The sequence below is a fragment of the Podarcis cretensis genome, assembly GCF_951804945.1.
Source record: "Podarcis cretensis genome assembly, chromosome: 13".
NCBI classification, from domain to species: Eukaryota; Metazoa; Chordata; class Lepidosauria; order Squamata; family Lacertidae; genus Podarcis; species Podarcis cretensis.
This window is the reverse complement of record NC_137182.1, coordinates 11,807,477-11,937,254: the sequence shown is the minus strand read 5'-3', so window position 1 is coordinate 11,937,254 and position 129,778 is coordinate 11,807,477. Positions and strand designations below refer to the sequence as shown.

At 46.6% G+C, this 129,778-nt stretch overlaps 4 protein-coding genes across 5 annotated transcripts; 1 reads left to right on the top strand and 3 right to left on the bottom strand.

Moving 5' to 3' along the window:
• Window positions 1-24,674: 24,674 nt before the first annotated feature.
• On the top strand, window positions 24,675-65,193 carry VAT1 (vesicle amine transport 1). Its single transcript, XM_079949874.1, has 6 exons — window positions 24,675-25,183; window positions 51,384-51,591; window positions 52,592-52,762; window positions 53,478-53,567; window positions 56,601-56,842; window positions 60,987-65,193. The coding sequence occupies exons 1-6, from the start codon at window positions 24,764-24,766 to the stop codon at window positions 61,089-61,091; spliced, it is 1,236 nt and encodes a 411-aa protein (XP_079806000.1). The 5' UTR covers window positions 24,675-24,763; the 3' UTR covers window positions 61,092-65,193.
• Window positions 65,194-65,478: 285 nt separating this feature from the next.
• Window positions 65,479-98,587, bottom strand: LOC307200651 (uncharacterized protein). The gene is made up of 6 exons (XM_079949359.1): window positions 98,496-98,587; window positions 90,034-90,224; window positions 87,097-87,200; window positions 74,923-77,433; window positions 71,747-71,955; window positions 65,479-69,932 (listed from the first exon to the last, which is right to left on the bottom strand). Exons 2-6 carry the CDS (start codon window positions 90,212-90,214, stop codon window positions 69,863-69,865), a joined length of 3,075 nt encoding a protein of 1,024 aa, XP_079805485.1. The 5' UTR covers window positions 90,215-90,224; window positions 98,496-98,587; the 3' UTR covers window positions 65,479-69,862.
• Window positions 98,588-100,703: 2,116 nt separating this feature from the next.
• On the bottom strand, window positions 100,704-116,823 carry IFI35 (interferon induced protein 35). Of its 2 annotated transcripts, XM_079949897.1 has the most exons (10): window positions 116,646-116,776; window positions 115,877-115,904; window positions 112,437-112,523; window positions 111,193-111,351; window positions 109,318-109,434; window positions 108,048-108,201; window positions 106,504-106,613; window positions 104,266-104,455; window positions 103,473-103,579; window positions 100,704-101,392 (listed from the first exon to the last, which is right to left on the bottom strand). In XM_079949897.1, exons 2-10 carry the CDS (start codon window positions 115,889-115,891, stop codon window positions 101,189-101,191), a joined length of 1,143 nt encoding a protein of 380 aa, XP_079806023.1. In that variant the 5' UTR covers window positions 115,892-115,904; window positions 116,646-116,776; the 3' UTR covers window positions 100,704-101,188. The 2 variants fall into 2 exon arrangements, with proteins under 2 accessions (XP_079806023.1, XP_079806024.1); XM_079949898.1 differs by lacking the exons at window positions 112,437-112,523; window positions 116,646-116,776 and adding an exon at window positions 116,805-116,823.
• Window positions 116,824-122,137: 5,314 nt separating this feature from the next.
• RPL27 (ribosomal protein L27) lies at window positions 122,138-126,578 on the bottom strand. Its single transcript, XM_079950650.1, has 5 exons — window positions 126,464-126,578; window positions 124,150-124,232; window positions 123,555-123,724; window positions 123,271-123,381; window positions 122,138-122,227 (listed from the first exon to the last, which is right to left on the bottom strand). The coding sequence occupies exons 2-5, from the start codon at window positions 124,228-124,230 to the stop codon at window positions 122,179-122,181; spliced, it is 411 nt and encodes a 136-aa protein (XP_079806776.1). The 5' UTR covers window positions 124,231-124,232; window positions 126,464-126,578; the 3' UTR covers window positions 122,138-122,178.
• Between the last annotated feature and the right edge of the window lie 3,200 nt (window positions 126,579-129,778).

The window sequence follows — 129,778 nt, the reverse complement described above, 5'->3', positions numbered from 1 at the left end:
TCCTTTTTATTTGTGTCTTTTTTATTTCTTCTAATTTTATTTTTCACTCTTCGGTACATGTTAGTCTTGTTGTAGGTTAAGTCAATGTAACTTGTTTTTTCTCCCCATTGTACAGTTATTTTCTTTTTTTGTATGTACGTAATATGTATAGTGGGACGCGGGTGGCGCTGTGGGTTAAACCACAGAGCCTAGGACCTGCCGATCAGCAGGTCAGCAGTTCGAATCCCCGCGACGGGGTGAGCTCCCGTTGCTCGGTCCCTGCTCCTGCCAACCTAGCAGTTCGAAAGCACGTCAAAGTGCAAGTAGATAAATAGGTACTAGTCTGGTGGGAAGGTAAACGGCGTTTCCATGAGCTGCTTTGGTTCGCCAGAAGCGGCTTAGTCATGCTGGCCACATGACCCGGAAGCTGTACGCCGGCTCCCTCGGCCAATAAAGAGAGATGAGCACCGCAACCCCAGAGTCAGTCACGACTGGACCTAATGGTCAGGGGTAAAGGTAAAGGTAAAGGTACCCCTGCCCGTACGGGCCAGTCTTGACAGACTCTGGGGTTGTGCGCCCATCTCACTTAAGAGGCCAGGGGCCAGCGCTGTCCGGAGACACTTCCGGGTCACGTGGCCAGCGTGACATCGCTGCTCTGGCCAGAGCCAGAGCCGCACACGGAAACGCCGTTTACCTTCCCGCCGGTAAGCGGTCCCTATTTATCTACTTGCACCCGGAGGTGCTTTCGAACTGCTAGGTTGGCAGGCGCTGGGACCGAGCAGCGGGAGCGCACCCCGCCGCAGGGATTCGAACCGCCAACCTTTCGATCGGCAAGCCCTAGGCGCTGAGGCTTTAACCCACAGCGCCACCTGCGTCTGGTCAGGGGTACCTTTACCTTAATATGTATATGTATATTGGGACACGAGTGGCATTGTGGTCTAAACCACAGAGCCTAGGGCTTGCTGATCAGAAGGTCAGCGGTTCGAATCTCCGCGGCTCCCGTTGTTGGGTCCCTGCTCCTGCCAACCTAGCATGACCCAGAAAAACTGTCTGCAGACAAACGCCGGCTCCCTCGACCAGTAAAGCAAGATGAGTGCTGCAACCCGAGTTGTCAGTGACTGGACTTAATGGTGAGGGGTTCCTTTACCTTTACCTTTAATTTGTATATTGCAAAAAGAAAAAGGAAAAGGAAAAAAATCTGGCCCTTGTAGTTTAAGGATTGCTGGGAATTCTTAACTCTTTGAGTGCCCAGAATTCCTCAAGGCAAAGGAAACACCTTTAAGCTTTATTGTCAACACAACTGTAGGCTCTGTACACACCAAAAAGCACCTTTACAGCATCTTTCCCCAGCACCATAGAATCCTGGGAATTGTAGTATGTTAACTGGGTATTATACTTTGGTGAGAGGTAAACTATAGTTTCCAGGAATCTTGGTGGGTACTTTAAATGTTTATCAAATGTGCTTTCTTTCAATGTTTAGTGTGGATTTGCCGTGATGAGAGAGTTCAATTGAAAGCACTAATGTGCACAAAAACATTTGGGGGGGGGGGGGGGAATCAGATTTGTGCGACCCATATGCATGTTAATACAGTGGTACCTTGGTTCTCAAACTTAATCCGTTCCGGAAGTCCGTTCCAAAACCAAAGCGTTCCAAAACCAAGGCGCGCTTTCCCATAGAAAGTAATGCAAAATGGATTAATCCATTCCAGACTTTTAAAAACAACCCCTAAAACAGCAATTTAACATGAATTTTACTATCTAATGAGACCACTGATCGATAAAATGAAAGCAATAAACAATGTTCTGCAGTCACATAATCAATCAATCAGTAGCTGAACTGGGTTCCACACAGTCACAAAAACAGAACAAAAGAGTCACAAAAGCAAAAAACAAAAAATAAATAGCAAAAACAGACAGACCTCAGCATAATACTCAGAACAGAAGTATGGCACTCAAATCGGAAGAGACCCATTCAAAACGGAGCGCTGTTCCTGCGAAACCTTTTCTCTCTCAGTGGGGACTCAGCTACACAGCTGCAAATATAACATTTTAAGTGTGTTATTAAAATGTGACACTAGATGGCGATGGTGAGCTTATGGCAAATTCAATATATTTTTCTTTTTATATATATATATATTAATTTTTATTCGTTTCCCAAACTTTAACAAATCAATCGAAATTATTTAAATTTAATACAATTTTTTTAAAGATAATTAGGTTTCCCGCTCCTGTTACAAACATACGTGCTTCCTGATGTTGCCGCTTCATTCTTCTTCTTTAATCACCTTCTCATCCTTCTATTAATTTTAGTCCATTTTCATAGCTGGCCTTTCTTGTTTCCTTGCAATCAGCACCTTTGTTGTTTCCCAACAAATATCCATTTCATGTGTGCAACACTTCCATGACTCTGTTCCCAGACCTGGTTTTGTAGACATAATTTATTGCCATCGTCCTTTGTCCATTCACATTCCACTCCTTTAACAAATTCAATATATTTTTCAAAACGTTTTTTTCCCCAAAAAATTCTGTGTTTTTTATATGTGTCTATATTCCAGATGCATCTCCCCCCTCCCCGGCAGGCTTAATATTCTTTTTTTAAAAAAATACTGTTTGTAGAAAAAGTTACACTTACCGGTACTTTGGATGGGATACTTAATTCAGATTTAAAATTGCACAGTAGCTGATCTGCATTAAATCACAGCCCTTCATTTTGATGAAACCAACCCATGCTTATTTTAAAAGACAACAACAATAACAAAAAGTTTAGTTCATTCGCACGTTGACCTATAATTCAGAACCAAGTCAGGCAGGCCTCCTAAGTACAGACTTAAATGCCAGGCAATCTCTGTACTTAAAGATTCCTGAGCTTTGCGATACGGATCAGTTTGCTAGTCGTATACACGACGCCGATTTTCCTAATAGGTTCACCCATATAGAACCACGAGTTGCTAGAGGAGTCTGTCTCTGAGCGGCTGTTTACATATGCTATCAGACAATTTCATGGTGTATAAAAATCATCTGCAAGCACTGACTTTCTGGATTTCCTCAGTTGATTAGTCACTTCCTCAGCCAACTCTGTGACCCAATGCTGCTGTTATACACCAGTCTTGTAACCCAAGTGTTGCCTTTTCTTTTTAAGATTAACACAGAACTCAATATTTTGGGTAGAAAACATTGCACCAACTAGACTGGTGACTGGGGGCGGCCGCCGAGACCATATAACACTGAAAGACCTCCATTGGCTCCCAGTACGTTTCCGCGCACAATTCAAAGTGTTGGTGCTGACCTTTGAAGCCCAAAACAGCCTTGGTCCAGTATACCTGAAGGAGTATCTCCACCCCCATTATTTAGCCCGGACACTGAGGTCCAGCTCCGATGGCCTTCTGGCAGTTCCCTCACTGCGAGAAGCAAAGCTACAGGGAACCAGGCACCCGCCCTGTGGAACATCAGATATCAAGGAAATAAACAACTACCTGACATTTAGAAGACACCTGAAGGCAGCCCTGTTTAGGGAAGTTTTTATTGTGTGACATTTTAATGCATTTTTAATCTTTGTTGGAAGCCACCCAGAGTGGCTGGGGGAACCCAGCCAGATGGGTGGGGTACTAATAATAATAATAATAATAATAATAATAATAATATCTGGAGGTGGAAAGACACTGACGCTGTTGTCAGTGCCGCCTTTACGGAGCATCTGTGCACAAGAAGGGGAATGTTTTCATCGGAGAAAGGTCGAATTAACACATGCCATCACATTTGTTTCTGTCGCCTGTGCAATCCAAGCAGCAAGGAAGAAGACAGGCAGGTGAGCTGGAACAACTCTATAAGGAACCCAAACCATCTAGCAATATTTAAGCCATCTGCCCAAACATAAGACTGTCTAGGCATTCCCACACCTGAACCAAGCAGGACTGAACTCTCTATCCGTCAGCTGACGGCATGGGGAGCTCACTCCTGCTTTTTTCAGGGTTTGGGTGTGCCGGCAAGTTCTCTGTGCATAATTTGCCGGTGTGCAGGAACCAAGCACCCCACAACTAGGGCTGGGCAATAGATCAATATACAGTGGAGCCTCGCAAGACGAAAAGCATCCGTTCCGCGATTCTCTTTGTCTAGCGGTTTTTTTGTCTTACGAAGCAAGCCCATTGACGGCTTAGCAGATTAGCGCTATTAATGGTTTAGCGGCTTTTAGTGGCTTATCGGCTTAGCGGATAAGCGGCTTAAGGTACAGGTAAAGGTACCCCTGCCCGTACGGGCCAGTCTTGACAGACTCTGGGGTTGTGCGCCCATCTCACTCAAGAGGCCGGGGGCCAGCGCTGTCCGGAGACACTTCCGGGTCACGTGGCCAGCGTGACAAAGCTGCATCTGGCAAACCAGCGCAGCACACGAAAACGCCGTTTACCTTCCCGCTAGTAAGCGGTCCCTATTTATCTACTTGCACCCGGGGGTGCTTTCGAACTGCTAGGTTGGCAGGCGCTGGGACCGAGCAGCGGGAGCGCACCCCACCGCGGGGATTCGAACCGCCAACCTTTCGATCGGCAAGCCCTAGGCGCTGAGGCTTTTACCCACAGCGCCACCCGCGTCCCCTTATAAGCGGCTTAGCGGCTTAGAAAAAGGGGGGGAAAGGGGAAAAAACCCGCAGGAACTCGCAAGACATTTTCGTCTTGCGAAGCAAGCCCATAGGAAATTCGTTTTGCGAAGCACCTCCAAAACGGAAAACTCTTTCGTCTAGCAAGTTTTCCGTCTTGCGAGGCATTCGTCTTGCAGGGCACCACTGTACAGTGGTACCTCAGGTTAAGAACTTAATTCGTTCTGGAGGTCCATTCTTACCCTGAAGCACCACTTTAGCTAATGGGGCCTCCCACTGTGTGATTTCTGTTCTCACCCTGAAGCAAAGTTCTTACCTGAGGTGCTATTTCTGGGTTAGCGGAGTCTGTAACCTAAAGCGCCTGTAATCTGAAGCGTCTGTAACCCGAGGTACCACTGTATCGTCCAAAACCAGTTTGAAGTTCACATTGTGATAATTGTTTCATATTTCAGCTGGCAATAATTAACCGCGAATCACAATGTGTATAAGGGCTAGGCGATACAGTGGTACCTCGGGTTAAGTACTTAATTCGTTCCAGAGGTCCGTTCTTAACCTGAAACTGTTCTTAACCTGAAGCACCACTTTAGCTAATGGGGCCTCCTGCTGTTGCCGCGCCGCCGGAGCACGATTTCTGTTTTCATCCTGAAGCCAAGTTCTGAACCTGAGGTAATATTTCTGGGTTAGTGGAGTCTGTAACCTGAAGCATATATAACCTGAAGCGTATGTAACCTGAGGTACCACTGTATCTGGTTTTCAACATTGCGATAACTCCCCAGCTAAACATTGCGATAACTCACCAGCTGAACACTGCAATGTTATCACTGTGCACCGTTCAATCCTGCTTTCCATGCATTCTATCTCTTCCACATCTGATGTCACATACAAATCCTCGTGTGGAGCAGGGGGCTGTGGTTTGGGGTAATGGCTTGGTGGGCCAAATTTGGCCTACAGGCCAGAAGTTCCCCATTTCTACTTGAAGGAGTAGGTCACAGACCCTCCAAGTGTCCCTGTTTTCCAGGAACAGTTCTGGTTTTACAGAAGCCATCTCAGTTTCTGACTTGATCCTGGAATGTTCCACTTTTCCTTAGGATGTTCCTATTTTCTTCAGAGAAACGTTGGAGAGTATGGAGTTATGCGACCCCTGAGCCAAGTAACTACAGTCAAACCTCAACGGTCGAATGTAATTCGCTCCAGAAGTCTGTTCAACTCCCAAAACTGTTCCAAAACCAAGGCGTGGCTTCCAATTGGTTGCAATAGCTTCCTGTGTTCAAGTGGAAGCCACGTTGGACGTTTGGCTTCCAAAAAACGTTTGAAAACTGGAGCACTTACTTCCGGGTTTTCGGCGTTCAGGGGCCGAAATGTTCAAAAACGGAGTTGTTTGGGAGCTGAGGTTTGACTGTATATAACTTTAGAAGACATCTGAAGGCAGGGAAGTTTTTAAAAAAATATTTAATGTTTTCTTATGTTTTTATATATGTTAGAAGCCACCCAGAGTGGCTGCGGCAACCCAGTCAGATGAGCAGGATACAAATATTATTATTTTTATTATCATTATTACTACTACTACTACTTCCCTATAAAGGTAAAGGTAAAGGGACCCCTGACCATTAGGTCCAGTCGTGGCTGACTCTGGGGTTGCGGCGCTCATCTCGCTTTATTGGCCGAGGGAGCCGGTGTACAGCTTCCGGGTCATGTGGCCAGCATGACTAAGCCGCTTCTGGCAAACCAGAGCAGCGCACGGAAATGCTGTTTACCTTCCCGCCAGAGTGGTATCTATTTATCTACTTGCACTTTGACGTGCTTTCGAACTGCTAGGTTGACAGGAGCAGGGACCAAGTAACGGGAGCTCACCCCGTCGTGGGGATTCGAACCGCCGACCTTCTGATCGGCAAGTCCTAGGCTCTGTGGTTTAACCCACAGCGCCACCCGCGTCCCACAACTTCCCTATAGGATGCCCCTATTATCATCAGAGAAATGTTGGAGGGTATGGCGTTCCCTGGGACAGCTGTGAGAATGGCAGATGGACGTTTCTGTGACCAAAGAACAGCAGCAAAGCAAGACACTTGCGGACCATCGCCCCCCCCTCGCCTCCCCTTAACTGCCAAAGAGCAAGAACAAACATCCTTCCTCACATGTCTGGGGTTGGAAAGAAGGGCTTTTGGGTTAGATGCCACTGTTTGCAAGCAGTTTTGAGTCCTGGCAGAAGTTCCACTTCTTGGTTTACTTACAGTGCAATACTGACCCATGTCTACTCAGAGAAGTAAGCCCTTTGGGAAAAAGCCGGAGGCTTTTCTGCTAGGCCTAGCAGGAAGTGATATAAAGAACAATGATAGTAAATTCTTCCAATATGCAACAACGGCCGCAAGGGTCCTATTGGCCCAAAATTGGAAACAACAGAACATACCGACGCTTGAGGAATGGAGAGCAAAACTACTAGAATACGCGGAGATAGACAGATTGACGGGGAAAATTAGATATTTAAAAGACCAAAGGTTCATTGAGGATTGGGGGAAATTTGTGGAATATCTGGAAAATATAAGTGAAGGTCAGATAACGCTAGTTGGGTTTAAAAAAGCTCTGTGAAAAGGTTGGAATATTGTCTAAAGAGAAAAAGAAGGAAAGAGAAAATGTCAATATAAGCTAGGATTTGTGTGAATTTGTTAAATTAGCGTATGGATGATTTCAGGGGAAGCTGAAGGAAGTCTTATAGAAAGAAATCTGTGATAACAAGGCGTAAATTGTTTTACTTTCTTGTTTGTTATGATTTAAAAAACAATAAAAATTATGCAGAAAAAAAAGAGAAGTAAGCCCTATTGAATTCAATGGGGCTTACTCCTAGGTAAGCCGGGTTAGGCTTGCAGCCTTGTCAGTGGCATAGCGTGGGTTGTCAGCACCCGGGGCAAGGCAAGTAATTTGCGCCCCCTAACCCGTGGATTCGCGCCCCCTAACCTGTGGATTTGCGCCCCCTAACCCTAACCCCCAGATGTTGCGCCCGGTGCGGCCGGCCCCCCCTGCACCCCCCACGCTACGCCACTGAGCCTTGTTCTCCAGACAGAATACCACCGCTCCCTTCCTGCTCCAAAACTCCTTGCGACTGCACATTCTTGGCTTTAAGGCTGAACCGGATGGGTCAGCAGATTGGTTCTTTTCCACAGCAACCCCACCCTTTGGATGTGTGTTCCCCTTCTTCCACAGTCATGCGGATCCCCAGGCCTCTAAGCTCACGAGGAAACGCCTCTGAAACAGCAGCAGCAGCAGCGCTGAGGCCCTCCTCTGGCAAGCAGCCAAAATCTTGGAGTCTGTTCCAGCAGCCTCCGAGTTCCAGGAAGACACTTTGCTTCCATCGCTCCTCCAGATAAGACGCAGAACCGGAACTCGCCCTGTGCAGGAGAAATGAAGAGGCAATGCTGTCGTTTTCCATGGCAGGGAGAAAAAGAAGAGGGGTCTTAAATGTGCCATTGATTATGCAGGCAACCAGGGTGGATTTGATTTAAATCAAATCGATTTAAATCACGATTTAAATCACTAGTCAGTAAGACTCATTCTTGCTGGTATAATCTTAATACAGTGGTACCTTGGGTTACATACACTTCAGGTTACAGACACTGCTAACCCAGATATAGTGCTTCAGGTTAAGAACTTGGCTTCAGGATGAGAACAGAAATTGTGTTCCGGTGGCGCGGCAGCAGCAGGAGGCCCCATTAGCTAAAGTGGTGCTTCAGGTTAAGAACAGTTTCCGGTTAATAAGGGACCTCCAGAATGAATTAAGTACTTAACCCGAGGTACCACTGTATTTACAACCAGATGAAGGTTTCAATTTTGCAAATAATAAATTTTGAGAGTAGTTTTTACAGTTATATAAAAAATTACTGATTTGGTTATACTATTAGAAATACAGAGACATGTAATTTTGAAATTATTGTTTATATTTGGACAACTTTTCTGCTGTACTTTATTGGAAGGAGAAAAATAATCATTTCCTTAATAATAATTTAAACAATGTATTTAACTAAAACAGTAATATTATAGCATATGTATCCATGTTTGTTAACTGATGTAGTTAAACAATTTTTAAAAAAACCTTAGACTTAGCACACATGAAAAACTTAACACAAATCCTTATTTCCTGATGAATAGCCTTTGAACTACAGTGGTACCGCGGGTTCCATACGCTTCAGGTTACAGACTCCGCTAACCCAGAAATAGTACATCGGGTTAAGAACTTTGCTTCAGGATGAGAACAGAAATCGTGCTCCGGCAGTGCGGCAGCAGCGGGAGGCCCCATTAGCTAAAGTGGTGCTTCAGATTAAGAACAGTTTCAGGTTAAGAACTGACCTCCGGAACGAATTAAGTACTTAACCCGAGGTACCACTGTATAATGTAACTTAAAAAGAAAACTATCTTTAGAAATATTTTTCCTCCAAAAGCATTTTATAAAAAAAAAAATCTGATTTTTATTATTGTTATTTTCAAAAATCATTGATTTTTATCCACTCTGCAGGCAACCTATCAACATGTTAAGGAGCTAGTTCTGCAAGTCTCCCAACCAGAACAGTAGAAGGTCTTCCTTTCCTGGGTGCAGACACAAAGTTTGGGCTTGCAATTCTGCTTGGAGGGAGTTTGCTTAAACCTCACTGAAGGGCCCTGACATTTAGCATCCCGAGTGCAGCCTGGCTGGACTGTATACACATTACCCCTTCCTTGGGCTCCAGTGTGTTCCCACTGCTGGCGTTTGACGCTGAGGACACTGGGTGTCCCCCCCTCCCCCAATAATATTTATTAAGTTTCATACAAATACAACACATACTATAAAATCAATGAAACAAGAATAAAAGAAATAGAGAAAATAAATATAGCAAATGATAACCAAAAATACAACCACAAGCACATAAACAATAAAGGTTAATTAATTAAACATCCAACTTCTTAAACATATTACTTGACTTCCTCTAATCTCTTCCATCTGAATTTCCTTGTAGCTGAATGTAGCAGTTTTCCAATACCGTTATTCAAAAATACAATATTCCATTATAATCAAATTTCTTAACTTTTCTTAACATTTATGTCTCATTTATTTATTTAATCCTAGGCCTATTTAGTATCTTCAAGTAACTACTAATCTTTAATATTACAATATTTATTCAAATATTCTTTAAATTTCTTCCAGTCTTCTTGATATTCCTCTTCTTTCTGGTCGCGGATTCTCCCAGTGAGATCAGCCAGCTCCATAAAGTCCATCATCTTCATCTGCCATTCTTCCACAGTTGGTACTGTATTTTGCGCCCCATAGGACGCACCGGCCCATAGGACGCACCTAGTTTTTTTTGGGGGGGGGAATTTATTTTGGGGGGCGCGGGACTTCGCGCCCCCCTCCCGATGGCCGCGCAGAGCTGCGCTGAGCCCGGGACTGCAGGAAACTCTGCGCAGCCACCGGGAGCCAGGCGGGACTTTGCACCCCGCTCCCAATGGCCGTGCAGAGCTGCGCTGAGCCCGGGACTGCAGGCAGCTCTGCGCAACCCTCAGAGCTGGTCTCCTGAGGGTTGCGCAGAGCTTCCTGAAGCCTGGAGAGCGAGAGCCTGCATTCACCCCATAGGACGCACACACATTTCCCCTTCATTTTTGGAGGGGGAAATGTGCGTCCTATAGGGCGAAAAATACGGTAGTTCTTGTGTTTTCCACTTTTTGGCTATTAAAATTTCTGCAGCGGATTCGTGCACTGGGTGTTAGCTGCGATCCATAGAGACGCCGTAGCTTCTCGAGCAACACTCCAGTTCGATGTGTTTTCCCAGGGCCGTGGGTTCGAATCCCACATTGGGCAAAAGATTCCTGCCTTGCAGGCCGTTGAACTTGAAGATGACCCTGGCGGCTCCTTCCAATTCTATGCTTCTGTGATTCGCTTAAGCCATGGGTAGGCAAACTAAGGCCCGGGGCCTGGATCCGGCCCAATCGCCTTCTAAATCTGGCCCAAATCTGACGGTCTGGGAATCAGTGGGTTTTTACGTGAGTAGAATGTGCCCTTTTATTTAAAACGAATCTCTGGGTTATTCGTGGGGCATAGGAATTCGTTCATTTTTTCCCCTTCGAAATATAATCCGGCCCCCCACAAGGTCTGAGGGACAGTGGACCGGCCCCCTGCTGAAAAGGTTTGCTGACCCCTGTCTTGAGCCATCTTCCATCAGATTAGGGAAGGGATGCCACGGTGAAGTTGAGGTTGGCACACTGAAGGCAGCTCTTGCTGATGTACACATAAATAAACTCCAAGTCACACTCTTGAAGCATAGCCATGGGCTGGGAATGACCTTGCTGCCTTTGAGGCCGTTAAATGTGTCCGTAACCTTGGTCCTCTTCCCACAGCACACAAATGATTCTGCAAAAAGCCACCCGTTAGCCACAAAATGAAGTCAAATTCCAAAACAGCTGGCTTTTTAAATTTTTATTTATACTTTTCAGATATATACAGTTCACTGATTTTACAATCATTTTGACATTTTAAAACTCAACTTCCTTCCCCCTCTTTCTGTGGTTCCTTAAATCCACTTTCAATATCTTCTGCATACCCAAATTAATTTAACTTACTCATTTTTTAAACTTTTTAAATATATAAAATGTAAACTTCTTTAAATATAGACTCTTATGCAACTGCAGGTTGTTACTATAAGCCTGCCAGTGTTGCCATCTGTTTGCAATTTATCTGTAAATATTCAATAAACCATTTCCATTCTTTTGTAAAAAGTTTGTTGTCTTGATTTCTTAAGTTTCGCCATTTCTGGATATTCCGTAAGTTTTTGTATCCGTTCTTCCTTTGCTGGGACTTCTGCTTCTTTCCATTTTGGGGCGAGTAACATTCTTGCCACTGTAGTCGCGTACAGGAATAAGTTTCTGTACAATTTCGGTAGTTCTGTCCCTATAATTCCCAAGAGAAAGGCTTCTGGTTGTTTTTTTTAACAAACATTATTTTAAACATCCTTTTCATTGCATTGCATATCATTTCCCAGTAAGCCTTAACCTTACTACAAGCTCCATCAAAGGAAAACCTGGCTTTTGCCTTGCTGGACTATAGCCTACTGTATGAATAATCACTCCAACTTTTGCATTTGCCCCGCCCCCACCCTCGGCATGAGGTTCCTGGAAAATTGTCAAGGAAGAAATGTGTGAAATTTTAGAACAAGAAAGCGGTGAATTTAAACTACAGAGTTTTGAGAAATTAAAGCCCAAGGTGCGAGATTGGCTCCATTACTACCAAATAATGGAAACTTTTAAACAAGACAGGAAAATTGGCTTCCAGGTGGAGAAATCGAAATTGGAAACAGAACTGTTAGAACCCAATACTAAGAATGTATCAAGAATGTACAATTTGTTGCTGAAGTGGAATACAATAGATGAGATAGTTAAATCAGCCATGATTAAATGGGCACAGGACATTGGTCATGACATTATGTTTGCTGACTGGGAACAGTTATGGACCACCTGTATTAAATTTACGGCATGTAATGCCCTAAGAGAAAATATTATGAAAATGATTTATAGGTGGTACATGACCCCAGTCAAGCTTGCGAAGATTTATCATCTGCCCAATAATAAATGCTGAAAATGTAATGAGACTGAAGGTACCTTCTTTCACCTTTGGTAGACCTGCCCAAAGATTAAAGCCTTTTGCGAAATGATCTATAATGAAATTAAGAAGGTACTTAAATGTACTTTTCATAAGAAACCAGAGGCATTTCTCTTGGGCATGGTCAGCCAATTGGTGTCAAGGAAGGACAAGATTTTTTTCATGTACGCCACTACAGCAGCAAGGATTCTTCTAGCAAAGTATTGGAAGACACAAGAATTACCCACACTGGAAGAATGGCAGACGAAAGTGATCGACTTTATGGGACTGGCAGAAATGACTGGCAGAATCCGTGACCAAGAGAAAGAGACGGTGGAGGAAGATTGGAAGAAGTTTAAAGTATATCTTAAGAACTGTTATAAAATTGAGGAGTGCTAAAATGTCAAGGGGAAGGAAGATGCAGAATTACAGCTGAAATTGTTTGATGATTTAAGGTGAAACTGAGAAAGATAACAAGTTTAAATTTAATTGGCAAAAAGGGTTGCTGAAAAACTGTAAAATAAGGATGCAAAAAGGGTGAGGTATGGGGAAGTCCGAGAAAGGAGGTTTATGAAAATGAGGCTAAGAATTTATATTTGTGTATTTGTTTGTATTTGTTGATGTCTTTATGTTGTTGTTGTTGCTTTGTTTTAAAATTGGAAAATTAATAAAAATTATTATATATAAAAAAAGAAATGTGGCCCTTGACACACAAACACACCCCGCTGAAATTAAGAGGTCAAAATGATGAACTTTTCGTAGGAGAATGCAGGCTTTTCCAGGACTATTTTAAAATAAGGAGATGGGAAGAAGAAATAGTACGGACCAGAGAAGAGTGGCAGATCAAGCTGATGGAATTTGCCAAAATGGCAAGACTGACGGGAAAGATCAGAAATCAGAAAGACCAAGTATTTTTAAAAGACTGGAATAACTTTCTAACACATCTGAGAGAGAGATCACTGTAAAAAGATGAAACCATACAATGACACTTGTAACATGGATTTCGGATACTATGATTATATAACAGATAAATTACAGTAAAAGGTGCAGGAATAAAATTTAGAATTGGAATCCATGGAGGGAAGGAAGGAGGTCTCAAAGTTCGAAAGAACCCTTTTCTTAATGTGTGAAAATATTATGTTTATGGTGTATAACTTTTATGTAAAGCCAATAAAAAAGTAATTTTTTTTTTAAAAAAATACTACAGTTGAATGAAATCGAGGGCAGGATTTGAGATAAAAGCAACAGAAGAAAAACGCTAATTGTAACAGAGAAGCTTTGTGTAATGTTACGGTAAATTCCGGGTGTGGAGCTGCCCTGCCACCCAGCTTGTCGGACGAAGTCCGTGGGTCCTAGCGGAAGAAATGAGTTCAGTCGGAGACGGAGCAAGATGCGGAGATCCGAGTTTATTGCGCAATAGGTTCAAGATGAGGTTGAACCCCGAGAATGGGGCGACATAAACTTTTAAAAGTTCCCTCCAAGTCCCAGAATACAGTGCAGAAAACGTCACGAATACATCACAAGAGGTGGGATTACACAGATCAGCACTTCAGGAAAGTGGGTGGGGGTTTACACAGATCATCACCAGTAAGGTAGGGGTCACTCAGATCAGCACTTCAGTAAGGTAGGTAAGGTAGGGGTTGTATAGATCAGCACTTCAGTAAGGTAGGGGTTGCATAGATCAGCACTTCAGTAAGGTAGGGGTTGCATAGATCAGCACTTCAGTAAGGTAGGGGTTGCACAGAGTAAAGAGATATGCATAAACGTTTCTTGAGTACAGGTGATGGCAAGACAATGGCACAGATATGCATCGCCCGTTACCTAGCATTGCCAGGAGGAAGGGCTTGACTGGACCATCTGACAGGATTAAGGTTTTCCTGTGTACGTGACCTGTCGGTTCGAGGATCATGGAGTCCGGAGGGAATCGAGTAGAATGACGTTAAAATGGAGAAGATCGGAGCTTTGGCTGATTTTATATTATTTTCTGAAGTTTTCGGCTTCTTGCCGGTCAAGTGTATATTGTATATTAAAAGCGGAAACAAATGGATACAATGTAGCAAGATTTTGATAGTTTTACGAGGTCGCTAGTTTCAGTTCCATTGTTCTCGCAGCGGGGAGCCGTCAACAGCTCGTCAGGAGGTTAAATGAGCCGTGCAAGAACTCTCTGAGCTAGCTCCTGTAAGGGAATGCATGCTCTTGATTGGCTGAGGCGCAGCCATTTTAGTCAATGGAGAAAACAGTACGAAACGGTCTACTCGTATTAGAAATAGGGCGAGAGTTAGGCTTAAGAAGAAAGGGCTTATTTCGCCCGTGTATAGGAGGGAAGAATATAATTTTATAAAGTTAAGGGGTATAGTGTGGTGCTTGTGCAACAGTGTGAGGTTTCAGGAGCTGGGCGCCGTCGAGGTCTTCGCCTCGGGCCCCCTTTCAAAGAGGGGGAGGTGAGGAAAGGTGCCCCCCCTTCCTTCCGTATCATGTAATAAATAAAAAACATAATGCAGTTTGAGCAAAACCACTGCGGGGGGGGGGGGGTGAGAAGTCAACTTAAGAAACAATGCTATTATTTGATAGGAAGATTATTGTGAAAATGTTTGAATTTTTTAAATACAAAAATATATTCCCGAAAAAGGGTACCCCGCTGCTGATTAAGTGTTTTGGAGAATCTGAAAGCTTGTACAGTGTTTTGTGACATTCTGGTTGGCCTAACACAAGTATTGCTCAGATTTTAGATTTTTTCCTTTTTCCTTGTGCACCAATGATGCCCCCTTACGTATGTTTTGTGTAGGTCATTCTTTTTCTCAAGTCGGTTCAAAGATCTGGAAGGGGAGCATGCATCAAAATGCAGTATTTCATAAGACGCGATAGGAAAGATACAGGATAGATATGGAATGTGGCCAAGGTTGTGGTGGGCTCTGTTTGCAAAGGGAGTGTGTAGGCAGCCTGAGTATGTGGGGGGAAAAGGAGGAACTGCAGTTTAGGATTCGCAAGGCTTGCAGAATCTGTTTGCAGCGAGCAAAGCTGACTTGAGAAGCTGAAACTGATGAGAAGGAAGCTTCCCATTCAGAGATCAGGTTTCGCCGTGTTGGAAGGATGACTTAAAAGTCAGGCATTTCCTCTGCTCAATGGGCTTGTTGCCAAGTCGAGAGTCAGTTCCTGACCCCAACTTTGCCCCTTGCAAATGAAGGCTTTTATCTTGGCAGAGCGGTAGTTTTGCGACAGTGAAAACAACAGCCTTTGGGAAACAAGCTGATCTGACTTTTATTGCCAGCATGAAATGCTGCAGCCAGGAAACTACTTGTGTGATAGGAATTTTGAGGTCTTAGATATATGGTAATGTTCATAAGTGTACCAACCAAGCACGTACATAGATCAGCACAGGAAGACCAACCTGGAACCATTTTGATTCCCAAACTGAGCAAATGTTTTCTCTGCAAGGTCAAAGTGGGAAACCTCCCCATTGTCTCTTTCCTCACAAGTCCTGTCTTAAGGGCACATTTAAGATATGAATAGGGTGTGAGCCTGTGACCTGGCCCAGGAACTAAGTATTTATCATTACAAAAGACTGGCCAGGCTACCCAGGCAATCCAATCAAGTAACCTGCCAGACAGGAGAAAAAGAATATTCAAATTTCTCTTTTAGACCGCCTTTTTTGTGATGTAGGTATGATGTATCTGAGGGGTGGTCTTAGGTTACATCCCTTCTGTGATGTATGTATGATGTTTCTGGGGGTGGTCTTGATCTACAGGGTGGCAATTTCAAAAGTCTATATAAGGCCTTGCGCGCCATTTTTCGGGGTTCCTCTTCCTCTCCTGTGTGTGTGGGGGGGGGAGCATGACCTTAACTTTTGTGTGTATGACCTTAACTTTTTTATTTCACAGGAATCTCAACTAAAAGCATCCCTGACAGATGGCCATCCAATTTCTGCTTAAAAACGTCCCAGGAAGGAGAGTCTATCACCTCTCATTCCACTGTCAAAACAGGTCTTCCTGTCAGAAAGTTCTTCCTGATGTGTACTCAGAATCTCTTTTCTTGCTTCTGGTGCAATGGAACACCATTACGGATGCCAGAACGCATGAAATCGCCATTTACCTTCCCGTCGCAGTGGTACCTATTTATCTACTTGCACTGGTATGCTTTCGAACTGCTAGGTTGGCAGGAGCTGGGACCGAGCAACGGGAGCTCACCTTGTCGTGGGGATTCGAACCGCCGACCTTCCGATCAGCAAGCCCAAGAGGCTCAGTGCTTTAGACCACAACGCCACCCACATCCCTGTGACTCAAAAGCACTGCAATAAGACACCATGGCAGTTTCATCTGCAGTGTACAATACCCTCCCATTTTACCTGTGGCATCTCCATCTTTGAGTAGTCAAATCAGTAGTCATCTTTGAGAGAGCCAGTGTGGTGTAGTGGTTAAGAGTGGTAGTCACGTAATCTGGGGAACCGGGTTCGCGTCTCCGCTCCTCCACATGCAGCTGCTGGGTGACCTTGGGCTAGTCACACTTCTTTGAAGTCTCTCAGCCCCACTCACCTCACAAGAGTGTTTGTTGTGGGGGAGGAAGGGAAAGGAGAATGTTAGCCGCTTTGAGACTCCTGAAGGGGAGTGAAAGGCGGGATATCAAATCCAAACTTGAGGCATCTAATCATAAGCCTGCATTTTTATTAAAGCTTATATGTTTAATCAGGGCTTGTATTTTAAAATGAGCTTAAAGATTTTCAAATGTTTTATGCCAGGCAGAAGACCAGCTGCCTAGAAGAACCTTGGAAATGTTTTTTCTCCTAGACAAGGGGGCCCCCTGATTTATAGCAGAAAACAATTCTCAAAGTCGTAAAAAGGGAATTACAGGCTGAGAGCCAAGGTTACACTGACCCTACAAATTAAGGGTTGATAAATAGTAAAATGAGCCATATCTTCTTCCTAAGGTTAAAAAGGCCAAGAGCAAATTGAAAAGCAACTGGTCTGGCTGGCAGAAAGAGAGCATTTTTGGGAAGTCTTTTCTAAAGCTGTTTCTTTCTTAAACTAAGATCCTTTTAAGATTTCTTTTCCTTTTAAAAGGTTATTTATGTATTAAATATATTAGTTTAAATATAATTGTGCAAAGGATTTAAGAAATGCTAGATTTTTATTTCATATAGTTGTAAGAGTTGTAACTATCCTGAAATTAAGTCAGCCACCAGCCCAGCCTCCTGCCAGACAGGAGACGCCATCGAGCACTCCTGATATATGGTTGTCAGGCCTTTTGTTTAGAAACCTTCAAATGAAGGAGATCTCTCAATGTTGATGTGAACTCAAAATCCTTGACATATGTTTAAGATAAAAATTCAAGATTAACCATCTGTTTTGGAAGGCAATAGGGCAAGGAGGGCAAGAGGTGAGCTGGTAATTAAGATTCCTTGTTGAGACACATGTAAGATATATTATTACTTATTTGTCATTTATAGATAGCTCTTTGTGTCCCATAAAAGGGCAAAAGGAATTGGGTGTATCTTTTGTGATTGGTTCTAGCAAATAGCCAATAGGAATTTCAACCAGGCTGATTGGACAGAGGCAGCCACAGGAGGAGCAAGGGGGCTGGATTAAGGAAATATAAGTGCTGGCCAGAATGGCAAGAGGCCAGGCCAGAGCTTGGTAACCATATACCACTGTGCCTCATATTTATTTGTCTGACAAATAAATTATTGTTTTAATTTCTCTATTGCTGCGTTGAATATTTCATTCCAGCTAAGCGTTAACCACAAGCAGGGTGCTACAAACTCTTCTAGTGTCAAAGATGTGGAGCACAACTTAAAGGCCATGGTTCTCAGCCTCTGTAGCTTTAAATCACCGCATGTGGCAAAAAAATATATCCTGGGAACTATAGTTTGTTAAGGGCGCTGGGAACTGTAGCGCTGTGAGGGGGGGCAAACTACAGCCCCCAGGATTGTGTGTCTGATGGGGAGGTTGTTTTAAATGTATGATGCGTATGCAGCCCATATGCTTTCTGAGCTGTTGTTGTTTTTTGCATGTGGGTTTCTTTTTTTTTATATATAATATTTTATTAAATTTTACAAATGAAAAACAATACAAAAAAACCAAAAAAACCCACAATACATATCAAACATACAACAGACATCAAAACATCAACAAATACAGACAATTAAAACACAACAAAAAAGAGAAAATATAACAGAAGCAAAAAGATTAAAGATTTAACAAAAAAAGAAAAAGAACCTCTTTTCAAATTCTTATCATTCATAAACTTATTTTCCTGACTTCCACCCACCTCCCTTTCTCGTATTCCACTTTAAAATTGATCAGCAAGTTCATTCTTATTAGTTTTATCCTTAAATAATTTCCCTCACGTATTGTACTTTCCAGATTTTCATCCAATATCTATCCTTTCTTTCATACTCTTATGTACCTTGTTTACTAGAACCCCTTCATTTCATTTCAATGTCATCAACATTCAATTGCATGTGGGTTTCTTGCCCATGTTAAACCACCTTGGGAAAACTTCTCAATTGGACTTTTGCCGGGTGCAAAATTAGTCTGGGAGCACAGGAAATAAGCTGCCCTCGATATTGTATCCTCTTCCCCTGAACCCACTAAGTTTGCTGCCTGTGAACCTTAGAAAATGCAGGTGCTGCTTACTAATAATGAACGAGAGAAAGAGAGAGAGAGATTTGTTTTGTTTCTAGTGACCCTGGAGAGCATCCAACTGCCGTCATAAGGTCTAGTCACATGAACGTTCCCCTGGGAAACAGAATATGCTTTGGGGGGGGGGGTCAGAGGCATCAGGTGGCCAACCAGGGACGACAGCCCTGCAAACATCAGACTCTTGAGGGCCCGGTGTGATCCGGCTCCTAATTCCCTGAGGATTGTGCCCTTGTGTTTTGCAAGCCTGCTTTGATCAGCGCAGATGTCTCCATCTGCAGCCTGGGGGAGGTATTTAGTAAATGAACCCACAAACTCCGCAAAGCTCCACATGGCTGCGGCACAAGAGGTTTGCAAACAAATCTCTCTGTGAGCGTGCGACATCCCTCTGTTTCAGAAGAGATGCCTGAGAAAAAGCCAGCTTGGCGCGTTGAGGATTTGAAAAGCAGTTTTATAATATAGCAGTTTGCACAGGATAGCGCTTAACCCGAGACAGGAGGACGGACAGCTTGTGCCAGGAGGTAGAAGCAACCAGGAAGCCAAGAATGGAGGACCTGGAGTGGACTGGGGAGAATCTTACCCTGAATCTGTTTCATTTATTCCATGCCTGCCCAAGCCCTTATTTCCCTTACTGACCGCGCTCAAGCACCAAGCAAAGAGAGGAGGAAACCCTTGACTTAGGCCCTGAAACCCAGAGAGAGGCAAAACTGAGTGATGAGCCCATTACCATGAAGGGAAGACCGAGGCCAAACTGTAGCTCAGGCTTCAGAATGTTCACTCTAGTTTATTTTCACTGCATTTATATGGGGTGTGCAGATCTTGTAAGATTTCGGCGAGGTTTCTACCCATCGGAAGCAGCAGTTGAACAACACAAGCGGCATTCTCAACAGTGAGCTGCTTCGCCTTTCTTAGAGCAGAGGGAGATTTCCAATATAAAAATTGTTGGAAATGTAAGGAGAAGGAGGGGAATTTCCTCCATATGTGGTGGACGTGTACTAGGGTGAAAACTTGTTGTTGTTGTTTAGTCGTTTAGTCGTGTCCGACTCTTCGTGACCCCATGGACCAATTTACAATGAATTAAAAAAGATCTTTAAATATAATTTCTTTTTTTGCTAGGTCTAATTGGAGATGATTTTTTTTTTTAAAAAAAGATGTGAATCTTTTTATGTATGCCACAATGGCCGCAAGGATACTTCTGGCTCAGAAATGGAAATCACAGGAGATTCCAAAATTGGAAGAATGGCGGAGTAAGATGGTGGAATACGTTGAGTTAGCAAAGCTGACGGGGAAGATCCAGAATCAGCGCGACAAACTGTTTCAAAAGGACTGGAGCAAATTTGGGTTATATATGAAAGAATATTGTAAACATCTGAAAACGTTTGTAGCTTTGAGTTCAAATGTTTTGTAATAACAGTATAAGGAACTGATTTACATTTAACAAGGGAAATATAAAAATAAGAGAGAAGGTGAAAAAGTGGTTATAGAAATGCTAAGATGAAAGTAAATATATATGGAAGTCAGAAAGAGGGGCGGGAGGAGGTCGATGCTCTGGTAAGAGCGATGTTTGAGTTTATTGATGTACGTATAGATATTGTGATTACAAAAATTGAAAATGTAATAAAAATTATTTTTAAAAAATGATAAAAAGAGCAGAGGGAGATTTCAGGCTAAGAGGTGAAGAGGTGCGTACCTAACTGCTAGTGTCCTGCAGTTCCTGCTGGCTTTTCCTGTGCCAACTGAGTGTGGCATCCAGCTGGCAGGTCGAAGGAGAGTGGCACAAGCACTCCTTGGGACACAGGGGGTCTCCAGACTCGATCCACAGAAGATCCCGCAGACAGGGAACAGTTTCTGCAAGAGTTCCATCTTGCCTGTGATTTACATGCCTCTGTGTTGCACGGTTTACAAGGCTGGCCCTACTATGAGACAACAGGGCAACCAGAACTGCACACAGTTCCATACGTGGTCCCACCAGAACTTTATACAAGGATCCCACGGCCCTGGCAGTTTCCATGGAAGCGTGAAATTGTAGAGATGGAAGGGACCCCGAGGGTCATCTAGTCCAGCCCCCTGCAAATGCAGGAATCTCAACTAAATCATCCCTGACAGATGACCATCTACAGTAAAGGTAAAGGGACCCCTGACCGTTAGGTCCAGTCGTGACCGACTCTGGGGTTGCGGCGCTCATCTCGCTTTATTGGCTGAGGGAGCTGGCGTACAGCTTTCGGGTCATGTGACCAGCATGACTAAGCTGCTTCTGGCGAACCAGAGCAGCGCATGGAAACGCCGTTTACCTTCCCTCTGAAGCGGTACCTATTTATCTACTTGCACTTTGAAGTGCTTTCGAACTGCTAGGTTGGCAGGAGCAGGGACTGAGCAATGGGAGCTCACCCCGTCACAGGGATTCGAACCACTAACCTTCTGATCAGCAAGCCCTAGGCTCAGTGGTTTAGACCACTGTGCCACCCTGTCCCCTGACCACCCACAACCTCCACTTAAAACCTCCCTGGAATGAGTCCACCACCTCCCGTTCCAATGTTATTACTGTCCAAAGTTTCATTTCCTAATAATCATGGCAAGGAATTTGCCCTTTTCACAACAGCTGCACATTATGTCAGCATCTCAACTGAGCTCAAGATCTCTGTCCTGATTAGTCACTGCCAGTTCAGACTCATCATGGTATATAGAAAGTTTTTTAAAAAAATGCAGTCAAAATGGCTCTTCAACTGCTTTGGGCTACGGCTATCATTGCCTCTGATGGTTGGCCAGGCTGACGGTATCTGGGATATCTGCCACAGGTCTTCATCTCTGGTTTGCATTTCTTTGCAATGGACCACATTTGCCATTTTCTTGCCTGCTTTTTGTTTGGAGAGATCCTTTCGGAGCTCTTTGCAATCTACTTGGGTTTTCACCACAAATAATTCAGGCCCCATCTGCGCAATGCATTTTAAGCAGTATCATACCACTGTTAAAAGAGGGATGTGGGTGGCGCTGTGGGTTATACCACAGAGCCTAGGGCTTGCCGATCAGAAGGTCAGCGGTTCGAATCCCTGCGACGGGGTGAGCTCCCGTTGCTCGGTCCCTTCTCCTGCCAACCTAGCAGTTTGAAAGCACGGCAAAGTGCAAGTAGATAAATAGGTACCGCTCCGGCGGGAAGGTAAACGGCGCTTCCGTGCGCTGCTCTGGTTTGCCAGAAGCGGCTTAGTCATGCTGGCCACATGACCCGGAAGCTGTACGCCGGCTCACTCGGCCAATAAAGCGAGATGAGCGCCGCAACACCAGAGTTGGCCACGACTGGACCTAATGGTCAGGGGTCCCTTTACCTTACCACTGTTAAAAAGTCACGGCTTCTTCCCAATGAATCCTGGGAAATGTAGTTTGGGTGGGAAGGGTGCTGAGAGTTCCTGGGAAGGCCCCTATTCCCGTCACAGAGCTACAGTGTCCAGAGTTCCTTGGGAAAAGGGACTGACTGTTAATCCACTCCAAGACCTGTCGCTCTGTGTGTGGAATTGGGGGGGGGGTCTCCTAATAATGATCAGCACCCTTGATGGACTACAATTCCCAGGGTTCTTTGAGGGACGCCACAACTGTTTAAAGTGGTATACTGCTTTAAGGTATAGTGCAGATGGAGCTCAATTTAGCGCAAACTTAGGACACCTCACTGCTAACCCATAGAATCATCGAATCATAGAGTTGGAAGAGACCACAAGGGCCATCGAGTCCAACCCCCTGCCAAGCAGGAAACACCATCAGAGCACTCCTGACATATGGTTGTCAAGCCTCTGCTTAAAGACCTCCAAAGAAGGAGACTCCACCACACTCCTTGGCAGCAAATTCCACTGTCAAACAGCTCTTACTGTCAGGAAGTTCTTCCTAATGTTTAGGTGGAATCTTCTTTCTTGTAGTTTGGAACCATTGCTCCGTGTCCGCTTCTCTGGAGCAGCAGAAAACAACCTTTCTCCCTCCTCTATGTGACATCCTTTTATATATTTGAACATGGCTATCATATCACCCCTTAACCTCCTCTTCTCCAGGCTAAACATGCCCAGCTCCCTTAGCCGTTCCTCATAAGGCATCGTTTCCAGGCCTTTGACCATTTTGGTTGCCCTCCTCTGGACACGTTCCAGTTTGTCAGTGTCCTTCTTGAACTGTGGTGCCCAGAACTGGACACAGTACTCCAGGTGAGGTCTGACCAGAGCAGAATACAGTGGCACTATTACTTCCCTTGATCTAGATGCCATACTCCTATTGATGCAGCCCAGAATTGCATTGGCTTTTTTAGCTGCCGCGTCACACTGTTGGCTCATGTCAAGTTTGTGGTCAAGCAAGACTCCTAGATCCTTTTCACATGTACTGCTCTCAAGCCAGGTGTCACCCATCTTGTATTTGTGCCTCTCATTTTTTTTGCCCAAGTGCAATACTTTACATTTCTCCCTGTTAAAATTCATCTTGTTTGTTTTGGCCCAGTTCTCTAATCTGTCAAGGTCATTTTGAAGTGTGATCCTGTCCTCTGGGGTGTTAGCCACCCCTCCCAGTTTGGTGTCATCTGCAAATTTGATCAGGATGCCCTTGAGTCCATCATCCAAGTTGTTGATAAAGATGTTGAATAAGACCGGGCCCAAGACAGAACCCTGTGGCACCCCACTAGTCACTCTTCTCCAGGATGAAGAGGAACCATTGATGAGCACCCTTTGGGTTCGGTCAGTCAGCCAGTTACAAATCCACTGAGTGGTAGCATAGTCAAGTCCGCATTTTACCAGCTTCTTTACAAGAATATCATGGGGCACCTTGTCAAATGCCTTGCATTTGAATATCATGGGGCACCTTGTCAAATCCATAAATCAGGATAATTTATGAATCCTTTTTAAATCACCAGACTACTTAAACTACTGAACATTCGGCCACACAAAGTAACTAAACAACCATTAGAAGACACCTGAAGGCAGCCCTGTGCAGGGAAGTTTTTAATGTTTTATTATGTTTTTGTAAGCTGCCCTGAGTGGCAACCCAGTCAGATGAGCTAGGATATGATGAGGATGAGGATGAATGGGAGGGATGGAATGAGGGGTTTTTTTTGGGGGGGTGTGACAGAATAGTGGTCCACTCCCTAGTGAGTCACGGGATTCAAACTGGACTCACTGATCAATTTTTGGGTCCAATCCAAGCACAAAAAGCAAGTTGTGCAGCACAACTCTAGGTGCAGATTACAAGAATTTGGGGCGGCGGGGGGGGGGGGGGGAGAGAAAGGATCAAATTAGTAGAATTAGGTGTGATCAGAACAGAAGAAGGCCAATTTATGCAAGGAAGACAAATTATGACCAGCACAATGGATTGAGAGAAACGTGACCATAGTTTACAAGTTGATAAGGGGATTTAGAAATATAGAAATAGCATAATAGGGTGCTAAGCATAGAAGGGTGCTAAGACAGACGCGAAACGGAAGCGCATTTAGGATTAAGACCATCTGAACTCAGGGAGGCTTACTCGCAAGGAGACCAGGTGGTTGCATGGTAATTCTACGTGTATGCTCACATCGGAGCAAGGCCCTTTCAGTGCAGCAAAGCTTACTCCTAGGTAAACGCGCATCAGCACGCACTTACTTGGGAGTAAACGCCATGGGAGGAGAAGCTGGCTGCATTTTGCGTCAGAAAGGCGCACCCAGCCTCCTCCTTGCAGTCTCCGCCTCGCTTCCTGGAAGCCAAGCCGAGTGGGCGTCCAGGATTGACGGACGGACGGAAGGAGGGAGGGAGGGAGGGAGGCAGTCCCCGGCTCCGCTCCGTGCTCCGCGCTCCGGGTTTTCCTTCCCGCCGCCGCCGCCGCTCCGCGCCCGCTTCCAGCTCCGGCTCTTGCGCGCCGCCTCCCCTCTCCAGCTGTTTTACGCATCTGGCCAGCCGCGCCCTCCTCGCCTTCTCTCTCTCGCCCTCGCAGCAGCAGCAGCATCTGCGCCCCCGACGGCTCTCTGCCAGCTCCGAAGCTGCCATGTCCGGGGAAGAGGCGGCCGGGGGCGACGCGGGCGCCCCGCAAAGCGCCACCGCGGCGCCACCGGAGCAGCAGCAAGAAGCCACTCCGGCAGCGCAGCCCGCCGAGGAGGGCAAGGCTGCGGGGGCCCCGTCGGAGGCGGCTGCTGCCGCTGCTCCCGGGCGCCAGTACCGGGCGCTGGTGCTGAGCGGCTTCGGCGGCTACGAGAAAGTGAAGGTGCAGACGCGGCAGCTGCCCGCCGCCGAGCCCAGCCCGCCCGCGGGCCAAGTCAGCGTGGAGGTGCGGGCCTGCGGGCTCAACTTCGCGGATCTGCTGGCCCGACAGGGGTTGTACGACAGGATGCCGCCGCTGCCCTTCAGCCCGGGCATGGAGGCGGCCGGCACCGTCTTGGCCGTGGGCGAGGGCGTCTCCAGCCCCAAGGTGGGTGTCGAGGGGGGGGGGGAGCGTCTCCGGTTCGACGGCGGCTGGGCGCGGACTCGTCTTCCTTTCCCCCGCAGTGCAGGGAACGGTGGGCGTGGCGGGGCAGGGGGGGAGCAGCCCCCCCAGGAGGGCATCTGGAGGCGTGGGCGGGGGGGGTCGTGGGCGCGCAGCCCCCCTCATCCGTGGGGAACCCGACGGTTCGAGGGTGGCGCTGGAGAAGGTGCCTAACCTTAGGGAGCTAACGGGAGGGGCTGGGAGGAGAAAGGAACGTGGCGAGGCGAAGGATCCTGCCCTCCAAGGGGTGTGGGGGGTGTGGGGGTCGAGAGATGGGGGCGATCCCCTCCCGCCCCAGGGGTTCTACCTGTCTGGAAAGTGGGCGTGGAGCTGAGACAATGGAAGGGTGGGGTGGGGGTGCGTGGGAGGGGGCGCCCCAGGGAGAAGGGACTCAGGAGCCCCCCACCCCCACGAGAGGGTGCGATCCGGGACCCACCCAGAAGGGGGAAGATTGGGGAGGTGTGGGCAGGAAGACTGCCTAGGGCAGGGAGTGTCTACGTCTTGGCTGGCTTGGGGGTTTTTTTTGGGGGGGGGCAGGATCACGCCTCCCTCCCGCTTATGCAAGAGGCACGGGGCTTTGTTCCTGATCTCATGGTTTGCCTCGGGCTTGTGGGGTGGGGTCATTCCTTCGCATCTGTCCTAGATGTCCAGAAATGCAATGTGGAAATGGCGTGGCCCCACCTTCTCCCCACAGCCTTGGGATTTGGGGGTGGCGCAGCAGCCACAGAGGGTGGTCCCAGCTGCTGTGCTGCACTCTGCACATGCCTGGAGCACAGCAATACACTCGGTAGGTTGGGAAGGAGGCTGGAGTTTGTCACGTTCGGAGGGGGACAACCGCACCCTGGTGACTGGGGTTATGGACCCACATACCCCACTGTGTGTTGTGCTGGGAGCTGCACTTCAGTGGGAAGAGATGCAGAGTTTCTTTTGGTGGCTGCCCCTCCCTTCTCCAGGGTCTCCACAGAGGGTTATTCCGAGAGATTAAGTATTTATTTTCTAAATAACAGCCGCCGCCACCCTGCATCTGAGGGGTTAATTTATCCCCTCCCCTCTGTCACCTCAGCTCTTCCCACAGCCACTATTTTGGCAGTAAGCTTTATAACACCGCTAAGGCTCATTCGAGAAATATAGCAATACAGTGGCACCTCGGGTTACATACACTTCAGGTTACAGACTCCACTAACACAGAAATAGTACCTTGGGTTAAGACCTTTGCTTCAGGATGAGAACAGAAATCGTGCGCAACACCATCAGGAGGCCCCATTAGCGGTGCTTCAGGTTAAGAACAGTTTCAGGTTAAGAACAGACCTCCGGAACGAATTAAGTACGTAACCAGAGGTACAACTGTAGCTGTTCCTGCTTCTTTTCTGTGTGTTCGTATGGCACACGGTTATAAAGTGCGGTGTGTATTTTAAGTGTACCGGTTATCTCAACCAGTTCATTAATCATGTGACTTAAAAGCGGGCTTGAGGCTGTGAGTGCAACAGAGAAAATAAAGCAAATCTTAACTCACATGGGTTTGCGGGGGGCATGTAGGAGGGCAGAGGCTTTATCTGCAACTTCTGCTATACCTCAAAGGCATTCCCGGAGACTTGAGGGAGAATTCAGGCGAACCCTGTTCATACTTTAAAAGAACCCCGGAGCTATGAAAAGGGGCCCTATGCACATTTTTTAATTAATTTTTGGTCCTATCCTGCTTCCGTGCCACACACACACAGACCCCCGACCTCAAGGTGGCATAAGTGGTTCTCTCCCCCCCCCCCAATCCCCACCACAACCTTGGGATGTCCCAGGAATACCCAATGAGTTTTGTGGGTCTGTGGGGATTTGAACCCGTGTCTCCCAGGTCCTAGTCCAACACGCTAACCACTGTGCCACACAGGCATACATCCTGATGGACCTATGTGGAGCTCTGCACCCAAGGGAGAATTATAAGTGGCCCAGGTTCTCCCACTGCATGGAGGAGCCCAACTTGCAGAGGGCCTGTTCTCCACCTTGCCGAACATCTGTTGTTGTGGGGCGTGGCCTCTGGTTGTGACTTCACTTTCCCTCGCCCTAGTCATGGCTGTTGATATGAACATCCCTTTGGTGTGCAGTGAGCAGTGGCTTACCTGCAAATTCCATTAGCTTCTGTAGCCAGACTCTCCGTGGGCGTGGGCGTAATCATAAAAACATAGCAATTTCAAATATTTTCTGGTATCGATTGCTTTCAAGCTAGTGGCAAAGCACGTTGAAGTTTCCTTCAAGGTTTATTTTTGCAAGGATCAGGCAAGCCTGCTTTCCTTTGCACGCTGTTGCTTGAGAAGAATAGGACTCCTTTGCAAATTCAGAGAGATTGCTTTTAATGGCTGGATTGCCATGGATTTCTTCAATAAACTTGATGTGCAACCGTTTTCATCATTGCCACTTGATAAGTGGTAATTAAGACTAGGGTGTCTTCAGTCTGGTTCTTCAAATTAGCTAATCTTGCGATGAAAAGCCATGCTGGTTTCTGCTTCCTGTCTTGAAAAGTACAGGGTTTGGTCCCTGGGTTTTCACTACAAAAAGCCAGTTCCGAACCTGTTTTACTAGCTGCTTTCCAACAGAACCCCAGAAACAAGATCTGTATTCTGTTGTTCTTTGAAGAGGCTAAGAAGAGGTCAGATGGGAAGGGCCATAGCGCAGAAGGTTGGGATGCAGAAGGTTCTCCGGTCAATCTCTGCCATCTCCAGGTCCGGCCAGGAGACAGCTCTGCCTGAAGAGAACTGGAGAGTTATTGCCAGTCACTTTAGCGGCAACACCGAGCGACGGCCTCTGCAGACATCCTTTTTATGCTGCATTCATAATGATTTGCCCTCGTGATGGTTATACACGATCCCACTCTCGATACTGTCTTCACCTGCGAAGGATTTGCAGTAGACGTACTGCTTCATCTCGTCTTTTCATTTCCTGAAATGTGGTATCTTTTCATGCCGCAAGTGTGCTGTGTGCGTCCCGCAGTCATTGTGCTGTAGTACAAAGCAATAATGCAATAACACATTGTGGGACAAATAATAAAGTGGGAATAATGAAGTGGATGTGCAGACAGTCCAGTATAACTCCGCCACTGTTGCATGAATGACATGATGCAGAATACACCTGCAAAACTAAAACAGCAACCTAGAATATGGACCAAGGGTCCAACTTCGGCATGAGGTATCTTCCTACCTAAGATGACCAATTCAACACCACAATTCTAGAGGCAGTGGTGAATTCAGCATGGGATATGAGATTTCCATCATTCTGGTTCAGCAAGACCTGCATATATATGTAGATTTGTGAAGTATAATTCCTATAGCATTGGATATATGCCTCGAAAACCTCCAGTTTTGCAACCAGAGCTTTCCGGAGTCAATTACATGCAAGCCTTCGTAAAATTGGCCCTATGTTCTGGTTTTATTCCGGTTGAAGAACTATGGCATACTCTGGCCTGGAATTTGAATAGAACTATGGCATACTCACAAGGGACGCGGGTGGCGCTGTGGGTGAAACCACAGAGCCTAGGACTTGCCGATCAGAAGGTTGGCAGTTCGAATCCCCGCGATGGGGTGAGCTCCTGTTGCTCGGTCCCTGCTCCTGCTAACCTAGCAGTTCAAAAGCACGTCAAAGTGCAAGTAGATAAATAGGTAACGCTCCGGCGGGAAGGTAACCGGCGTTTCCGTGCGCTGCTCTGGTTTGCCAGAAGCGGCTTAGTCATGCTGGCCACATGACCCAGAAGCTGTACGCTGGCTCCCTTGGCCAATAAAGCAAGATGAGCACCGCAACCCCAGAGTCAGCCACGACTGGACCTAATGGTCAGGGGTCCCTTTACCCTTTACCTTTATGGCATACTCTGGCCTGGAATTTGAATAGTTGCAATAATATGTAGAAGTCCTAGCCCATGGGTTTTCTAGGCAGGCTTTGTCCTTACTGAAAGGCCTCATAGGTTCAAAATAAATTGGACCAGAACATTGAAACACCAGTCGGACCAGTTAAGGCGGCCAACCTACTTGAAAGTCACCTTGGCAGCCAAGTTCACTGGCTGGGCACCTATCTTTCAAACAGAGAGTTGGCTCATTACTTCAAACTGATTATGGGTAATTCAGCCACCAACCTGCTTCCTTTCTTGCCCTCTGTGAGCCACCGCCCCTCAAGTTCCTTTGTTTGGTCAACTGTGTCTTTAGAGGCAGCCCTAGAAAGCGTCTTTGGAGGAGACCGGGTGATCTAGCTACCTGGCGACAGTTCCACGGGCCACATCTTTGCACTAGAAGAAGTGGCCAATGAGCTTGGGGGGTGGAGAGAATGTCCTGCAGTCTCATTGTGCTGTGCCTCCTTCCCGGCCTGATCCAGCTGGCTTCTCTTCTGACCAGTGATGGTTCATAGAGTGGCTTATGGGATTGCTGAGTTAATGGGGAAGCACTGTACCCCACGGACAGATTGGAAGGTCCCTGGGACAACCCCCCAGGATACCCAGGTGGGTACTGGAGTGAATGGGTGTTAGGGGAAGGGTATTTGTACACCTTGGAGTAGATTGTCCACCTTTGGTCCCCGTTATGTACTGAAGTTCTCACCCTGGGCCAGCAGGGGGATACTGTAGATAGTTTTCACTCAGGTCCACATATGCAAATAAGGGATTGAAAGTGACGTTGAGTGATTGGATAGTTACAGAAAGTTGTTACTGTTGCCTTGCAGTGGAGCTCTATATAAGCAGGCTGGCTGAACCCTTCAGTTCTGTTCTGTTCTGTGAATAAACAAGAGCTGTTTGAAGAATTGCTGTGTCGTCTGATATGTTCAGGGACGCAGGTGGTGCTGTGGCTTAAAGCCTCAGCGCCTAGGACTTGCCGATCGAAAGGTCGGCGGTTCGAATCCCTGCGGCGGGGTGCGCTCCCGCTGCTCGGTCCCAGCGCCTGCCAACCTAGCAGTTCGAAAGCACCTCCGGGTGCAAGTAGATAAATAGGGACCGCTTACCAGCGGGAAGGTAAACGGCGTTTCCGTGTGCGGCTCTGGCTTGCCAGAGCAGCGATGTCACGCTGGCCACGTGACCCGGAAGTGTCTCCGGACAGCGCTGGCCCCTGGCCTCTTAAGTGAGATGGGCGCACAACCCCAGAGTCTGTCAAGACTGGCCCGTACGGGCAGGGGTACCTTTACCTTTACCTTTACCTGATATGTTCACCCACAACTTAACAGTCCCCATCCTGCACTTGGCTTCCAACTGTGGCTCCTAGAAGCTGTCAGCATGTGACAGCAGCCACACCCTGGGTGTGTTAGGGACTTCCCCTGCATGTGAAGACAGGCTCCGGAGGATTGAACGGCTGAGACCAATTGTGGGTCCAATGGTCAAGAAGGAAGTTTCTGCACCTGCCGTAGAGGGAAGTGAGGGGTAGGTGGGGCTTGCCAACCTGGGAAGGTAGCCCAACTCTGAGAAGGAAACCCGATACAGTGGTACCTTGGTTTATGAACTTAATCCATTCTGAAAGTCCGTTCTTAAACCAAGGCATGCCTTCCCATAGCAGCGGGGGGGCTCAATTTACAAATGGAACACACTCAACAGGAAGTGAAACATGTTCTTCTTCCAAGGCAAAGTTCACAAACCAGAACACCTACTTCTGCGTTTGCAGCATTCTTAATCCAAGTTGTTCATAAACTAAGCTGTTCTTAAATCAAGGTACCACTGTATATTGCCAGGTCAAAAATCTCCGGTGCCGTTCAGTTCAAGCTGTGCTCTCTGTGCATTGTGTCACTCGTGGAAGAGGGAGCAAATTAGGGGGAAAGTTTTGCTCAAGTACGTGAGGCTTCCCAAAGGGCTTTGAGTCTATCGGTTTTGCCAACTGCCCCCTGCCCCGTGTCCAATTTCTGATGGGAGGTACGGTTGTTGCCAGGTACTCAGGCGGCAACGCACAGTTTGTCAGTCTAGTGCGCTTGTCTGCTCCTGTAATGGGATGCAGATTCGATGTTCCAGCTGCCTAATAAGGCTTAGTGGGGGTGTTGTGGTTTTGTGTGTGTGCGTGCCAGAGATGGGCTGTTATGGGCATTGGGGAATCTTGCCGCCACCATTCCCACAAGAGACAACAGCTGGCTTTTTTGCTACCTAAATGGGCCTCGTGCTGGGAAAACGCAGACAGGCAGCAGCTCCTAGACAACGTCCCCTGGTGTTCTCTAATTATTTCTGCCTCTTTACCTGTGAGTTGGGTGCGAGGGGAATAGAGCATCTCCATTATCCTTAAGGAGGAGCGGAAGATTCAATGGGGGTGTGTGGGCACAGCTGTCTCTGCCCTGCCTGCTCCTTGCAAGATTTCTAAACCTTCAACTGCAAGTCTTAAAAAAAAGAGAAAAAAAGAAATAATTTTCAGCGTTAGTAGAATTAAAATATATACAGTGGTACCTTGGGTTAAGTACTTAATTCATTCCGGAGGTCCGTACTTAACCTGAAGCACCACTTTAGCTAATGGGGCCTCCTGCTGCTGCTGCGCCGTCGGAGCACCGTTTCTGCTCTCATCTTGAAGCAAAGTTCTTAACCTGAAGCACTATTTCTGGGTTAGCGGAGTCTGTAACCTGAAGTGTATGTAAACCGAGGTACCACTGTAATACAAACATTGCGGCACCAGCCCTTTTTCTTACAAGTACAGTGGTACCTCAGGTTAAGTACTTAATTCATTCTGGAGGTCCGTTCTTAACCTGAAACTGTTCTTAACCTGAAGCACCACTTTAGCTAATGGGGCCTCCTGCTGCTGCCAGCCACCGGAACACGATTTCTGTTCTCATCCTGAAGCAAAGTTCTTAACCTGAAGCACTATTTCTGGCTTAGCGGAGTCTGTAACCTGAAGCGTATGTAACCTGAAGTGTATGTAACCCAAGGTACCACTGTAATACAAACATTGCGGCACCAGCCCTTTTTCTTACAAGTAAGCAGCTGTAACAGAGAAGGAAATGCCAAAGGGCTGATTGCCACTAGCTGCTGATTCTGTAGGTTCACCCTATCTGTATTCAAATACAGTCATAAAACAGGAAGAATAAAATTGCGAGATAATGAAATAATCCTCCTAGGCCTTTACTGATCTCTGAGCCAGCTCATGCAGCCTCAAACCCTTACAAAGCAGAAAACAAATAAGGCGCTGTAAGCAGTCCTAGTTCACCCTTCCAGGGCTTGCGTGGCCTCGCTTGATTCAGACGTTCCAGAGAAATAGTCTTTTTCTGGTGAAATTTTGCCCCCAGATCTCTTAAGAGGTTGCTCCCAATGGGGACAGGTTAGTGTTCAGAGGCACCCGGTATCACAACTGCCAGGGGGCTGGGAGATCATCACTCGGTGCTGTTCTCTGAAATTGATCCTGGAAGATAGGACTGGAACCAGTGCCTTCAATACCCAACTCATAGAACTGGTTCACGGGAGGCTATCGTCAATGGTATCAAAAGCCACTGAGAGATCAGGTAAAAGCCACAGGGTGACACTCCCCTTGACCCCCTCTCAGGGCAGCCAATCATAGAATCATAGAATCATAGAGTTGGAAGAGACCACCAGGGCCATCGAGTCCAACCCCCTGCCAAGCAGGAAACACCATCAGAGCACTCCTGACATATGGTTGTCAAGCCTCTGCTTAAAGACCTCCAAAGAAGGAGACTCCACCACACTCCTTGGCAGCAAATTCCACTGTTGAACAGCTCTTACTGTCAGGAAGTTCTTCCTAATGTTTAGGTGGAATCTTCTTTCTTGTAGTTTGGAACCATTGCTCCGTGTCCGCTTCTCTGGAGCAGCAGAAAACAACCTTTCTCCCTCCTCTATGTGACATCCTTTTATATATTTGAACATGGCTATCATATCACCCCTTAACCTCCTCTTCTCCAGGCTAAACATGCCCAGCTCCCTTAGCCGTTCCTCATAAGTTCCTCATAAGGTCGGATTCAGTCCCATATCCTTGCCTGAACCCCAGTTGGAATAAGTCGAGATAATAGGCTTCATCCAAGCCTATGTGCAACTGTTGCTGTGTAGGCCCTGGCATTTTGCTTTTGGTGCATGCCCTCAGGAGACGGGACATGTTCATCTGTCGCTTTCAGAGTGGTCAAGAGTAAGTGTGGGCTGCCAGGTTGGATTCCCTGAGAAGCTTGCGTAATCAAGGAAAGATCGACAATTTCCTTTCCCCTTGAGTTAGAGGCCTCACCATGTTTTTATGTGTGTTCTTTCTTTACATTGCCTGTAGTTTCAGCTTCTGTTTCAAACTACAGGTAGGTAGCCATGTTGGTCTGCTGTAGTCAAAACAAAACAAAACAAAACAAAACAAAACATTTTTTTTTTAAAAAAAAAAATCCTTCCACTAGTACCTTAGAGACCAACTAAGTTAGTTATTGGTATGAGCTTTTGTGTGCATGCACACTTCATCAGATACAGTGGTGCCCCGCAAGACGAACGCCTCGCAAGATGGAAAACCCGCTAGACGAAAGGGTTTTCCGTTTTGGAGGTGCTTCGCAAAACGAATTTCCTATGGGCTTGCTTCGCAAGACGAAAATGTCTTGCGAGTTTTTCCGACTCCCCCCCCTTCCCCCCTTTTTCTAAGCCGCTTATCTGCTTATCCGCTAAGCCGCTAAACCGCAAAAAGCCGCTAATAGCGCTAATCCGCTAAGCCGTCAATGGGCTTGCTTTGCAAGATGAAAAAACCGCTAGACAAAGAGAATCGCGGAACGGATTCTTTTCGTCTTGCGAAGCACCACTGTACACTGAAACAGAAGTCACCAGACCCTTATATATAGTGAGAGGGTAGGGAGGGGTATTTACTCAGAAGGGTGGTGGGAATGGGTGATTGGTTGATAGGTGTGGTAAACCTGTTGACGACTCTTAACGACTGCAATTGGTCTTACAGGAAAAAGCAAGGGGTGAGATGGCTCAAAATAGCTTTATAATGTATAATGAGATAAGAATCCAATGTCTCTATTCAGACCAGGTCTCTCCATGGTTCTAAGTTTGGTAATAAGTTGCAATTCAGCCACTTCTCTTTCCAGTCTGTTTCTGAAATTCTTTTGTAATATGACATCTACTTTGAGATCTTGTGATGCCAGGAATCACAAGACAGTGAAACCAGTAGAATACTTCAATCTCCCAGGGCATTCTATACAAGATTAATAAAAAGAAAGAAAAAAGAAATGGTATGGGCGCTAAAATAAGGTTACCAAATTTGTTTCAATGAATCCGGGGACACACTTCAAATTCGATGGATTTTGTATGGGGCCTGATTTGTAAATCTGGGGACTGTCCCCGGGAAACGGGGACGTCTGGTAAAACCAATGGCAAAAACCCCCACAAGCGACGAAAGCTTAAAAACACATGGATACAAATAAAGTCCGGATCTTGCAAATCCTGCCCCACTCAAAGAGGCCAGGCTGATGAGTTGGTTCTTGGACAATAGCCCTGTAACTGATACCTGTCAACTTGGGGATGGCTCTGTCTGTGGTCATGAAGTGCCTTCAGTCTGTGTTGATTTTGGCACTGCTCTGTGGATGAGGAATGTAACATCCATCACAATGGCTTGTTGTCCTTTGGGGTTGTCATCATTCACCTATCTTATGTTGCTCCTCCCCTGAATATCTTGTTTATTCACGCACTGATCTTCCTTCCTGGCTGCAGCAAGAGGAGTCCCTTTATAGCATGTGGCAGCTGCTAGCCATCTTTCCCGCCCCCACCCCAAAACCCGCCCGCTTCCCCTGGCTATTTTAAATTAATTACTAATACACAAGGCAATAGCTGGACCTGAGGAAGAGCAGGGAATTAGGTCAATGCATTCCAGCTAATGCCAGAAGAAGTGCATGCTACGTATTACATTTTAATAATAATAATAAATTTATTATTTATACCCCACCCTTCTGGCTGAGTTTCCCCAGCCACTCTGGGCTGCTCCCAATTGAGTGTTAAAAACAATACAGCATTAAATAAAACAAGCATAAATTAAACTGAAATAAGCACAAAGCCATGAGGTAATACTTGATATTCTCCTTTGGGGCAGCCATTTTTGTTTTTCTGCATTTTATTAGAGAGACAGCTTTGGCAGACGCCATCCTCGAATTCTCCTAGAAAGAACTTTAACTCAGAAACGCTGTCGTGCTTTCTTATGTGAAGCACGTCTTCCTGATTTCTGACTTTGGTTATTGGAAAACTGTAGAGATGAGGTCATTGTCACCAAGAGAAACTTGGCTGAGCAGGTCCAGGGCCCTGGCTGAGGCAGGCGTTCCTTCTAACGTAAAAGGAGAGGGTGCCCTGGAGGCCTTTGCAGTGGTCCTTATGATTTGCGCTGAGATGATCTTGCTAGGTTGGAAGCTGGCCCAAGTGGTCTGTCATTGAACCATGACTGGTCTAATGACTCCATGGCTCCATTGGAGGCACGCTCAGGCATCCTGCTTGCATGTTCAGTGGTGTCCAAACTTTTTTCAAAGAGGGCCAGATTTGATGAAATGAAGGGCCGACCAAAGTTTTTGAGCTTTTTTTCGGATTGAAATTGTTAAGGTGGATTTTTAGGATTTTACCCCAGGAAATAAACTGCCACAGGGGCTGGATTCAACTGACCAGCGAGCCGGATTAGGCCCCCGAAACGGACTTTGGACATGCCTGATGTAGATCCTACAATAAGCTCAGCCCCTGCCTCACTATTCCCTTTGAGTAGTTGGAGAGTGAAGTCTAAAGTGGGCAATCTCTTCTCCCCGTGCGTATTCCTCGCATGAGACAGAACCCTGCAAAACCAGGAGAAGCCATAGTTTAGTGGTAGAGGATTTGCAGAAGGTTCAAGATAGAGCAGCTGGGAATGTCCTCTGTGTGAAACCCTGGAGAGCCGTCATTGTTTCCCAATCTTGGGTCTCCAGCTGTTGTTGGACTACAACTCCCATCATCCCTTGCGAGCAGTGGTTAAGGATTGTGGGAACTGTTGTCCGAAAACAACTGGAGACCAGGATTGGGAAACACTGGACTAGACAGTAGTGAGCTTGATGGACTGGTGGTCTGATTCTGCCTGTGGCAGCTTCCTGCATCCTTTAATTGGGATCCTAAATTGTGAGGAGAAGGGAAACCTGCTTTTACCTTCCAAGTTCTGGAGGACCCCAGAGATAGTGATGTGGAGGGAGTGAATTATTCCTATTTTTTAAATTACCGTATTTTTCGCTCCATAGGACGCACCGGCCCATAGGACGCACCAAGTTTTTTTGGGGGGAAACAAAGAAAAAAATTTTTATTTCCCCCCCAGGCGCTTGTGGGGCCGGCAGCGGGGAGAAGCACTCTTCTCCCCGCCGCCCGCCTGCAGATCAGGTCCGGGGACAGCGGGAAGACACGCTGCGCCTCCCCGCTGTCCCCGGAGCTTGCGGGGCTGGCGGCCGGGAGAAGCATGCATCTCCCCACCGTCAGCCTCCAAACCACATCGGGAGACAGCGGGATGGCGGCGTTCCGCCTCCCCGCTGTCCCCCGACCTTGTGGGGCTGGCGCTGCGGCTCTCCTGAAGCCTGGAGAGCGAGAGGGCTCAGTGCGCACCGACCCCTCTCGCTCTCCAGGCTTCAGCGAAAGCCTGCATTCGTCCCATAGGACGCACACGCATTTCCCCTTCATTTTTGGAGAGGAAAAAGTGCGTCCTGTAGGGCGAAAAATACGGTAAATTAGTTTGCTGCCCTTCATCCGTAGATCTCCAGGCGGTTCACAAAACCTAACAATACATCCAGGATTTGCGGGTGACCTTTGAGGCTTTTCCAAATAGTTCTCTTCTTACTAATGTTGCCTCTTTGAAGCTCCTTAAGCACTTGTTTGATGCTGAATATGAAATCCTGTTAACTGTTTGTCTTGGGCCAGTATGTAAAAAAGCAGTTCATTAGGGTCCCCGCCCCCTACAAAGTTTATCCTCTTTCACGCTGGTAACTTGGAGGCAAAGTGGAACGTGTGTCTAGAGGTCGTTTTCAAAGGCGGCTTGTATTTTTAATCAGTAAATGGGGGCTGGGGAGGAAACCACACACAGTTATGGAAGTAGCCGCTGCAGCCTTCTGTGCGCAGCGATGCTCTGTGTGTGGCTGCTTCGGAAGTCACACTGTCCCTGCAAACAGGCTGCTTGTGAGCGGCCCATTGCAGAGGCCAACGAGCTGCCGAAATGTCTGCATCAGCTTTGTTGCAGCAGTTGAAAGCATGTGTTGTTAGCTGATGCTTCGTTGCCTATCAAAATCTCCAAGATAACTTTCCAGAACTGGCTGGGGCTGATGGGAACTGTAGTTCTGGACTGTGCTGCTATAGGAAGGGAAGTTCATTATACAGTAGTACCTCCGCTTACGTAACCCTCTACGTAACTTTGGGTTACGTAGGCGGCAAACTTGGAAGTATTTTACTGGGTTTTGCCGCATGCGCAGAAGCTGTCCTCTGGTTGCGAAAACCTTGGGATCCAGCCGTCCGCAACTGGAAGTACCTCTGTACACCTTTAGGCGCCAGGCAAAATGTTCCTATATAACCAGGCCTTTGGCTGAGTTACATGCAATGCCCTTTTAAAATGTGTTGCCAGGAGCGCGTGTGTTATTGGGTTGTTTTTTGGTTTATTATGTATTTTGTGTTTTTATATTGTGATTTTATGTTGTAAACTGCCAGAAAGCTGCGGGTATAGGGCGGTATACATTTTTTTATAATAATAATAATAGTAGTAGTAGTAGTAGTAGTAGTAGTAGTTGTTGTTGTTTGAAGCCTAAACAAGCAGACGCGCTTTGTGCATTTTCTCCCAACACGGAAGTTGAATTTGGCCTCCCTTGGCCTTCGCATTCTTTAACTAGAAACATAACCAAGCAAACCCACCCAGAGTTGGCGTTGCAAACGCACTGTCTCTTTCTTGAACGCATTAATAACCCTGGGGTGCCTTTCATCTTTCCTCCCTGAATGCGCAATGTGTGCTGCTTCGCATATTTCAAAAGGAGCGTGCAGACTGTGTCCCATCTGGCAGTAGTTTTACAAGGATTTTAATTATTGATTGTAAGGTGCTTGCGCGTGAGAAGCGACCATGTGTAAGAACACCCTGGCACTTTCCTTAAAAAAAAGAAGAAAAGCAGTTTTGGGGGAGGGGGGATGTAGAATGGAAATGCAGCATGGGGTGTGTGCGTATGGACGATGACAACAACAACAACAACTTATTATTTATACCCCACCCATCTGGCTGGGTTTCCCCAGCCACTCTGGGCTGCTTCCAACAAAAGTTTTAAAATACATTAAAACATCAGTCATTAAAAACTTGCCTTCAGATGTCTTCTAAACGTCAGATAGTTGTTTATTTCCTTGACATCTGAGGGTGTTCCTTTTTTAAAAAAATAATATTTATTAAATTTTAACAAAAAAAAAGGGTTACAAAACAGTAAAGAAAAACACAGGAAAATCCAAAATCCAAAATTAAACATAGAAAGAAAAAATAAAAAATAAAAATCCCTCTTTCTAGTATCTTACCACTCATTAACTTATTTTCATGATTTCCTCACACCTCCCTTTTTTGTATTCCATTTAAAAATTTGTTCAGCAAATCCATACCCTCTTAATTTACCCTTAATTGTTTATCCTCACATATTATAACTTCAAATTTTCATCTAATATCAATCCATTCTTGCGTATTCTTGTTTTGCCTTATTACTAGAACCACTTTGTTTCATTCCAACGTCATTAACATTCAATAATTTTACAGTGTTTCTGTAAATAGATTTTAAATTTCTTCCAATCTTCTTCCAACATCTGAGGGTGTTCCACAGGGTGGGTGCCACTACCAAGAAGGCCCTCTGCCTGCTTCCCTGTAACCTCACTTCTCGCAATGAGGGAACCGCCAGAAAGCCTTTGGAGCTGGACCTCAGTGTCAGGGCAGAATTATGGGGGTGGAGACACTCCTTCAGGTATGCATGCAGACTTAACCCTGTCTTCACTGCTGTGACCATTCCTCAAAGGAGCCAATTTCCTCGGTTCCCAAATTTGCATGTTTGCAAGGGCAAGGATTAATACACACAGCACACGTGTTGCTTCTCTGTTGGGAAGGACCGTAAGCTCTGTGACGGATCTTCAAATCCAGGCATTGCCAGGTGGGGTTGGGAAGATCTGTCAGAAACTCTGGGAAGCTGCTGCCAACATAGGCATAGCCGGGGGAGGGAGGGAAGGGCAGCTCTCCCCCCCCCCCCAATAAATACAAATCAGTAAAAATACATAGAGGTTCTGCCCCCCCCCAACAAAAATCCTGGCTACGCCCATGGATGCTAATGTTATTACTGTTTAAAAAAATAAGTTTTATTTACAGGATTTACAGTGGTGCCCCGCAAGACGAATGCCTCACAAGACGGAAAACCCGCTAGACGAAAGGGTTTTCCGTTTTGGAGGTGCTTCGCAAAATGAATTTCCTATGGGCTTGCTTCGCAAGACGAAAATGTCTTGTGAGTTCCTGCGGGTTTTTCCCCTCCCCCCTTTTTCTAAGCCGCTAAGCCGCTTAACAGCTGATCCGCTAAGCCGCTAAGCCGCTTATCAGCTGATCCGCAAAGCCGCTAAGCCACTTAACAGCTGATCCGCTAAGCTGCTTATCAGCTGATCCGCTAAGCCGCTTATCAGCTGATCCGCTAAGCCGCTTATCAGCTGATCCACTAAGCCGCTAAGCCGCTTATCAGCTGATCCGCTAAGCCCCTAAGCCGCTAATAGCGCTAAGCTGCTAAGCCGCTAATGAGCTTGCTTCGCAAGACGAAAAAACCGCAAGACGAAGAGACTCGCGGAACGGATTCTTTTCGTTTTGCAAGGCACCACTGTATAGAGAAAAATACAAAACTTAATATCAAATACCTTTTCCCTTTTTTATCCAAATTAAGACTTTGATCTAAATACATTAAAAACATAAAGGAAAAAAGGGGGGAGAGAAAGGAGTAGAAAAAGAAAGAGAAAAAAGAGTAGAAAAGAGGTTAAATGAGAATGACAGAAAAACAAAATTCAGAAAGTAAAGAGCTTCCGATCCTTCTTCTGTCTGCTATATATAAACGATATTCACTCTGCCCATTCCAATATAACACACGACAAAGCCACTTTCTATAATCACTAGTCCTCAAATCCAAATATTATTTCTTTTTCACACAAAAAGTCCGCGAGAGGTTTCCAGTCTTTTGCAAATGTTAACGACTTTTCTCTGATCAAACGTCGATCTCGTCGTTTCACGTAAGTCTGTTAGTTTTAACAGCCATTCTTCCATTGTGGGTAACAATGGGTTCTTTCCATCTTTGTGCATATAAAAGTATCACAGCGGTAATCATATATTGTAACAAAGTTCCAGTGTCCTTTTCTAACTGTATATAAGTCCCAGCAGGAAGAGCTCTGGCTTCAATTTTTTAAAAAAACAGTCTTCAAAATTCTCCGTATCAATGTACCCAATATTGTAACTTAAACATGTGGTAAGGAGAACAGGCCCTCATGCAACTCAGATTTGCCGTAACTTGATCCGGCAGAATTCTGGGTCATCCCAATTCAGGTTGAAACAAAATTTTAAAAATCCTTCCAGTAGCACCTCAAGAGACCAACTCACCGTATTTTTCACTCTGTAAGACGCACCAGACCACAAGATGCACCTAGTTTTTGGAGGAGGAAAACAAGAAAAAATATATTCTGAATCTCAGAAACCAGAACACTAAGAGGGATCGCTGCGCAGTGAAAGCAGCAATCCTTCTTGCTGTTCTGGCTTCTCTGATAGCTGCGCAGCCTGCATTCGCTCCATAAGACGCACACACATTTCCCCTTACATTTTAGGAGGGAAAAAGTGAATCTTACAGAGCAAAAAATGCTGTAGTTTGTTATTGGTATGAGCTTTCATGTGCATACATACTTCTTCAGATACTGCATGCACACGAAAGCTCATACCAATAACTAACTTAGTTGGTCTCTAAGGTGCTACTGGAAGGAATTTTTTTGTTTTGTTTTGACTACGGCAAACCAACACGACTACATACCTGTAACCCAATTCAGGTTGTTATCCAGGATTTGGTTGGATCTGTTGCACAGCCCTCCTGACTTGTTGTTAGGAAGCTTCCTGTGTTTTCCCCCTCCACAGCTGCTATTCTTTACTTTTAAAAAAGGAGGGGGGAGACACCACTTGCATGTGGCTCCTCTAATCCGTATTTCTGCCTTGAATTTAAGAATGTTAACAAGTGTTTTATGGAGGAACGGGTGTCTCTTTTGGATTACTCAAAGAAGTATTGCAGTATGGTGAGCTCGCGAGCTGGGTTTGAGCTATGAGCAACGGAAGTAATTAGACTATAATGTCGTGATTGTGATTTAACAGATGGGAGAAACAACAACTCTGTGGAAAATGGGGGCGGGGGGAGTCGGCGAAAATGAGAGAAGAGACAGAATTGTGTTTTGCTTATGTTTAAAATGCTGAAACTTAATAAAATATACCGTATTTTTTGCACCATAACGCTCACTTTTTTCCTCCTAGAAAGTAAGGGGAAATGTCTGTGCGTGTTATGGAGCGAATACCTGCGGGTGGCGGGGGGGATCTGCTGCAGTCGTGAGCAGAGGATCCATGGTTCCCCTTCCTTCCCTCCTCCATGGTTACAAAGCATGGATCCACATGGATCCTCAGGATTTTTGCATTGGGCTACTCCAAACTCACTGTCAGATCACATGTCTGTGGCCACAGCATGAACCACAAAAATCATATATCCACTATTTCGTTTAGAATATTTTTTTTCTTGTTTTCCTCCTCTAAAAACTACATGCGTGTTATGGTCTGGTGCGTGTTATAGAGCGAAAAATACGGTAATTGAAAAGAAAAAGAAAGGGGAAGCAGTAGCGTGTTCGATGCGTACATAGGATTTGTTTGTTTACCACAGGCTTCCTCAACCTCAGCCCTCCAGATGTTTTGAGACTACAATTCCCATCATCCCTGACCACTGGTCCTGCTAGCTAGGGATCATGGGAGTTGTAGGCCAAAAACATCTGGAGGGCCGGGGTTAAGGAAGCCTGGTTTACCATATGTGCAGTCAATGTACACAGTAAGGGGCCTAGTTCAGTTGTGTGCATACTTTTATAGCTCTTGCATCCCATTTTTCCCATCCCTGTTTCCCAATATCTGCTTCTCATGGACATTATACGGCTTTGGGAACAGGGCAAAACCAGTATATTCAGCATCGGCAGCCAAAGATTGGGTTGGTAACTTTCAACGAACATGTGCTATTCAGCTGCAAGGCTTGTTACAACCAGCCGAGTAGATAAAAACATTTGTCCTTGTGTAATATCACGCAGGAACTCATCCAGTGTTTGGGAAAAGCTTGCCGGCAGTTGCATAAGGCAACAGCCAGCTTCTCCACCCACCTGTGCACGGGGGCCTTGTATTTTTGCACTAAGGTCCTGCAATTAGGAATCTGAACGAACCATGCTAATTTTGTTAGCAGTATGTGAATGTGCTAAGGGGAGGGGGCTGGCTATTAGCTCTGCTCCGACAGTGAAAGGTGAAGTTCTCTGTATTCTGAACCAGCCGCCACATTTCAGCAGGAGGCAACTAAATTGCACACCGGGATTAGATAACGCACATTTGCATTTTTAGCATTTGCATGCAACTTGTCTTCAGCAACTGTGGGAACACCTGGGAAGGCAGAAGGCAGACACAAAGAGTTTCATTACGAAAAGCCTGTGAGGAATAGATCTCTTGTACCCAACAGTAATATAGAATCACGGGAATTTTAGCGGCAAGAAATTGGAAAAATACTAAAACACCTAATATAGCAGACTGGCAAACATTAATGGTAGAATACTTGCAGCTAGCAAAAGGTGACAGGAAGAGTTAAGGGCCAAACAAAACAAAAAGTCCACAAGGAATGGAGAATATTTAAAAAAATAGATGAAGAACCATGGTATAAAGGGTAATGTGGCAGACGTAGACTGAGCCTTGTAGTATGTAAAGGTAATCAACAATTTACATAGAAATACCATAAAAAATAGAAGAAATAAGTAACTGTGTGGTAAAAGTATATTTAACAGATAACGTACAATGAGAATGTTTGGAAGTCTTTTTAAAACCTCAACTACTTTTTCTTCTTTATTTTATTTTTTTATTTTTTATTTTTTTCATAAATTGTAGTGTCATGTGTATTGTGAGATATAGAAAGTATCTTTGCTTAAGTTGCTATCATTTTCTTTTTTGTTACAAACCAAAACAGAGAGTGTTGTATAAATGTATATTTTTGAAAAAATAAAATAAAAAGTACTATAGAATAATGGAAGGGTCTACTAGTCCAACTCCCTTTAGTGCAGGAATGTTTTGCCCAATGTACTCGGTGTGACGTCAGTGATGGCAACGCCACTTGCCATTGCTTTACTTTCAGTCAGTTTTCACAAGAGGGCAACCCATTATATCTACTCAGAAGTTCTACAACGAGACTTGCTCCTTACTAAACCAACGTTAAGAGAGTCCTGTGACATCTTTAACAGGCATCCCAAACTCAGCCCTCCAGCTGTTTTGGGACTACAATTCCCATCATCCCTGACCACTGGTCCTGTTAACTCGGGGTGATGGGTATTGTAGTCTCAAACCAGCTGGAGGGCCAAGTTTGGGGATACCTGGGTGAACACATTGATTGTGGCATAAGCTTTCCAGCAGGGCCGCCCCATCCATGAGGCGAGTTGAGGCGATTGCCTCAGGCAGCAGCATGCACCGGGGCAGCCGATCTTTGTGGGGCTACCTTTGAAGGTGACCCAGAAACTAATTCAGAATGCGGGAGCCAGACTGGGGACTGGGAGCGGCCGCCAACACCACATAACACTGGTCTTGAAAGACCTACATTCGCTCCCAGTACATTTCCGAGCACAATGCAAAGTGTTGGTGCTGACCTTTAAAGCCCTAAACGGCCTCGGCCCAGTATACCTGAAGGAGCATCTCCATCCCCATCGTTCAGCCCAGACACGGAGGTCCTTCTGGCGGTTCCCTCACTGTGAGAAGCCAAGTTACAGGGAACCACACAGAGGGCCTTCTTGGTAGTGGCACCCACCCTGTGGAATGCCCTCCCACCAGATGTCAAAGGGAAAAACAACTACAGTGGTACCTCGCAAGACGAATGCCTCGCAAGACAAAAAACGCGCATGACGAAAGAGTTTTCCATTTTTTGAGTTGTTCCGCAAGACGAATTTCCCTATGGGCTTGCTTTGCAAGATGAAACGTCTTGCGAGTTCTTGCGAGTTTGTTTACTTTTTCTTAACGCCGCTAAGCCGTTAATAGCCGCTAAGCCGCTAATAGCCGCTAAGCCGCTAATAGCCGTGCTTCGCAAGACGAAAAAACCGCAAGACGAAGAGACTCGCGGAACGGATTAATTTCGTCTTGCGAGGCACCACTGTATCAGACTTTTGGAAGATATTTGAAGGCAGCCCTGTTTAGGGAAGCTTTTAATGTTTGAAGCACTATTGTATTTTAATATTTTGTTGGAAGCCGCCCAGAGGGGAAACCCAGCCAGATGGGTGGGGTATAATTTATTATTATTATTATTATTAATTTTCTCATTTGTTCCTGGTGTAGATCTTCCCTCCCTGTTTCTTCTCTGGCAGGGGGGGGGGTGCCATCTTGATATCCACCTCAGGTTCCCAAATGTCTTGGGCTGGTTCTGCTTTCAAGGACCTCAGTCCACTTCTTCAGGCGCATGAAATGTCCCCCTCAGTTCCAGGTGTGTAATGTGGGGATGTGCTGCCGGTGATGGAAACGAGCACAGAGGGAATGAAACGCAGGAGAGCACAGACTGCTTATTCATGGTGTGTTCGGATTGGATTTCTTTTTTGTTTATCTAAAGATTACTTTATTTGGTTTTTCAAATTAAAATTTCACAGAGATATATCAAGCATAAATCATAGAAACAAGATTCCAAGGAATCTCCTGGACTTGGTGGGTCCTATTATTAATCATTTCCTCCTGCATCTTTTATGATGATCCAAATCTTTTACATCTCCATTGTATCCAGAATTCAGCCTTGAACTACAAGTGATATCCTAACCCTTCTAACGATTTTAACTGTTTACAATGCTCTTTAAGATAACTCATAAATTCCCCCCATTCCTTATTCAAATGTTGGTCTTCCTGATTTCTGACTCTTCCGGTCATTTTAGCCATTTCGGCATAGTCCATCAACTTCTATCTGCTATTCTTCTCTGGTAGGAACTTTATCTTCTGTCCATCTCTGGTCCAGTAACACCCGTGCATTCGTGGTTGCATAAGGATTGGATTTCTTACTTGGTCAGAATCGTTTGCCCTCTCTATGGCCCTCTGAGATTTGAGAGGCTCATCTGTCCAAATTTTATCGATGGGCATTGTGAGTTGAGTTCTGGGGAACTTGCCTTCCAGTATATACCGTATTTTTCACTCCATAGGGTGCATTGGACCATAGGGCGCACCTAGTTTTTTTTTGGGGGGGGGAAATAAAGAAAAAAAGGCTCCGAAGGATTGCGGATAGCTGCCTGAAGCCTGGAGAGCGAGAGGTCAGTGCGCAGCGACCCCTCTTGCTCTCCAGGCTTCAGCAAAAGCCTGCACTCGCTCCATAGGACGCACACACATTTCCCCTTCATTTTTGGAGGGGGAAATGTACGTCCTATAGAGCGAAAAATACGGTATCTGTGGTTGCGATGCGGTTTGAACCTGGCCGTCCCGAGATTGAACTGCCTCACTGCTCTGGGTTTTCTTGTCCTGTGTTGCTGTGGAAACCAACTCTCTTCCTTCTGCTACTTTGGGCCAAAAGGCTTCATCTGTTTGGCTTTCCACATGCATGCAAAGTATTTATGACTGCTGCAGAGGGAGGTTCACGCCGAAGGTGAAGGATGCTGGGCCACAGTTATGCTCCTTTCCTGAGAGCGGAGCCAAATAAACACAGGATTTCCCCCTCTGCAAAGGAAATGGTTGTGTTTTCTTTCAGCTGGAGAGATACGGGGCCGGGGGAAATCTGGAAATGGCGCCAGAGAGGTGCATTGTTTCCATGGGCCCTCCGGGAGCCCAGTCACCATAAAAGATAGCCTGGGTACAAGAAGCAATCGTATTAGTCGTTTTAATGCAAACATTGCCGTGCTAGATCAAGCTTCTGAAAATTTGGGGGGTTTTTTGCTGGAGGGAATAAATATACCAAGTCTGTATCATTTCTGGTGGAGCTGGAAACAGAACAGACTTGTGTCCCAAGTCTACCCTTCCATTGTTTCCATAACCTCCAATCTTCTGCAGTCCACTTCACAGACCCCACCTCCATTGCATGTCTCTAAAATTTAAATAAAATATTGACAACAGCGGCACATCAACCTTGGACTACGCTTTATGGGTGTCTAACGCTCTTCCCTCCCTGACCCCCAGCAAAAGGAGTGTAGCCATGGGTTACTTGTCTTCTTGGGAAGACAGGCGAACTAATACCAGTGTCCTGGAAGAAGCAAAGATCACCAGTGTCGAAGCAATGATTCTTCAACATCAGCTTTGTTGGACTGGTCATGTTCAGATGCCTGATGATCGTCTTCCAAAGCAACTACTCTATTCCGAACTTAAAAATGGAAAGCGTAATGCTGGTGGTCAACACAAGAGGTTTAAAGACTCTCTCAAGGCAAATCTAAAAAAAAAAAAAAAAGCAGTACAGTGGTGCCCCGCAAGACGAATGCCTCGCAAGACGGAAAACTTGCTAGATGAAAGAGTTTTCCGTTTTGGCGGTGCTTCGCAAAACGAATTTCCTATGGGCTTGCTTCGCAAGACGAAAATGTCTTGCGAGTTCCTGCGGGGTTTTTTCCTCCCCCCCCTTTTTCTAAGCCGATAAGCCGCTTATCCGCTAAGCCGATAAGCTGCTAAAAGCCGCTAAACCGCTAATAACGCTAATCCGCTAAGCCATCAATGGGCTTGCTTCGCAAGACGAAAAAACCGCTAGACGAAGAGACTCGCGGAACGGATTCTTTTCGTCTTGCGAGGAACCACTGTATAAACACCGACAACTGGGAAACACTGGCCTGCGAGCGCCCCAGTGGGAGAACAGCCTTTACCAAAGGTGTCATGGGCTTTGAAGATGCTCGAACTCGGGACGAAAGGGAGAAATGTGCTAAGAGGAAGACACACTTGGCAAACCCTCACCGTGATCAACTCCCACCCGGAAACCTATGTCCCCACTGTGGAAGAACATGTAGATCCAGAATTGGCCTCCACAGTCACTTATGGACTCACTGTTAAGACTGTACAATCTTATTCAGCTACGAGTGATCGCCGAAGACAACAACGATGACGAAAGTGTCTCTCACTGCTCCAGTGATGGATTTTCTCTGCATTGGCATAAGCCGAGTAATTTTTAAATGTGTGCAAACTCACAAGTGTGGGACTGGAATACGACCCGAGTGCGGGTCCCCTGTCTGGACTTGAAAACAGAAGGTAGCAATGGGCGCATTGCTCCCCAATTAAAAGGATGCTAGAAATGGCTGTGGTTGAGCGGTTGTGGGTTCGACGCAGCCTGCTCTGCCCTTCCTGCATTGCAGGGAGTTGACCCTTCCAGGTCTCTTCCAGCTCCATGAGTCTATAATTCTGTATATCTGAGCTGTTTTCTGTGGGGCAGCCTCCACCAGGGAAGGCCAGCATAGAAAAAAAAAGCTTTAAAAATGAACCAAGAATTCCTGCCTTTCAAGCCTGGACAAGGGTTGTTCCAGTGTAGCATTCTCTTTGTCCAACTGGTTAGATCTGCTTTCCCAGATGCTGAAATCATTTCTGTGACTTCATTCCTCGACTAAAGGTGGGAGCAGGCTAGTTTCTTGTAGTGGGAGTTTGCTTCCTATCTTGATTTCTGCAAAAACGCTAGAAAGTTACTTAAAACCAAACAAGCCTGGGAATCTGCAGCTTTCCCTGGAGAGGCAACTGGTCTTTGGACGCCCAGGGGGTCTTTGGGAGCCGTAGTATATGTGGTACAGAACCAAGGGTTAAAATGGGCTCCCCATCACACTGTGAAAATTGAGAGGGTTCTAGAGAGCTCAACCCAGTCCTCTTCTCCAGCTGCACATTGCTGAAGAAGGGAAAGAATCTGTTTCTTCCCTCTCCTACCCACAAGGGAAGTTCATGTGCTGTTTCTGGGCCTTGGCTTTGAAGTGTTTCTAGGAATCTTGGGTTTCAGATCGAGAAACACAAGAATACCTGAAATTAACATAATGGGCGACCGTGCTCAACCTTGAGTGTTGGCCTACAGTTTCTAGTGGGTGGAGATGATGCAGTTGGCTCTCTGGACTTAATTTTCCACTTTTCAATCTAGCCCTCTAATTCAGAAAACATAATCCAGAGCTCTGTGGTGTTGCATTCATGTATTTCTGAAGCATGTGAGGAAACGTAATGTTGCAGGTGTTTATCTCTCAGCCGCTCCCTCCACAACCCAAAGGGCCAAGATCCTTTTTAACAAGTTGTAGAACTTATACTGAACATGAGCAGCTGTTTCCACCCTCGCTTGTAAGGCGAGGCCCATTTGTACTATACATTTAAAGCAGAACTGTAGTTTGTTAAGGGTGTCGTGAGTTTACCCTAATTCTCACAGTTCTCTGGGAAGAGGGATTGACTGTGAAACTACTCTAGCAATTGTAGCTCGCGGTGGGGCAAATAGGGGTTTCCTAACAACCTTTAACGCTGAGATACATATAATTCTCCATGGCTTTCTGCTATTACCCTCAAACTCAGGTAAATGGGGATTGCAATAGCTCTCTCATCAAGCAGAGATTGCTAGATCATGAAATCCAAAAGCTCTACCCCTCCCTGCCTTTTGTATGTCCATCTTCTTACTTAGGATCTCAGCCTCACCATGGAGTCATGTCTAATTACTTTTATAATTCAGAAACTCAGTCGCAACACAGAGCTTTTATGCTAGCTCAATCACAACACAGCTTTTGTGCTAGCTCGTCTAAATGCATTCCCCTCATCTTTACTGTTTGGAAGGTTTCAAAAAAAATCCGCTTCCAGGGTAGATTCTGTTCCTGTAATAAGAAAACACCAGATACAGTCAAACCTTGGTTGTCAAACATAATCCGTTCCAGAAGACTGTTTGACGTCCGAAACGTTCGACAACCAAGACGCAGCTTCTGATTGGTTGCAGGAGCTTCCTGCACTCAAGCGGAAGCCATGTCGGATGTTGACTTCTGAAAAACGTTCAAAAACCGGAGCATTTATTTCTGGGTTTTTGGCGTTCGGGAGCCAAAACGTATGATAACAAAGGTGTTCGGGAACTGGGGTTTGACTGTACAATATATCACATAATTTTGGATTGCCCTCTTCTCGACACCCATCACAGAGATCTCCTAGTCTCCCTTAAATAGCAAAATAATGATTTGCAGAGGGTCTGTAATCCGATATTTGTTGAGGGATAATACTCCTGAAACTACCAAGATTGTTTCAGGGTACTTAGCCGAGATCTTTAAAGCTAAATGTAAAGTTTCCTGGTTTATTCAGTGGTGGTTATTTAGTCTTTTGTATATTGCATGTGTTTGGATTATAAATGTATTTGGATGGCTTTGTATGATTTTACTGTTTTAACTTATGCCAATAAAGGCTGGTTGCAAGTTGCAACTCCCAAACCCTTGGGTGGTGCAGAGTTAAAAAGGGCAATGGCTACTTCCCCAAAAGTCAACGCCTCGAGGCAGTAAACAAGGAGGCATGGGGTCCTTTCCGCCCACCAACTGCCATGCAAGCCAGACTTCCTCCCTCCAGGCTTGAGCTTGTGGTCAGTTCTTTGCAAGCCTGCTACGGGCAACCAATGAGAACGGGCTGGAAAAAAGCTCTTCCTGGATTGTGTATTTTTCATCTGTGACTGCCCAGATGGGTGGAGAGGTCTTCAGAGGGAGCGGGGAACACTGTGCTCCCTTCTTTCCTTTCAGACCTTTTTTCAGGTCAGTGTAAGGTTACCATAGGGACGTGGGTGGTGCTGTGGGTTAAACCGCAAAGCCTAGGACTTGCCGATCAGAAGGTCGGTGGTTCGAATCCCCGCGATGGGGTGAGCTCCCGTTGCTCGGTCCCTGCTCCTGCCAACCTAGCAGTTCGAAAGCACGTCAAAGTGCAAGTAGATAAATAGGTACCACTCTGGCGAGAAGGTAAACGGTGTTTCCCTGCGCTGCTCTGGTTCGCCAGAAGTGGCTTAGTCATGCTGGCCACATGACTCGGAAGCTGTCTGTGGACAAACGCCAGCTCCCTTGGCCTATAGAGCGAGATGAGTGCCTCAACCCCAGAGTCGTCCACAACTGGACCTAATGGTCAGGGGTCCCCTTTACCTTTACCTTTAAGGTTACCATATTTTTTTAATGAATCCGGGGATACTTTTCAACTTCAATAGATTTTGTACGGGGACTGATTTGTAAATCCGGGGACGTCTGGTAACCTTAGGGCAACGGTGGGGCTCAGGGGCAGCGTGTGCCCCTCCAGGTCTTTCTGGCCTTTGAGACTTTCTTAGCTACACCACTCTCCGCAAATGTGTTTGCCTGGCTGGCCAGGCTTTGTGTCCTTGTGTTGTGATGATGCCTATTGCTTGCCTGGGTGAAGCAAAGAGAGAGATGTGGGGCGTGTGCAGAAAACCTCTGACTTTTACCATGCAAAGGGAAGTCACACCCATGGCCCCGCCCAGTTTTTCCCTGGCCCCACCCACCACCAGCACACACCTCTGGGAGATGGCCAGGGAGGCCCTCTGGGCTCTAAAAGGTTATCTACCACAGCCCGCATGGCCAATAAAAGGTAAAGGTAAAGGGACCCCTGACCATTAGGCCAATCGTGGCCGACTCTGGGGTTGTGGCGCTCATCTCGCTTTATTGGCCGAGGGAGCCGGCGTTCAGCTTCCGGGTCATGTGGCCAGCATGACTAAGCTGCTTCTGGCAAACCAGAGCAGCACACGGAAACGCCGTTTACCTTCCTGCTGGAGCAGTACCTATTTATCTACTTGCACTTTGACATGCTTTTGAACTGCTAGGTTGGCAGGAGCAGGGACTGAGCAATGGGAGCTCACCCCGTTGCGGGGATTCGAACCACCAACCTTCTGATCGGCAAGCCCTAGGCTCTGTGGTTTAACCCACAGCACCACGCGCGTCCCAGTATGGGTTAATGTGTGGCCCATCAACACCCAGAGAGATGAAGATTCTCCATCCCATGACTAGCCTGTGTTGGTCTTCCATTTGGGCTTGAGTCCAGCATCCCTGATTGTCCTCTTCTCTCTCCTGTACCAGGTAGGTGAGAAGGTGATGGTGATGGCCAGGTCGGGGCTCTGGCAGGAAATTGTGACCGTCCAAGCCAACCAGACATTCCCCATGCCGGAAGGGATGAGTTTCGAGGAAGCAGCTGCCTTTTTGGTCAACTACATCACCGCCTATATGGTCCTCTTTGACTTCGGCAACCTGCGACCCAACCAGAGCGTCCTGGTCCACATGGCAGCAGGTAACCAAGGATTTCCCCCTCTGCAGTAGGAAGCTATAGGTCAATGAAAGAGGAACTTCCAGAGTGGTCCTTGACTTCCTGCTTGTCTTCCTGTACTACGAATGTATTTATTACATTTGTATCCTCCCTTCTCTCCAAGATAGTGCGCAAGGTTCTCTTCTTACCACCCATGCTTTCCCCATATGTCACAAGGCCGCTTGGTCAAAGCTGGGGTCATGGTTTGTTTCTCCCTAACAAGCCGGGATCACGACCCAGGCTTAGCTGCTGTGTAGACTTGTGAAATCCTGGCTTGTTACGGAGAAAGAAACCACAATTCCAGCTTCAGACATCGCACTGATCTGACTTCTTGACCTGGTAGCACCATAGAAGGAGTGAAAACAGGCTATGCGCACCAGCCTTCTGCTCATGTATCTTGTTGACGTGTGAGCGCAGCCGTTGCGCAATAGAATGGGACCTCCTAGTCACTGCCCAAGTGTTTAATTGCTGTGGTTCTCAAACTAGCTTAATTTGATAGCATAGATCAGAGGCCGCCAATCTTTGGGGGCCTGTGGGAATGCTTGCAAACTGGAGAAATGGAGTTGCACTACAACTGCAACCCGCAACTTATTCTATTGGCTAAAATATGCTTCTTTTGATCCAAATTTCAGGGGTGGGGGCGCTGTGAGGACCCGGTTCCTGACATACATATTCCCTTGAGGCTTTTTTGATTTGATATTACCGGAGAGAACATCTCTGATGGATCTTAACTTAGGCAGGTTTAGGCTCGGGAAGCAATGAATGCTGATACACTTCCGTGAAACCAACTTTTCCTTGGCTCTTCATAAGCCAATCCGCGTTGTCTTCTGTATGGGCCAACAGAGCAGCCACTGTCTACTGAATTTGGCAGCGAGTGGAGAGAATATTTCCCGCATTGGGATGGGGTTGAACGAGGACCTGGGCCCCTTGGCTGCCAGTGGCGCCACAGTGCACAGCTTCACTTGCCTCTGTTTCCTCCTTCCAGGCGGCGTGGGGACTGCAGCCGTCCAGCTCTGCAAAACTGTGGAGAATGTCACCGTTTTTGGTACAGCTTCTGCCTCCAAACATGAAATGCTCAAGGAGAATGGAGTCACCCACCCGATTGACTACCGGACAGCTGATTATGTGGCAGAAGTTCGGAAAATCTCCCCCAAAGGTCAGTAACAGAGCAGAGGCAGAGACCTCTGGAACCAGGGTGCAGCAGGCAAAAGCTTTCCTCCATATAACTAGACCTTTGCCCCTTAACTATCTGTGGCCTTTTAGAAGTGTATGGGTTGTTCTTTAAAAAATTCTCCCTCCTGGTTTTAACGTACCTATGTGGGGTTTATTGTCTGCCTGCCTGCCTGTTGGATTGGTTGAACGTTGCTTTGGGATTACTCTGGGCAAGATAAAGCAACCAACATATTCAATAAATAATAACAACAATAAAATAACAATAATTATCATTATCTCCATCTCAAGAGTTTCTGCTTTCGACGTGGTTTTCAGCCTGCTAACCTGTTGCAAAACTCCACAAAGTTTTTTTATTATTATCCTGTTAGGGGGATAATTAATCATAGTAATTTAAATTAAGCAATTAATTCTGCTGATTAAAACAAGAGGCCTGGAGATAAAAGCACTCTTTCCTTTCATTAGACTAGAGTGCTGTTTAAATTTGGCCAAGGGAACACATCACATTATAGTCTTTCTAATATTAAAAAAAGCAACGGGTCTTTCCCTTCTGCAATTTTAGGAATGTTCCCCTAAGGGAAATGTGTTTACAACTGTCCAGAAATAGATATTTCAGACGTGGAACTGGACATTTGCTCCTGAATACTGGAAGGTCCTTATTAATCTTTTGTAATGGCAACTTTCTCTCTTTGTCTTGTTAGGCGTAGATGTCGTCTTAGACCCTCTGGGGGGTTCAGATACCACAAAAGGCTTTAATCTCCTGAAGCCAATGGGGAAACTAGTCACCTATGGTGAGTAAAGAAAATTTATTGGGTAACTGAATTGAGGCTCCATCCAGCCCTGGAATCTTTTGAATCCCGAAGCACAAACTCAAATCTTTGGATAAGAAAATGCCTCTGAGCAGGTGCAGAATGCTGCGCTTTAGATGTGGAGCTCAGCTCTGCGCTGGAACTAGTTTGCAATTCTCAAGGCTCAGCCTCTGGAGTCTGAGAAATGGAAATGTACAAGGACTGGCTTCCTGGGGTCAGACCAAAAGCTCCCATCTTTCTATCTCCAAAAGATCCTTTGAAGCACATCCCCCTTTATCTGAGTCAACTGAGCGCGCTGCAGCTGTAACAGAAGCTTTGTGGCATGTGGGAGTCAAACACCAAAGCTGTTGAATACTTCTCTCCCCCTGCTTCCGGCAGTGAGCACACTGTAATTCTGTGCTCGCAGACAAAGCCTTTACACAGTCGAACTGGCAGCGGAGATCAGAATCTTGCAACCCTGGGGTGGCCATCTAGAAGTTTCAGAGTTGAAACTTGCAGGCCTTTGCAGACGCCAACATGGTGTTCCAAAAAAGGTCACTGTCATTTCCAGTTCTGCAGTGCAAAGACCCCACATACCAGGCTGCCGTTTATGGTTATGAATTCATTACAAAACCTAAATTTGTTTCAGCCCGATTTTGACCTTCGTTTTGACATAGATGGCCTACATTGGGAGAAGGAGGGTGGAGAATAATAATAATAATAATAATAATAATAATAATAATAATAATAATAATAATATGCTGCCCATCTGACTAGGTTGCCCCAGCCACTCCGGGCTGCTCCCAACAGAATATTAAAAACACAATACGACTTCGCTGAACAGGGCTGCCTTCAGATGTTTTCTAAAAGCCAAATACAGTTGTACCTTGGTTGTCGAACACCCTGGAACTCAGACGTTTTGGCTCTCAAATGCCGCAAACCTGGAAGTGATCGTTCCGGTTTGCAGACATTCTTTTTGGAACCCGATCAGCCAATCAGAAGCCGTGATTTGGTTTTCAAATGTTTTGGATGTCGAACGGACTTCCGGAATGGATTCCGTTCGACTTCCAGGGTACGACTGCAGTCATTTATTTCCTTGACATCTGACGGGAAGGCATTCCACAGGGAGGGTGCCACTACCGAGAAGGCCCTCTGCCCGGTTCCCAGTAACTTCACTTCTTGCAGTGAGGGAAATGCTACAAGGCTCTCGCAGTTGGTACTGCTAAGTCTCTCAGTCGCTATGGGCATCATTGGCCATGTTATCCTTCTGTGGTTCAGGGCCACCGAGTTCCAGTAGCTCTATCTTCCTGGATGGCTGCTTCCAGGAAGTGTTACTAGAAGCCTCCTGTTTGCCTTTCTCCTGGCATTTGTGCCTTGTGGTTTATTCCTTGTGTTGCCTTTCAGTCACATGAAACCACCAAGTGAGATCACCTGGGGTTCTGGAGTGTCAAAACTACAGCTCACCTCACTCCATCTCTCCTTGACATCTAATTCTGGCGAGGCACAGGAAGCCTCAGTAACGAACTAGATAAGGGCGATAAACTGAAGCTCAGTTGCAAAAGAGGGGAGGTACTGGTATAGCTCAGGGCCCCATTGTTCTGGAGGGGGGGGAAGTGTAGGTCCTTGGCCTTTGAAGCCCTGTGGGGCTGGCGACCTGGGTGCTGCAGAGATTGTCTGCCTCCACTTTGGGCAGAGTAGCTAAATTGCACCTAGGAAGCCAAATCATGTGCAATACTGACGCTTTTCTTGAAATTAAGGCAATGTCCAAGCACTTGTTAAAATATTCCAAGGCCTTTAGTAGCAGGCCATATAGCTAAGGAAGAATACATGCAAAAGATATACATTCACATGCTCTTCCAAGCACGGGTTTAGTTTTTCCGAGCTGAAGATTTCAGCCTCTGCCTGAGAGAATGGTCCAGTGTGAGACAGCGGCTTGGAGCACATGCAGAGCGCTTTGTCAGTTGCCCCTAAGCAACTCTTTTGTAATAGCACACAACAAAATTAACTCTCGAAACACCAGCAAATAATAATGAAGCAGAAATTCACTCAGAACAATTACAGTGGTAATTGCTAAATGATGACCAACGAAGATAACTGCAAGCCACAATGCATAAAATACCACAATACATGCAGAGTCATGTAAAAGGAACAAATTGAGAAACAAAGACGCACAACTTATAAAATCGTGTGTTGTTTTTTAAAGAAATCCTCCCTCCCAGCTGCTTTTCCTGTTCTTAAAGTCATGGCCTGGGAGAGGCTAATTGCTCAGCTAGACTTGACTGAGGTTGCCTGTGTAGGAGAATAGAGTTGAACCTTCCAAGACATCCTCACCGCTGTATGCTACTACAGTGGTACCTCGGGTTACAGACACTTCAGGTTACAGACTCCGCTAACCCAGAAATAGTACCTCGGGTTAAGAACTTTGCTTCAGGATGAGAACAGAAATCGTGCTCGAGTGGCGCGGCGGCAGCAGGAGGCCCCATTAGCTAAAGTGGTGCTTCAGGTTAAGAACAGTTTCAGCTTAAGAACGGACCTCCAGAACGAATTAAGTTCTTAACCCGAGGTACCACTGTACTGCAGCCCATGTTTTGTTAGGCCAGAAATGTAAAACGAGCGAAGTCCCAACTAAAGAAGAATGGCAACTGAAGCTGATGGAATATGTGCAGCTTTCAGACCCTAAATAAGAGAACTAGAAGAACATACGTTTAGAGAAGATTGGAAAATGTTTATTGAATATATGGGGGGAAATTGTGTACACTTGAAAATGTTGGCGGCATTAAGATAAATTCAACAGTGTAAATAAGTTTCGATGGATGCAATAATGGAATACTGAATGGTTTAGTTTATGTAAAATATGCAGGGATTTAAGATTTGCAAAATGAACCATGGAAAAAGAAGAAGGGAAGTCAATTGAGATTTTAAGGCTGTTTAAATGAGTATTCTAAATTGTAGAACATAAAATTTAATAAAAAATTACAGATATATAAAACAAGACATCCTGGCAGTTGCTAAATGATACGTCTTTCCGCTTGGCAGGTGTAGCCAACTTGGTAACAGGGCAGAGGAAGAACCTGATGGCCATGGCTAAGACCTGGTGGAACCAGTTCAGCATCAATGCCTTGCAACTCCTGCATCTCAACAAGGCCGTCTGCGGCTACCACCTGGGCTACCTAGATGAGGAGGTGGAGCTCTTGAGCAGTGTGGTGAACAAGCTGGTTGCCCTCTACAACCAAGGCAAAATCAAGCCCAAGGTGGACTCCGTTTGGCCCTTTGATCAGGTGAGTGTGGGCGGCAGCGCAACGGGCTCTTCGCGTGCTTAATGCGATCGGTTTCTAGGTGTGATTTCAGGGGTTTGGCTGTTCAGTGGAGATAAAAGGGAAGCCCTCCATTTAGCTACAAGAAAGAAGATTCCACCTAAGCATTAGGAAGAACTTCCTGACAGTAAGAGCTGTTTGACAGTGGAATTTGCTGCCAAGGAGTGTGGTGGAGTCTCCTTCTTTGGAGGTCTTTAAGCAGAGGCTTGACAACCATATGTCAGGAGTGCTCTGATGGTGTTTCCTGCTTGGCAGGGGGTTGGACTCGATGGCCCTTGTGGTCTCTTCCAACTCTATGATTCTATGATTCTAGCCGCAGGAAATCACAGGCAGGCCTATAGGATGGGGGTGGTTGGGACCTGGCTTGTACACATGCAAAGTGATTTAGGGGCTTTAGGTGTGAGCACAAGCTGAACAGGAGCCAGCAGCGAGATGCAGCAGCTAAAAAGGCTAACACAATCTTAGGCTCTGTTAACAGGAGCATGGTCTCCAGATCACGCAGGGAACAATGGTTTTGCTCTGTTCAGGTTGCGTTGTGGATCTGGGTGTGCCACATATAACAAAAAGACGTTGCTAAACTGTGTTGTGTTTCCAGAGGAGGGTGACCACAATGTTGAGGAAGCTGGAAACCGAGCCCTGTGAGGAAAGAGTTGTAATAGCAACTTGGAGATGAGAAAGTCAAGGGGGGGAGCATTTTAGCATTCATCTTCAGGAGGTGGCGTAGACTAGGATCCCGTCCACACCATACAGCATTTCAACACACACTGGTTCCCTCCAGGAATTATGGGATTGTATCTTACTGTTACGGACTGGTTGAACGCAGGGGAATGGTGGGAGGAACTAGCTGGGGAAGCCCCCCAAGGGAAGAAGACTCAGAGCCCGGGGATGGGTGGTGGGACAGAGGGAGAAGATGGAGAAGACTGGGAGGAGGAGGTGTTGGAGGCTGAAGAGGCAACAGGGTTTAGTGAGCTGGGAGAGTCTGTGGCAGACAGAAGTCCAGAATAAGAAGTAGAGGCTGAGGCTGAAGCTGGGGTGGGAGGGGGGAGAGTCAGAGATGAAACAGACTGGGAAGAGTCTGTTGCTGTGACCAGCTCCCCTCCTCCCTGGTTTCTTAGAACCAGGAGAGGCACGGAGAGAGAGGATGAGAAATTAGCTTCAGGCAGGCACAGGTGGTGGTGACGGCAATAGCGGTGGCAGCCTGCAAGGCCTTGTGGAGGTGATAGAGAGTGGCGGCAGTAGCGGCGGTGGCCTGTGAGGACTCGCTGTGGCGATGGGAAGTGGCAGCAGTAACGGCACTGGCCTGAGAGGCCTTGCAGTGGTGGCAGGATTTGGCAGCAGAAGTGGCAGCAGCAGCCTGCATAGTCCTCCTGGCGGTAGTGGGAGGCGGTGGCAGAAGCTGTGGCAACCTGCCTCAGCTTCTGCCGCTGTCTCCTGCTGCCACTGCAAGGCCTCACAGGCCGCCACTACTGCCACTGCCATGGCAAGGCATTGCAGGCTTCCGCCGCTTCTGTTGCTGTCACCCACTGACATGGCAATGCTTCACAGGCTGCTGATTATTGTGCCCCTTCTGCCTCCATCATTCCTCCTGGCAGCCTGGCAGTCCCAGATTATTTGTATTCACTGTGACTCATCATCGTACTTTGGATTCCCCTGAATACCAGCATTTGGTAGCCAAGTCCAAAACCCAAAGTCCTGTTTGGATGCATTTTGCCTTGCCTGCTGATGAAACGGAGTGTGTGTCGATTGAGAATGTTGTCATTTAACCATTTTGGACCCCTAAGTAGTCGTCAGGACATTGTCCTGTTCACCTCTATATAGTTCCTTCCTTATTTCAGATATCGTCAGATATCGATATATTGCGATGTCCTGCTGGTGATAACGTTGCGATACCATAGCTGCCAGCCGTCCCTTTTTTTGCGGGAAATTCCCTTATTCCAGCGTCGTTTCCCGCTCCTATCCCAGATTGTTAGATATCCCTTAGACTGTCCCTGGGACAGGTGAGGCTGCTGATCCCTTATTTTCGAGGCTGCTGATCCCTTATTTTCAAATCTGAAGTTGACATCTATGTGCGATACTGATAACCAGTTATCGCTCAGCCCTAGTATGGTGAACAGGGTGATTTCGAACAAAGCCTTTCACTGCATGACTTTGTGTTTAGTCATGAGGCGGGGTGCTGTGGGGAGCGATTGAAGAAATCAGTTGAGTCATTAGATCACATGTGTATTTGCTGCTCATTGAGAGAGAGAAGGAACAAGGGGGCTGGGCTTTAGTTAGTAAGTTCATTGTGTGGTTTTTATTTTCACAAAAGGTTCACTCCTTTGCATTTGCAGGCAGGACTGCAAGAGAACCCCTAGTTCAGATGTAGGCAGCACTGAGTTGGATAGACCCAACGGTTTGATTCTCTGTCACAACCACTCTTCCCAGTCTTGGCGTTTGCCTCTTGCAGGGCTGAGCCTTTTAAAAGAGGCTCCCAGGCGCTGAACCCTTGTTTAGAGATCTCCTGGCCTTGTTGCCCTACGTGTTCCAAGACCTGACACTGAAAACTGGCTTGGGAACTGAACGGGACACAGTGACGGAAACCAGAGCAGCGCACGGAAATGCCTTTTACCTTCCCATCACAACGGAACCTATTTATCTACTCGCACTGGTGTGCTTTCAAACTGTTTTGGAGATTTGGCCCGGTTGCTTATGATTCCTGCTTGGGAATCTCTTATTGGGGGTGGGGGGGAGAAGAGAGGCAGGCGAACCAGAAAGGGGGCAAGGATGGGGGGGGGGTTTCTGCTGAGATTATCTCCTTCTGTTGCCTCCTGGCTGTGCATTCTGATGCACACAGTAACAAGTGGATTCCAGCCACTTTTAATTAAGCTGAAAACGTGTGGAGTGGAAAGGGGAAAAAAAACCAACACCCCTCCTTTGCTGCATCTAAGCTGTAAAAAGCTCCTGTTCCTAGAAATCGGTTTCCAAAAAGGGTTAAGGAATTATAGAATCAAAAGAGTCTAGACAGTGATGTCCAAACTTTTTTCAAAGAGGGCCAAATTTGATCATCATCAAACTTTTTATTGGCATCACATACAAACATCCGAAACAAGATTTGATGAAATGAAGGGCCTTGAGGGCCGACCAAAGTTGTTAACCTTGTTGAGCTTTTTTAAGGATTGAAGTTGTTGAGGTTTTTTTTAGGATTTAACCCCCCAGGAAATAAACTGCCACAGGGGCCGGATTAAACTGACCGGTGGGCCAGATTAGGCCCCCGAAATGGACTTTGGACATGCCAGGAGAGATTTGATAGCTGCTGAATGCAACATTTCTCTCTGCTGTTAGGGTGGTTCATTAGCAGTTGGTCAGGGCTGTGGGTGGCGCCATGTTCTAAACCACTGAGCATCTTGGACTTGCCGACGGGAAGGTTGGTGGTTCAAATCCCCACAATGGGGTGAGCTCCCATTGCTCTGTCCCAGCTCCTGCCAACCTAGCAGTTCGAAAGCACGCCAGTGCGAGTAGATAAATAGGTACCACTGCGGTGGGAAGGTAAACGGCATTTCCGTCACGGTGTCCCATTGCGCCAGAAGCGGTTTAGTCATGCTGGCCACATGACCCGGAAAGCTGTCTGTGGACAAACGCTGGCTCCTTCGGCCTGAAAGCGAGATGAGCGCCACAACCCCATAGTCGCCTTTGACTGGACTTAACCATCCAGGAGTCCTTTACCTTTTTATTAGCAGTAATTCTGCAATGGTAAAAAGGAAACGCTCACACATTGAATTGCAAACTGGCTGAGTTTGTTGGTAGTGGATGCTGCAAAAGCTACAGCTATCTGAATAGCATTCAAGGACTGCACGAATTCATGAAGCGTTCGTCAATCCAAGGCTGAAAATCTTCTGTTTCTCAGAGGTTGGGGAGGGTCAATCTCCCTTTGGGTGTTGTATCTGGCTGACCAACATTGCAGATGGATTTTTGACCCTGTTCCAAGGGGACCAGTTCCGAGAGATCCCACAATTGTCTTTGCCGCCGAAGAGGATTGATGTGTGTGTATTGGGGGGGGGGGGCAAGACTAGTGCCAGCTGAAAGACCCTTAAGGAAGAAAATGAAGCCCCTCGTTCTTCTCCCCCTGCAGGTGGTAGATGCCATGAAGCAGATGCAAGAGAAGAAGAACATTGGGAAAGTTGTGCTGATTCCCGAAGCACCACCGAAGGACGAAAGCAAAGCAGCAGAGAACTAAAGTGAAAGGCGTGGGTGGATTGTCTGACCTCAGGTCCTCATGTTGTTGTATTTTGGGTTGTGTTATTTTTTTTTATTTTTTTTTAAACCTGTCCCACTCCCCATGTCTGACCCTTTTATGGAAGTAGGAATGGGCATATAGATCTCTCACTGCTGTTCATGGAATAAGTGGTGTAAGGACCGAAAAGATACATGGATTGTCGTCGGTTGGTGGCCCCTGGAGGCGATGCAAGCTTCTGGGTTTCACAGAACGCTTTGCACCATCTCTAAAGCATTGGCCGGCCTCCTTTCAAAAGTAAATAAATAGAAAGTAATCACAGAGAGGAATTGCATTGATCCTGCATCTCTGCTCTTGTAGCATTAACTCTTCATTAAAGGAATAACAAGGCCCAATGTGAACTTGCAGGTGCCTGAGTCAAGTACACACCCACTGAAATTTCCTCTTGATTTCTGGGTCCTACTTTTACCTTTATTTGTAACCTACCCACAACTCCACAAAATCCATGCCAAATTCACCTCCTGAGCCCTCTTCTCTTCCCGCCCAGTGCCTCCCCTGCCTCTGGTGACTAATAACTTTAGAGCACGTAAAACTCACATTATTATTACAGCAGCCATCGAAAGTCTCCATGGAAACGGAGCTTCAAACCTGCCTCTTCCGATGGGCAAATTTAATAAGCAGGACGCATCCAACTTTTTCAGCTCTGCTGTGACAAGAAGAATGGAGGAGAGGCAGAGAATTGTGCCTCTGCGTTATCTTGATGCAGACACGCCCTTGATCCTGTCACCTCCTCCAGTACGCAAATGTCCATTTGCTACACTGGCAACCTTAGCATATCTAAAACATTTTTAAATAATAATAAAAAAACTGCCCTGGCAATTGCAATGGTTATGTGAAGGAGGCAACAGAAAGCACCTAGGTTTTCTTTTGAGAGACACCTTGGGGTTTTTTTCCACCTTAATTGGGTTGTGTAGACACATACACAACGGTGCCAAGCAGCTGACTAGTCTGCAATCAGCTGACTTGTCGGCAATCTCAAAAACCGTGCTATCGCTTGCAGAATCAGCTGTCCTGGTCATGTAAATGGCACATGACTTGGTGGTTGGATGTTTGAAAGGGGAAAACAATCTGGAGGGAGGGACACTGAAACCCTTCCCTGCTGCAACTCCTGGTCGTCGTTTTCCTTTGAGAGCAAGAGCACCTCCAGGTGCGTGGCACAGGCTGGTTGCCTTCCAGAACACAGCTAGCAGAATTACACGCTGGCTAAATGTTCCCTTTACGTTTGCATTTCCTGTCAGGCTGTGGGAGAACAGGCAGCGAAATTTAGCAGTTGTCTGCAACGAGCAGAGAGTTTCTGCTTCCGGTCCTGTCACTTTTGGTTAGTGGTCTGTGTGGAAAATGAGTCGCTGTGCTGCCTTAAGCTGTGTTGTGCCACTTCTGCGGGCTCTAATCTCTTCTTTGAGCCTTCTTTCCCCCCTCTCTTCCATTTCACCAAACCTCTCGACCTTTTTAAGTCCTCGGGCTACAAAGCATCACTCTGTAGCTCGACACATGGAGTAGATACGGCCCTTAAAAATTGCGCCAGTTTTGAATTTCCCCTCCAAGCACTGCTGTATCTGCCTTGGGGTCAGCTCTGGCCCACCTTCCTGGAAGCTGCTTTAGGTCCAGCCAAACGGATCCAACTCGCTTCCCCAGTCCGCTTCCTTGATGTTTATACCTGGCGAAGGCAGCAAACCTCCGAGGGTAGCGTTCTGCCTTTGCCTGGCGTAAAGAAACGATAAAGAACACAGGGAATCACAGCAGTAAAACCTGGGCATTTCCCCCAGGTTCCCTTTCCCCCTCTTCCCAGCCCCGTAGTGAGAGTGGAAGGCAACCGTGGGCTGTGTTTTGGCTCACGGTGAACCCTTGGTGCCAGGAATTGCCTGCAGGAATGTTTCCACCTTACCTTATGGTAAGAAGGGACAGACAACCTGAGGCCCGCTAGAGCTCCCATCAGTCACAGCCAGCATGGCCAGTCGCTCGGCAACATACAGAGGGATGTGAGTTCTCCACCCCTGCCTTTTAGGCCCTGTTGCGGGAGGCACGGAGACGTCACACCTTATAATAATAATAATAATAATTTATTATTTATACCCCGCCCATCTGGCTGAGTTTCCCCAGCCACTCTGGGCGTCTCCCAATCGAGTGTTAAAAACAATACAGCATTAAATATTAAAAACTTCCCTAAACAGGGCTGCCTTCAGATATCTTTTAAAAATAAGAGAGCTGCTTATTTCCTTGACATCTGGTGGGAGGGCGTTCCACAGGGCCACTATTGAGAAGGCCCTCGAACTGCTTCCCTCGCTTCTCGCAATGAGGGAACCGCCAGAAGGCCCTCGGCGCTGGATCTCAGTTTCTGGACTGAACGATGGGGGTGGAGACGCTCCTTCAGGTATACAGGACCGAGGCCGTTTAGGGCGTTAAAGGTCAGCACCAACACTTTGAATCTCGCACCTTCAGCGTGAGTGCCCAAAAAGAGCCTTCCCCAGTCCATCCAAGCATTTGGCTGCTGAAGCAGTTGCTGATGCCGACGTTTTTCAAGGCGTTCCTTTTAGCTACCCACACACGCAACAAACAGGTCTATTAGCAATTTCTGCGAGTGAGCTAGGCAAGGAGGTTTCTTACGCCATCAGCACGGAAGGTAACTTGATCTTAACAACCGAAAGTCAGGAGGATTATTCTAACCAAAAGTTGCAAAGAGCCGATTCTGGGAACAATTCCCCCCCCCCCTTGCTGTGCCTCTTTTATTGTTGTCCCAGGATGTAGTCATTCTCTCCACGTAAAGTGCTGGAATATATATATATATTTAGGGGGTATGTGTCCCATCTTCTCAAGCAACTTGGATTTAAGGCCATTTAGCATGGGTCAAGCATTGCAAATGTCAGATTAATTCTTAGAGGGCCCTAGAGTTGGGTGCGGCCAAAAGTGGAGCTGCAAGCAGGTGGTCGCAAGTTCAGTCCTTGCTGGCTGTTGTTGAAAGACGTCGGGAAAGACTTGTGGCACAAAAGACTCCTGGCTGTGAAATCCTGGCCACTGGCGCTCCATATTCTGACTTGGCACAAGCCAGCTTAACGTATGTTCACAAGGCAAGGTCAGCTGGCTAGCTACTGTCTCACAGATCAGTGAAATGCAACCCAGGCCAAGATGGGCTGTCAGTGGAGAGCGGCTATACTGAAGAATAAACAGAGCCTGGTGACTTGCTGAGGCTGTGAACCTCCCAACATAGTCCTTTCTTCTCCTCTAAGTCCAGGTCACTTGTGTGTTCACCCAGTAGTAAGCCCCACTGAGTTCAGTGGGACTTACTCCAAGGTAAGTTTGCATAGGATTGCAACATTTGCCGGTGGGACTCCCAACTCTGCCGTGTGCTAAGTGAAAAAAAGATAACACATGGAGTTTCCATCTCCCACAGAGAGAGGGGAAATGGTGCAAAAATTCACTATTCCGTGTTTTTAAAAATATATATAGCCTCCTTTCTGTCTTGCCTTCCTCCTTGCTGCTGCCTGGTGCCTTATTCCGGATGGCATTCCAAAACTCTTGTAACCTCATCCTGTTTAATACTGCAACTTCTATGCTGCATTGTTACGCCACTCGACCCTGTCGCCAGTGCCTTGTTCAGACATTGAGTAAGGTCTACCTAACCCCAGAAGCCTTTGCCAAAATCTGAGTTGTTTAGAAGATTTCTCTTCCCTCTCTCCGGGAACTTGTGTGAACACACAAATATTTATGGCTTGTATTTTACACAAGCAGCGATGAGGCTGGCACATTTCAGTGTGCCTCTGCGCAAGCGCATGAACCCGTGGTGCTCTCTGAGAACTTGAGCTGAGCTCTCCTCAGATCCCAAATGCTGGGAGCCATTGGACATTTTCAGAGATGTGCTGAGAAAGTCTTTCTGCTGGGCCATCTTACACACACCTCCTCAAAAGGAAGACCTATTATGCTCAATTAGACTTTCCCCCAGGTAAAATATATGGAGGGTTGCAGCCTTAAATCTTCCAGAGCACCACTTCTGAATATTAATGTGCTCCAGGAAGCTACAAGGTGCATGAATCTGGCTCAGTAGCTTTTTTTTTTTTTTTTTAAAAAAAGGTTATCCCACTGCTCTTGGGAAGAGAGAGGTGAAAAGGCATTTGTCCCATGTGCAAAAACACTTAGAAAAACCAGAAAACATTAACCTGTAGCAACAGCAAGTGATGATCCTATTCCCTTCCTTTTTGTTTTTTGTTTTTTTGCAGCTCCCCCCACACCTGACAGTTCTGAAACACTCCTCCTGAACAGTAAAATATCTCCCCCTTTGTGCTAGACATTTAACATAGACTTGTCTTAGTGCTCAGTACCTAAAGTTTTTTTAAAAAAATAAATAAATACAGGAGACATCCAATCTTAAAGCACTATAACTTTGCTCTTTGTTGCCTTGCTGATTAACACTGTAATCTTGAATTTTATAGTAACGCCCCCTTATTTTGTGACTTAATTGTGTGAGAGTATGAGTGTTGAGTGTGTGTTTTAAGACAACTGGTTTTTTTTGTTTTGTTTTTTAACGGGCCACAGGTATTAAATAAAGGCCCTTGGCCCTCTTTAAAAAAAAAATAATTTGTTTAAAACTGCATGTACGTAACTTCAAGGACCAAAGTGGGGGTGGGGGGGAAAGATAAGCTGTCACCCGAGTTTTCTTGACTCCAAAGGGCAAAACTCGTCACAATAAGAACGCTCTTGTTTTCTGTATGGGTTTTTGTTGCACTGTTTCAAGATAAGATGAAATGGCGTTTTGAGCTAAAGCGAGGCAGGTGAAGGCTGCTGTTTAGGATATGGTGGGCTATAATGGAGGGCCAAAGTCTGAACAATTCAATTGCAAATGTGCCTTCTCACCCCCTCTCCCCTCCAGCTCAATGGACTTTAAGCACAACACCACACCCAAGCTATTACTGAAAGCAATGAGGCTATCTCAGTTTCACTGCCTTCCTAAGCTACAGGCCCCCATGTGAGCTACAGTTTGACGCATTTTGGTGCGGCATGGACAGCGCCAGTTTCCACCATGTAAGGAACCATTCACACCACATAGATGCGAGAGGCAAAGTTGCCTCAGAGTGATTTAAAAATAAAATAAAACCATGTGCCAAAGCTAGCACCTGTGTTGGTGCCTGAGGTAAAACTCAACTGAGCACGGATTTTATCCAGAAAATCCTCACGATGGCGGGCCTCCTTGCAAAATATCAAAATCACTGTTGCCTAATCCACATTTTTACGACGTTCCTATTCATAGTGTCGTCTGTAACTCTTTTGGTGGTGGAGGGAGTTGGGGGTGGGTTAAAAGCACTCGGTTTTTCAACTCTGCGATAAAGAACATTGATCCTCAGGCAGAATGGCAGGACACACCAGACTTGGCGTAAACGCCCTTCAGAATTTGAAGAGTTGCATCTGTGCCGCTCTTCTCCCAAAAATGTTCTACAAGTTGTGGATTGGGTTGAGCTTGGCTTGTGAAAAACAAGGAACATTGCGTGAGAGATGGTGGAAGGGAAAACGAGAGTTGAAGTGGTCGAGGGAGGGGAGGAAGATGCAAGGAAGGCCCTGCCTGTGTCAATACATTTTATTTGCATGTTTGTGTTTTTGTGTGGTGTCGTCTTGATTGACAAGTGAGGAGCCTCCAGGCGTTACGGTCATCGGCAGGTATGCCTGATGCAGCTCAAATCACCTGTGGAGCCACCACTAATGTTGCCAGATACCCTTAAGGCCTGGGGCGCCTCTGCTGAGCGAAGGGCAGTTAGCAGCCAGGGCACATGGCCGCAGTCCCTATCACTGCAGGCTGTGGCACAATGTCCCATTCGTTCCTCTTTTGATGGTTCGTGATGAGCAGCTTGTGTGTTTTCTTCTGGTTCAAGGCGCTTCTTTAAAAGTCTCGTATGGTGTTTCGAAAGAAGCTCGCTCTTTTCTGCTTGCGCATGTGTGTGTATGTGTGTGTGTGTGTGTGTGCGTCGACCACGCAAATGTGCCAATGCTGTTTACACAGATTTCAGACATGAAATGCTAGTCTGCCTAATGTTACCATATGCCTTATGTGTTTTTTGGGTGTTCATTAAAAGCATAACGAAAAAGAAAGATAAGCGTTGTCCTGTGATCCTCGGCTCTTTCATTCATTCAAAAGCAGTTCGGTGTTTGCTGGCTCTGAGCTTTGCAGCCAAGGATGAGAATCCTTTGTTATTTGTGTTTTCTGGGAAGTTTCAGAAAGTTTCCAGATCCACAGCTGGTAGGGAGAGGTACAGGAGTATGTGCACCGATATTCACATGGCTGTAACTCACCACATCTGCCAACTGGGGGAAAAAATAATAATATAATGGTACTGTACATGTGAAGAAAGACTTGGCACATTTTGGGTTCAGAATAAAAGACAATCCAAAGGAAGAGTTATAAAACTCTGGGCAGGAAGGAAAAAAATAAAACTTCTCTTTATTATAACTTCACAATTTCTAGGTGCTGTGTCCGTGCATTCAGAATATCAGGCTTCCTCAAATTTGGCCCTCCAGATGTTTTTGGCCTACCACTCCCATGATCCCTAGCTAGCAGGACCAGTGGTCAGGGATGAGGGGAACTGTAGTCTCAAAACATCTGGAGGGCTGAGGTTGAGGAAGCCTGGAATAGATTCTGGAGTTCAACTTTCGTCTTGCAACTTTCTAAGGCAGAAAACTTTGTTCATATGGCCCACAACATGTCTGTGTTACATATTCATATGGGTTTTTATTTGTAATCTTATTGCTTTTATTCTTCGCATATTGTATTACAACTTGAATTCTATGGAATGCAATTGTAATGCGATAACACATAAAACCGGAAATGCAATCAAATTCATACAGCACCCAGCACAGTGTGTTGTGATTGCTATAACAGGCAGACCAGTTGTGGAAAAACATTTGAGAAGTGCTGTTCTAAGGTGTATATTTGGTCTATCGGTGCAACACAGGGTCCATTACAGTTACAGCCGCATTTAAAGATCAGCAAACCTTGCAATGCAACCTGGCCATCATGGAGAAGGAAGCAAGAATGGAGAATTAATACAGCTTTATTTGCAAGTTTCTCAAAACACTCAAGCTACAAGGCACAAGTGGAGACACAGGACAAGAGCTTTTATTTACAGTAGAACCGCAACTTGCCAGGTGTGCCAAACTGAATGCACACCATTAAGTGGCAGGTCTATTGCACGTGCTTGCTTTTTAACCCCTCCCTCTCTGAGGACAATTCTCCCTGCAAGGCTAGGAGCGAGATCACAATGCCGAGATCTGAAAGCCTGGGAAAGCCTCCCCACGTTCCTTTGTCCTCTTCTCCCAGTAATAGTGTAGCTTTAGGCCTGGCACCGAATCAGATGCACAAATAACTTACTGCTTTCAATGCTTGCAAGGGGACCGGAGCAAGGGAGGCCTTCATCCCACTTCCTTGCCCCCTTCCCTTTTGTGTGACAATTGCTCTTACGTAAACGCCTGCCTGGTGAGCTCTGATGCAGGAGAAGGAAAAAGCCAGTGGAGAGCGGGATCTCTCCTTTCATCCCCAAGGGGAAGGAGGGATTTCTGGCTCTTCCCATCCCCAGCCTCACCTTCCTGCAAATCAGAGAGCCTCTGCAAAGATTGGGAATGACTGGGTAGCCCGGGAAGGTGGGGGCAGCCCTGTCACATACAACCAGTTGCTGCCTTTGCAGGTAGGACCAGATCCACCTACCCCAACAGAACATGTGTTTGGAATTCTGACATTTCCGCATGGCAAGTCCGTCCAAGTGAGCACTTACACCAGCCTCTAGTCTTTAGAAGCTTGGAGGGCAGGGCCTGGAAACTTGTTGGGACATCTATGCCACTTAAATCCAGTTCTGAACTACTTGCCCTGCTCCTGAACCACGGCTGCTGGGCCCGTATACAAATCTATTTCTTACTTCCAAGGAAGAGACTCTGCTTGTGTGTTTTGGGGCAGGAGCTGGGATAGGGAGCTCCCTCAGACTCTGTGGCATGACCTATTATTAATGTCATGGCATCTTATGACTGCTTGGTTGAGTACACCACCAAAGCAAGTGCAGCAGTCCTCTCATGTGACTCGTACCCCTTCAGAAGGCATGTGAACAGCCCTCATGTCAAAGAGCTTCTCTGTCACAGTCCGGTTCACGGGCGATCGAAGGCCCGGCTGGGGACGTCGGGACCGGGGGCAAGATGGTGGGGTGGGAGCAGGAACAGGAGTCCAGAAGCCAAGAGTCCAAGTGTCAGAGAGCAAGGAGACAGGAAGTCAGGGGTCCGAGGATCAAGAAGCAAGGAGTCACGAAGCCAAACGCAGCAAGGCAGGAAACATGTTGCTGTGGCAAAGAGCCAAAGGGAAATGTTGACCTTATATCCCTTCCCGGCTCTAGCCACCAGGTGCTGTGAGTTACCAATCGGCCTCACCTGTGCGGCCGTGCCTTGCCTCTCCAGAGCAAACTTAAGAAGGCCCCAGTCCTGCGAAGCCCTACTGGTCACAGGGCCCGGCTCCTGCATGCACTCCTGACTCCGAAACGGCAAGTCCTTGTGTCAAGATCCCTTTGCGTGGAAAGGCCTTCAGGTGCTCTGAATGTAGCAAGAAGCCCGGAAGACCAAAGGCAGAAGTGCTGGGTGGAAAGATCCTGATTAAGGATTGAGTGTGTCTTTTGGCAAATTCCTCAAGATGCCAAGCATGGGCTTTGGAAGATGGGGAAGCTGCTGAGCTCCCAAGGTGCTTGGAGGAGGGTCTGCCTTCATTCGATGTTCAGCTCTTTCAGCTTCAGACTCAGCTGCTGGAGGTACTGGCTGTCTGGGTAGCCGTTTCTGCAAGCAAAGAAGCAAACCGGGTGTGGGCTGTGGGATGAAGCCATTCAGTGCAACCCTTTTCCTGGAACTGTGGCATATATTCCACCGCTCCAACTGGGTTATCCTGTGAAGGATCTCATGGAAGACACTAAACAGGGGGTGGAATGGTTTAACCACAGGGGCCCCATGCAAAGCTGAAATTCTCAGCTGAAATTCCTAGAAAACAGGGAGATGACAAGCGAACATTGCCCAGTGTCTCTCTACCATGAAATGAAGGGCTTAGCAGCTGGAGAAAAGTGGCTGAGCTCTGCACAAGGTGCAGCATGGGATCACAGTGCCGCAGTCTAAAGATTTACGATATCTGCCCCACGAGATGGAAAATTTGGAAACAGACGGTACTTAAAAACACTAAGAATTTGTGTGCTTGCTCTGTGCTAAGGAATAAAATGAAATTGTGCACAAGAGGAACGATCCCTTTTCCCTGGCCTGTAATGCATTATGTAAATTAAGGAAATCTGCATAATTCATGCTAGGGGAAGGAAAAGACAGAACCCGAAACTCCCCATCCCTCAACGGGGGAATGATTGTTCTGCAAGCTCCCTGGCTTTGGGGATTTTAGCAGGAACTGCCTACATGCTGCCAAGCATATCTTTGCACCTGCCATAACGTCTAGAAGCCTTTTCCCACTACAAAGGCCGATCTTTGCATTCCTTTCACATTGACACTCGGCTCTGCTGTGCCTCCATCATTAGAGGCAGCAGTGCTTCTTCTGAACAGCGGCTGCTGGAAACACCAGAAAGGGAGAGAGTTCTTGCACTGGCCATCCTTGGTTTAAGGCTTCCTATGGTCATCCTCTCCCCTCAACACCCTTCCTCCTCGGACGCCCCCGCCTCTGACTCCTTTCCTGTCCTGGCAATCCCATTCTTCAAATTCCAGAGTTCCTTTGTCATCCCTTTCCTGTCGACCTCACAAGGCCACCCCTGAGGCCTTATGGGAGGTTGCTGAACATCACTACCCTGGCCACCCGTGGAACACCTACCGTATTTTTTGCTCCATAAGACACACTTTTTTCTTCCTAAAAAGGGGAATTTTCTGTGTGTCTTATGGAGCGAATGTGTCGTCCCTGGAGCTGAATTGCCCAGGGGCAAAAAGCAGATCATGCTTTTTTTTCCTTTTTTTTTGAAAGAGGGAAGTGGGTGTTGAAACAAAGCCACTGATTGGCAAGCGATCGAGGAGGGAGATAAGGGACGCTAGCGATAAAGGAGGCTGCCTGGGAGCGGGGAGGTAAAGACAGTGAACTTGCAAGGAGAGGAGACAGGAAGACTAAGGCATTGAGGAGAGAAATTAGAAGAAAAGGAGGAGCAAAAAACTGCTCCAGCTAAGGAAAAGACACTAAGGCAAACAAGAGGGAAGGGACTGTTGAAAGGAAGCAGCTGATCAGTAAGCGACTGGGGAGGGAGATAAGGGAGGCTAGCAATAAAGGAGGCTGTCTGGGAAGGGGGGAAGTAAAAGCCCATGGATCCTCAGGATTTTTGCATTGGGTCACCATCAGATCACATAGCATGTCCATGGCTACAGCCTGCACCCAAAAAACCACGCACCCACTGTTTCATGGGGCCGCAATGGCGCAAAAACGTGGTTACAATGCACGGATTCACATGGATTCTCAAGATTTTTGCATTTGGCTACCCCAAACTCACCGTCAAATCACATGTCTGTGGCCACAGCATGAACCACAAAAATCATACATCCACTGTTTTGTTCAGAATATTTCTTGTTTGTTTTCCTCCTCTAAAAACTAGGTGCGTCTTATGGAGCGAAAAATACGGTACCTGGCCTTGCCCCCCTCCATGGAGGTCTTGTGGGGGATGGGTCCCCAAGTCACCCTCTCCTCCAAACCGCAGGATCTGATACGGAACGTCAGACCGCGCTCAAATGCTTTGTGCAGGAGCACCATCAACCGCCGGCCCTCTACGTTGTCTGGGAGAAAGGCCTTGAAGTGGCCCCCTCGGTACAGATGTCCTGGGAAAGGGTCTCCAGCCTTTGGGAAGAAGAGGGTTTTTTTAAAAAAAATAATAATACTTGAACAGAAAGATGACGACGTCACCTGCAAGTCTCTTGTTTCTGTCTCTCCTTTCTGTGTGTAGTGGAAAGGAACTCCCCAAAAGCTGAGCTTAATCCCAGGGTATTCATATTAAGGGGCTGGAATGCCATTGCTCTGCCTTATCTCTGCAAATACAATGGTACCTGGGGTTAAGTACCTAATTCGTTCTGGAGGTCCGTTCTTAACCTGAAAGTGTTCTTAACCTGAAGCACCACTTTAGCTAATGGGGCCTCCTGCTGCCGCTGCGCCGCCGGAACCCGATTTCTGTTCTCATCCTGAAGCAAAGTTTTTAACTCGAGGTACTATTTCTGGGTTAGTGGAGTCTGTAACCTGAAGCGTATGTAACCTGAGGTACCACTGTATTCGGTTTTCAAAGAAGAGATAATTTTGAACTGGTGCAGGATGGAGCACGGTACGAGTAGAAAGAGGACGGAGGGGAGGGTATGATAGACCAGTGTTTCACAACCCATTTCCAACCGTGGCCCCCTTCCAACCTAGTTTCCTTCCTGTGCCCCTCCCATGGGCGTAGTCTAGAGGGGGCAGTTGCCTCCCAAATAAGCAAAAAACAATACAAAACTGAGCTTCTGCCCCCCCCCAAAGCCTGCCCCCCTAACAAAAATCCTAAAAGGTGTGAAATGAACACAGGCCCAATAGGCAAGGCGTAATGGGACGCAGGTGGCGCTGTGGGTTAAACCACAGAGCCTAGGGCTTGCCGATCAGAAGGTCAGTGGTTCGAATCCCCGCGACGGCGTGAGCTCCCGTTGTTCAGTCCCTGCTCCTGCCAACCTAGCAGTTCGAAAGCACGTTAAAGTGCAAGTAGATAAATAGGTACCGCTCTGGCGGGAAGGTAAACGGTGTTTCCATGGACTGCTCTGGTTCGCCAGAAGCGGCTTAGTCATGCTGGCCACATGACCCGGAAGCTGTACGCCGGCTCCCTCGGCCAGTAAAGCGAGATGAGCGCCGCAACCCCAGAGTCGTCCGCGACTGCACCTAACGGTCAGGGGTCCCTTTACCTTTAATGTCTGCCTCCATCCACCCTCTGCAATATCATCAAAAGCAGAATGCAGGTGCTGAACATTACAACACTCCTTCCTCATAGCTAGCAAAACAAATTTATGTGAAAACAAGCTACCGTTCAATTTACTGATGCTGTGGAATCCTGCTATGCCTGGCTGCAACATCTATATTGCATCTAGGGCAGCATCTATAAAGTCTTCTGTACAAAAGAAGAATTGCTATTGTTGTTTTGCCACCACTTGAAGTTTCTGGCAAAGGACCTGGAAGCATGCTGCTCATTCAAACCAGAGGATCAGAGTGTGGGAGATTCAGCCAGCAATTAGAATTACTGGCAGGGAATTCTAACTCAAGAAGAAGGTAGCCACGCGCAGATTATATGAGACACAGATTATATGCAGACTACAGGGCTGGGAAAAAACAGGTTCAAATCTCCACTTGGTCGTGAATTTCCACTGGGTGGTCTTGAGCCTAACCGACCTCACAAATGGGAAAGCCTTGAACTTCTTTGAGGGAAGCTGGGATATAAACCTTAACACTTTTATTTTTTAAAAGGCATTCTGGAGCTTGCTGTAATCAAGGACGGACTTGGGTAATCTTTCCTAATATGGCACCCTGTGTGAGGCGAAAATTTGGTGGCCCCAAATGGATCTTCTCAACTATGGAACTTCTCAATTTTGCACCCCCTCAGCTCAGTGCCCCATGCAGAGGAACCGCCCAAAAACTGACATACATACATACATACATACATACATACATACATATATATTAGGTGCAAGATGAACTGAGCAGCTGATGCACAAAACAACCAGTCATTGTACATATTTACAATACCTCATTCTCTAACATCAGTTCCGAGACTATGCATACAATCTATTTCAAGCGGAAAGATTTCTGATTGGCCCACACCCAATTGTGAAACCTTGAAAAGACTACATTAATGAGCAACAGAAACTAAGGCTGTTGTTTCTTGGAGACCATGTATATTGACTGGGCGGTATAAGTTACTTTGCCAACATGCGCAGATTCTCTGATGAGTCATAGGGATTATGCATATTATCTAAAGAATATACAAAACCCTGTCCTGATAAAACACATTCCTCAAGGCCAGCTGGAGGTATTTGCACATTGACTGGAGAATGTGCACAATTGTTGGTTGTTATGCACATGCACTGTTCAACTGACATTATTCCTAACGGCTATTTAATTCACATTATCTCATATACAATCTGTTAACGCAACACAAACGAAAGGTTAAATACTAAAAGCTAAAGGACCCCTGGACGGTTAAGTCCAGTCAAAGGTAACTATGGGGTTGCAGCACTAATCTTGCTTTCAGGCCGAGGGAGCTGGCGTTTGTCCACAGACAGCTTTCTGTGTCATGTGGCCAGCATGACTAAACCACTTCTGGCACAACGGGACACCGTGACAGAAACCAGAGTGCACAGAAACGCCATTTACCTTCCCGCCGCAGTGGTAGCTATTTACCTGGTGTGCTTTCGAACTGCTAGGTTGACAGGAGCTGGGACAGAGCAACGGGAGCTCATCCTGTCGTGTGGATTCGAACCGCCAACCTTCCAATCGGCAAGCCCAAGCGGCTCAGTGGTTTAGACCACAGTGCCAACCACTCCCCAATTCAATTCACATTCTCCCACATATAATCTGTTAACACAACACAAATGGAAGGTTAAATACAGAGTCTGCAAGATGTTAAGTAGGTAAGCTGGTGGCAGCTTAGGATGAGACCCCCTGACTTTCCCTCCTGCTGGCAGGACTCATAACCTTTGCAAAATGCACTACAGAGCATACGTTGCAGAGTTCAAATATAGCTTGACAATTATCGAAGATGGGATGGGACGGAACGGAGGGAGCAGGCAGCTGGGTACTTACTTGTTGCACGCCGTCAGGAACGTTGTATGTTATTTTGAGTGTCGGATCTCGGATATACCCAGGGAGGCTCTGCGATATGGTGGAAGCTCCAAAGGTTCCGGGAATGCCAGCGGAGGCGCCGGGGTGAGTTAGCGAAGCGCTGCCTCCTGGGATTCGCGCCCTGCAAGGCTTGTGGGGGCAGGGGGCATGGGACAGGGTGGGGCGGCTGTTTTGACACAGCACACACTCTTCAGCCGACTCGCTTCCTAGGCTGGCGGTTCTCAGGCCCAAATCTGAGGCAAGCCCCTCTCCAGCTGGGGGAGAAGCGTGCCGTGGCAGGTCAGGCAAGGAGCCCAGCGGGGCCCTCTCAGTTTCCTGGCTGCTCCCCTCCTTATTGCAGTCTCTCGCAAAATGGAACTTGTCTGGTAAGCCCTGCCTGCTCTCGGCCAACAGTCTCCTGGAGCGGCCCTGCTTGCTGGCACCCGGGGTTTGGTCGAGGGCCTCACTCTGCCATGCTCTGTGGTCACTTGGGAAATTCTGCACCGGCGCAGGCTGGAAACCGCTGCCCTGTCTCTGAGCCTGTGAGGGCGATGTGTCTCCGGCAAGCCTGTCCGGGCCAAGGGAGCTCTCTAGCACGCTGGCTCTCCTGTTCTCATTCGGCTGCTGAGCGCTCCCTGCAGCCGATGTCTCGCCCTGAATTTTCCCATCACGGAAGGGAGTCTGCTCGGACAGGGCAGCCATCCGGCGGGCAGAGAACAAGCGGAACACTTCCAGGACCTGCAACTTCTCATCGCGGGGGTACATAAGGCCTAGCTTGTACCTGTCCCGGCTGACGACAATGCGGTCGTCGAAATTTTTCAGGTATCTACACAATTCACCCAGGGCCTCATCCCCTGGTCCATCCATGGCCAACTCAGTGTAGGTGAAGCTGTCGTAAATGTAAGCACGAGACTCTCCAAGGGCCTCTGCTTTTTGCATGTCTGAAGGACTCCCGTTATTGCTTTGGACAGCGTGCAAAGAGTGCCTTTGTTTGGTAATCGGAGACTCCATTTCCTGGCTGTACTCCACCTGTGTCAACCCATCCTTTCTGATCTCCTTCTGCAAAGTACGGTGGGGATATTCCTGAGAATCCTGCTTCAGATGGGCTGCATTGACCTGAGCTGCTAGCCTGGGGTCAGGCATGGACTCATTGCCGCTCAGAGACTTCTGCAGCGAGAGGCTGCTGGACCTTCTGAGGTGGGGCCTTGGTTCGGAAACTCTGAAGTCGGCAGCCCCCGTGGTATCAAACAGGTTCAAGGATCTGAAGGCACGGAGGGATGGAGGCTCTGTGAGACCGAGGCTTGCCCAGCCCTCGGAACTTGACACAGTGCCTGCAGGTGAGGGCGACGAGTGATCTGCTTTCATCCCTTGCGGTGCTTTCCGGAATTCCAGAGTTTGCCTGATCTGGCTCTTTGGTTCAGTAGCAGCGTACAAAAACGGCAGGGAACGCTCGCTCTCTGGAGCTGGGCGTTCTGTGGCTGGAAACAAGCTGGCAGCTGGCAGCCATGCCGGTAGGCTACCCCGACCTGAAAAGTTGGCAGCCAGCTTATGCTCGGCTTTGCTGTTGGGCTTTGGCGAGTTCAGCTTCTTTGGCACGGACTCCGCCGGCGATTCTAGCTGAGCTGGCAGAGAGCTAGGACCCTGGAGGTACGCTGCCTGGGGAACGCCGGGTCTCCGGTGATCCTGCGTTGCCCCCCTTGCGGCAATCAGTTCCTGGATGTGCCGCTTGGCTTGGGAAACGTCCGCCAAATTCCCAATGAGGCAGAAACCCTCCTCCTCCTCCTGAATCAGCAGCAGAGGGTAGAGGCTCTGCAGCTCTGCTGGAAAACTCCCGCCGCCGCCGATCCCCAAATCTCGCTTGTGGACCTTCTCTTTCCGCAGGGTGCCCTCCAGTTGCTGAGAAAGCTGGGAGAGCGCCAAGTGAGCTGAAACTAGGGCGCTAACTCCCCCAGCCCCATCAGATGCTGCTCTCAGGTAGAGGGTGGTGATGCCGTCACTGTGGACGTCCACAACACCCACCTGCTGCTTGTGGAAAATGTTGCCCAATTCCTCACTGCAGAACTTCTGCATGTAGAGGTAGATGTCTGAGTCTATCGCTAAGGAGAAGTCCTCTAGGGGCTCTAGGAGGCTCTCTGAAGACTCCTGGACTTGTAACGGACCTGCTGCAGCCTTCTCCTCCTCGTCCCTCTTCTTCTTCCTCTTCTTCTCTGCCCGAGTCTCCTCCTGGTGCAAGACGCCATCTCCCGCAGCCTTCTCAGCAGATCTGCCTCTGTTCGCAAAGAGAACGCCAGCCCTTTGCTTGCTATTGAGGCACCTCAGCAGCTCACAGCTGAAGGCCTGCAGCTCCACAAAGGAGCCTTTGACAGTGCAGGTCATCTCCTGAGTGTTGAAGTTGATGTGGATGCCCTCATACTGCTGGCACAGACTGTCCAGAGTGTCTTTTCCATCGGGGAAGCGGCCATAATCCACCTTCATGCAGACGCGTACAAAGATCTGAGGAGGAAAGCAAGGGCTGCTTAGGTGGCATGTCAAGGATGGAATTATGTGTCTTGGAATTCTACTCAATCCTGACCCAGAGGAGAACTCCAAAGTATAGTTAGCATAGTGAAAACTTAAAACGCGTTGCAGGATTCCTGAAAAAATAGACGAGAGGCAATTATATTTTATCCCGCAGACCGTTATTGCTAATGAAGGCAAATGAGCATAATGGTCACCAATCCAATACACTAAGGATTGGCACTGTCCATAAGAAAACCAGTTGCAAAAGACTTAAGAAGAAGAGTTTGGATTTGATATCCCGCTTTATCACTACCCCTAAGGAGTCTCAAAGCGGCTAACATTCTCCTTTCCCTTCCTCCCCCACAACAAACACTCTGTGAGGTCAGTGGGGCCGAGAGACTTCAGAGAAGTGTGACTAGCCCAAGGTCACCCAGCAGCTGCATGTGGAGGAGCAGGGAAGCGAACCCGGTTCACCAGGTTACGAGTCCACTGCTCTTAACCACTACACCACACTGGCTCTTATAGTAAGTCTAAACCTTAACACTATAACATACTATATAAAGAACACCACACCAGAAGGAAAAGGAAAAGTGAAACCCGGGCTCCTTCTGTCCCTACTATTATAGTCAGAATGACCCCCTAACCCTACCCCTAACCCCAAGATGTTGCGCCCGGTGCGGCCAGCCCCCCCCTGCACCCACCACGCTACGCCACTGGAAAGAGGTAACAGACCCAGTTTAAGCCAGCTGTACTCAGCTTCTCTGAAGGTATAACCCAAACATCATGAACCTTCTGCTTGTTCCTTTCACACAGAGAAGCTTCCAGAACCCTCTTGAATTAATCAGAATATGAAAGATCTCTACACCTCAAATCAAGAAATACAAACTGACATTATGTTCCTGGACAGTTAACTTTTAAGTGCCACCTGTTAAAACACCTGTAATAAAACGTTTGGCAGCCAAAATAAATGGGATGATGAGGGCAGTCACCTGTCTGTTCCATTCACACATTAAAAAGGGGTGTTGGTGCACCTTTTACAACAAAAGGAGTCAGCCTGTCCTACATTGAACATTCCCGCCCCCACCTGCAGTCTTGTTGCCTCAAGACTCATTTTTCCTGCCCTGATTCCAATTCTGGTAGCAAAGCCAGGCTTGGTGGAAGAGGATTTACTGTTGTTTGGAAGGCTTATTTAAAGAAAACCTTTGTCAAAGGTCCGACTTCACGCCAGGTTTACAAAAAGAAATGACAAACTATGTAAACCCAGTTTTCTCCAGCATAGGCTAGAAATCGCTCTCTCATCAGGCTTTCCAAAACAAGAGGTGGATAGGAAGCCAAGCCATAGGGAATCAAAACACCTGATTCTTTTAGGAACTCAGCTGCTGGTTATCCACACCAGCCCAGGAAAGAACAGAAATAAACAAAATGGCCACTTAGGTAAGCCTAAAGCAGGGGCTGCCAACCTTTGGGGACTGGAATTCTGAGAAATAGGGGTCGCTGCTGTGAGGTGTGGCATAACACAAAAGGATTTACATGGTTAACCAGAAAACGAGTGAGGACCATAAAATGGTGCAGGAATGCCCATCAATGGGGAAAAGGCGCCTTTGTCTACTAACTCAATTCGCTCACAGAGAAAAGCTCTTTGCATCTTTCCTCTGTTCAGGTATACTGGGCCGAGGCCGTTTAGGGCTTTCAAGGTCAGCACCAACACTTTGAATTGTGCTCGGAAACATACTGGAAGCCAATAGGAAGAACTTTCTGACAGTGAGAGCTGTTTGACAGTGGAACGATCTCCCTCAGGAGGTTGTGGACTCTCCTTCATTGGAGATTTTTAAGCAGAAGTTGGTGGCCATCTGTCATGGATGCTTTAGTTGAGATTCCTGCATTGCATGGGGGCTAAACTAGATGCCACTTCCAACTCCACAAGTCATGATTCAATGGTGCTCATGACTTTGATTTTCCAACGTGTGTGTGTGTGTGAATGTATGTATGTATGTATGTATGTACATACATACATACGTACATATGTATGTATGTATGTATGTTGCAGGTTTGCAGAGAGGTTGGGTGAGATAATCTGCCTCCTCCGTTTCCCTTTTGAATGAAACCAGGGGTGGGGAGTCTCTTTATCTCCATAGACTGCACCTCCACAGAGATCCCCACCCCAACACCAGCCCAGACAGCATCAAACCACGTTACCCAACAACCCACAACTCATACTTTCAGCAGCCCTCTACTCCATACTAAGTATGGAGGTCCTATGGATGCATAGGCCCTATGCGGCCTAGGACCCGCATACCTACGGGACCGCCTCTCCTGGTATGTCCCGCAGAGGACTTTAAGGTCCACGAATAACAACACTTTGGTGGTCCCGAGCCTCAAAGAGGTTAGATTGGTCTCAACTAGGGCCAGGGCCTTTTCAGTACTGGCCCCGACTTGGTGGAATGCTCTGTCACAAGAGACCAGGGCCCTGCGGGACTTGAGATCTTTCTGCAGGGCCTGCAAGACAGAGCTGTTCTGCCTGGCCTTTGGTTTGGACTCGGTCTGACCCTTATGTTTCCCTCCCCTTATGGTCTTGATTTATCAGCTGCTTTAAAATGAGGCTGCATTTTAAATCTGGAGGGCTGCAATTGTCCTGAAGGCCCAATGCTTCCCACCCTCAATTTTAAACCACAGAGCCTAGGACTTGTCAATCAGAAGGCTGGCGGTTCGAATCCCCACGACGGAGTGAGCTCCCATTGCTCGGTCCCTGCTCCTGCCAACCTAGCAGTTTGAAAGCACGTCAAAGTGCAAGTAGATAAATAGGTACCGCTCCGGCGGGAAGGTAAATGGCGTTTCCGTGCGCTGCTCTGGTTTTCCAGAAGTGGCTTAGTCATGCTGGCTACATGACCCGGAAGCTGTACGCAGGCTCCCTCGGCCAATAATGCGAGATGAGCGCCACAACCCCAGAGTCAGTCACGACTGGACCTAATAGTCAGGGGTCCTTTTACCCTTACCTTACCCTTTCCCTCTTCTGGGATGATCCCCATGTCAAGATTCATGCATTATGACTTCCGGGTTAGCGCAATCGGCTAATGGCGGATTCCCTCCGAGCTCCGGAGGGAATCGGCTCTACTGGAGACGGGTTCTACCGCGACGGCGACGCGGGGACCCTCAGAAACCGCAGGCGCGGAAGCCTGCGGACTTGGTGACTCGGTGGGCACCTTAAGCGCCCCCCGACCCACGAAGAGCCTTTTTAAAGGCTACGGAGAGGGTACGGAGAGTGGCGTGGTGCTGTGAGTAGACCGCTACTGCAGTGGAGCGAAGCCGCGAGCCATGGCCGGAGAGCGCTGACTTTTTTCCTTGAAATTCGGACTTGAAATAACCCGTGAGTAGAACGGAATTTGGACTTTAAAACTTTTACCTTTGAATTCGGTACGACCGGGGGATGTGCTAAAGGGAAGTCTGCACCCCCCCTACCTACAAAAGATTTAAAGCAAGGATTGGAGAACTAAGGTGGAGAGATTTTCTTTTCGGTGTGATTTAAAAGATAATATTTCCATGAATTTGACAGAAGAAGATTTGTGCTGGAGAGTAAGAGTGGAACTTTAGAAGTTTTTGTCTAAACCCCCCCCCCTCCCAGACCCGGGAGCGTCCTGTGTGTGAGCTGGAGGAAAAGGAACAAGGAGTTTGACAGCTGTCAAAGGAGCTGTCAAACGGGCAGTTAAAGTTAAAAATCTTATTATTTAACATCTCTCTGGACTAAATTTGTTACATTTGAATCAAAGTGGTTGGGAACAAAGTAGTTATAAATAACAAAGTAACGGACTGTTGGGAAAGGATTATTAAGTAACCAGAATCCCCCTAGGGGGAACTCTGAAACATTACAATGGCTGCAGATGGAAAATTACAGGCAGAAATAGAAAGAATGTTTTTTCTCGTGGGAATACTGCAAGAGCAGAGCATGGCTATGAACAAACAACTTATAACCTTGAACTCTAAAACAAGCAACTCTGCTGAATGCACAAAGGATTTGACTGGGAAAAAATCTGCAGCTGAATCAGAAGAGACATCTTTGGAACTGGAGGAGAGGGAAGAAGGAGTGGAGAAAGTACAGGTGGAGAGTACCAACCAGAAGCCTATATTGTTAGAACATAAAGAACATAAAGAAGAAGATCTTTGGATTACAAATCTGCGAAAGATGCGAAAGAGGAAGGAGGAAGCCCCTGGAACACTTGGAACACTGGAATTTAAAAGAAATAAGAAATATGATTGGGGCTTCCTCTTTGAGCATGGGAGATCAGTGGACCTTTTGCAGCAGCTGCTATCAAGTATTTCGGATGGAAGAAAATCTGATGAGACTGTGCTAGAGCTCCTTCGAGACCTGACGGCCAACAAAGAGGGTTACCAACAAAACCGGCAGAGAGAGACTGACAGAGACTTGAAGGCCTCAGATGTGAGGAATCCAGGCTAAAAACTGTTTTGTGGACATTTATTCAGGAAGGGACAGAAACCAGGGTAGGGAGGGAGGGGAGAACAGAATTTTAACCTTTGTGTTTGGCTATTATGACCTATATTTACTATAAAAAGGGGGAAATTTGTGGAAGGGAGTTTGGGTCGACCTTAGAAAAGGATTTAATATTTATAAGATAATTGGATAAGTAAAATTTGGCCAAGTAATAAGAACTAACTTTAAAAAAAAATAACAATAATATGTAAAGGATGAGAGATAAGAACTTGCTGAGCTAATTATTTGAATTAGGATGTATGAAGGGGGGGTGGGGGGGAGTCAGGAAGTGGGGTTAAGAAAGCAAGGATATGAAATTATACATGTTTTGTCTTTGTTTGTTTTTGTGTGTGTGTGTGTGTGTGTGTGTGTGTGTGTGTGTTTATAAAATGTGAAAATCCAATAAAAAAATTTAAAAAGGAAGAAAGCAAAAAAAAAAAAAAAAGATTCATGCATTATTATTGTTTTGGGCGCGCAATCAAAAAACCCCATTGCGTAGTGTGTGTGTGCGTGAGCATGTTCAAAGTGCACGTCCAGCTCTACTGAGTAAATAGTCGCTCCAAAGTCCAGTGACTCCAATCAATCAACAATTCAGCTGGCAGAAAATGTGAGCAGGCAACCTTCCCTCTAAACAGCATTTACGAGCTCCATAATCCCAGATGTGTAAAATCAACTTGTAAGCTTAGAAATGCCCTCTGTCTGGGCTTAAACGTATTACAAATGATGGGTTCCCCCCCCCCCCAACACAACCACTCCGTAACGAAGATAATATTCTTTCAAAACTTGTCTTTTGTTGCCACTCTGTGGACAGAGCTGCTCACAGCAACTTTCCCAACTACTAAATTTCTAAAGATGAATTCGAATGTTCCTTTGCATCCCTGTTCTTCCTCAGGGGCTGATTACAGGAGGTTAACCTGTTGCAGTTTCATAGGTTGGAACCAGGTTTTGAGATGAACTGACTTTTGAGAGGGGGTGAAACAACAGCAGCTCAACCCAGCAAGGCTGAGCAGATCTCCATAATGCACACCCAGCTCTTCGCTGGCTCTCTAACTGTGGCCATTCTGACTGCTGGAACTTTTAGAAAGCACATTTTGTGTATCCCAAGCCTGTAATGCAGAAATTTACACTGCCAGTAAAAAAAAAAAAGGGGGGGGGTTTGTTTTCCTGCTTTCTAGCACACACTAACCATAACTCTGCATGCATCCAACCAGCTGGAGAGAAACTCATGGCTCAGTTTCAGTGTCAAGTTAGAAAACGTTACAAGTTCTTCCCACTCACCTCCAAAAGATGTTGGCTCTATGAGCTTATGAAGGCTGTTCTATGTTCATGCAAAACACTGCAAGAACTTCAGCACTGTGTAAGGTTTTTTTAAAAACACACACACAAAAAGTCACCAAACCCCTCTTTGACTGTATTTTAAATTGCATTTTAACTGTATTTTAAATTGGGTCCCTCCCCCCTCTTTTCCCCCTATTATGTTTTTACTATGATTTTATTGGTGTTAGCCACCCTGAGCCTGGCTCTGGCCGGGGAGGGCAGGGTATAAATAAAAATTATTATTATTATTATTATTATTATTAACAACAACAACAACAACAACAACAACAATGTTCTTCTTGCAGAGTTATAACCAGTGCTATTTTTCTAGAAAAAGAGGTGCCATAACACACCACGAACACCTCCCTTGTTCTCTTAGAATAACAGTGGCGCTCACCTGAGAGGTGCTGGAAAGTTCTGGCTAAAAAAACCCCCTGGTTATGGCCCTTTTCTCTGTTTGAAAGTATTGTGCTGCTCAGCCAAAAGCAGTCTCCACTGACCCTGCCAAACTGTTAATAATGGGTTTGGCAGCTTTCTTTTTAAATAATAATACAGACAATAATAATCCTTACACAGCGCAGATGCTGTGAAGATTTTGGACTGGCAGGACAAACATTGGATGTGAAGACCGGTCAATAATTCAGCAAGCAGAGTCAAGAGAAAGAGGCATTTGCTGCTGCAACAGAAACTGTTCCTTTTCCACCACAGTTACCACCAAGGTTGACAAAGGGAAGGATACTGGCCGAGTCCACATAATCAACTTTCAGGTCAATGAATGCACAGTTATTACTCATGTGTTGCGCACATTCCATACATTGTCCCTAGAGCAGTGATGGCCAAACTTGGGCTCCAGCTGTTTTTGGGACTACAACTCCCATCATCCCTAGCTAACAGAACCAGTGGTCAGGGATGATGGGAATTGTAGTCCCAAAAGAGCTGGAGGGCCAAGTTTGCCCATCACTGCCCTAGAGACTGGGCTTCTGTTGCAAGGATATCCATTTTCCCATCAAGGGAGATGCTACACTGCGGTGAGCTTAAGAAAAAGCCAGCCCCCTGCCACCCCAGTTTTAGAAATATCTCAGTTGTATTATTTAAAGATAATGTAATGACTAGTACTCTCTAGAAAGCTGCTGGCGGTGGACTTTCATTCAGGGAAGAACACCAAAGACTAGAGTTTTTAGGGGAAATCAGCACAATCACGATCCATCCACTTGCATTCAAAAAAACCTTCATTTTGTTCCACCAAAAAAACCCTCCTTTTTTTAATGTCCATGTTCTGAATAAATCACTGGATCACAATGATTTTTAATGATGCTGCTACCTGTTTCAGAGGCTGGGCCCTGGCATTCAGAAATTAGGTTCCAGAGCTGAGTCCTTGTGAGCTCCCACAGAAGGGGAGTGGACTGCAGATTTTAAAAAGAGGTAAAGGACCCCTGGACGGTTAAGTCCAGTCAAAGGCGACTATGGGGTTGCAGCGCTCATCTCACTTTTAGGCTGAGGGAGCCGGCGTTTGTCCGCAGCTTTCCAGGTCATGTGGCCAGCAGGACTAAACTACTTCTGGCACAACGGGACACCGTGACGGATACCAGAGCACACGGAAATGCCATTTACCTTCCTGCCGCAGCGGTACCTATTTATCTACTTGCACTGGCGTGCTTTCAAACTGCTAGGTTGGCAGGAGCTGGGACAGAGCAACGGGAACTCACCCCGTCAGGGGGATTCAAACCGCCAACCTTCCGATCGGCAAGCCCAAGAGGCTCAGTGGTTTAGACCACAGCACCACCCGCTCCTCCCAGCTGCAGATAAACTGTGCCTAAGTGCATGGGATGCAGCTCCTCTTCGCTCCACGGCCATGTACTTTTGCACTCTTAGTACAACGGAAACACAACTCTTGCCCAAAGACTGCACCCACATATTACACTTAACAGTGTCCTCCTCGCTGTAAGATGGAAACCAGGCATTGTGCATCCTGCTTCTATGAACTATGCCTTTTTTAGATAACCACTTCAGCACACAGTATTTATGGGAATACAGCATTCAGCTCTCTGGGGCAGAAAAACTCTAGATTCAAGCAAAGTGCTTGGGGCACCCGAATCATAGCTGTCAACTTGCAGATTTGAAAATAAGGGACCAGCAGCCTCGAAATTAAGGGATCAGCAGCCACAGGTATGTTCAACTTCTGAGCCCCTCCGAGCCAAAGGCAGAAAGCCCAGCCGGCAGCCAAACGAAGCCTCAAGCGGTGGTTCCCACAGTGCAGCAACCCAGCAAAGGGGATGCAGCAAGGAAAACCACCATCACCTCTCCGCTGGGAAGCGCTGAGCAAAGGCGAGTCCCCAGGCAAGGCGGCCAATTTGATCGGCACAAGGCATGCAAGCTCCACCCCCCAGTCGTTCTTAAACTCCTTATTGGGTGAGCAACGCAGCCCAGCAACACAGTTGGGAGCCTCCCTCCTCCCTGGCCGGCAGGGAGGGAGGGAGAGGAGCTGCTTCCTTTGAAACCCGGGAAATTTAAGGGACATCATCAATAAGGGACAGCAGCAGGACACAGTGCTGGGATGAGGGAGTTTCCCGCCAAATAAGCTCATGGGACAGTTTAAGGGACAGTTGACAGCTATGACCCGAATATGTGCCACAAAGCGAAAATCCTACCTTCCATGCAGAAAGGGGGGGGGGCAGTGGCAGTAGAGATAATATTTAAAAGTGTGGCTGGCACAAAAATGGAAAGCAAGAGGAAATACCGACGAAAGAAGAATGGTGGAAATTAATGGACTATGCAGAATTAGATAAATTAACAGGAAGGATTCGAAACCTGCAGGACCAGAGATTCTTAGAAGATTGGAGTAAATATATGAATTATTTGAGAAGCAATTGTAATGAACAGATTACACTGGTAGGATTGCAAGAAGTTTTGTAATGAGGACTATTTGAAATATTGCTAGAAAGACTATGAGGAGAATTATTAGTTAATGGTAATTAAGAGTAATAGAGAAATTAAGAAATGCAGAATAAGTGATAAAGAACAGAAAATCGTCAGAGGTTGTTGACGGAAGTCTAAAATATTGTATAAGATAAGAAGTTATGTTAAATGATTGTTGAAAATGATATGTTAAAAAACTAATCAAAATGTATAAAAAATATATTTAAAAGTGTGGCGATGAAGACTAATGACTCAGAAACTAAAAGGTTTAGAATGCAAGAAACCTACTACATAACAGTGTTCACATTAAAAATGAAACGAAAACAAGTGTCTTGCCCTTATGGTGAGTGGGCATGTGTTAAGCAGAGCATATGTGCGGGCTAAGTGGTGCTCATCGCTATTGCTTTCTATGTCACAAGGCTAGCAAAACATCACTATGCAAGCTTGTTTAATCTGCATGATCTGATCAGATTGCAGAACTGGGGTTTCCATGATGAGCCTTTTCTTTTGTGCCAGTCTATGCATCTGCAAGGGACGCGGGTGGCGCTGTGTGTTAAACCACAGAGCCTAGGACTTGCCGATCAGAAGGTCAGCGGTTCGAATCCCCGTGACGGGGTGAGCTCCCGTTGCTCGGTCCCTGCTCCTGCCAACCTAGCAGTTCAAAAGCACGTCAAAGTGCAAGTAGATAAATAGGTACCGCTCCAGCGGGAAGGTAAACGGTGTTTCTGTGCGCTGCTCTGGTTCATCAGAAGCGGCTTAGTCATGCTGGCCACATGACCTGGAAGCTGTACGCCAGCTCCCTCGGCAATAAAGCGAGATGAGCGCCGCAACCCCAGAGTCGGCCACGACTGGACCTAATGGTCAGGGGTCCCTTTACCTTTATGCGTCTGCAAAGTCCAGCTTCCCCACCCTGACAACAAGCCTCTCAGCCTCTTTATTACCTCATTGGGGTTCAATTCAGCGGCGCTCGCCGTCACTTCCAAAGGGTACTTGTTCCCGTTGACAGTCAAGACATGCTTTTTGGCCTTCAGTACCTGCTGAGTCACTGAATGAGGAAAAAAACAGCAATCAACAGAAGCTAGCAACAACTCACACCCTCATGAACAAAATCTCATCGCATTTGCTCTCCACACACTTCTGTTCCACCTCTCTCAGTCCTTTGATTCTTACTCAAATTCTCAGTGTTGCTTCCCAAAATCCTCAACTCAAAATTCACATTTCAAAATTCTGAAATTAAAGATTCTGTCTACACAACTGAATCTTTTTCAGCTTGCGCAGATTTTTCGTTTCCAGAGCAGAATGGCTCAGTCGGTAAAGCATGAGACACTCAAGAGTCGTGGGTTCAAGCTCCACACTGGGCAAAAGATTCTGAATTGCAGGTGTGTTGGACTAGATGACCCTTGCGGCCCCTTCTATGATTTTAGCTTGGGGGGGGCACTATTGGTAAGAAGGAGAAAGTCAGCACAATGCTTTGGCTTGCCCAGAAAGATTTGCATTTCAGGCCCCTCAAATTGATTTGAAAACCAAGTTATCCATTTTCCCTGCAGATACTCTCTGGGTCACTGTCATCTTTCAAGCCCCCTTTTTTATGTTGTTGAGAAAAGGGAAGCCATGTAAGATTTGGGGTGTGGGTTTCTCAAACATCCACTAATATTCCAGCAAGAACTTGCAACGTTTAAGGGGGAAACATCTTACAAATTCTGCCATGTGGGATTCGCGCCTGGAAATTTACATTGCAAAAATTGGGAGCTCTTCAACTGGTTTGCAGACATTATGTAAAATTTAACCATCTCTATGTGCTAGGGAAAATGACACATACAGGGCACACACACCATATATTCAAAGCATGATGACTTTAAGCAACCACAGCTTCCTCCCAAAGAATTCTGGGAGATGTAGTTTGTTAAGGGTGCTGGCAGTTCTTATGAATCTTACTTACATATTTTTGTGGAAAATGTTGGGTACGTACCTTTCTTTATACACTTTGGTTTGTATATTCTGTTTTAATATATAATGTGTATGCGGGTAGCTCAATTCCGTTATCATTCATTGGTTGTATGCTTTGTATTGTATTTTCAGGTGATAGAAGACTATCATGAAACAGTAGTATCATTCTGGAAACACTGCCCTTGACGTCTTCCGTTTGGGACGTCTTCCGTTGGAACTTTTGAAAAACATTTGAGAAAACCTTACTTTTTAGACGACTTTTGTTGAACCCTTTGAATAACCATTGTGAGAATGACCTTTGACGCCTATCTTGAACACATGGCTTGACGTTCTGCGCCACTAGCCTTTTACATTGTATATATGAATTCTAATAGATTTATTTCTACCTTTTGAATATCATTATTCTGTTCCATATGATTTAACAGTTACAGTGGTGCCTCGCAAGACAAAATTAATCCGTTCCGTGAGGCTCTTCGTATAGCGGCTTTTTCGTCTTGCGAAGCAAGCCCATTGACAGCTTAGCGGATTAGCGCTATTAGCGGTTTAGCGGCTTTTAGCAGATCAGCTGATAAGCGGCTTATCAGAGGATCAGCTGATAAGTGGCTTAGCGGCTTAGGAAAAGGGGGGGAAAGGGGGGAACCCGCAGGAACTCGCAAGACATTTCGTCTTCCGAAGCAAGCCCATAGGGAAATTCGTTTTGCGAAGCGCCTCCAAAATGGAAAACCCTTTCGTCTAGCGGGTTTTCCGTCTTGCGAGGCGGTCGTCTTGCGGGGCACCACTGTATTAGCCTACGTATTGTGTCTATATTTCTGTGATTAGTTCTTAGGCTAAGCCTTTCCCCCTCACAGAACTACAATTCTCAATAAATCTCTGTAAAGAGGCATTATTGTTAGATCGCTATGGGAATTGTAACTCTGGGAGGGGAATGGGGGTCTCATAACAGCTCCCAGCATTCTTAGCAAACTTCAGTTCCCAGGATTCTGTGGGGGAAGCTATCACCATTTGAAGTGGTGTCATGGTTCTTTCAGTGTATGGCGTGAAGGTGGTCACAAGTTTCCTAATGGTACCACTGCACTCGTACGTTCAGTTTTATATATGAACATATAGGTGAAACTCGGAAAATTAGAATATTGTGGAAAAGTTCATTTATTTCAGTAATTCAACTTAAAAGGTGAAACTAATATATGAGATAGACTCATGACATGCAAAGCAAGAAAAGTCAAGCCATTATTTGTTGTAATTGTGATGTTTATGGCGTACAGCTGATGAAAACCCCAAATTAACGATCTCAGAAAATTAGAATATTAAATGAAATCAGCAAAACAAGGGCTGCAAATAGAGCAATATTGGACCTCTGAGAAGTAGAAGCATGCATATGTACTCAGTGCTTGGTTTGGGCCCCTTTTGCATCAATTACTGCCTAAATGCGGTGTGGCATGGGTGCTATCAGCCTGTGGCACTGCTGATGTGTTATGGAAGACCAGGATGCTTCAATAGCAGCCTTCAGCTCTTCTGCATAGCTCGGTCTCATGTCTCTCATCTTTCTTTTGGCAGTGACCCATAGATTCTCTATGGGGTTCAGGTCAGGCGGGTTTGCTGACCAATCAAGCACAGTAATCCCATGTCCATTGAACCAGGTTTTGGTAATTGTGGCAGTGTGGGGAGGTGCCAAAGTCCTGCTGGAAAATTAAGTCAGCATCCCCATAAAGCTCGTCTACGGAATGAAGCATGAAGTGCTCCAAAATCTCCTGGTAGATGGCTGCATTGACCCTGGACTTAAGGAAGCACAGTATATTAGTTTCACCTTTTAAGTTGAATTACTGAAATAAATGAACTTTTCCACAATATTCTAATTATCTGAGTTTCACCTGTAAGCTACCCACTCCCCGCCCCACCAGTATACCAAACAATTTTGCTCCTCGTCTAGTGACCTGTTGCATCCTCAAAGGTAAGCATAGCACAGCCTGGGGATTCAGGTGGAAATTCAATGCTGGCAATTTCTCCCCCTCCATTGCGTGCTCGCAGAAAATGGATCATCAGCTTGTCGGACACACGCTCCGGCGGTAAGTCGGCAGGGTAGCCTCGGACGCAAACGGTACGGCAGGTAGACATGCTGCCAAACCTGTAGAGGAAACCTAAGGGTCAACCAATAGTCTAACCATATTTGCAGGAGGCTCAGAAACCATCAGCATTATTCTGGAAATTTTGGGAAATGATATATAATGAATTGAAGAAAATGTTTAAAATGACATTTGTAAAAAACCCAGAAGCATTTTTGTTAGGGATTGTAAGACAAGACCTGCCAAGGAAAATAAATAACTTATTTATGTATGCTACAACAGCGGCAAGTGTCTTGATAGCCAAAGGATGGAAGAATGAGGAAATCCCGACAAAAGAACAGTGGCAAGACAAATTGATGAACTATGCAGAACTGGCTAAACTGACATACAAATTGTGAGATAAGGACAACTGTGACTTCAAAGAATGGGAACTTTTTACAAACTATTTGAAAAGACAACAAAATGAATTGGTGGCAGATGAAGTTGATGGACTATATGGAATTGGCGGAAATGACTGGCAGAATCCGAGACCAGGGAGAAGAGTGGAAGAAGATTGGAAAAAATTTAAAGATTATTTACAGAAACATTGTAAAATTAATGAATGCTAGAAAATGATGGAATGATGTTATATGGCTTTAGCAGAAAGGTGATAAGGAACTAGGTACAGATAGATTGTTAATGTATTAAAGGAAAAAAATAAGGTTAGAATATGTTAAGATAAATTACAGGACAGGAAACAGAGGAAGATGGAAAGGAATTGCTGAGTTATTTGAAGTGGAATACAAAATGGGAGGTTGGAGGAGGTCACCGAAAGAAGGGAATGAAATATATGATTTCGAAATTACCGGAGGTGCTTTTTAATTGTTTTGTTTGTTTTGTTAATTTAATGTTTTGTGTAGTGTTTCTGTCTTTGTGATGTATTGTATTTTAATGTTTAATTTTTTTTTCTTTTTTGTATTTTTTTTCTTTTTTATGTAATCTTTAAACTGTTAATAAATATTATTTTTAAAAAAACAAACAAAATGAATTGGACTCCTTGGCAGGTTTTGAATAAACATATACAAATTTATTGTTTGTTAACATAGTAGATGGATAATATAAGGATTTATACAATTTTACAGTATGCAGTGGACAATATGAGTTGAGAAATCAGAGAGAGGAGCTGATGGAAGTCTCGGGGGGAGAGAGGGAGGATTTGATGGGGAGGTGGGCGGAAAGGGGGAAAATAATAAATATGAGATGTTTTGATATTTTGTTATGTTGAAATTGTTAGTATTTTTTTAAAAAAAATCAGCAGCATTATTCGGTGCTATGTTGGAGAGGATGCCAGGAAACAGGGAATTATATTCACATGTGGTGGGGGTGTAAATATGTACCCTTTGGGGGGGGGAAGGGTGTTTAAGGAGATAACAGAAATCGCTGGGTTAAAGCTGACCAAAAGTCCAGAGGTTGCATTATTATCAATTTACAATGGGGTGGAAGGTTCGCAGGCTAGAAAGGACTTGCTCACAAATTTATTGACAGCTGCACGAATTATGATAGCTAGGAAGTGGAAGGGGCAAGCAGAATATAAAATGGAAGAATGGTATAAAGAGGTGTGGGATATAGCTATTAATGATAAATTAAAATGTGCCATTATGGTAAGATGGGGAATAGGCAGGAGAAATGATTTTGAGGAGATATGGAGGGTGTTTGTAGAATCTGTACTGTTAAAACGGGAAGGGGTCAAACCATCGCAAGAGGTGTTGAAATTTTGGGAGGTTGGATAGTTATAATGTGGGGTGTGCACATTTTTATTCTCATTTATGATTATTACTTGGTCAAAACAAAACAAAACAAAACAAAACAAAACAAATAAAATAAAATAAAAATCATCAGCATTTGTGAACAACCAAGTCTTTTCTACATGAAACCCAGGATGTGCTGGGTCCTAGGAACACAATACACTGCCTTGCTGTTGTTGTTGTTTAGTCGTGTCCAACTCTTCGTGACCCCATGGACCAGAGCACGCCAGGCACTCCTGTCTTCCACTGCCTCCCGCAGCTTGGTCAAACTCATGTTCGTAGCTTCGAGAACACTGTCCAACCATCTCGTCCTCTGTCGCCCCCTTCTCCTTGTGCCCTCCATCTTTCCCAACATCAGGGTCTTTTCCAGGGAGTCTTCTCTTCTCACGAGGTGGCCAAAGTATTGGAGCCTCAGCTTCAGGATCTGTCCTTCCAGTGAGCACTCAGGGCTGATTTCCTTCAGAATGGATAGGTTTGATCTTCTTGCAATCCATGGGGCTCTCAAGAGTCTCCTCCAGCACCATAATTCAAAAGCATCAATTCTTCGGCGATCAGCCTTCTTTATGGTCCAGCTCTCACTTCCATACATCAGTACTGGGAAAACCATAGGTTTTGCTATACGGACCTTTGTTGGCAAGGTGATGTCTCTGCTTTTTAATATGCTGTCTAGGTTTGTCATTGCTTTTCTCCCAAGAAGCAGGCGTCTTTTAATTTTGTGGCTGCTGTCACCATCTGCAGTGATCATGGAGCCCAAGAAAGTAAAATCTCTCACTGCCTCCATTTCTTCCCCTTCTATTTGCCAGGAGGTGATGGGACCAGTGGCCATGGAGTTTTCTTGGCAGGGATACTGGAGTGGCTTGCCGGTTCCTCCTCCAGGTGGATCACATTTGGTCAAAACTCTCCACTATGACCTGTTCATCTTGGGTGCCCTGCTCGGCATAGTTCATAGCTTCTCTGAGTTATTCAAGCCCCTTCGCCATGGCAAGACAGTGATCCATGAAGGGGAGACACTGCCTTGCACAACTCAAAACCATTGATCCACCTAGCTCAGTCTTGTCTGACCAGCAACCAGCTCTTCAGGGTTTCAGACAGCGGACATTGCTAGCTATCCCTGGAGATGCTGGGAATGGAATCTTCTGTGTTCAAGGCTGATGCACCAGCACAGAGCTATGGCCCCTCCATTATCTCTGCTGGGCGGTGGCAGGTTCAAGACAGATATCTAGAGGAAGACTGTCATTGGGTTGGAAATAACTCAAGAGATATAAAATCTCCAGAGACATTTCTAGGCAGCTGACCTGCAAAATTCAACCTCCACAAATGTTTTGAACAGAGGATGAGGCAGGGAGGTGGGAAATACTTTCTCCCTCAACCCTTTCCTGTAGGAAACGAAGCACGATTTGGGGGAAACGGAAGCATTTGCCATCTTTTCTTGGCACACCCAAAAGTTCAATATTTATTATTATTATTATTAATTGAATTTATATACTGCCCTATACCCAGAGGTCTCAGGGCAGTTCATAGAAAAGATCAACATAAAAACCACAATATATATACATTAGCACCTTGGTTCTCAAACGCCTTGGTACTCAAACAACTTGGAACCCCAAAACACTGCAAACCAGGAAGTAAGTGTTCCGGTTTGCAAACTTTTTTTGGAAGCCGAACGTGCTCCGTTTTGAGTGTTACGCTTCCGATTTGAGTGTTACGCTGAGGTGCTTTTGCTATTTATTTTGCATTTTTGTTTTTGCGGCTTTTTTGTTTTTGTGACTGTGTGGAACACAGTTCAGCTACTGATTGTATGACTGCAGTACATTGTTTATTGCTTTCATTTTATGGATCAATGGTCTCATTAGACAGTAAAATTCATGTTAAATTGATGTTTTAGGGGTTGTTTTTAAAAGTCTGGAACGGATTAATCCATTTTGCATTACTTTCTATGGGAAAGCGCACCTCGGTTTTCGAACGGACTTCTGGAACGGATTAAGTTTGAGAACCAAGGTACCACTGTAATCAAAATAAAAACAACAACCCAATAACTGTTCCCCCTTCGGCCTCAAACATAAATGCAGAGATAATATCGCTTTTGCCTTGCCACACAGCTGCCAGCCTGCAAAAAGATGTGCAGCTGTGAGGCGAATTATCTTCAGATGTTGGTTGTGGTGCAAGAGAATACTTTTCAGCCTTGTTTAATACATGTTGGGTGTGGGTGGGTGTCTTTTTTTTTAAAGGAAGGAAATTCAAAATTTTGCCTCACTAGTTTGTAAGGGGCAAATGCGTATTCCCCTCCCCCTGCCCAATTTATCCCCCGGCCAGACGTCCGCCACATTTTGTCGGCTCGCCACGACGGCAAACAAACGGGACTCTGTTAGCTGACCCAGCCAGGCCTGTCTGCAAAGCCGACGGTGGCATGAATAATGCAGCGAGAGAAGGCCTTGCCTCGCATCTTGCGGGCGAGGAGCCATTTTGTCAGCTCCCTCAAAGGCCTTCTTGACCCAGCGCAGATGCCAAGCCAGACTCTCGGCTCTTGCATTATTCACCAGAGAGCCCATTAACATGCAACGGGGGTGTTTGCGCCCGCTATGAATATTCATGGTGCCTCAGGGCTTTCAAATATTCTTTTTTATTATTATTATTTAAGAAACAAAAACCTCATTAAGCCGAAATGGAATACAGTGAACAGGGGCAGCGAACCTGAGTGCCCTACCCCCAGAAGGAAGGTCAAGAAAGCAGGGTCATGTTTGTACAGCATTAAGGGATTATAAGCGCAAAAAAAGCCACAGTTTTTCCAGAACAATAAGAAGGACCAGGTCACCTTTCATTTTGTTCTTCAAATCCCCTGTCAATGGTTACCTTGACCCCGACAATTCCACAGCACCTCCATGGCGGAGGATGACTAAGCCAGAATTTCAAACAGTTTTTTAAAATATTTAAATTGGGTTTTTTTTAAACTTAAATCGGATTTTTTTATTTAAATCAGATTTTTAAAAGAAAATGCTTTTGGAGGAAAAAACTAATGATAGTTTTCTATTTTAGTTACATTATAGTCCAAAGGCTATTCATCAGGAAATGAGGGTTTGTTTTAAGTTTTTCATGTGTGCTAAAACTCAGTCTAAGGTTTTCTTTTTTAAAAAATAAATAGTTTAACCACATCAGTTAACAAACATGGATACATATGCTATAATGTTATTGTTTTAGTTGAATAAATTGTTTAGATTGTTACTAATGATTATTTTTCTCCTTCCAATAGAGTACAGCAGAAAAGTTGTCTAAATAGAAACAGTTAACTTATTAAACCTCACAATAATTTTATGCTTTTCAACATCTACATGCAGCTGCTGGGAGAGATCATCAGGAGGTTTGGGCAGGGTGTTCATCAGTATGCAGATGATACTCAGCTCTACCTCTCTTTTAAATCAGAACCAGTGAAGGTGGTGAATGTCCTGTGTGAGTGCCTGGAGGCAGATGGATGGCGGCTAAAAGATTGAGGTTGAATCCTGACAAGACAGAAGTACTGTTTTGGGGGGACAGGAGACGGGCTGGTGTGGAGGACTCCCTGGTCCTGAATGGGGCAACTGTGTCCCTGAAGGACCAGGTGCGCAGCCTGGGAGTCATTCTGGACTCACAGCTGTCCATGGAGGCGCAGGTCAATTCTGTGTCCAGGGCAGCTGTTTATCAGCTCCATCTGGTACGCAGGCTGAGACCCTACCTGCCTGCGGACTGTCTCGCCAGAGTGGTGCATGCTCTCGCTTGGACTACAGCAATGCGCTCTATGTTGGGCTACCTTTGAAGGTGATCCGGAAACTACAACTAATCCAGAATACGGCATCTAGACTGATGACTGGGAGTGGCCGCCGAGACCACATAACACCAGTCTTGAAAGACCTACATTGGCTCCCAGTACGTTTCCAATCACAATTCAAGGTGTGGGTGCTGACCTTTAAAGCCCTAAACAGCCTCGGTCCAGTATACCTGAAGGAGCGTCTCCACCCCCATCGTTCTACCTGGACACTGAGGTCCAGCTCTGAAGGCCTTCTGTCGGTTCCCTCCTTGCGAGAAGTAAAGTTACAGGGAACCAGGCAGAGGGCCTTCTCGGTAGTGGCACCCCCCCTGTGGAACGCCCTCCCATCAGATGTCGAAGAAATAAACAACTATGACTTTAAAGTACCAGTTCGTTAAGTCTGCCTGGCACAAAAAGCAGGGCCTTTCCAGTCGTGGCGCCCATCCAAAGAGATGCAACCAGCCTTACATTTATGAACTTCAAGAAGCTGAGGAAGGCCATTTGATTCCAGCAAGCTTAACGGAAACCACAAAACTGTGAGTTCTATCCAAGTAAGTTGTTCTGTTGGTACAAAGTATTATACCTGCACAATAGGATGTAATCTTTCTCACCTCTCCCTATACCCCACATCTGTTCTGGGGACTTGCGGAAATCCCCAGAACAGATCTGCGACGACAATGACGACATGGGGATATGAGGAAAGGGGAAGTTCCACTGCGCTTTATCAGAGCTTTTAACCATTTGTGAAAATGTTGCCGCTTCTTTGAAAAACATGGTTTTACTGAAAAAGTTTTATACTTGGCTGTTCAGTGTAAACTTTCCAGATAGCTTTTAAAGTCACATGCAAAGCACACAAGTGTTGTTGGTGTTTTTAAACTCACATAAATGAATGTCTACGAAGCCAGATGATAATTCATTAAAGCAGAATTGTTGCTAATTAATTCATTGCTTGTGGTAATAATAATAATAATAATAATAAATTTTATTTATATCCCGCCCTCCCCAGCCAAAGCTGGGCTCAGGGTGGCTAACAACAATCAAAATAATCCAACGATTCTAAAAACATTTCATTATAAAAATTAATTAAAATCAAATTGATGGCAACCAATAAGCAAAATTCTGTGCAGATTGCCAGAGGAGGGGGGTCAGGCTGCGCCCTGACCAAAGGCCTGGTGGAACAGCTCTGTTTTGCAGGCCCTGCGGAAAGATGTCAAGTCCCGCAGGGCCCTAGTCTCTTGTGACAGGGCGTTCCACCAGATTGGAGCCGCAGCCAAAAAGGCCCTGGCTCTAGTTGAGGCCAGCCTAACCTCTCTGTGGCCTGGGATCTTCAAGATGTTTTTATTTGCAGACCGTAAGTTCCTCTGTGGGACATACCAGGAGAGGCGGTCCATAGTAGCACTTTGGAAGCGCTCGATTACATACACAGCTGGCTGCAAGCTTTGCAAATAATCCTGTAACGCAGATGGTGAGACACTTTAGTGAACTCAAGCCAGAAGCAACGATTCAGACTACTGTACAGTTCTTCCGGATTCTGTAGCAAAACACTGCACCGCCTCCAAGTTGATGGGAGATTCCCCAACCAGATGTTTGGGGCAGATGGGAATTGTAGCGCAAAAACTGTGGAGAGCACCAGGTTGGGCGAGGCTGATCTAGAGCAGAAGGGTGGGCAAGCCTTGCATGTGAAGCCTGTGGGATTTCATCCACAAATTTCGGCGTGCAGTAACGCTGGGCGAGTATCTGAACTTGGGAAGCAGTCGGCAAAAGGGATCGAGGATCGGAAGCGCCGATCGGAAACCAGAATCTTTTTTGTTAGGAATTAGAGGAAGAGAGATTAACAGAAGTGATTACAAACTTTTTCAATATGCAGTGACTGCGGCAAGAATTTTAATGGCCCAAAAATGGAAACAAGAGGAACTACCGACAGTGGGAGAGTGGAGAATGAAACTTATGGACCTTGCCGAATTGGACAAAATGACTGGGAAAATTAGATACCAGAAAGATCACAAGTTCACTGAGGACTGGAGAAAGTTTACGATTTATCTGGAAATTATTTGTGACGAACAGACAACGCTAGTCGGTTTTAAAGAGGCTTTGTGATGTTAAAGGGTATTGTAAAAAGAAAAAGAGACGAAAGGATATTACTAACTGGCAATATATTATAAAGGAAATGCGTAACAAATATAAAATATGAGGATTGTGGGAGGAGCTGGTGGAAGTCAAAAATTTGTAAATTGGTGAATATGGCTATGTTTGAATAATTTGTAAAAGAAAAATTTGTAAAAAAAAAAAAAAAAAGGAAGCGCTCGGGTTGCAGAAACTTGCTCTTCGGCCTTGGGGTTTGCTAAGGGCGCACGGCTGCTCCAGCAATGGGTCAGCGATGGCTCCGAGCAGACCCCACACCAACATGTGGGGCCCGGTTTTTAAAAGTGCGGAAAAGCTTGCAAACCTTCCTCTCCCTTGCATTCCCATCTGCCCCGAGGAAAGGGGGCTGGCTGAGCGTCTAGTGGCCGGGTGGGGGGCGAGGGGGGGAGGCGAGACTAAAGGCAGCCACGGAAGCGGGAGAAAGCGCTTTTGTCGACCCGATGGCGCGCCGGATCCGCAGGAAGCCAGAGGGACCGAGAAAGGGGAGAAAACAGTCCGATCGCCTCTATCCTGGGGGTGCTCTGCAAGAAATCGTGGGTGTGGGGGGGTGTTCAGACGGAGAAGAGGGAGGGGGCAGCCGCAGAAGCAGGGGGGGGAAGATGGGGCGACGGGCGCGCAAAGGCACCTACCTTCGAAGGAGGGTGGCCGGGGCAACATCGACAACAGCAACGAAAGGGAAACGAAAGCGAAAGTCGCGTCCCAGAGACCGCCCACTTTGCGAAAGGAAAGGCCGGAAGGAGAGGAGGGGCGGACGGGCAGGGGGGCAAGTTGTGTGGGGGGGGGTGTGCAATGTCGTCGTCCCCCCACACGCGCACGATTTGCATGCGCACCAAAGGTTACTCTGGGTTGCTGGAGCGCACGGAAACGCATCAGCCCATAGGAGCCAAATCCTTCGGTCCCGCTCAAGAAAATATTTGAGGGGGCCGACCCCAAAGCTATTCAAATAGTGTGCATGTGCTGTGTCATGTGATTGACTATGCGGGGCGGCAGCGGCGTAGCGTGGGTTGTCAGCACCCGGGGCAAGGCAAGTAATTTGCGCCCCCTAACCCAGGGCAAGGCAAGTAATTTGCGCCCCCTAACCCGGGGCAATGGGATGCAGGTGGCGCTGTGGGTTAAAGCCTCAGCACCTAGGACTTGCCGATCGAAAGGTCGGCGGTTCGAATCCCTGCGGCGGGGTGCGCTCCCACTGCTCGGTCCCAGCGCCTGCCAACCTAGCAGTTCGAAAGCACCTCCGGGTGCAAGTAGATAAATAGGGACCGCTTACCAGCGGGAAGGTAAACGGCGTTTCCGTGTGCGGCTCTGGCTCGCCAGAGCAGCGATGTCACACTGGCCACGTGACCCGGAAGTGTCTCCGGACAGCACTGGCCCCTGGCCTCTTAAGTGAGATGGGCGCACAACCCCAGAGTCTGTCAAGACTGGCCCGTACGGGCAGGGGTACCTTTACCTTTAACCCGGGGCAAGGTAAGTAATTTGCGCCCCCTAACCCAGGACAAGGCAAGTAATTTGCGCCCCCTAACCCGGGGCAAGGCAAGTAATTTGCGCCCCTAACCCCTAACCTCTAACCTGCTGCCGCTGCCAGCTTCTTCTTGCTGCTGCCTGGGCTGGGGTATTTACGGTAAGGTAGCGGCGGGTCTGTGTCAGGTGATTCAAGGCGAGTTGCCGTTAGCGCTGCCGCCCAAACGACACCGCTTGCCTGGAGGAGGAGGAGGGCAGAGAGGCGAGGAAAATGCAACATGGCCCAGCAGCTGCAGCAGCGGCGGCGGCGGGGCTGTGAGGAGGGGCTGCCTGGCGCACCCTCCGCGGCCCTGACGCGCGGGGACCGCGGCGAGCGCTGAGAGCCGCTGCCTGCCGGACGCCTTCAGCCGGACATGGGGTTCTGCTACAGCCTGCGCCCGAGGCTCTTCGGCGACTCCGGAGGCGGCGAGCGCGCCCCCCCCGATGTTGCGCCTGGTGCGGCCGGCCCCCCCTGCACCCCCCACGCTACGCCACTGCGGGGCGGGACTTACTCTCCCCACCCCCCATATTTTATCCAAGTTGCAACAACCTCACCAGTTCCCTGGGACCTTCTCTTTTCATGATTCAACATGCTGAAGGGAAGACACTTGGCAGCACTCCTGCAGGTACGGGTGCAAGGGCAGCTTAAAAACCCAGCATGCTCTTCAGCCCCTCTGAACTAATTCTTTGTGAGCTTCCTAGAAGAGGGGCCCGGAGAGCAGCAACACGAGAGCAGGGCCTTTTCTGTGCTGGCTCCTCGCTTGCAGAATGCTCTCCCCAAAGAAGATGGCTGGGGGCCATCGTCATACATCTTTAGCTGCCAGGCAAAAACACTTCTCCCAGGCCTTTGGCTAATTAAACAATCTATGGCCTTTTAAACTGTGTGGGGGTTGTTTGTTACTATGATATGTATTTTTGTGTTTTTATATTGTAAAGCATCCTGTTATCCTTGGGTGAAGGGTGGTATAGAATTATTATTAATTAGGCATGGGAAAAGACTGCTTCAAATCCCCACTCAGCCACAAAACTTACTTGCGTCTCAGCCTGACCTACCCCACAGGGGTGTCATGAAGATAAAATTGGGTGAGGGGAAAGAAACCATGTAGACCGCCTGGAGATCTTTGAGGAAAAGCAGGACATAAATGAACTAAATTCTGTGGACTGGTTTGTGAGTAGCTGCAGATGACGTTTGCAGACACACACAAGCATTTTTCTCCCCTGCAAACCTTAGGGCCCCCTTCCATTAATAATGTGTGTTTGCTAAGCCACCTTTCAGAATACTTTTCATGCCTGGAGTGATGCTCCTCAACATACGCTCTCTTAGTAACAACTGCACAAAATGATTTAATTATTTGCAAACAGCAGGAGGGAGAGTCTGCCGTTCTCTTTTATTCTGCTTTTCTGAGAGTCTCTCCTTCACTTTGGGTGAATTGCAAGCGTTTGAGACAGAATTACTGAACAGGGACAAGGCAGCAGGAAAAACCACAAACCAAATAATGCAGATAAAAGTCCGCACGTCAGAGAAAAGGGGTGTCACTGTGTGCCAGGGATTGCCTCTTTTTTTAATCCAAACAGTAAGAACTCCATCCTCTGGTTCTTCTCAATACAGGATTACGCTGGCAAGGATATCCATTCCATTTTTATACCTGAGTAAGATTTATCTGAGAGTCTCCACATCCTTGCAGCGATTCATAATTCGGACTATCAAAACTTTCCCCTCCCCCAAATGTTCGGAGCTTTGCATCCTTCTTGGTTGGATGTTGAGCAGCTACTTGCGCTGAAATCAATTTAAGAAAGCTTTCTCTGCCTCTGGAAGGCAGGGTCACTCTCAGTCTTCCTCCTCCTCCTCCTCCGCTTCAAAGACGGCTACCGCACACTGTCCAATCGGGACGTAAGCGACGACATCCACTTCTCCCCCACCCTTGCTGGGCTTCTGGAAATGAATCTCCAGGGCTTCACGCATCAATTCCTCATCCAGGACGTCTGGAATCCCCGACAGCAGGACAGTCCGAGCGCAGACCGAAGGACGGAACTGGAATGGGGAGAAAGAAAAAAGAGGATTTTGTTGTCGGCGTCCATCTGCCTCGGGAGACAAATAAGGACCGCCTCTGGGGGTGGTCGAACCGCCGCGTTAGCATCACTGAAGTGAACTCCCTGGGGTGCAAGCCCAGATGACTAGACCTCCCCTCTCTCAGCCTCATTGATGGCGTCCAAAGGAAAGCAGAGCAATACGTCTGGCACCAGCTTGGCCGCGGGAGTTGTTGGACGGAGGCGTACAAGACGCTATCCAACTGTCTTAGTGACTCCATTCCTTGGCCTTTTACTTCTCCCAAAGATATCCTGCAAGGCAGTAGAGGTTGAGGAGCAGAGCTTTCTCCAAGATGGGCTACCTTCCTAGGTACGTCATGTCAGGAGTTCAGCCTACACTCGAGTAGGACCCTAGCAGAGACATATGCCCAACTGGCATGTTCCCTCCCTCCTGGTCTTTCGTTCGGGAGCCTCAAAAGCTTTCTGCTGCCCAAACATCACAGCGACCGATGCCAACCAACACCGGCACTCTTAGGGATCCGCAGAGTTTGTGCATCATGCACGTGACAGACCTCAGCAACTCAGCATTTATTTACATATAAACACACATGCAGCACTGCAACATGGCTCCCTCTCTCTCTTGTATCAAGACAGCAAAGAACAAAGGACAATAGTCCCACTTCATGGAACACAAACATCCTGTTTCCGTCACTTCCCACTCTGTGGAGTCAAAACATACACCGTTGTGTGATAGACAAAAATCCCATGACTGCAATCATGGATCAGGAATTCTAACACGTCATGTGCTGAAACCATCTTTTTTAATCATTGGACCCACTATTTTGGGTTAGAAGTGAAATTCAGAATTTTGCTGATGTAGCAGACTGCGCTGGTTAAATCCCTGACAAAATTCCGGACTATTTGTATCGTCCGCTCAATCTGCCGGAGCCTGTCTTTGCACGCAGGGGAAATCCCTAGCGCACAATGATGATGCCAGAGCTGAAGAGTCCTGGTTGCTTTTGCTAAATGCAAACATTACCACCAGCAGCAGCAACAACAAAAAACATGAAGATCCAGGAACCCAACATGCATCTGATTTTGGACAGCAATGCTGCTGCATGGTTTGGTTTCCTGAGGTCAGCACTGCTGTTGTGGTAGAGCCCTGGGGCAGTTGGCCAGGAGCCCATTGAGCATGAGGGACCCTTGGGGACTGTCCATCCCATTTCGCCGTCTGAGGAGAAACAGGAAGGTGCCAAACCCTCCGCCTGAAGCCTCGTTTAACTGAGGTTGTAGATTCTTGGTTCTGGCAGCAGGGAGAAGTGAGGAGAAAAGCCACAGCTGCTTTTCCCATGGTGGTGGTGGCACTGCCCCTTGGGATCCTGCCGCCCGAAGCGGCCACCTCCGTCCACTTCATAGGAGAGCAGGCCCTGACCCAGCTTACCACATTCTGAAGCAATGCACATAGCCACATAATGCAGTGGTGCCCCGCAAAACGAATGCCTCGCAAGACAGAAAACCCGCTAGACGAAAGAGCTTTCCGTTTTGGACGTGCTTCGCAAAACAAATTTCCTATGGGCTTGCTTTGCAAGACGAAAATGTCTTGCGAGTTTCTGCGGGGGTTTTTTCCTCCCCCCCCTTTTTCTAAGCCGCTAAGCCGCTTATCAGCTGATCCGCTAAGCCACTTAACAGCTGATCCACTAAGCCGCTTATCAGCTGATCCGCTAAGCCGCTTATCAGCTGATCCACTAAGCCGCTTATCAGCTGATCCGCTAAGCCGCTAATAGCGCTAATCCGCTAATGGGCTTGCTTCGCAAGACAAAAAAACCGCAAGACGAAGAGACTCACGGAACTGATTCTTTTCATCTTGCGAGGCACCACTGTAATAATAATAATAATAATAATAATAATAATAATAATAATTTATTTATACCCCGCCCTCCCTGGCCAGAGCCAGGCTCAGGGCAGCTAACACCAACAAAATCACAATAAAAACATAATAGGGGGGAAAGGGGGGGGGGGAGAAAGAAAAAACACCCCAATTTAAAATACAGGTTAAAATGCAGCCTCATTTTAAAATAACTCACCTGCAGCTCTGCGATTTCTCCGCCAACATAGTGTGACAGCTTGACTGTGTGAATCTCCTGTCCGATGGGCACTAGGTACTGACCTTTTTGGATAAGCCGCTTGGCCACTGTAGAAGGGGGAGAGGCAAAGAATAGGACAACATTGCGACTTTCCATCTCACTATTAAAAAACGGTGCAGCTCTAACTACCCAAAGCGTAATACAGTGGTACCTTGGTTCTTGAACGTAATCTGTTCTGGAAATCCATTCGACTTCCGAAACGTTCGAAAACCAAGGCGCGGCTTCCGATTGGTGCAGGTGCCCCAGAAACAATAGCTGACAGCAGCACTGGACTTTTGGCTTCTGAAAAAGGTTCGCAAACTGGAACACTGACATCTGGGTTTGCAGCATTCGGGTTCCGGTTTGTTCGTCAACTAAGCCGTTCGAGAACCAAGGTTCTACTGTAGTTAGCATTTGGCAGAAGGGACTCTTGTATTCTGTACAGCACCTAGCACAAAGTTTCTTCCGAATGAAGATTATCATGTATTGTGGGGTGGGAGAAAACAAGCCCATTCACAGGGAAATTAAACGACGTGCTTGTTTACACCCTGGCTGTAAAATGAGCAGCAGCTCAAACAAAAATATGGCAGTTTTGGTTTAAAATAAATCTTAAGCATTCGTAGATGAGCTGGAGATGGTCCAAGAAAGGGAAATCAGGATGATCACCTCCCTTGCGACAAAAATAATTCACTGATTTTTGAGGTAAGCAAGCCACCTGCCCTTTCCCACTGCCTCTTCATCTATTTCCTCGTACCTCCATCATCCATAAACGTCAGCACCACGTGGCCAGTGTCGCTCAGCCGCTCCACGCTGAACACCTCGCCTCCCATGTTCTGCCGCTTGCTGAAAAACAACTCCAGCTTCTCAAGCAGCCGGTCCTCAGGCAGAGAGTAGGCCACGATGCCAGACAGCAGGACCTGGCGCGGACTCTTTTCCAGGGAGATCTGTGCGGGATGGGGAAGAGGTCTTAGGAAACCAGTTACAGATAGGTAGCCGTGTTGGTCTGCCATAGTCAAAACAAAATAAAAAAATTCCTTCCAGTAGCACCTTAAAGACCAACTAAGTTAGTCTTTAAGGTGCTACCAAGCACCTTACCAAGAACTAACTTAGTTGGTCTTTAAGGTGCTACTGGAAGGAATTTTTTTATTTTGTTTAGGAAACCAGAACGGCCGCATCATGGCACAGCTGAGGAAAGAAGTCCATCGGGGAAAGAAGAAAATGTGGGGTTGGGTGCAGGCCACCTCCCTCCACGCAATCCATCTCAAACAGTAGTGTGGTTACGGTCTGGCTGGAGGCAGAAGAGACAACAGCCGGGGAACCCCCTAGGCCTAGGGAACCCCCAGGGGAAGAAGGCTCAGAGCAGGGCAAGGATGAGTGGCCAGCAGCAGAAGAGGAAGTGGACCGGAGGGAGGAGGCATCAGCAGCAGGAGAGGTGACAGGGTTTAGTGAGCTAGAAGAAGCTGTGCCAGAGAGCAGTTCTAACTTGGAGGCAGAAGCGGAGGCTGGAGAGGAGGCTGGCCTAGAGGCAGGTGGCTGAAGAATCCAGGGCCTCTCCCCCTCCTGCTGTGGCCAGTCCCTCTCTCCCCTGGTCTCCTAGAACTCACAGAGCAGAGGGTGGTTCTGTACAGACGCAGTCTGACACAGCATATAACACCAGGCCTGAATGACCTACATTGGCTTGCAGTACGTTTCCAAGCACAATTCAAAGGGTTGGCGCTGACCTTTAAAGCCCTAAACGGCTTCGGTCCTGTATACCTGAAGGAGCGTCTCCACCCCCATCGTTCGGCCCGGACGCTGAGATTCAGAGCTGAGGGCCTTCTGGCGGTTCCCTCATTGCGAGAAGTGAGGTTGCAGGGAACCAGGCAGAGGGCCTTCTCGGTAGTGGCACCCGCCCTTTGGAACACCCTCCCATCAGATGTCAAGGAAATAAACATCTACCTGATTTTTAGAAGACATCTGAAGGCAGCCCTGTTTAGGGAAGTTTTTAATGTTTGATGTTTGATCGTGTTTTTAATATTCTGTTGGGAGCCACCCAGAATGGCTGGAGAAACCCACCCAGATGGGTGGGATATAAATAATAAATTTTCTATTCTTCTTCTTATTATTATTATTCTTATTATTATTGGAAAGACCCTGGAGAGGAGGAATCTTAGTGGATACCAGGAAGACGGGGATCTTCAGTCCTCCTAACTCCTTCATCGAGGCAAGGCCTCCTAGAAAGAGTTGCTGAGACCATTAGGCCTGAGCTGTGGTCTGTTTTCTGGAATATTTAAAGCTAAATCTAAAGTTGCCTGATTGACTCAGTGGTGGCTATCTAGTCTTTTATATATCATATGTGTTTGGATTATCAATGTATTTGGAGGACATTGTATGGTTTTATTGTTTACACTTATGCCAGTGAAGGCCAATAACTGCACTGGCCTGGGTGATTTGTCGTTTTTGTTGCTGACCTACACTTGACAGAGTGCTATCACAGTTGCACGGATTGTAGCCTAACAGCATGTACTGCAGAAGTGCAGAAAATGTGCTGAGTGTGCTGCTAAGTGCAGCATTCAACTTCCTGGGAATGTTAGCTTAAATTTTTTAAAATAATACAGTGGTACCTCGGGTTAAGTACTTAATTCGTTCTGGAGGTCTGTTCTTAACCTGAAACTGTTCTTAACCTGAGGTACCACTTTAGCTAATGGGGCCTCCTGCCGCCGCCACACGATTTCTGTTCTCATCCTGAGGTAAAGTTCTTAACCCGGGGTACTATTTCTGGGTTAGCGGAGTCTGTAACCTGAAGCGTCTGTAACCCAAGGTACCACCGTACTAATAAAACCAAGAACAGGTTTCTAGTTACAGCATTAAGATTCGATAAAGAATCCGAACTTTCCCATTCCAGCCCATTTTCTGTTTCAAACGTTCCCAATTACAATTACCCCCAATCACCCCAAAGTTTGGATGTGCCAGATCCGTATTGTGGGTCCAATTTTACAGATGCAGAACCCACCTCCAAGGATGAGGGCACGAGTAACACCATTGGCTCAGCCTTCACGTGCACATAGCTGAATTCATCCAGTTGAACCTGGTGCTGCTCCATTTCAATGATCCTGGAGGCAACTGACAGGGAGGAGTGGAAAAAGAGGTCAATTCAACTCCAACTATCTCCTTCCATCCATATGTTTTCCTATCTGTCAGTTCGTAAAGGTAAAGGGACCCCTGACCATTAGGTCCAGTCATGGCCGACTCTGGGGTTGCGGCGCTCATCTCACTTTACTGGCCGAGGGAGCCGGTGTACAGCTTCTGGGTCATGTGGCCAGCATGACTAAGCCACTTCTGGCAAACCAGAGCAGCGCACGTAAATGCCGTTTACCTTCCCGCCGGAGCGGTACTTATTTATCTACTTGCACTTTGACGTGCTTTCGAACTGCTAGGTTGGCAGGAGCAGGGACCGAGCAACGGGAGCTCACCCTGTCATGGGGATTCGAACCGCCAACCTTCTGATCAGCAAGTCTTAGGCTCTGTGGTTTAACCCACAGCGCACCCGCATCCCCATCTGTCAGTTCAGCAACCCAGAATTAATTCCCATTCTCCTGTAAGATGGAAACAAGATGCTTTTTTTGTCCGTGTGTGATTGCATTGAGGGGTGTGTGGAGTGTTAGGGGAGAGACAAGGCGCATCATGCTCTTTCTGGGGTAGCTGGGGTAGCTTGGATTACGTTCGAAAACCAAGGTACCACCATATTCTGTAAGCTGGCCAGAGTGGCTGGGGAAACCCAGCCAGATGGGTGGGGTATAAGTAATAAAATAATAATAATAATAATAATAATAATAATAATAATAATAATAATAATTATTATTCCTTTGGACCACACCAGCAAGGCCGAGGGGGGGCGGGGTCCTGTTGTCTGGGGAGACCAGGGTTTCCATACACACTGCCCACAAGAGGTCACCTCAGTGCTGTCCGCGCAGCAGTTTGACTTCATGCCTGGAGGCGCACGCCATTGTCTTTGAGACAGACGGATGCCAACAACGACATTGCTTGAAAGGGTTGGGCAAGAACTATGGAACCCTCATCAATAGAGGCCTTGTGAAAGAGGCCGAAGGAACATTTGGATGAATTTGATTGAGAAACCAGGAATTGCAGCTGGGCGATCTGTTACGATCCCTTCCCTATAGCGGAGGAGCAAGTCCCATCACTAGAGATAAAAGTGGTTGGGAATTTATACAGGATTCCTACTGCTGGCAAGGGGCTGGTTGAAATCACCCGCAAAGAGCCTTTGGGTTGTATTCAGCTAACTATTACTCAGAGTAGATCCATTACAATGAACGGGTGTAAGCTAGTTATGGCCATTAATTGCAGCGACCGATTAATGTGCGTCCGAAAGACGCACCATTGTGCACATGGCGCCAAACCCAGAAGTGACCCAGAAATATCCTTGGGCCAAAATGCTCCCAATTGGCTGTCTCTGCCTGCTCTTAGGTTCCCCAACTTAGGGCCACCCCTGTGGCATCTTTTCGGGGTCATAATTTCAATCCGAACAGCTGCTCCTACCCTCATGGCTTTCAAAAGTGATGAGAGCCGATCCCCCAGGCACAGGGTATCGAATCTGTGGCCGGGCTGTCAAACGGTTAGGCAATGTCTCCTCCTTTGCTTCTTCCACGTGGCCTTTAAACACCATCACCCTTTCAGGTAGGTTGGTTGGCACCTGGAGAGTTGGCAGGAGAGAGAAGATTGATATGAGAATGGGGTTTTTTTCCTGCCAGGTTTCGCACTCTACAACAAACTCTATTGTGAGTCAGAATTCCAACTGGATGTATCTCCCACGCGTACTCCTCTTGTTTTGTATTTCACGTTGCCTCTTCTGATTAAAACTTTTAAATTAATAAGTAACTGTAGAACTCAGCTAGCAGATAGTTTAAGGGAAATGCTAAGGAAAGGACAGAGCAGTTCTGTGCATAGGCAGAGATTTTGCCTTGCCACTGAACAAACGCCACTAGTCTCAGTTGGTTTGCAGGGCAGAAAAGAGGAATAATCATAGGAATTATTATAATTTAATTTATTTATTTATACATACATACATACATACATACATACATATGCCACCCATCTGGGTGGGTTTCCCCAGCCACTCTGGGTTGCTCCCAACAGAATATTAAAAACACGATCAAACATCAAACATTAAGAACTTCCCTAAACAGGGCTGCTGTCAGATGTCTTCTAAAAGTCAGATAGTTGTTTATTTCCTTGACATCTGATGGGAGGGCATTCCACAGGGCGGGTGCCACTACCAAGAAGGCCCTCTGCCTGGTTCCCTGTAACTTCACTTCTTATAATGAGGGAACCAGCAGAAGGCCGTCAGAGCTGGACCTCAGTGTCCAGGCTGAACGATGGGGGTGGAGATACTCCTTCAAGTATACTGGGCTGAGGCCTTTTAGAGCTTTAAAGGTCAGCACCAGCCCTTTGAATTGTGCTTGGAAACGCATTGGGAGCCAATGTAGCTCTTTCAAGACCAGTGTTATATGGTCTCGGCAGCTACTCCCAGTCACCAGTCTAGCTGCTAGATTAGTTGTAGTTTCCGGGTCACCTTCAAAGGTAACCCCACGTAGAGCGCATTGCAGTAGTCCAAGCAGGAGATAACCAGAGCATGCACCACTCTAGCGAAACAGTCTGCAGGCAGGTAGGGTCTCAGCCTGCATACCAGATGGAATCTCAAGAGGAATTATGACTGGGATTCAGTGGCTCCTTCCGGGAAAGACACAAGCTTGTCTTCATGAGAAAACTAGCCTATATCTCAGGCCACATGATTCCCCACACCTAGTACCTTGTGGAGCTCTTCTTGGGTAACCTGAAACCTTTCCACCTGCTCCAGTTCGTTTTCCAGAGCCAGTTTCTCTTGTAGCAATTGGCATTTTTCCGTCAGCGCCAACTGAATCTCTCTCTGCAGGGAAAAGATGGTGGTCCATTAAACAGGGAACACAAGGGATGTCTGCCAGTGCAGACAACTTGTAAACCCAAGATATGCTCAAGATGTGTTTGGACTCCATCTCCCATCTATGGGATATTTAAAGTGCAGTCAAACCAAGAGTTTGCTACATAGGCACATTTTTACAGTCGATTATTGGGATGCGGGTGGCGCTGTGGGTTAAACCACAGAGCCTAGGGCTTGCTGATCAGAAGGTCAGCAGTTGGAATCCCCGCGACGGGGTGAGCTCCCGTTGCTCGGTCCCTGCTCCTGCCAACCTAGCAGTTCGAAAACACGTCAAAGTGCAAGTAGATAAATAGGTACTGCTCCAGCGGGAAGGTAAATGGCATTTCTGTGCACCGCTCTGGTTCGCCAGAAGCAGCTTAGTCATGCTGGCCACGACCCGGAAGCTGTACACCGGCTCCCTCGGCCAATAAAGTGAGATGAGTGCCGCAACCCCAGAGCCGGTCACGACTGGACCTAATGGTCAGGGGTGCCTTTACCTTTACCTATTGCATTTCAATATTTTACCATAAGCTGCCCAGAGAACATAGTTTGGGGGAGGCGTGCAATAACTGCAAACAAATAAATAGGTAAAAAGGTAAAGGACTCCTGAACGGTTAAGTCCACTCAAAGGCGACTATGGGGTTGCGGCGCTCATCTCGCTTTCAGGTCGAGGGAGTCGGTGTTTGTCCACAGACAGCTTTCCAGGTCATGTGGCCAGCAGGACTAAACAGCTTCTGGCACAACAGGACACCATGATGGAAACCAGAGCACATGGAAACGCTGTTTACCTTCCCGCCACAGTGGTACCTATTTATCTACTTGCACTGGCATGCTTTCGAACTGCTAGGCTGGCAGAAGCTGGGACAGAGTCACATGGATTCAAACTGCCGACCTTCTGATCGGCAAGCCCAAGAGGTTCAGTGGTTTAGACCACAGCACCACCTGCGTCCCTGACAAACAAGTAAAAACAGGCTTATCACATAAGTTACGCAGTTTGCATAATTTATTATTACGTACATGTGTTAATCTGGGGGTAGGGTGCCAGAGTCCAATTTTCTGAGAATCTCAGCTCTCTACCTTTCCTTGAAGCATGTGTTTGGCCTACACGGCTGCAAGAAAAGCCTGAACTGTTAAGTTGTGGGTGAACATATCAGACAACACAGCGTTTCTTCAAACAGCTCTTGTTTATTCACAGGCCAGGACAGAACTGAACTGAACTGAAGGGTTCAGTTAGCCTGCTTATATAGAGCTGCAGTACAATGTAACTGTAACAATTTTCTAAAACTATCCAATCACTGAACGCCACTTTCGATCCCTTATTTGCATAACTATCTACAGTATCCCCCTGCTGGCCCAGGGTGAGAACTTCAGTACATAACATGAACATACATCAGCAACACCTGGGGAAATATCAGAAAGATGGAGGAAAACACGGAGGACGATTTGCAGTGGTCGTATTTCCTCTCCTGACCTTTCGCAATGACTTGCAAAATAAAAGGATGCAAAATAAGAAAATGGGTGCTTATGTTTCATCAGAACGACTGCGTGACTGAACATCTCTCAGTGCAGGACTGGGGTTACACTGATGAATAATTTGCTTTTCTTTAAAGAAGGGCTGAGGAACCTGTAGCCCTGCAGTTGTTGCTGGAGAGTTCAACAACAAACACGTTTCCCCTTCTCTGCTTTAAAGATAGAATATACTCAACCCTGGTCTTAAAAGGTCTGTACCTGGAAACCTGCTTTGTGGGGCTGAGACTCTTCTTCAAGCTCCTGGAGTCTTTTACGCAGAAGCTCAGTTTCTCTCTCGAGTTTTGACGCCTCTCGTTCGCTCTCTTTTCTGCCAGCCTCCAAGGAAAACCGGTCAGCCTCCAATGCTATGCACATATCCTAAAGGTGACAAGTAGACGTGTGACAGTCAGAAAGGATAAAACCAGGAAAGGGGAAATCTGAAGAAAATGTGTGTATTTTTTTATCCCGATGAATTTTTCTTAAACTTTCCAGTAGGCAAAATGGGAAATTGAGAATATCCAGTAGGGTGATGCTCTTTAATACTATATGAGAAAGTTTCTGTCCACATAATATGTTTCCTTTTGTTTACTACGAAGTTTGTGTTATCTATTGTTTCTTTCAGCTTTTCAGGTGGCAAACACAAATGTTAAAGAAGCATAACGGGGAGACCCTCTCCAATACCAGGTATATATTTACATTTTTGCTAGCACAAAAGTAATGCACTTATACTTTGGGGGCCACAGTCCTAGGCATGCTAACCTCGGGGTGCTCCCCACTAAACAGAATGGATTTTGCTTCTGAGTAAACATGCAGAGAATAAATATAAAACCAGGGTGGATTTGATTTAAATCAAATCAAATTGTTTTAAATCACAATTTAAATCACGAGTCAGTAAGACTTGATTTAAATTAATTTTTTTACAGATGGACTCATTCTTGCATATTTACAACCAGAGGAAGTTTTCATTTTTGGAATAATAAATTTTCAGAGTAGTTGTTTACAGTTATATCAAAAATTACTGATTTGGTTATACTATTAGAAAGACATAGATAATTATGAAATTATTGTGAGGTTTAATAAGTTAACTGTTTATATTCTGACAACTTTTCTGATGTGGTTAAACAATTTTTTTTTAAAAAAAGAAAAACTTAGATTGAGTTTTAGCACACATGAAAAACTTAAAACAAACCCTTATTTCCTGATGAATAGCCTTTGGAGTAGAATGTAACTTAAATAGAAATATTTGTCATTCCAAGAGCATTTTATTTTAAAATTCAATTTCAATTTTAAAAAATCCGATTTCAATTTTTTAAAAAATCATTGGTTTTTATCCATCCTGTTTAAAATAAAAAGCAATTAAAAATAAAATAAATATAAAGGAAAGAGCTTTGAAGAAAGCCTCCGTACACCAACACATCTCACTTTCGACATGAGAGACAACTGCTGTTTCCAAAGAAGAGTACCTGCCATTTCAAGGTTTGTTCTGCTGCCAGTGTCTCCAAAGACTCACTTGCTGAAATTCTTGGACTGGGCAGGTAGATGAAGGAGTCCTGAAGAGCAGAACAAAAGGATGTTCGTTCACAGCCCAGGGCCTCCGGCCTCCACGCAACAGGAGCGCAGAGGCGAGAAGGGGACTAACTTTTTATTATTTTTATTTTTATTAAAGCTTTATTGCAGAACAATTTACACACTACATAAAAAACAACACAAACCAACCAACACCATGCCCTCATAACAACTAAACACGAACGAACAACATATCATTTGGCATCACACACACTTTTGACTTCTGATTCACCTCACTGTACTTTTTACACATTATTGGTCTATTCACACTTCCTTATTTTTTAAACTGTTGCATATCAAAAGGAGATTTTTGCCTTTATAATTTCCTTATTATTCAAGATTCAATCCAGACCTGCCAGGAGATTTTCATTATCACAATCCTTTTTTAGATATTCTTTGAATAATGTCCAATCTTTACTCACTTTCTGGTTTGAGTTTCCTCTTAATCTCCCAGTCATTTTCGCAAGTTCTAAATATTCTATCATCTTCTCCTGCCAGTCAATTTTTGTGGGGGTTGAGTCACCTTTCCAATTTTTTGCTATTAAAATTCTGGCCGCCATGGTTGCTTACATAAAAAAGTTTCTAAAGATTTTTTTTTGTATTTTGGTAAACATCATGCCTAACAGAAAGGCTTCTTGGGGTTCTTTGAAGGTGAATTTAAATATCTTTTTGAGTTTGTTATATATTATGTCCCAGAATTCTCGTATCCTCACGCAGTCCCACCACATGTGCAGGAAGGTACCTACCCCCTTTTTGCATCTCCAGCAAACATTTGAGTTCTTTTTATACATCTTGGCCAGTTTGAGAAGGGAACTAACTATTGATCACTTGGTAAATATATCAACTTCTTGAAGTTAATGCACAGAGCTGCCCAAACTGCCGTGTGAGGCGGCGACTTGCATACAGTCATGCCTCGGGTTGCGAACGCTGCGGGCTGTGCATTTTCAGGTTGCGGACAGCGCCGAACCCGGAAGTACCAGAACGGGTTACTTCCAGGTTTTGGCACTTGTGCATGCATGCGCAGAAGCACAAAATAACGTCACGCACATGCAGAGAAGCACCAAATCGCGTCATGCGCATGCACAGCGCTTCAGGCTGCGAACGTGCCTCCCGCACGGATCACGTTCACAACCAGAGGTATCACTGTACAGTGGTACCTTGGGTTAAGAACTTAATTCATACTGGAGGTCCATTCTTAACCTGAAACTGTTCTTAACCTGAAGCACCACTTTAGCTAATGGGGCCTCCTGCTGCTGCCACGCCACCGGAGCAGGATTTCTGTTCTCATCCTGAAGCAAATTTCTTAACCTGAGGTAATATTTCTGGGTTAGCGGAGTCCGTAACCTGAAGTGTATGTAACCCGAGGTACCACTGTACTTGAAAGTGGCACTCTTGAATCAAGGTTTCTCATATCACTCTGAAGGAAGATGCAACAAACATGTTTAGCAGAGAGGCATACGGTGTTGATATGGAAAAGGATCTATTCTCTAAAGAGCACACACCAACAGTGGCTTAACCGTGGAGCAGGGGATTACAGGAATAGAGGCGAGCAAAACAAGCCAAGGGAGTCGCAGGATTCCCTTGTGGGATTCATCCAAAGACAAGATCAGTGGACAGCAAACAGTGTCACCCCCTAATAGTACTAAAGTAAGGTTAACTGGGGACGCGGGTGGCCCTGTGGTCTAAACCACTGAGCCTAGAGCTTGCCGATCAGAAGGTCGGCAGTTCGAATCCCCGTGACGGGGTGAGCTCCCGTTGCTCGGTCCCAGCTCCTGCATGCCTAGCAGTTTGAAAGCACGTCAAAGTGCAAGTAGATAAATAGGTACCACTCCAGCGGGAAGGTAAACGGCGTTTTCGTGCGCTGCTCTGGTTTGCCAGAAGCGGCTTAGTCCTGCTGGCCACATGACCCGGAAGCTGTACGCTGGCTCCCTCGGCCAATAAAGCAAGCTGAGCACCGCAACTCCAGAGTCTGTCATGACTGGACCTAATGGTCAGGAGTCCCTTTACCTTTACCTTTAAGGTTAACTTGGGACGCGGGTGATGCTGTGGTCTAAACCACTGAGCCTAGAGCTTGCCGATCAGAAGGTCGGCGGTTTGAATCCCTGCAACAGGGTGAGCTCCCGTTGCTTGGTCCCAGCTCCTGCCCACCTAGCAGTTCAAAAGCACATCAAAGTGCAAGTAAATAGGTACCGCTCCGGCAGGAAGGTAAACGGCGCCAGAAGTGGCTTAGTCATGCTGACCACATGACCCGGAAAAACTGTGTGCAGACTCCCTCGGCCAGTAAAGCGAGATGAGTGCCGCAACCCCAGAGTTGTCTGCGACTTAACTGTCAGGGGTTTTAAGGTTAATTGGGAGGCTCTCAGCTGCCAGTCCAAGGGGTTCGGAAGGACTGGATTGCTGCTGCTAGCCCCGGACGGGCAAGTTAAATATGGATGCGACTTTTGCACCTGAGCAAGGGAACCAGTGGCACTAATTAACATAACACACAGCCTTGCAAGGAATCCAGGGAAATCAATGGTGGGTATTTTCTTCTTCACGCAACATAAAATTAACTCATGTCCATGTGCCACCACCAAAGGTGGAGATACCACTGGTTTAGGGGGCTTAAGGAAGGGCTGGTGAAGTCTATCCACATGAAAACGCAGTCCTGATTACATTTAGCGTTCATAATTTCAGCAGGATAATTTAAGCAGGTCATTTTGTTGCTGCTGTTCTTAAAACAACTGTGTCAGAAATACTTGATGTCTTACTGCAAATAGCTCAGAGGTTTCCCAGCAGATCCTGGGCTCATTGTGCTACATTTAAAGTAGCAAACTAAGGAATGCTGGTGTAAGTTTTAATCTGTTTTACTATTTTAATTTTTTGATTGAATTTTTTCCTTGATTCCCTTGTTTTTATCTTTTTCAAAACCACTTTGAGATTTATTTATTTTTACAATCAAATGGCCTATATATTTTACGAAATAAATAAAAAAATACCACTTTAAACCTTCATGGCTTCCCCCAAAGAATCCTAGGAACTGTAGTTTGTTCAGGGTGCTGAGAGCCGTTAGCAGACCCCTCTATTACAAAGGTTTGATATCCAGAATTCCCTTGGAAGATAGATTGATTTTTAAATCATTCTGGGAACTGTAGTTCCATGAGAGGAATAAGGGGTGCCAAACAACTCCCAGCAGCACCCTTAGCAAACTACAATTCCTAAGATTCTTTGGGGGGGGGGAGCCAAGATTATTTAAAGTGGTGTGATATTGCTTTAAATATGTACTGCTTAGTCCTCATCCATCCTCCGGGTGCCACACAGAAGCAGATTCTTAGTTGCCTATCTGTTGCCTGCTTACCTCTTCTGAATCCATCCTGTTGACACACCTGGAAGAAAACAGAAGGGCTGAGTTTGCAGTGCACTTTAATACAAAACAGAGCTAACCCAAATACCACCCAGGGCGGGGGGGGGGGGGGGAGAGAATGTAATTTGGTTTTATTATGCAAATATGTGTCTGCTTTGCATAATTTATTCTGCTTCACATACCCTAGAGCAGTGTTTCCCAACCTGGATAAAGACGGGAGTTTTAGGGATCTAAGCTCTTTGTGCTGCTCTAGGGCAGTGTTTCCCAACCTTGGATCTCCAGCTGTTTTTGGACTACAACTCCCATGATCCCTAGCTAGCAAGATCAATGGTCAGGGATGATGGGAATTGTAGTCTGAAAACAGCTGGAGACCAAAGGTTGGGAAACACTGCCCTAGAGCAGCACAAAGAGCTTAGATCCCTAAAACTCCCGTCTTTATCCAGAGATTCCTTGTTTCCTCGCCTCCGTTTCCCTGCACGCTGCCATGCCTCTCTTCCTCGGTCATACGGACTAGAAACCTGACGCCGGAAAAGTCGAGACCCGCCATGGGAGAAGCCAGGATTTTTGTTGTGGGGCAGAACCTCAGTTTGCCATGTATTGATTATTGATTTGGGAGGGCAGCTGCCACTCCCTGCCTCCCCCCTCTTGGCTACTCCCATGAAATCCGCCCTGCTTGCTGCACTCACAGTGCCCGGTCCCGAACCCCATGCAATGGTTACCGACCTGCCCCAACCCGCCGCCCCTACGGAGGACTCATCCTGACCTCGCCCTACGGTCCGGCGTCGAAAGGCAGGCGGTGCGCAGAGGGCGCGCACGGACACCTCTATCCAAGCGCAAAGCGGATCGTTTGGGTGCTGCGGTTTGGGGACAGGAGCGGATCAGGCCTACAAGCCCCCCCCCCCCCCCCAATTAGCGACCTTACCTTTCTCAGCAGCTGCCGGCCTCCTTGCGCCGCTTCCACTTTCGATTTCCAGCTGTTAAAAGCCTCCTCCCCCAAGCCAAGCCCCGCCCCGAAGCGTGAAGTCTGCTTCCCAGGCAGGGTGGGTGCGCCTTTGTGGCGTTGGAAGGGATCCCGGGTCATCTAGTCCAACCCCCCGCCCTTGCCATGCAGGAATCTCAGCATAGAAGGGATCTATTTGGTCCCCAGAGTTTGTGTGTTTAATCTGGGATTTCCGAGGAGCAACCTTCCAGTTTCCGATTTCTCAATGGAGAGATTGTTTTGGAATAACGGATAGCCTTGTCTTTAAACTTTCCCCCTTATCCCTGCTATATATAGCCCGGACGACTGCAGATTGCATGTCTAATATTGGAGTTCAGCATAGAAGTGTTTAAATTGCAATGAACAAAATAAATCAGCACCCACAGCTAAGCAATTACGTATTTACTAGCGGTGTGTGTGTGTGTGTGTGCGCGCGCATCTTATTATTTTCATGGGCTGTTGACAAGCTTTCTTCACTCCAGGGTAGAGCCGTACTCTGCTCATGTTCAGAGGTGCACTGTCAACATTTCAGAGGGGCAGCTGGACAAGAGAAAAGCACTGGAGAACAATGTTAGCAATGGATTTGCTCAAGTGCTTCCATTTGTTCTGCACTTCCATGCCAACCATTTCTGGAGGCGGTTGGAGGATGGATGGCGGCTAACAGATTGAGGTTGAATCCTGACAAGACAGAAGTACTGTTTTGGGGGGACAGGAGGCGGGTGGGTGTGGAGGATTCCCTGGTCCTGAATGGGGTAACTGTGCCCCTGAAGGACCAGGTGCGCAGCCTGGGAGTCATTTTGGACTCACAGCTGTCCATGGAGGCGCAGGTCAGTTCTGTGTCCAGGGCAGCTGTTTATCAGCTCCATCTGGTACGCAGGCTGAGACCCTACCTGCCCGCCGACTGTCTCGCCACAGTGGTGCATGCTCTGGTTATCTCCCGCTTGGACTACTGCAATGCGCTCTATGTGGGGCTACCTTTGAAGGTGAGCCGGAAACTGCAGTTAATCCAGAATGCAGCAGCTAGACTGGTGACTGGGAGCGGCCGCTGAGACCATATAACACTGGTCTTGAAAGACCTACACTGGCTCCCAGTACGTTTCTGAGCACAATTCAAAGTGTTGGTGCTGACCTTTAAAGCCCTAAATGGCCTCGGTCCAGTATACCTGAAGGAGTGTCTCCACCCCCATTGTTCTGCCCAGACACGGAGGTCCAGCACCGGGGGCCTTCTGGCGGTTCCCTCATTGCGAGAATCCAAGTTACAGGGAACCAGGCAGAGGGCCTTCTTGGTTGTGGCACCCACCCTATGGAACGCCCTCCCACCAGATGTCAAAGAGAAAAATAACTACCAGACTTTTAGAAGACATCTGAAGGCAACCCTGTTTAGGGAAGCTTTTAATGTTTAATAGTTGTTATTTCTATTTCAAAATATTCCGGTGATAAGAGGAAACAAAAGTATTTAAAGATTGGCAGAAAATTCTATCTAAATTCATTTGGCAGGGGAAAAGGCCTAGAATTAAATTTAAATTGCTTACAGATAGAAGAGAAAGAGGAGGTTTTGAGGTACCGAATTTGAAACTGTATTACGAGGCGTCATGCCTCTATTGGATTAAAGAATGGATTGTAATATAAAAACACTGACCTACTAGATTTAGAAGGCTTTAACACCAGATTCGGTTGGCACGCATATTTGTGGCATAATAAAGCAAAAGTACATAAAGAATTCTCCAGTCATATCATTAGAGGACCTCTGCTAGAGGTTTGGGAAAGAAATAAAAATCTTCTTGAAAGGAAAACTCCCTGGTGGTTGTCACCAATAGATATTTTAACAATTAAAAAAAACAAACACAGAAGGTAAGAGATGGACATATGAAGATTTATTGGTGAGAACAGAAAAAGGTTGGCAGATCAAAACGTATGAAGAACTAGGAGATAAATTGACGAGTTGGTTACAATTCCATCAAATTAATGCACTGTGGACAGAAGATAAAAAGATCGGGATAAACGAAAAAAAATCAAGATTCCAGATAGAAATAGTGGAAGGAAATTCAAAACTCTTATCAAAAATGTATAATCAACTATTAGAATGGGACACTAAGGACGAGGAAATAAAAGAAGTTATGGTGAAATGGGCGATAGATCTGGGATATAATTTGGAATACGATACTGTAGTTGGATTAAGCTCTGGAATAAAGATATGAAGTTCACTGCTTGTGTTGCCTTAAGAGAAAACATGGAAAAAATGATGTACAGATGGTACATCATCCCTGTAAAATTAGGAAAAATCTATAAGAATGGAGATAAACTGTGCTGGAGGTGTAAAAACAAGGAAGGTAGTTTTTACCACATGTGGTGGACCTGTGAAAAAATCAAGAACTTCTGGGAGCTCATTTATAATGAACTAAAAAAAATGTTTAAATATACTTTTGCTAAAAAACCTGAAAATTTTCTTCTGGGAATGATTGGCAATGAAATTAAGAAAGAGGACCAGAACTTATTCCAGTACGCAACAACAGCTGCTAGAATTTTAATCGCCCAAAATTGGAAATCAACCAATATCCCAACAGTAAGACATTGGCAGGGGGACGCAGGTGGCGCTGTGGGTTAAAGCCTCAGCGCCTAGGGCTTGCCGATCGAAAGGTCGGTGGTTCGAATCCCTGCGGTGGGGTGCGCTCCCGCTGCTCGGTCCCAGCGCCTGCCAACCTAGCAGTTCGAAAGCACCTCTGGGTGCAAGTAGATAAATAGGGACCGCTTACCAGCGGGAAGGTAAACGGCGTTTCCGTGTGCGGCTCTGGCTCGCCAGAGCAGCGATGTCACGCTGGCCACGTGACCCGGAAGTGTCTCCGGACAGCGCTGGCCCCTGGCCTCTTAAGTGAGATGGGCGCACAACCCCAGAGTCTGTCAAGACTGGCCCGTACGGGCAGGGGTACCTTTACCTTTACCTTTAAGACATTGGCAAAGTAAATTACTTGAATATTCAGAATTGGCAAAATTAACACAAAAAATCAGAGACCAGAAAGAAACAAAGTTTATTAAAGAATGGAACAAATTCATAAGCTATATTGAAGTAGATTTAAAAAATCCAAAGATCACAGTAGGCTTAATATAACCCTTCGACATACAAAAGTTTTAAAGAAAAACTGTGGGGAAAAATGTATTACATAACCCAAAACTGAGGTGGAGGGAAGTCAATAACTTACATGTTTGTCTTTGTTTTTGTTTCTTCTCATAATTAAGTTGTGTTGTTCTTATTATTGTTTTTTTTGTGAAGAATTTATTTTCTGTATATTTGTGTGTATATGTGTATGAAAATTAATAAAGAGAAATTTAAAAAAAAAATGTTCAATAGGTTATTGTATTTTAGTGTTCTGTTGGAAGCCGCTCAGTGGCTCAGGAAACCCAGCCAGCTAGGCAGGGTATAAATAATAAATTATTATTATTATTATTATTGGCATTCATCTGTCTTGAGAGACAATGGAGAATCACAGTACCTACAGTGAAGGCAGAGACCCATAACTGGTAACTGCTGCCAACCATGTTGTTTTGGCTGCACTAGCAGCACTGAAGTGACCTCCCTGGGGCACTAGCCTGGGCAGTGTGACTGGAGCTCCTGGGCTGCCCAGACGACAAGACCACTGATGTGGTCCAAAGGAAATCAGAGGAGTATGTTTGGCACCAACTAGGTGGGGACGCAGGTGGCGCTGTGGGTTAAACCACAGAACCTAGGACTTGCCGATCAGAAGGTTGGCGGTTCGAATCCCCGCGACGGGGTGAGCTCCTGTTCCTCGGTCCCTGCTCCTGCCCACCTAGCAGTTCGAAAGCACATCAAAGTGCAAGTAGATAGAGGTACCACTCCGGCGGGAAGGTAAACGGCGTTTCCGTGCGCTGCTCTGGTTCGCCAGAAGCGGCCTAGTCATGCTGGCCACATGACCCGGAAGCTGTACACCAGCTCCCTCGGCCAGTAAAGCGAGATGAGCGCCGCAACCCGAGTCGGGCACGACTGGACCTTATTTGTCAGGGGTCCCTTTACCTAGGCTGCAGTTACCGGAAGGAGGCCAACAGTCTTAGGGACTCCACTGCTTAAGCCTTTTCTTCCCCCGAGGAAATCCCGCAAGGCAGCAGAGGTTTAGGATCAGTTTTCCTTCTCGTGGTTGGGACTACTTTCCAAAGTCTGCCAAACCCCACCTGCCCTCACTTCCCTCTGCAGAATGTGCAGAAACCGCCTTAATGGAATCCTCCAGAGCCTGTCTGCACATGCAGGGGAAAACCCAGGGTTTGAGACCCATCAACTACCCTATCCTGGTTTAGTCCGCCAGTTGAAGCAGTTCCTGGGATGTGGCTGCTGTCGCAAGCTGACAGCTTCTAGGAGCCACAAGAGAGGAGTGCATGGCGGGCACCAAAGGTGGACAAACTGCCCCAGGATGAACACGTGTCCCACACCAGAGGGAGTACCCCTCACCTAACACAGTTCCTCAAATCTAAAGGAAGCCGATGGGAAAGTTGCAGAGAGGGTAATAGGATAAAGCACACGAAGACCCCAATACACAAGGAAGCCCCCTTCTCTTTTTTCCGTCATGCCAGCTATAATGCCTCCACCGCAGTGAGCTCCCCATCGCACTCTGGGTGGGAAGACAGAACCCAAACACTTCAAAATCCAAAGAGATTTACATGGCTCTCACACTTCCTTACACCTAGATAGGCAGAGCCCCTGGTTCAAGGTGGTTGCAACGGAAAAGCAAAGTAGACAAAACCTGTTTTGTGGCTTATGTATGGAGATCAACACCTATATTTCTTGTATACTTTGCCCACATTGTGGGACCCTGAAAACTGTTCCTGCAATTAAACCATCACTCTAAGTTAAAAGTTCCTATGTGGGGAGTAATAATACCTTACTATTTCATGCGGTTGCCTTAAAAAGCCTTCTCCTGAGCAGTGACGTCCACATAACTGCTATTGTACTAATGTCCTGCTTCTGGGCTTATCACAGAACTATAGAGTTGTAAGGGTCCCCAGGGATCATCTAGCCCAACCCCTGCGATGCAGGAATCTCAGCTAAAGCATCCATGGCCATCCAACCTCTGCTTAAAAACCTCCCAAGGAGGCTTCATACATGCATCTGGTTGGGAATGCTGGACAAGATGGGCCAGCAGTCTCATCCTGCGGCTCTTCTCATGATGCCACAAGATTTTCACAGGCCCATAGTGTTTTACTTCTCTTCCCTCCATTCCCCCAATTAATCCACAAGAGAGAGGGTGTTTACAATAAAGAATGAGGGAAAATGGGCTTTTCAAAAATATTTATTGGTGCAAATGCATGCTACTCAGAATCTGAGCTTCTGGAAAAACCACTTGTTCTTGCCTGTCTTGTATCTGAAAGAGAATGAAGATCTCCTGTTAGTATCATTATGTGAACAGCAGCATCAAACGAGATACAAATTGCCCAGTGTACAAGGATGTCATAACCTAAACCACAAGGCCCCTGCCAGTTGATGTGTGCAATGGACTAGGTGAGGGGGTTTCAAACTTTCTTCCACAAGGGCCCACTTGAGAAGACTAAAAATTACTGAGCCCCTCCAGTCACAAAACGGGTGCATTTTTGCAGGATCAACTGGCAGTGACTTGACATCTCTTTCCACCTCTGGAAATTGCTAAATGCCAGTGTTTTCCTTGTGGCAAGGAGTTCCACAGTTCAGTTTCCCTTAAGCTAAGGCAACTTAGCTCCATTTTAGGCAGCTTTCCATCAACATGAGTATCCAGAGAGGAGGCTCAAAAGGAAGCAGTGGCTGATACCCATTGGGATTGGAAAGGGAAGCTTCACGCTGCCAGAGCCAACTTTTGTGCCCACCCTCCTTCCTGCTGAATTCTGCAATGGGCAACACCAGGACTATGGAGGAGGAAGCAGACGGGGAGGGGGGTGCTACCCCCTGAACAAAGGAGGCAAGGCAGGGGCTAGCTGAGGTTGGTGGGGCAGTGCTTCTGTTGCCCTAATGTACCAGCCTCCACTGTCTCACTTTCTAATGTTGTTAAATACCTCCTCTGGCTCGCTCCTATCAGAGGAGGGAGACCTACCCACCCTCCCTTTGTCTTCTAGACACCTTTGCTCAGCATGCAAGGTGTGGCTGATGCTAGCATTGGTTCAGCAAAAAGGCAATGACATGCCTAGCAGGGAGAGCAGACAATTGAACCTAGAGCAGCTCAGGGCCTGGTGGCAGGTCCCAGACCACTGTCTGAGGAACACTGGACTAGGTGACAAGGCTTAGGATGTGGGAAACCCAGGGATGAAGGCCCAGAGTCTGCTATTCTTTACAGGTAAAGCACATATCTCTATGCTCACCTGGATACACATGTAATAAAAAGTATCTGGCCACAACTCACGACACCCCCGAAGTGGATGCTTTTTCCTGAAGACTCACCTCTCCTCAAATTTCACTTTGGCCTCCCGCCGGGCTTTACGCTTCAGCGCAGGGTCCCTAAAGACATCCTTGTTGACAACGGTCTTGTCAAGGGGAATATCAACGGAGTACCTAGGCAAAGGACACAATGGGGGTAAGGCGGGTTATAGGTGTGAAGGCAGTTCTGCCCTGTCACCTGGCCTCCCCTAAATGCCCAAAGGCCAATGCTGACTGTACCGGAAGGACAGAGGAAAGTCTCTCACTTTCCTTTCCTCTTGCATATCTTTATCAAGCTCCTCACTCACCTGGTAGGCATCAAGTGGTTGTAATTGTAGACCTTCACAAAGGACTTGATCTTGGAACGCTTGGCAATCTTCTTCTTGCCCATGCTTGCTGTCACTTTGCGTGGGTAGCGATCAATGCCAGCCACCAGAGCGTGGCTGTAGGGGCGGTCAGAGGTGCCATCATCAATATTCTGTATGAAAGAGGTTCGTTAGAAGGATCAGGCGCAGTAGAGTTAGCATGCAACTAACAACAAAGATTCAACAAAGATTCAGGGGTACATTAACAAGCAAAAGCAACTTCATTGCTGTAAGTGGGACCAGCGACCAAATGTTATGATGGCATTTTAGCGCTGCCTTCTGTGGTTTTGTGGCTTATGATCTAACTTTACTAACTGAAAACAGTCTCTTTTGTTTAATTTTGTAAGCCACTCCACAAGCTCTAGCTGTGTGGCTAAAAAGGTAACGCCAAATATTCTCCACTGTTTTGGACTCAATGATACAGAGCAATTGACTACCACATCATCCTAGAGAGATTAGACCTTATTCCTCCATCTGCCAAAAATTTCTACCTTCCTGCTCCTAAAAATATGTTTTCCTCAAAGTCCAACTTTCTCACCTTAACAATAACAGCTTTGCGTCCGGAGTAACGCCCAGCGAGGACAAGGACGACTTTCCCTGGTTTCATAAACTTGCCCATCTCTGAAAAGGAGGTGAAGAACAATGTAAACAAACACACTCGTGGCGTATCCCTGCACATCACTATTTGAAAATCTAACATTCCCCCAAAACTCATACACAGGTTCCCTATGTATGCACAGAATAGTATATTCCTCATAAAGAAGCTGTGCCTGGAGGAAGAACTGTGAGGGGACAGACTTCGTCCAGCAAAGCCTCCTTCCACCTGCCTTGCTCCACCCTCTAGTCTGCTTCTCAATTTGTATTGTATCATTTTATGAACTGTGGCTTGCCATTGTTTTATTGATTATAGTTCAGAAGTTATTTAACAGTTGAGTGGATTTCTGTTTAACTTTTATATGTTATTATTATTATTTAGTACTATTCTAATGATTGTTGAATGTTATTTTTTTGATGTAGGTTGCCTATTTTAAAGTTGTTTTATTATCACATTTTTGTATTGCATTAGATTGTTAAAAGATGTACATTTTTTGTTTCTTCAGCATGTAAACTGCCTTGAATACTGTTAGATAGAAAGACGGTACAGTGGTGCCCCGCAAGACGAATGCCTTGCAAGACGGGAAACTCGCTAGACGAAAGAGTTTTCTGTTTTGGAGGCGCTTCGCAAAACAAATTTCCTATGGGCTTGCTTTGCAAGACGAAAATGTCTTGCGAGTTCCTGCGGGTTGTTTTTTTCCTCCCCCCCCCCCTTTTCTAAGCCGCTTATCCGCTAAGAGCGCTAAGCCGTCAATGGGCTTGCTTCGCAAGACGAGAAAACCGCTAGACGAAGAGACTCGCGGAACGGATTCTTTTCGTCTTGCGAGGCACCACTGTATAAAAATAAAAAAATGAATCAATGAATATGCAGGACTTCCTCTGGGGTGGCGGCAGCCAACGCCTTAAAAGGGCTAACCAATCTTTTTCTAACCTACCGAGCTCTCAGCAGTGGTGACAGGGTTTCCTCTCCTATTCCCTATAGTCCTATATACATGTGTATGCATAGGCCCTATGGTCTTGTTAATTATATTTATATAATACTTTTAGCCCTCCTTTCCCCCAAGGAGCTCAAGCTGGCACATGTGATTCTCCCCTCCCTCATTTTATCCTCACAACCCTGCCAGGTGGATCAAGCTGAAACACAACGACTGGGCCCAAAGCCACGCAGTGAAATTCATGGCTGGGGTGTGTGTGTGTGTGTGTGTGTGTGGATCTGAACCCAGATCTCCAAGGCAGTAAGTCCAACACACCCTTAACCACCACATTACGTGGGTGTCTTAAAGGTAAAGGTAAAGGTACCCCTGCCCGTACGGGCCAGTCTTGACAGACTCTGGGGTTGTGTGCCCATCTCACTTAAGAGGCCAGGGGCCAGCGCTGTCCGGAGACACTTCCGGGTCACGTGGCCAGCGTGACATCGCTGCTCTGGCCAGAGCCAGAGCCGCACACGGAAACGCCGTTTACCTTCCCACTGGTAAGCGGTCCCTATTTATCTACTTGCACCCGGAGGTGCTTTCGAACTGCTAGGTTGGCAGGCGCTGGGACCGAGCAGCGGGAGCGCACCCCACCGCAGGGATTCGAACCGCCGACCTTTCGATCGGCAAGTCCTAGGCGCTGAGGCTTTAACCCACAGCGCCACCTGCGTCCCCACTCAACGAAATCGAAGGGTGCAAGTAAGTAAGGGGAGAAAGCTACGCAGGACCTTCTGTGTGTGTTTAGATTTAATATTTACCCCTTTAAATGTGTTAATTGGAAGCAGCTTTATTTGGCGGGGGGGGTGTTCTTTTTTTATTATGCATTTTGTGTTTTTATGTTCTGAACCGCCCTGAGATCTAGGCTGAAGGGCGGTATACAAATTCAATAAATAACATTTATACGAAATGCACACGGAACAGCAGATTTATTTGAAAAGAGACCTGCGTTTTATTTCTTTCATGAAACCTTGACTGTATGGGAAAAAATCCCGCAAACTGTCCCCGCTACAAGATACAGTATAGCTTTAAAAAAAGGGGGTGGCAGAGAGAGAGGGAGAGCAAAGGCCTTCCATCCCCAGAGACCCACATTCAAGTATATTCTTCCCATCCGAGAGAGATGAGCACCGACAAGGCTGAGCCCTACGCGACCCCCCGAGTCACCCCAGAGCCCATCCCGGTCGGGCAGAGTCACCCCAGCCCCCCGACCACCTCGGCACTGCGGCTTCCCAACCGGCCCGAGAGGATGGCGACGGATTGCGCCGAAGACCCCGCTTCCCCTCAACTTACTGGAGCTGCGGCAGCGATGGCACCCACACCGGAAGAGGAAAGGGAGCTCGCTTCCGCCAGCCTTTCAAGCTGCCCCGGCGGCTTGGGCTGCGCATGCGCATTGCTGGAACGTAGAGCTTTGGGAAAAACAGAGCTACGCAAGGTAAAGACAAGCACACGCCGAGTTCTTAAATTGGGATTTTTTTCCCCTCCTTATCTCCCGCACCTTGAGAATGAGAGCTGCCAGCAGAAAACAAAGAAGAAATCCGGAGTTTCGGAAATGCTCTATGATTGTGGGGTACCGATAGCACCAACAAACGCATTGCTTCCAATTTTATTATTATTACATTTATATTCCGCCTTTCATCCGAAGATCACAGGGTGTTTTTTAACATTTCAAAGCACCCCACACAGTTAATGGACGGATCATAAGGCTTCTGCGTGTAGCTGGGACCGAGAGGGGGCAACTTCAGTCAAATTGCATTTGATGTAACCAATGGGGCCTTTTATATGTCCAGCTGTCCTTTGTCAACAACAATTTGTCGCAGTTTTTTGTGTTGAATGCAAGCAGTCCATGCAGAATATAGGCACCCTATACAGTGGTACCTCGGGTTACATACGCTTCAGGTTACATATGCTTCAGGTTACAGACTCCGCTAACCCAGAAATAGTACCTCAGGTTAAGAACTTTGCTTCAGGATGAGAACAGAAATCGTGCTCCAGCGGCACGGCAGCAGCAGGAGGCCCCATTAGCTAAAGTGGTGCTTCAGGTTAAGAACAGACCTCCGAAACAAATTAAGTTCTTAACCCGAGTTACCACTATTTACAGAAATGAGCAAAGCAGTGATATTTTAGGGAGCAGACTAGCAGGCGGGGTCCATTACTTACATCATAGGAGTCTACACAACACAAAACACGGTTGCTGTATGTAGGTTTTATTTTATTTGTTTTTTATCTTACATTTGGAAATGTACACCCAGTTTTTTTTCCTTTAATTTTTTTGGGGGCCCCCAAGAGAGTGGGGCCCTAAGCTATAACTTGTTTAGCTTATACAGTGGTACCTCAGGTTAAGTACTTAATTCGTTCCGGAGGTCCGTTCTTAATTTGTAGTTCATATCTAGATTTAGATAAATATATGATGGGGCTGGCAGCCAAGCTGCAGAGACTACTTTATTATTTTACAAAAGGATTGTTTCAGCCTTATTGGGTGGATGTCTTAAGCAATTTCTCTCCAACAGATGGAAATAAAAACAGAAAGGGTCTGTAAACAAGGCTTGCAACAGCTAGTTTCTCCACAAGATGCCAGCAGAGAGACTTCCACTGCTGCTTGTTAAAGGCTGAGAAGACTGCCTTTCCTTTTTGTACCACAGTGGAACCTCTGTTGTCAAATGTAATCCGTTTGTTCAACTTCTGAAACATTTAACAACCGACGCGCAATTGCTGGTTGGCAAAATCCATTGAAAAAATGGAGAAACGTGCTTCGGAAGCCATTCGACTTCTGAGGCACGTTCGAAAACAGAAGCATTCACGTTCGACTTCTGAAATGTTTGACAGCCGAAGTTCCAATTTGTCGACAACGCAGTGATAGAGAAGTGGTTTGCCCTCGAAAAAGATGCAAGTGTATCTAGGGTCCTCTGTGTGATTTTTGTCATGGGAAGACCGACTGCAAGTTACAAATGTCCCAAATGGTCTATCACAGAGGTTTTTCAACCTATTTGAGTCCACGGCTCCCTTGCATTCTTTCTGCTGCTCACCTTGTTGGGTTCAGGAGCCCAGTTATGTCACCCCTTGCCAGCAGAGATGGGTGGGATCCTCTCACCCTTTTTCAAACACCCTCCCTTGTGGAGTGTTTCCTCAGCCTCCTCTCCTTGGGAAGTCCTCCAGGCAGCTGCTGCCGCCACCCCTGGTCTCTGAACTGCCCCACGCCCACCCCAAAGAGAGGTGCCTCCTCACACTGTACCACAGGGGCCTGGGAAGAGGATATCCCCAGCCTTAGTGGCCCAACGGAGACTGGTCAAAGGTGAACATGAAGTGAGCACCACACCCTGGGAGGCAGCAGTGGCAGTAGGATGCACTGCGAGGGAGCTGGCGTTTGTCCACAGACAGCTTTCCGGGTCATGGTCAGCATGACTAAACCGCTTCTGGCGCAACAGAACACCGTGATGGAAGCCAGAGTGCACGGAAATGCCATTTACCTTCCTGCTGCAGTGGTACCTATTTATCTATTTGCACTGGCATGCTTTCGAATTGCTAGGCTGGCAGAAGCTGGGACAGTGTCACGTGGATTCAAACTGCCAACCTTCCAATCGGCAAGCCCAAGAGGCTCAGTGGTTTAGACCACAGACAGCGCCACCCTAGGAGAGAAAGTAAACAGAGGAAGACCACGTATTTCTGCCCGTACAATCAGTCAGTCTCTCCTGAACTCTTCACGCTGCAAAACTGGAAGTGATCCTCATCTCATCAATATATACAGGGCTGCATACATTATTTGTATAATAATAAGAATAATTTTATATGCCTGTTGTCTTTGTCCATGGAGTTTTCTTGGCAGGGATACTGGAGTGGCTTGCCGGTTCCTCCTCCAGGTGGATCACGTTTGGTCAAAACTCTCCACTATGACCTGTTCATCTTGGGTGCCCTGCTCGGCATAGTTCATAGCTTCTCTGAGTTCTTCAAGCCCCTTCGCCACGGCAAGGCAGTGATCCATGAAGGGGAGATGGTGACAGCAGACTGCAGATGGTGACAGCAGCCACGAAATTAAAAGACGCCTGCTTCTTGGGAGAAGGGCAATGACAGGCCTAGACAGCATCTTGAGAAGTAGAGACATCACCTTGCCAACAAAGGTCCGTATAGTTAAAGCTATGGTTTTCCCAGTAGTGATGTATGGAAGTGAGAGCTGGACCATAAAAAAGGCTGATCGCCGAAGAATTGATGCTTTTGAATTCTGGTGCTGGAGGAGACTCTTGAGAGTCCCATGGACTGCAAGAAGATCAAACCTCTCCATTCTGAAGGAAATCAGCCCTGAGTGCTCACTGGAAGGACAGATTGTGAAGCTGAGGCTCCAGTACTTTGGCCACCTCATGAGAAGAGAAGACTCCCTGGAGAAGACCCTGATGTTGGGAAAGATGGAGGGCACAAGGAGAAGGGGGCGACAGAGGACGAGATGGTTGGATAGTGTTTTCGAGGTTACCAGCATGAGTCTGACCAAGCTGCGGGGGGCAGTGGAGGACAGGAGTGCCTGGCATTCTCTGGTCCATGGGGTCACGAAGAGTCGGACACGACTAAATGACTAAACAACAACAAAGAATAATTTTATTATTTATACCCTGCCCATCT

Coding starts and splice junctions, on each gene's coding strand:
- VAT1 (XM_079949874.1), top strand. CDS start 24,764: ATGTCCGGGGAAGAGGCGGCCGGGGGCGACGCGGGCGCCCCGCAAAGC. Junction 51,592..52,591: donor CCTGGTCCACATGGCAGCAG/GTAACCAAGGAT, acceptor TCCTCCTTCCAG/GCGGCGTGGGGACTGCAGCC. Junction 52,763..53,477: donor TCGGAAAATCTCCCCCAAAG/GTCAGTAACAGA, acceptor TTGTCTTGTTAG/GCGTAGATGTCGTCTTAGAC.
- LOC307200651 (XM_079949359.1), bottom strand. CDS start 90,214: ATGTCTACCTGCCGTACCGTTTGCGTCCGAGGCTACCCTGCCGACTTA. Junction 87,201..90,033: donor TACCTTTGAGGATGCAACAG/GTCACTAGACGA, acceptor TTCCTCATTCAG/TGACTCAGCAGGTACTGAAG. Junction 77,434..87,096: donor CTGAATTGAACCCCAATGAG/GTAATAAAGAGG, acceptor TTTCCTCCTCAG/ATCTTTGTACGCGTCTGCAT.
- IFI35 (XM_079949897.1), bottom strand. Junction 108,202..109,317: donor CCCAAGAAGAGCTCCACAAG/GTACTAGGTGTG, acceptor CCAACTCTCCAG/GTGCCAACCAACCTACCTGA. Junction 104,456..106,503: donor TCGTGCCCTCATCCTTGGAG/GTGGGTTCTGCA, acceptor CATCCCGCACAG/ATCTCCCTGGAAAAGAGTCC.
- RPL27 (XM_079950650.1), bottom strand. CDS start 124,230: ATGGGCAAGTTTATGAAACCAGGGAAAGTCGTCCTTGTCCTCGCTGGG. Junction 123,382..123,554: donor AACCACTTGATGCCTACCAG/GTGAGTGAGGAG, acceptor TCCTTTGCCTAG/GTACTCCGTTGATATTCCCC. Junction 122,228..123,270: donor AAAGTGAAATTTGAGGAGAG/GTGAGTCTTCAG, acceptor ATTCTCTTTCAG/ATACAAGACAGGCAAGAACA.